General features: G+C 47.9%; 3 protein-coding genes across 11 annotated transcripts; 2 read left to right on the forward strand and 1 right to left on the reverse strand.

Moving 5' to 3' along the window:
* Positions 1-775: 775 nt before the first annotated feature.
* Positions 776-24,905, forward strand: CMBL (carboxymethylenebutenolidase homolog). Of its 9 annotated transcripts, XM_047853141.1 has the most exons (7): positions 2,826-2,994; positions 10,642-10,676; positions 14,798-15,034; positions 16,198-16,305; positions 20,889-21,031; positions 23,048-23,139; positions 24,209-24,905. In XM_047853141.1, the coding sequence occupies exons 3-7, from the start codon at positions 14,820-14,822 to the stop codon at positions 24,386-24,388; spliced, it is 738 nt and encodes a 245-aa protein (XP_047709097.1). In that variant the 5' UTR covers positions 2,826-2,994; positions 10,642-10,676; positions 14,798-14,819; the 3' UTR covers positions 24,389-24,905. The 9 variants fall into 9 exon arrangements, with proteins under 9 accessions (XP_047709118.1, XP_047709097.1, XP_047709079.1 ...); XM_047853162.1 differs by lacking the exons at positions 2,826-2,994; positions 10,642-10,676 and adding an exon at positions 776-796; XM_047853123.1 differs by lacking the exon at positions 10,642-10,676.
* A 3,726-nt stretch (positions 24,906-28,631) lies between these two features.
* Positions 28,632-41,597, reverse strand: CCT5 (chaperonin containing TCP1 subunit 5). Its single transcript, XM_047853108.1, has 11 exons — positions 41,361-41,597; positions 38,324-38,384; positions 37,638-37,802; positions 36,210-36,408; positions 34,455-34,647; positions 34,226-34,375; positions 32,613-32,732; positions 31,833-32,018; positions 31,098-31,235; positions 30,444-30,624; positions 28,632-28,993 (listed from the first exon to the last, which is right to left on the reverse strand). Exons 1-11 carry the CDS (start codon positions 41,463-41,465, stop codon positions 28,866-28,868), a joined length of 1,626 nt encoding a protein of 541 aa, XP_047709064.1. The 5' UTR covers positions 41,466-41,597; the 3' UTR covers positions 28,632-28,865.
* Positions 41,598-41,650: 53 nt separating this feature from the next.
* On the forward strand, positions 41,651-59,518 carry ATPSCKMT (ATP synthase c subunit lysine N-methyltransferase). Its single transcript, XM_047853194.1, has 5 exons — positions 41,651-41,932; positions 46,157-46,443; positions 49,663-49,800; positions 51,183-51,233; positions 57,999-59,518. Exons 1-5 carry the CDS (start codon positions 41,917-41,919, stop codon positions 58,161-58,163), a joined length of 657 nt encoding a protein of 218 aa, XP_047709150.1. The 5' UTR covers positions 41,651-41,916; the 3' UTR covers positions 58,164-59,518.
* Positions 59,519-142,067: the final 82,549 nt, after the last annotated feature.

Here is a 142,067-nt window from a genome sequence, read left to right on the forward strand (position 1 = left end):
TCTTTCAACCTAGAACCGTGGAAGGCTGACACTGACATGACTTGTACAGATTATCTAGTTCAATTGGGTTCTAAATTTCGTCCATTCTAAGAGTCACCTGGGAAGCTTTTTTGAAATACAAATTCCCCGGTGCCACTTATGAAGATTCTGGTTCAGCAGGTCTGGGCCCGGGACATCTGTATTTCCTTTACAAGTTTCTTAAGTGGTTTTGATGATAGGTCAACAAGTGGTTTTGCGGGGCGCCTGTGTGGCGCAGTCGGTTAAGTGTCCGACTTCAGCCAGGTCACGATCTCGAGGTCCGGGAGTTTGAGCCCCGCGTCGGGCTCTGGGCTGATGGCTCAGAGCCTGGAGCCTGTTTCTGATTCTGTGTCTCCCTCTCTCTCTGCCCCTCCCCCGTTCATGCTCTGTCTCTCTCTGTCCCAAAAATAAATAAACGTTGAAAAAAAAAATCTTTAAAAAAAAAACAAACAAACAAGTGGTTTTGCTACCCACTTGATTCTCATTTTATAGTTAGGGCGACCAAATCCAAAGAGAAGGGACATGTCTTTGGGTTAAGGAAAATGACAGGAGGGACAAGCAGAGCCTGTGTCTTGATAAACCTCTGGCTGCTACATTTGAGTAAACAAGGCTTTCTTCAGCTAGACGGTGATGCTTGACCAGTGACTGTGTTTGTGGTACAAAATGCCGAAGGAATAGTTCTTGAGGAATGCAGAGGAGAGAATATTAAAAGAGTTGCAGCACTGAAGCAAACTTCCTGGAGAAGAGTTCTAAGAACCGGGGATGATTTGCATAAATGGTAAGACAGAGGGCAGCCTTCTCCCCAAGGTGGGAAAGCCATAAGAAGGCAGGGGTCCACCCCGGCTCAAGCAGAAGGTGTAACTTAAGACAATGAGTAGAGTGTAGGAAGGATCTGCTACATACGTTTAGGAAAATAGGCAAGATGGTAGGAATAAATTGCTTTTAAATGCTGTGGCAGAGGCATGTTTCATAATATAGGGGTGGCTCATAAAATTTGAATGTACAGCACATTTTGCCAATTGAGACTGATTGGGAGGAAACTTTTTTTTTTTTTTTTTAGCTTTAAAGTACATGAATAAATTTCACCCTGAGCCAGCAAGTTCTAGCAAGGCACAGAGTCTTGCAATGATGAACTGTCTCATTTTAACAACAGTGTTATTAAATAAGAAGTTAGTAACGATGCTTGGGGAAACTACATTAGCAAATAGAGAAAAATGACATGTAATTAGTCGTATCTAGTCTTTCCATGTAAATAGTACTTCCAAGATGCTGGAAGATGCTTAAAAACAGTCTTATAGAAACAATTTTGTGTTTTGATGGAAACCTATGCTTGTCTAGAAGATGCCTTCCAGGCTGAGTCTCATCTTTCAATGCCTTGGAGACATTTGACACTCGTGTAATTACAGGTGAATAGTAGATGAGCAGGCTGTGTCTTGTGTCATTGCCCTTTGTCCCCATCCTGTGGAAAAAAGCCAATTTGCTTTCCTTTGCACTTGCCTTTCAACATTTTTTTAAATTCCATATAAATGTGTGTGCTTTGACTCTTTTAACAAAAGGTTTTTATTTTTTTATTATTATTTTTTATGAATATAATTTATTGTCAAGTTGGCTTACATACAACACCCGTTGACTCTTTTTTTGAACTGGTTTTAATATCTGCCTGTCTTCCTCATTAATTAATGAGTGGCACAAAATCTGTAACACGTCATTTTTACATCTGTGTGACATCATGATTTCACCCGTCTGAAAATGACCCTTGAACAGTCCTGTTGTCGGTCTCACAAACCTTACTCCTGTTGTCTTTTTATCTTACCGATTTGCCATCTTTCTGGCGGGAAAGATCTAAGTCCTCTTTTATCTGGATTCGCACATTTTCCAATTAGAAGCATCTAAATTAATAAGGTTCTATGTTCCGGGTCTTAAGATTTGTGGTCAAATTCTTGTGGCCTCAGGAAGCTGGTATTTTCTCCACCGTCACTTAGTTTCCAAATGCACATTTCTTCCTGTTCTTTAACCTTCTTTGGAGCCAGCTGAATTGGTTATGATAACTTTAGATGACCAGATATAACACAGTGGGGGCAACTAGAAGTATGCAACAAGTTATTTTTAATTAAAACAATTTTTTAATGTTTATTTAATTTTGAGAGAGACAGAGACAGAGCAGGAGCTGGGGAGGGGCAGAGAGAGAGAGAGAGGGAGACACAGAATCCTTAGCAGGCTCCGGGCTCTGAGCTGTCAGCACAAAGCCCGATGTGGGGCTGGAATCCACGAACTGCAAGATCATGACCTGAGCCGAAGTCGGACCCTTAACCGACTGAGCCACCCAGGCGCCGCTATTTTATTTTTTTAAATGTTTCTTTATTTGGGGGGGGGGGGGGGGGCTAGGGAGGGCAGCGAGAGAGAGGGGAGGACAGAGGGTCTGAAGCAGGCTGTATGCTGAGAGCACAGAGCCCAATACAGGTCTCGAACTCACGAACTGTGAGACCATGACCTGAGCCTACGTCCCATAAAGTGGGCCACACACCAACTGAGCCGCCCAGGCGCCCGGTAACGACTTATTTTTAAAAACAGCCTAATTTAGATTTACAACAGGGAAGTCCCAGGCCCTAGGAGCCAGGCACTCTCGTAAATTTCACAGGCCGGCTGTCTCCCTGCTTTTGGCTTTCCTCCCCCGCCCCCGCCTCCTCCCCCACTCTTCCCTCCCACCCCCGCCCCTCCCCCACTGCCCTCCTCACCCCCCTCCCCCACCCCCATACGCTCCGAGCCCCCCCCCCCCCCCCCCCCCCCAGCCCCGGCCTTCCCGGGAGGCCTGGAATCCCGGGCAGCCACTGGCCCGTGGGGATCCGCCGCCCTCCGTCACCGCGCGTCCACTTCCGTCCCGGCGGGAGGCGCCTCCCCTCCGCCTGCCCCGACCGTCCCCGGGGCCCGGCGGGCAGCCTCGGCGCGGGGAGAACCCAGGCTTCCGGCGGCGGACAGGTAGGTGCGCTCTCCGCGGGCGCGCGGGAACGCGCGCGGCCCGGCGCCGCGCTAACTCGGCGCGAGTGTTTGCAGCAGCTCGAGCAAGTCTGCCCTGCGCACAGGTCCTGAGCCGACCAAAAAGCCCTTTTCCCAAACCTTTTCCCAAAGCAGCAGGACATTATCACCGCAGAAAAGCAACCTGGGCCGGCCCACTTGGGTATGTTTTCCTGTCCTGTTCAGCCAGCTCTGCCAAAAACGTAGCTGCAATCGTGCTGTGCAGAAACTCGTTATTTATTTTTTCCATAGAACGCTGTGTCCGGAGCCTTTCTTCCATGCCTTCGAATGGAATACTGTTTGTAATTATTGTCTTACAAGTTGGGCGTTTCAGTTGTGTGGTTTTTGCCAGTATAAACCCGTGGGGAAGATGAGCCTATTTGCATCAAAATGTAACCAAACCAAAGGAGAGTTTGCCCCCCCCCCCCCTTTCCAAGTGCTGCAAGCCAGTACCAATCGACATCAAGCTTTTGCAGAGGAGAAAAATAGGCGATTTATTGGTGTGGCCCCCCAGGAGACCGGGGGGAGCTAATGCTCAAAAGTCCAGAACTCTCGGATGGCTTGCATGAGGGTTTTTAAGGGCAAAATTTGGGGGAAGAGGTCTTGTGAGAAGGTGGACACCTTTGATTAGAGGCCCATGAGGTCCTACTAGCAGGTGACCTGGTGCCACTTCATCTGGTGCCCCGGAGGTCTTTTCCATTTCAAGGGGCTTGGAATCTGGAAAATATCTTTATTTCTTATGTTAGAAATTGAAGCAAGCATTCGTATCCCTTGAGCCTAGGCCTTTTTGTTCCTTGGCTGGTCTGGCTGTGCCTTGGGTAGATATGACCTCTGGTGTTTCATCCTTTCATCTGAACTGACAAGAGGGATGCGGGCTTCAAAAAATCATTATGGGGGGCACCTGGGTGACTCGGTTGGTTAAGTGTCGGACTCTTGATTTCAGCTCAGGTCATGATCTCGAGGTTCGTGAGGTCAAGCCCCGCATCGGGCTCTGCGCTGACAGTGTGGAGCCTGCTTGGGGTTTTCTCTCTCTTCATCTCTCTGCCCCTGCCCCTGCTGTGTGTGTGCTCTCTCTCTCGCTCTCTCTCTGTCTCCAAAAAAAAAAAAAAAAAAATTATTATCCCCATTTGGCAGTATTTCCTTAGGGTGGGTACTACTGAGTCTAGAGAGGAGACCGTGGGTCTAGCATCATGGCATCTTTGGTGCTCAGTACCCAGTGCATGTTGCCAAGAAGGACCGCACGGGTCACCCACTCAGCCGTGTGGGTTGGCAGGCGAAAGTGTCTCCTCTCCTAGGCCTTGCTGACATAGGGGACTGCGATCAGGCCTCCTTGCTGATGGAAGATATAAGCTGATGTTTTCAAAGCCCATTTCAAATAAGGTGGTCAGAAGTGAGCCCCACAGGTGTCTGGGGACATGCTGTCCAGGCCTCAGAACAGCCTGAGAGAAGCCAAAGGCAGCCATGTGATAGGCTTGTTTGCAGGCCGGTGGGTCCTCATCACATCTACCTTTCTAATCAATGCTGTCTAGACCTGTCCCCTATGGAAAATAGAAGCATGATTGAGGACAAATAGATCTGGAGTTGTTGAAGTTGGTAGAATCATCTGTGGGTAAGTAGGGCCCTGCTTTCCCAGCTGCAAGATCAAAACTCAGTTGCCAAGCAAGTTCCTGCAGTGTTTACCCAGTGAACCCAGTGTTGGGGTGCCTGGCCGGCTCAGTCGGTAGAGCATGCAACTCTTGATCTCGGGCTTGTGAGTTCGAGTCCCACGTTGGATGTAGAGAGATTACTTAACATTTTTTTTTTTTAAATGAGCATGTGTTAAAGATTCTATTTTATTTATTAAAGAAGGAACCAGGCAGCTTTTATAACTGATTCAAAAGAGAAATCAAGAAGGACAGGTATACATGGGGCAAAGGAATGCCTCAGGAAGGTTCATGTTAGGGGAAGGGGCGGGAGCTTTTATCCTGATGGGGTCCCAATAGTTCAGCAGCTGCTGTGGCCAAGGTTAAAGAGGTTGCTACCTGTTTTCTCTCGTAGGGTTTTGTTGGTTTCCTGTCTCACATTGAGGTCTTTCATCCATTTTGAGTTTATTTTTGTGTCTGGTGTAAGAAAGTGGTCCGGTTCTCCCAGCACCATTTGCTGAAATGGGTGATGGGCATTCAGGAGGGCACTTTTAGGGATGAGCCCTGGGTGGCCTACGTAAGCGATGAATCACTGGGTTCTACTCCTGAAACCAAGACTACATCGTATGTTAACTCACTTAAAAAAAAAAAAAAAAAGAAATGGAAAAAAAAAGGAGGTAAGGCAGGACATGTTAGCTCCTTGGAATTGGCATCAAACAGGCACCAGTGATCCCCATGGGTCTTGACTTGTGATATTGTGGAGGTGCTTGGTGCGTGAAGCAGGGCTGCAGGGGGCTGAAGAACAAATCATTCATTCATGGCATTTGTCAAGGAACGGAAGGCAGACCTTATTCAGGACCTTTGGGATAGGTGTAGGGTCCACCGCAGTGGGGTTTTACAGTGGGGGAGAGAGATTGGGCTCAACCCTGGAAATAGCAAAGAAAAGTGAGGATTTATAGCCAGGGAGTGGGGTGGTGGGGGTCAGTGGATGGAAAATGACTAAGAGGAAACATCACAGGGGATGGGGGTTCTGGATAAACCGACCTAACAGGGTTCTTGCAGGAGACGAGCCAGAGAGATCAGACATCGCCTGGGGGTGAGGGGGTGGACGATGAGCAACCAGATCAGATATCAAGGGTCAGGGATTCTGTGAAACTGACTTAGCGGGATTCTTACTGAAACTAGGCACAGCAGAGATGCATCCAGAAGCCCCACACAGGCCTGTTTGAGAAGAGAGGTCAGCGGAGCTTGGTGAGGGAGAGAAGGTTGGTTAAGGGGCCGTAAAAGTCACTGTGGGAGAGTGAGCCTTGAGATCAGTCACATGCTGGTGGCATCTTGGGTGAATGTCATGGGCGGATCATGAGCATTAGCGCTGCCGGCCAGTGTGGCCTCGCCAAAGAAGGTGCGAGTCAGGCTCTCCTGTGCAGGGGTGCGTCTCAGTTATCCTTGGCACCATGAGGAGGGTTCTGAGTTCAGAGGCTTCCCTAGTGGAGACCACGGATCTGGTCTCGAGGTGGCCGGTGAGTTTTGCCAAGCCCACCTGTCATGATGCAGGAAAGCTCTTCCTCTCCTCCTCCTTCCTCCTTTCCTCCTTCCTCCTTCCTCCTTCCTCCTTCCTCCTTCCTCCTTCCTCCTTTCCTCCTTTCCTCCTTCCTCCTTCCTCCTTCCTCCTTTCCTCCTTCCTCCTTCCTCCTTCCTCCTTCCTCCTTCCTCCTCCTTCCTCCTTCCTCCTCCCTCCTCCCTCCTCCCTCCTCCTTTCCTCCTTCCTCCTTCCTCCTCCTTCCTCCTTCCTCCTTCCTCCTCCCTCCTCCTTCCTCCTTTCCTCCTTCCTCCTTCCTCCTCCTTCCTCCTCCTTCCTCCTCCTTCCTCCTCCTTCCTCCTTCCTCCTTCCTCCTTCCTCCTTCCTCCTCCTTCCTCCTCCTTCCTCCTCCTTCCTCCTTCCCCCTCCTTCCTCCTTCCTCCTTTCCTCCTTTCCTCCTTCCTCCTCCCTCCTCCCTCCTCCCTCCTCCCTCCTCCCTCCTCCTTTCCTCCTTCCTCCTTCCTCCTCCTTCCTCCTTCCTCCTCCTTCCTCCTTCCTCCTCCTTCCTCCTTTCCTCCTTCCTCCTTTCCTCTGTCCTCCGTCCTCTGTCCTCCTTCCTCCTTCTTCTAAGATTTTATTTTTAAGTTATCTCTACACCAGCATGGGGCTCAAACTCACAACCCCAAGGCCAAGAGTCGTGTACTCCGTGACAGAGCCAGCCAGGTGCCCCAGAAAAGCCCTTCTTGACACATTTTATAAGCCCCCCACCGTCCACGTCAGACCCCCTGTCCCGTCCCTAAGTAGGCGGAAAGCGCAGCACCGTCGCTCACGCAGAATGACCTCACGGTGAAGGTCATGCAGAAGGAACTTCGTGTTTCTGTAGAAAACCTCGGTCATCCGTGGGGCATCCTTCCCGGCCCGTGGTCTTTGAGCCGCTGCAACTCCTTCTTTGTAAGTGGCCGGTAACCAACATGTTAGTAAATTCTGTCCTGTGTGGTGGGATTCATGGCTTCCTCCCTCCTGCGGAAAACTCCGTTTTCTGTCCTGCAATTTCAGCTGTGCTGTCGTCCGTATGCATTCGTGCTCTTTTCTTTTTTCCTTCGAACCAGTTCTCACATCTGCCTCGTTCCTTCTTCTTAGAGAAGTAAAATCCTTCACGTGTTCATTTTTGTAAATCTGCATGAGAGTCGTGGTTTTCCTTTCCTTGTGAAAATTATCCTTTAACAAATGTATCATTTGGGGGAGGGAGGGGGCAGAGGCAGAATCCTGGAAGGGCTGTAGAGGACTTTTAGTGTCCTCCTGTCAGTGGGGCCCGCCTGGGTGTGCTCCCCCAGGCGCTTTCCCTGGGAGCCACAGGGGGGCCACAGGGGGGCCACAGCGGCGCTGTCCATGGAAACCAGCTTCCCTGCCCCGTGGCCTTGGCCCAGGACACACAATGCACTACTCTGCTACATGAGGGGTCTGGCCGGAGTCCCGCCTTCCACACCCAGGCCTCTCCCTGCCACTGTCTGCTTGCGTAGGATGCATCCAGACAGTGGCTCTCCTGGCCATAAACATTCCTTCTGGAAAGTGCGTATTAATTGGGGGCACCTGGGTGGCTCAGTCAGTTGTGTCTGACTCCTGATTTCGGCTCAGGTCATGATCTCACGGTTTGTGAGTTCAAGCCCTGCATCGGGCTCTGCGCTGAGGAGTGGAGCCTGCTTGGGATTCTCTGTCTCCCTCGGTCTCTCTGCCCCCCCCCCCCCACTTGCTCTCTGTCTCTCTCAAAATACATAAAAATAAACTTAAAAAAAACGTGGGTATCAATTGAAGATAAAGTAAAAAGATTCAGGCTTGAGGCCCCTTTGGAACGGCTAGGATTTTTCGTGGTCTCCACGTCCCCATAGGACAATCCAGGTAAGCAATCAGCGTAAGGAATCGGCTGTCAACAAATAGCGCATTGGACGTAAAATTTACCGCTCTTGGTGCTGGATTGTTGTGACTTCTCTTGCTAATAATAGTTTCATAACCTAGCTTGTGAAAACAAAACCGTGGGGAATAGATTCAAATCTTCTTTGAGCAAAAGACCAGCTCTTAATATGTGTTTCCTTAAAATGTAAGTTATTTGCCTTCCAGAATATTCTGGAAAGCATAGGAAATAATCTAACAGCCACCCATATTCGTGTGACCCACGCAAAACAATTGGAACATTTTGTCCTTAATCAAAACTTTCTGGGGCTCCTGGCTGTCTTAGTCGGTACAGCATGTGACTCTTGGTCTTGGGGTTGTAAGTTTGAGCCCCATGTTGGGTGTAGGGATTACTCAAAAATAAAAATCTTAAAAAAAACCCAAAAAACAACTTTCTTAGGAAGTTGAATGTAACAAATGCGGTTAAAGCCAGCTATCCCCATCCTTTCTCCCTTGTTAGTAACCACTGGCTAATCGTGGTGTGTTTTATTCCCATGCATCACACTTTTACTACAGGATATTTATTAATGAAATAAGTACTATTTTGGGTTATTAGTCTTTATTTAGCATCAAAAAGGACATTGTCTTTTTATGTAGCATTATGTTTCTAAGATTTATATCGGTAAATACACGTGTAGTTTATTCACGGAGTAGTTATGAATCTATTTGTTTCCTGGGGTGGCCGTAACAAATTACCACAAACTGGGTCGCTTAAGACAACAGAATATTTTTCTAAAGGTTTTTTTTATTCTTAAGCCATCTCTACACCCAGCATGGGGCTCGAACTCACAATGCCGAGAGTTAAGAGTTGCACGGTCTCCACGCTGGGCCAGCCAGGTGTCCCAGGACAACAGAAATTTATTCTCTCACGGTTCTGGAGGCCAGAAGTCTGCAGTGAAGGTGTCAGCGGGGCTGTGCTTTCTATGGACCTACAGAGGGGGAGCCTTCCTTGCTTCTCTCCCAGCTTCTGATGGTGCCCGGCCATCCTTGGTGTTGCTTGGCTGGTAGATACTCCAGTCTCCACCTATGTCTCTGTGGGGCCTTCTCCCCTGTGTGTTGCTGTAGCCAAATTTCCAAAATTAGGGGCAGTGGCCACCCTAATCCAGTATGACCTCATCTTAACTTGATTACCTCTACAAAGCTCTATTTCCAAATAAGGGCACATTCATAAGTTCTGGGAGTTAGAACTTGAACATACCTTTTGAGGGGACACAACTCAGCCCACAGTAACGACTAAATCGCAGTTGACCCTGTTTTCCTCCTGAAGGTCAATTCGATTGCTTCCGGTTATTGCCGCCAGGAACACGCCTTCTGTCCTCACCACGAGCTCATACACACAGGTGTAAATCTCTCTAGGGAGTACACCCAGCTGTGGCATTTCTGGGTTGCAGGTGTCTTTATCTTTGACTTTGCCAGACCTTACCAGACCAAAGTAGCCTGTCTCACCAGAGTTTGTATTTTGAGTTTGTATCAGCTCACGTTCCTTCCTCTTTCCCTGTATGGTCACCAACTCTTGGTGTTAACAGACCTTGTTGCCAAGCTGATGCAAAATAGTGTCTTTCTTAGGTACAAAATAGTATAATTTCTTAAATACCAGTGAGGTTGAATGTCTTTTCGGAGGTCTGGGTGCCACTCAGGGGCACCGTTTTGTGAGTTGCCTGTTCAGATCTTTGGAGCATTTATCTCTTGGGTTTGTCTTTTCCTTGTTGATTTATACGGATTTTCCCTGTATGTTATCTGGATACTAAATCTTCTGCTTTGAGAATAATATCTCAAATAATAATATCTCTTCCCCACCTCCACCAGCCCCTGGGCTGTTTTGAAGCACATCCTAGATGTCTGGCTGTTTCATCGGTATATACATCAGCAGGTGGCTATAAAAGATACAGATACACACACACAAAACCATCACTTTGATAGTCGTATCTGGCCCTTGCCCACCAGTCCGTTGACAGTAACTCTCAATATCACGAGACATCCAACCAGTTCAGTCTCCCCCAGTTGTCTTATAAGTGGTTTTTACAGTCACCTACCGCTGTGGGTTGCACTGTGTGTCCCCAGAGTTCATAGGTGGATGCCCTAACCCCCAATGTGACGGTATTTGCAGGTGGGGCCTTGGCCGATCAGGTTGAGATGAGGTCATGAGGGTGGGGCCCCATGGCGGGATTCGTGCTCTTCTAAGAAGAGGCCAGAAAGCTTGCGTGTGGGGACACAGCGAGAAGGCGGCTGTCCACAAGTGAGGAGAGTCCCCCTCAGAGCCCCACCTTGCTGGCACCCTGACCTTTGACTTCCAGCCCCCGGAACGGTGAGAAACACATTTCTGTTGTGTCAGCTGCCCGGCCTGTGGTATTTTGTTATGGCAGCTCGAGCAGACTGATATGTACTTAGTGAAATTTATTAACCTTTTTCTTTATGGTTCATGTTTTTGGGTCTAATGAAGAAATGCTGCCTTGCTCCAAGATTCAAGGAAAAGGTGTTCCCCTTTATTTTCTTCCAACAGATGACTTTCGCTTTTCTACTCAGGTTTCTAACCATCTGGCAGGGCAGCGACGTGGCAGGTAGGGATCCAAAGTGATCTCGTCGCATCTTACGCCCCTTCATTGGCCAGTCCGTCTTTCCACCTCGGGTCTGCCTGTTCACCGTGGATCCGCCTGCCCCGTAGTGACCTCCAGAGCCTGGTCTGTTCTGCTGCATCTCGCTGCCAACCTCAAACCACCATCCTGGACCTGGCTGGAGGCACATGGCCTCAAGGACCGTGTACAGTTCCCTGGTCCTTCATTTTCCCACTTCTTTTGTCCCCTCCCCCCCTGCTCTCACCCTGACTCTGTTCTCAGTTTTCTGAGCAGATGCGCGGAGCGTCCTCGGTCCCCTGCCCCGCTGTCACCCACCCCTCCTCCGCCTCCCCTCCTGGGACCGAGGAGGACCCATCCACGCTTCCAAGGAAGGTGGGTGGTCTCCTCCCTGGGCTGACCCCAGCCCCCCTCCCCTAGCTCACCTAGCTCTAGGGTTTGTGAGCAAACAGCTAAGAAAGAATTTTGGTGCAGAAAGGTGACCTTATTATAGCATGGGGACAGGCCCTGTGGGCAGAAAGAGCTGCCCTGGGGTTGTGAGGAGGGACTGGTTGTGTACTTTTTAATTAGTGGTAGTTAGGGAGAGCGGAAGTCCCTAAGGAACTTGGAATCAAGGCTTTCAGGACCTTGAGGGGCTAGCTGCTGTTAAGATAAGCTTACTTTTAGGCTTTTTGTTTTTTCATGTTTATTCATTTATTTTGAGAGAGAGAGAGAGAGACAGCACACGCAGGGGAGGGGCAGAGAGAGAGAGAGAGAGAGAGAGAGTCCGTGCAGAGCCCAACGCGGGGCTCGAACTCGCACACTGTGAGATCATATGACCTGATGAGCTCAAAGCAAGAGTCAGATGCTTAACCAACTGAGCCATCCAGGCGCCCCCAAGGTCACTTTTAGTCTTTAATTAAAGTGAACATTAAGGCACTAGGCAGCGGTGAGTTCCTTGAGGAAGGTCACGCTCTTACGTGTCAGGTGTCAGTGGGCTGCAAGCTGTCAGGAAATTTAAGCTACGTTTCTCTTGCCTTTGTGTCCCTCATCACCTGGCACCGTGGGTGGGCTGGTTTTGCTTTGTTTTCCTCTGTGAGGCACCCGTTCTCATCCACCTGTAAATGTACTAACATTTCTTCCGTTAAAAAATAAAGACCTGTTGCTCTCCCTTCCCTCCGTCTGCTCGCTCTCTTTGCCCCTCTTTCTGGTAAAAGCCTTGAAGAACTTCTGTGTTCACGCCGTCAGGTGCTCTCCTCTCGTTTTCCCCCAAGCCCGTTTGCCGTCATGGCCACCAGACCTGTTCTCGTGGAGACCACCCTGACGTCCACGCTGCTGAGCCCTGTGGCCACCCCTCTTGCAGAATGCCGGTGTCTACAGTCTCCCTCCTTGAAAACTTGTCTTCATGTGGCTCCAGGCTCGTGAATGGGGGGTTCTTCCCTTCTGACTGTTTATATTCTCAGGCTTACTCTTTCCCCAGTGCTTTTAATGGTGAAGGCCCCAGGGCTCGCTCGCTCTTCTAGATCCTTCTTCTTCCTTATCTCTTCTTATCTAATCATTCCTTTAATCATGCCATTCACGCTCGAGGTTTCCAATACTATGTACTGCTGATTCTCGTTATTTACAGTATAGTTGACTTTGAACCACATCGGAGTGGGGGGGGGGGGTTAGGGGCATGGACCCCTGTGCAGTCAAAAAATCTGCATGTAACTTTTGACCCCCTCAGAAATGTAGTTCCTTATAGTCTGCTGTTGATCGGAAGCTTTTCTGGTAACATAAACGGTTGATGAACACAGAGGGTGCATGCTCTGTGCGTTGTACACTGTAGTCTTACAATGAAGTGAGCTAGTGAAAAGAAAATGGCAAAAACATCATAAAAAAAGAGAAAATACATTTGCAGTCCTGTGCTGAATTTATTGGAAAAAAAAAATCCACGTGTAAGTGGACCGTGCAGTTCAAACCTGTGTGGTTCAAGGGTCAGCCCTAGAACGTGGTTACGTTCTATAAAGTCACAGGGACACTGAACTAGCAAATACTGAACCATGGTTCCAAGAGGAAGTACAGGTAGGGTTCTATGAACCTCTGGTCATGTTTCTGTCGACTGATCAATGCATAGCCTAGTTTTTTGTGTGTTTCTGTGTAGAGACACCTCATTTAATACATAGGTGATTCATTACCATTGAACTCGCAGTCAACAGGTGTAATGTGTGCCTGAACTAAGCTTGTCTACTGCACACGTTATCTTTGTAGGCACATCATAGCCTTCGTGCCCTGTTACTAGACAGCTCTTCACTACTGTGCATGGAGTCCATTCTTTAAACACCGCAATCGCCACCAAAAAGCACAAAAATGCAAAAGATGTGGCGCTAAATAGAAAGCGAAAAGGATACTTGTTTACAGCATGAGGGCTGATATGGGAAGGCGGGGCGTTGCCTTGTTCGACCTTGGCCGGGACCGTGCATGTGGGTGACTCAGATTTTTCAGTGCTTTACAAAAGTCCGTGGATGGTCGCAGTATTACTGCAAGTATTGATTTTGGAGTTGCAAGTAAGTTTTGTGACTAGGCAACTTCACGTGCATGGAAGCGGCAAAAAATGAGGCTTGGCTGTGTAGGCTGACCACACTGTATCAAGTTTGTACTTCCGGCTTGGACCCCTGCCCCAAACTTGCTGTTCTGCGCGGTCCACGGAACTTTTGGAACAGACATTTCAGACTTCCCGGGCTCCGCATTAAGTCCTGACCTCTTCAAACCTGCTCTTCCCACGTGTCCTCCTTCTCATTTAAAGACAGTTGCTCAGGCAAAACCCCTCATCCTCCTGTCTTTCTTTGCCTCAGTTGGCTTTCCCTGCAAATTCTATCCAGATCCTAGCCACTGTCAGGGGCTTTATTGGCCCTCTTCAGTGGGTGGTGTTTTTTATTTTTTTTTTAATGTTTATTTATTTTTGAGAGAGAGAGAGAGAGAGAGAGAGCGAGAGCGCACAAGCAGGGGAGGGGCAGAGAGAGGGAGACAGAGGTTCCAAAGCAGGCTCTGTGCTGACAGCAGCAAGCCTGATGTGGGGCTTGAACCCACGAACCGCAAGATCATGACCTGAGCCGAAGCCTGATGCTCGACAGCCACCCAGCCGCCCCAGTGGGTGGCGTTTTTTGTCCTGGATTGGGAACGTCTTGCTCTGAGTAGGTTTGCTTCTGCTTCTGCTGGTGCCCAGGGATTTCACTGCCCAGGGTCAGTTATTGGGTTAAATGTCATAGTCTAGGTAATCCTACTTTGAAAGGACAGTGGACATTTGGGGGGACATTTGGGGGGTTATTTTTACCTTCTCTGGGTTTTCTAATCACAGTCTTAGTCCTGGTTGGTAGAATTTTCTTTTTTTTTCTTTTGTTATTGTTTTTTGTTTTTACGTTCCCCACTAAATATAAACCTTTTGGGGCTCTGACACTGCATGGGGTGTCAGCCATGGATCCCTATCTTGTGGGGTCCAGAGGCCTCACTGGACACATCCTAAGCATCGGGTGGTGTTAGAGCTCGTTCCTGGGTTTAGCCTTCTCCCCGGTATCTCTGGGCTCCCTCAGTGTCTGCTCATGCCAAGCCGATCCTGGCTTCAGGTCTCCTCTGCAATCCTGGCTAATCCAATCCTCTCCAATCCCTTCTTTTCCTATGAGTTCCCATTTTAATTTTTATCCGTTGGTTACATTTACTTAGGTATTTTGAGTGTTTGTAATGGGAGTGGATTCCTGTTAGCTCTAATCTGCCACGCTGCTAAAATCCCAGGTTATCAGTGATTTCCTCCATAAATACACGATATGTAGAGTTAAACTTAATTATTTTTTGCACTCTTTTTTAAATGTTTATCTTATTTTTGAGAGAGACAGAGAGAGAGAGAGAGCAGGGGAGAGGCAGAGAGAGCCAGAGACAGAATCCGAAGCGGGCTCCAGGCTCCGAGCTGTCAGCACGGAACCCAACGCGGGGCTTGAACCCACGAACCGCGAGATCGTGACCTGAGCTGAAGTCGGCCGCTTAACCGACTGAGCCACCCAGGCGCCCCATTTTTTGTGCTCTTGATTTTAATTTACTTACTGCGTACAATCTTTGGATTTGCACCATTCAGATCCTAATGCATGTTTCTCTCTCAGTAGCCCAACTTAAATATCTCCAATGGCTAACGAGGCTCATCCTTGTCCGTGTGACATTGGCCATAAGATAGAGTATGGAGGGATGGGGCGCGAAGTTCAAGTCGAGCACATCAAGGCTTATGTCACCAAACCCCCCTTCGACACGGGCAAGGCTGTGATCGTCATTCAAGACATATTTGGCTGGCAGTTGCCCAATAGCAGATACATGACTGACATGATCGCGGGAAATGGATACACGTATGTATGCGGTTCTGTTTCTTCACTTCATGGAAACCTCTGTGATCTATCTTGCTCCCTTCAGGGAAAACAAAACCACAACACCCTGACCGTGCGCTAAGCTGTCGACGTCCTTGTCTCGCTGGGCACAGGTAGATGGGGAATGTGAATCACACGAACCTAAAACAGCACCTGGAGGCCACCGCTCCCTCCGCTCCCAGCCCAGTCCGGCCAGCAGGCTGCCCGGGGCTGGGGTTTCTGTTGCCCAACGGGGTCCTTTGGGTGGAGACAGAACATGAAAAATGAGCAAAGCCGCCTGTGATCTACAAAGCCCCCTCACAGGCGTACAAGTCCTCTCTCCTTCAAAACGACCCCCTGAGGTTGGGCAGAGCAGGGTGCAGTCTCTTCTTCAGGTCAAGAAAATGAGGCTAAAAGTGGGTAAGCGACCTGTTAAGGTTACAGGGCCGACTGGGACTTGAACTTGGATTCTTCTGACCCAGGCTTCAGGGTTCCTTCGATGCCGGGAAGGAAGCACAGCTCCTCCATCCCTGGCGATGACCTTTATTTTCGGAAGCAGGTTTCTGGCCAAAGCTGTGTTGACCCACCCTCCGGGGTTGACGGGATGGGGGGGGGGGGGTGTCCGCGGACGCAGTGGACTGGCTTGTTTTCTCTGCGTGGCCCATTTCAGAACCTGCAGTAGACCGTCCCCTCCGGGCAGGGGGCGGGGGAAAACTGCTTAGTCATGGTGACTGGACACGCTCCCCAGATGTACCCTCTGACCGGAGGCTAACTCGAAAGGCCAGCTGAGCGTTGCGACTCCTCCAGGGGGTCGGGGACACCCCTGCGCTCACCACCCTGCCCCTCCCGGGCCCATGCCTCTCGGGTCTCCATCCTGTGCCATCAGTCTCGTGGGGAGGGCGCCCTGTCCGACTGCCTCGTCATCTTGGATGGGCTGGGCTGCAGGCGGCCGTCAGAGGCCGTGCACCTACGCTTGTGAAATCCCAAGTGGTGTGGCCCGGTGCCAGCTGGCCTCTCGGATGTGATCAAAGCTGGCTCTCGTGGGCACCACTTTTCTTTTCCTCTGAAGCAGAATCTCCCTCGTAGCCCGGGTCTTCATGAGTGTAAGCAAATACCGAGTGCCGCCAGCTCCAAAGTGAAGGTCAGTCGACGTCCCTTTTTTGCAGAGCCATCCTTCCAGACTTCTTTGTGGGGCAAGAACCCTGGCAGCCTTCTGGGGACTGGTCCACCTTCCCGGACTGGTTGAAAACAAGAGACGCCAGAAAGATCGACAGGTAAGTTATCACCCGTGTTTGTGCTCCCCCTCCTCCCCCCCCCCCAGGGCCCCTGGAGAGCAGAGAAGCGCGTGTGACATCACCACTGGGGCGCCCACCCTCCCTCCCCTGTGGCAGGACTTCCATGGACACATGCTTTCGTGCAGCACAGAGTGTGTCCCTGGAGGTGAGGTCCCGGCAAGGGCTCCTGCGGTGCCAGCAGGCTCGTCTGCTTCCTCCTTCCAGAAACTTCATGGCACTGATGCCAGGGGAACTTTGCGGAGGTGCTGCTTTGCGGGCGGTACGATTTCCCTTGACAAGGGGGCTTTCGGGGTCCACAGGGTGGACGTTCCTTCCTTCCTGTCCTGGCTGCAGAACCAGTTGAGACAACGGGGAGAGAAAAGACGCCAGAGCCAACACCAGCCTCGGCTCCATTACCGCTCAGCTGGTTGGAAACCCGAAGGGCCGTCTCCTCCCCCGAGCCGAGACCTGCCCCTGCTTCCCCCCTCCACCCCCGCCCCGAGACTTTGGGTCTTTACGCCAGGGCTAGACTGCCATTGTGCCAGGACCCGGGGAGCATTGAGAGGGAAAGCGGGGGATCCCCCAGGATCTCAGCCTTTTAGGAAATTAGCTCCAGGAGTCCAGAAGCAAGGACCAGACCTCCCAGCTGCCAGTCACACACCCTCTTCTGTCTGGACTCAGTGTGGAGGGGGAGAGGGGCAGGATTGTTCTCTGATGCCCAGTTCCTCCTGAGCAAGTAAATGTGAGCCCAAGGCAAAGGAGCTTCCCCACCACCAGCCTTGACTGTCACCTTGGCCAGTTGTCCTGAAAGCCGTCCTTCCCTGTCACCTGACTTTCTCCCACCGTGCACCTGAGCCTTGTTTTTTTTTTTTTTTTTTAATTTTTTTTTTAATGTTTGTTTATTTTTGAGAGAGACAGAGACAGAATGCGAGTGGGTTAGGGGCAGAGAGAGAGGGAGACACAGAATCCGAAGCAGGCTCCAGGCTCCGAGCTGTCAGCACAGAGCCCGACGTGGGGCTCAAACTCACGAGCTGTGAGATCATGACCTGAGCCGAAGTCGGACGCTCAACCGACTGAGCCACCCAGGCACCCCGAGCTTTGGTTTTGATAAACTGCTCCCCCAGCCCAGCTTGGCGGAACTAATAATGTGGTCCTCTGCCTGTGGCCTCTGGGTCCCTAGGACTGTCTGTTCTTTTCTTCTATCACCAGAGTGCCCTCCAGAGTTGGCCCCTCCTTCCACTGGGCTGGTGGACCCCAAGCAGACCTGTGCCCGTAGCCCCAAGGGGCCTTGGGTCCTGCTGAGTGCCCCTTCCTGCTTCCCCGGCCCTGCCTCACTCCCCGCACTCACTGGGCCACCTTCTTTTAGGGGCCTGTGCAGGGTGGCAGCGCGTTGTGGCTCAGGCCAGGGTCATCCTAGGAGACTCTCTGTGCAGCTAGTGGGGCGTGGGGGGTGCTGCCCGCTGCCTTGGGAGCTCCCGGCAGGCGTGGCCCAGCACCCGGGCTGTGTTAACAAAGTCGTCGTCCAGTCCCTCACTGTCCTTGGGATGGCCTCCGGATGTCACCTGCCTTGTCTTTCTCTGCCCCATCCTGAGGAGTCTCCCTGGGATGAAGGCCTGGCTCCCCCACCTCAAGTCAGGGGCACCTCCAGGGGCCAGGGCGCTCCAGGCTCCCCTGGGGAACTGTCTGAGGCCTGCGTGGAGCTTGCCACTGCTAGGTTCTCCCGTGCAGACCCCACTTCTTCCCTCCTCTCCCGCAGTGCTGGCCCTGAGATTCCTGGAATAACTCCCCTGCATGCTTACCTTTCCCAAGTCCCTCCTGGGGGACCTGCAACCTCAACCTGAAACCCCAAGAAAAACAAAAGGAAGCAAGACGTTCAGAGCAAATGAGAATTAGAAGCACAAGAGGCTGGGATGTGAATGCAGAGATTCAGCTTTGCATGTGGGGCCGGGGTGGGGGAGGTTGGCTGTGTGGGCCTGCCTTCCATTCGTGAGCACAAAGCAGAGGGGTCGTTTCTGGCAGGTGTGGGAGCAGGCCTGTGGGACTCTGCCACAGGGGAAAAGGAGAGCTATGCACTTAAAAAAAAATTTTTTTTTTAAATGTTTATTTCGAGAGAGAGAGAGACAGAGTGCGATCAGGGGAGGAACAGAGAGAGAGAGAGAGGGAGACACAGAATCCGAAGCAGGCTCCAGGCTCTGAGCTGTCAGCACAGAGCTTGATGTGGGGCTCAAACTCATGAACTATGAGATCATGACCTGAGCTGAAGTTGGACGCTTAACCGACTAAGCCAGCCAGGCGCCCCTAAATAAAAATGAGACATTAAACAGAAACACTGACTTTGAAAGGAGACTGAAACCCTTGTGTCTGGTCAAGTGTCTTTTGTTTGCAAGTAACAGAAAACCCATCTTGAATGCTTACTGTTTACATAGTCATGGGATATTTTGGTTTATAGAACTGAGAAGAGGTCGTTTCTGGCTTCAAGCAGGGGTTGGTTCGCAGTGCAGAAAGTATCCCCAGGACTTGCCTTCTCAACGTGTCTCCACTCCACATCCTGTGCACTGGCTTCATTCTCAGGCAGCTTTTGCCTCTGGGTGGCAAGATGGCTGCCGCAGCTCCAGCCCCTCCATTGGTCTCTTTTCCCGCAAGCCAGTAAAATTCTCATTTTGCCCTGATGGTTATGACTCAGTCACAGGTCCATCCTTCAACCAATCACTGTGGCCAGGAGATTGCTATACTCTGGTGGTCAGCCTGACCCACATACTTCACTCCTGGAACCTAGGGCAGAGTTCCCAAGGTATAAGAATCAAGCATGGGTTGGGGGAGAGGTTCATCCAAGGCTAAACTTTGGTGCTCCCAGAAAAGTAGGGAACACATTCAGAGCAGCATGAGCAAAGGCCTGTTCACTCGAGTTACAGTATTTTTATGGAAATGGCCTCTTTCTTGTTCCCTCCAATGAAGGCAGTTCTTTTTTTTAAATTATCATTATTGTTTATTTAATTTTGAGAGAGAGAGAGACAGAGTGTGAGCTGAGAAGGGGCAGAGGGAGAGACACACACACAGAATCTGAAGCAGGCTCCAGGCTCTGAGCCGTCAGCACAGAGACTGATGCGCGGGTCTCCAACCCACCGACCGAGAGATCATGACCTGAGCTGAAGTTGGACGCTTAACCAACTGAGTCACCCGCGCGCCCCAAGGCAGTTATTCTTGCGATCAAAGCATTGAAGGAAAACCTAAAGCCCCAAATGTCAAAAACCATTGCTTGTTCCATTTCAGTTTGCAGAAATACTTAATTTCTGCTAACATTATGAAAGTAACTGCACGCAGTGTTATGATTCACGTATTTAAATGTGCTCAAGGGTATGCTATGACTAAAGGAGAAAGGAAGGAGGAAGTGCAATGGGATGGCTTTCTTTTTCTTTTTCTAACTTGTAAATCACAATTCTTCCTTATCAGATCAAGCAGGACTTTCTGGCTGGCCTTGCAGCCCTGCCTCCGTTTGGGTGTATTGCTTTTAGTTGAAAACGCAGAGTTCCAAACAATCAATTTGCAAATGAGCCATTTACCAGACTGGGCCACTATTCTTGGTCCTCTCCTGGCTTAAATAGTCCTGGTGGCTTTCCAAATCCCCCCTCTGCTCTTTGGGGACACCGGAGGGAGGAGTCCGGAGGTGCTGAGTTGGGATGTTAGCTGAAGGGGTGAACGTGCCAAGTTACAGAGTTTGGGGAGCCGCCCAGTTGCGGCCCGTGCCTGCCAGAGGAGGGCGGGCCGGGGTGCTCGCTGGGGGTGGATCTTGGGATCAGGCCTTAGGAGTGGTGCTTTGGCCTTTGGCCTTTATCCGGAGGCTGCGGAAAGCCAGAACTCTGCTTCCAGCTGGCATGCGAGCTGGTCTGATGTGTGGTTTGCTGAGAGCCCTCTGGCAGCCCTGACAGGTGGTTGGAGGAGGCTGGGCTCCGAAGGGAGACCCGTGGGGAGACGGGTGGGGGGATGTGCGTCACTCAGGCAGGACGAAAGTAGGAAATCTCAGAACGTCAAGGAACAGCGGATGCCGAAGCCCCTGTTACTGTTGGTACAGCACTTGCTGTCCAGCTCACTCCCCAGGGGGCTCACAAAATCCCTCTTGATTGTGTGTGTGTGTGTGTGTGTGTTTCACTGTTGCCTCCCCCGCCACCACCCCGCCCCTATTTTATTGAAATATAATTGACACACAATGTTGTATAAGTTTAAGGTGTACAATGTGCTCATTTAGTACATTTATATACTGCAAAAGGATCTGCACCATAGCCTTAGCCCACACCCGGTCCTGTCACATAGTTGCCGTTTCTTTTTCATGGCGAGAACATTTAAGGTCTACCCTTTTAGCAGCCTTCAAGTCTATCACACAGTATTGCTCACTGAGGTCACTGGCTGCACCTTATACCCCCAGGCTTGTTAATCCTCTAACTGGAAGTTAATGTCATCTGTCCAGTCTCTCCCCCACGCCCCACCTCCGGTACCCACTCTGCTCTGTGTTTCTCTGAGTTTGGCTTCTTAGGTTCCACATATAAGTGATCCGAATCTGTTGATTCTTGGATAACTTTCTGTTCTAGAGAGGTCGATGCTGTCTTGAGGTTTCTGAAACAGCAGTGTCACGCTCAGAAAATCGGCGTCGTGGGATTCTGCTGGGGCGGAGTGGCTGTCCATCACGTGATGATGAAATACCCAGAATTCAGGGCAGGGGTGTCCGTCTACGGTAAATCTGCCTTGTGCATTTTACGTGATGGGAACAGGAGTGGTTGAGGGACACCCGGGAGCCTCTTCCCAAACTAACGGTTCGGGGAGCAGCGTAGACCCAGCTGTGCAGAGATGGCCCGTCTTGAGGGAACTGGCTTTAAAAATGTGAGCGTGGAGGTGGAGGTTGGTAATGCAGTAACCAGAGGAGTCACCTAACCCGAGGTCTCAATTTCTTCACCGAGGATGAAGGGGGTCACATTTATTTCTGTGATAATGGTGAATATCAAACAATATTCTTTACGAGGAACATCTGTGAAGGTATTTTTCCAAGATAGCAGTTATTTTCAACCGCACATACACAGACACACACACACACACACGCACACAATATAAAGGAAGGAAAGAAAAGGAAAAGCGACTCTAAAATGTAAGCAGCAGCATAAACATTGTAGCCAAACCAACCGCACGTATGATAGCAATGAGATAAGAACATTCCATCTCTATATAGAAATGGCATACTAAGTTCACAGTGTAGAAGCATTCGGACCATAAAAATGTTAAAAAAAGAAAAGATGTGGAAGGCAATTTGGCTTTCTTTCATGATAGTATATTGTACAGTTACACAAAGGATTCTTATTTGGATTAATGGTTTCTTGCTGTGGCATTTTTGCTTTTAGCAAGAAAAAAAAAAACCCTTTAAATAGTAACTTACCCCAAAGTTAATAGTCAGTTGTCAGCTGCCGCTGTGCAGAGGGGGCTGGCTGTTCCGGGCCGTTCGGTGCCCTGGTGTGAAATAGCCTGGTGGACGCCTCGCCAGCACCCCCTGCTGGCCGCTGTTGCACACTGCACGAGCTGCCAGCGCCCGGCGGGACTCCAGGGCGTCAAACCTCGGTCCAGCCACACAGTGTGGCCTTAACAGAGCGTGGCCATCTGTCCTGTGGCTCTCTGCTTCTAGAGACGAGTTCCAGGTTGAGGGGAGGCTCTCTGGGCTCCCGCAGGAAATGGAAACAGAAGATTTCCATTATTTTCTCCCTACTGACTGGGACCCTGTCCTGCACCAAGCTCGAGTCAGGCTCCACGGTGAGTCTGCCTTCCGAGGAGGCCCTGACCGGGCTCTGACATTGGCCCACTGGGGCAGTTCAGAGAGAACCCCCTACTTTTGATGTCTGTCCAAGTTCCTCACACCCCGCCTTCCGTCTCTTGTCAGCAAGAACCCTGTCCTATCACCTGGCCAGAATCCGTCTTACCCCAGTGTTTCCTCTTCGTAATTTTCTGCCCACTGCCACCCTGCTCCTTGGCCGTAAATCCCCACTTGTCCTTGTATTTGGGCGGAGGGATCTCTCTCCCCTCACACCCTCCTGTGCGGTGGTCCCCTTTGAATACAGCCTCCTTACCAAGTGTCATAGTAATCTTTCCTTTAACACTACGGTTCTTCTTAGAGGGGCAACATATGGTACCTCTTTTGCTTATTTTCCTGTAGGCGGGGGCACACCCACGGTGGTTGTCCCCAAGGCAGGACAGGCTTCTGACCAAATGCTCTGTGATTCTGAAGGATGAAAGGTAACTTTTGCAGACGGACCAGGTGGCACATCTGAGACTTGACACTCGTGGTCTGGTCTGGGCACGGTTACCCCGTGGAACACTGTATGAACGGGGCCCCTTGGCATACTGAGGCCAGAAGCCATGGGGCTTGTGTGGACCATGAGAAACTTCTAGAACAGTGGTGGTCATGGAGAGTCGTCACTTCTTTGTAAATGAAGGCGTGCCCCACGAGGAGGGAGCATTTTCGGGGCTGCTTCTGTATCTTTGCGTGCAAAGCCGCTGCAAGGTCTAATTCCGTTATTTGTGGCCTGACCCAGTGAAGGAGGTGGAGAGCAGGAAAGTCGGGCCACTTGCGTGGAATTGCTAGAAAGAAAATAAACAAAACCCCCAAAGCACAGATTGTACTTTGAAAAAAAATCAAGCCAAACCCACATGGTTTTCTGAGGCGCGTGTGTGGAAATCCTACCCCCGTGTCCCTGTCCCCCATTTCCAGGCATCATCAAGGATTCTGAAGATGTGCACAGTTTGAAGAACCCCACGTTGTTCATTTTTGCCGAAAATGATGCTGTGATTCCTCTTGAGCAAGTAAGTCGGTATCTTTTCTCATTTTCTTTTTTGCTTATTTTCCTGTAGGAGTGGGCACACCCACAGTTGTTGTTTCGATTTTTACTTTTTGAGGGAGAGAGAGAGCGAGTGAACTCAGGGGAGGGGGAGAGAGAATCCCAAGCAGGCTCACACTCAGCTCGGAGCCCGACACGGGGCTCAATCCCACAACCCTGAGATCATGACCTGAGCTGAAATCAAGAGTCTGATGCTTAACTGACCGAGCCACCCAGGTGTCCCTCACCTCTGTATTTAATGACATGATTTGACCTTTCGGGGAAAATGTCTCAAAGGGTTCATTTGTTCCTCCAAACATTCTCAACGTGAAAAATTTAAAGATGGGTTTTATTGGGGAATTTAGGGATTGTAATCCTCCGAATGTGCTCTTGGTGGGGCCTGGTTACTGGGCATAGAAGCTCGGCCTCCCCATCCTCCCACATGGAACCCGGGAGTTCAGATAAAGTGTGTTCTTAAAGACATGAGCGTGTTGGGGATCCCGGCTGGCTCGGTCGGTGGAGCATGCGACTCTTGATCTCAGGGTCGTGAGTTCGAGCCCCATGTTGGGGATAGAGTTTACTTTAAAAAAAAAAAAAAAAAAGAAAAGAAAAAAACATGGGTGTGTTAAACCCAGTATGTTGATAAGAAAAAAGCAGAAAATTGTGGTTCAAAAGCAGTCGCTTAGAAATTGTTATTATTCATAACTAATACACTATATTAATATAAACTTAAAACAATTTATGCTTGACTATATTGAGTATTTTGTTATATATCGAATGAGTATTATATTATATATTGAATGATACACAAAAGATACTAATTTAATTTCAAGAAATTGATATTGCATCGAATTTTTACATTGCTTGGGATGCTCTCCTTTGCCAGAGCCGAGGACTCTTAGTTGTCAAATTAAAAGTAACAAATTCACAGTAGCTACGGAACTTAAGGCACCGATGTTAGACTTCTTTTATGAGCATTCAGAGAGGATTTGGAGAATGGAAAATATTACCAGATTGTTAAAGTCATACTGTCATGAAATCTTCCGCATTATCAGGTCTCTTGGCTGACCCAGAAGTTGAAAAAACACTGCAAAGTGGAATATCAAATTAAAACATTTTCTGGGCAAACCCATGGCTTCGTGCATCGAAAAAGAGAAGATTGTTCAGCCGAGGACAAGCCCTATGTTGACGAGGCAAGAAGGAATTTAATTGAGTGGCTGCACAAGTACGTTTAGCAGGGGCCAAGGGTACACTTTCTCAGAATAGCTCGCATCCAGAAAATTGCTTTGGGATACTTGGGTCGTTTAATTTTTACTATCTTGATATAAAATAAATCCAGGAATCCTGAAATTCATTATTCCATCTCAAACATAAATGCAGTAGGAAATCTTAATGCATGATACAATTTAATTTTGAACACATACACTAAGGGAAAAACAGGTCAGTACCTGAAGAATTTGAATGGTAGAGTTAATATCCTGTTAGCAAAAACCTAGGGCTGTTTATGGACCAGCTGACAGCTCAGCCATGGACTTCGTGGTTCTTCATTAAGTACATTCTTTAAAACGATGGGTGTGGCAGAGCCATGAAGAGCATGAATTGTAAACTCAGATTCAAAGCCCAGCTTCCTTGGGCATTTGTCTTAATACGGATGAGTCGGTCATGTTCATGGATTGCACTGTGAGAAATACTGAAGCTAAAATAGGGTTTCGTTGACCTAATTATATTGAGCCAATAAACTTACTTTCTGAATGTGTGGCTTTTTCTAAAAGCTAATAAAGAACAATGGATTAGAGTGACTATCTGGCCATCTCCCAAGGAAGTGATTTTCCAGAACGTGGGCATCTTCGGGGCCCAGGGCCTGGGATTGCGTCAGGAATCACTCGTGCATTCAGTTGAAGGGTGGTGGCATACAGGGTCACGCTTCAGTTTTTATATATTTTAATTGATTTATATTCAATTGCGTGCACAGCTCAGGTCTTCGGCATTCCTGGCCACATGCCATGCACAGCGTGGCGGTAGGAGCTACGTGGGGCAGAGCCAGTCGGCACCAGTAAAGGCCCTGCCTTCTAGCCACGCCGTTGACTTTCCTTTAACCCGGTTACCCTCCCCCCACCCGCCCCGTGACAGTCCCGCACTTGGTGTTCTTCTGTGCCAGCTGAGAGTTCTACTTTGCAAACTAAGCAAGCCTCGGCTAGACGGCTGTGCACTCCCACTGGCTCCTGTGAGTCTGCAGATCCGGAAGGGTCACCTCGTGTCCCCTCACACCCCGGCCCCGGCCCTGCCACAGGTGCCCTCCATCGGGTGGGACCAGGGGGAGGGCATTTTGCTTGGGTCCTGGGTTGAGGGTGGGGCTCTGGGTGGAGAGGGGAACTCATGGCACTTCCACACTGGAAACCGGGGACGAGAAGGGTGTCTGCGGCTTCCAGCATCCACACGCACCCCTTCCTTTCTTCCATCGCTGGGCTTTTGGAGTCCCATGTGACTGATGGCTTTACTTTTTTCTGTGACAGCAGAGGGGTGACGAGAAAAAGGGAGGAGTGATGTGGACCTCACCCCTGCAGGAAAATGGAGAGGAGGGGAGGGATTCCAGGGCACTTAGAAGAGAACTGGGAGGGCAGACACAGCCACCCGTCCGAGGTCTGTGTAGAGATTATGCTGGACAGGGAATCCGGGAAGAGAAGCAGGGCCGTCTGGAACATCAGGTTTCTCGGGCTGCGAACAACAGAGAGCCTAACACTGGCTCAGAGAAGAACACTCCTAACGGGGGCCGAGAGTGGTTCAGGGCCGGGCCCTCTCCTCATGGGCTCACTGTAGGCCTCTGCCTCACAGAACACCTGCCAGAGCAGGGAGGGGGGGCAGGGACTGTCTGTACCTATTCTTATGAGGGAGGGAACTCCTTCCCAAGAACCACCCCCTTAGTCTTGGGCTCCCAGCCTCCAGAACAGTGAGAAAGAAACACTGAAGCCACCGTTTCTGGGATTTTTGCTCTAGGACCGTTATCTATGGAAGTTTCGGGCTTACTCTATCATTTTTGAGAGGTCTGTCATATATCCAATTCCACACAGTTCAAAGGTCATTCCTTCCATGGTGTTCCAGGATAAGGGGGCTAGTGCAGCGGACAGAACCACGCTTGTTACACGGACATGCTTTACACACTTACTGTCGCAGAACGTTAGCCGTGAGCTCAAGGCTGAGAGCTGGTGCTTCATCAAGGCCCTCCCTCAGGGAGAGCGGCTTGCTTCTGCTGTGGTGGCAAATGACTCCTGTCAGCAGTGGGGAAAGCAAGTAAGCTTAGTATAAAAATACCGTTGACCTCTTGGCCCCTTGAGACGGTCCAGGACCCGGTCTGGGACCACACGTTACAACACCGCCAGTGTCTGTGTTAAACATTTACAACAGCACTTGGGACGCCACAAATACCTTACACACACCTTCCCTACTGCCTCCCTGCTTTTGCCGACCTTGAACACATTTTCTAAGCAGCCGTCTCGCCTCTGGTGCTTTAGGTGGGGCCTCTATTGTGCAGGTTGGCCCCAAACTCCTGATCCTTTAGTGGAGCTGGTTCGCCAAGAACAGAAAAGAAAGGAAAAGGGATAACGAAATCCTCACGTGACACACCAGCCTCTCAGCCCTTCCAGAAGCATCTGTACTTGAGTGGTTGGTATTATAATCGAAAGCCAGACCATTTAACCAACACCGAGTTAAGTCCAGCAAGTGTGGGAGTTGGGAACCAACAAGAGTGCTGTCCTGCGTGGGAATCTGGCCTTGGGGTCATGGTCAGCGGAAGCACAAGGGACTGGTCTTGCACTTCACGAGACAACTCTCTGGGGTCCCCATTAGGAAAGTGGGCCTGGAGGGAAGGCTCGTTTGAAAAGCCCACCGAAGCGTCAGGTAGAGACTTCACGACCTCAGCTACCGAAGACTCTGGATCCTAGTTGACAGACTGTCTTTTACCCAGTGTCCTAATCCTCTTCCAGCGCAGAGATAAGTATTTTGCGTTATAAAAAAAAGTCGGGGGGGAGGACACACATAGCTTGATGAGGGATTTGCAACTAGAACGTAAAGGTCACGGGTCACCTCGGAGAGGCCCTCTAATGAAGCAAAACCACCCCTCCAGGCTTTCCTGTTCGCAGGCCACGTGGTTTCTCTGCCCCAGACCCACCGGGAACGCGCGAGGCCCACTTTGGAGCGGAGGGGTGGTCTGGCGGCTCCTCACGCGACCACGGACCCCTTCAGGCAAGCCTGTGTTGTCTGGAGTCCGGAATCAGTCCTCACGAAGCGTGTCTGAGTCTAGACTACGGATGCACGTGGACGCCGCACCCAGAAGCACACGGCAGATCATAGTGATGCCGACGCACAGCACACGTTAGAGGGACGTCCACACTAGCTTGGGTTGAGTAGTTTTTAAGCTCTCAAAACTCGATGGTCTATTCCAGAACTTCCTGAGATGGGTGCGAGCTTAGCCAAACCACCAGTGCAGCCAGAGAAAAGACGAGCAGCACGTTAGGGCTGACGAGCACCCAGGTGCACAGAAGGCAAGTGAAAGGTCACCAGTCAGAACGGTTCAGATTCCGGTTCTGACCAGTTGTGGGAGGCTCCCCCTGGTGGCACACAAGTGAACTCGATCCCAAGACTGGCCAGAAAAATGGAACCCAGAGAACCACGCACACAAGTAAAGGGCGCACAAGGCACAGAGGCTGCGGGGACCCGGGAGCCCGACGGCTGGGCGTCTGACCTGCTCTACCGCTCGCTGGCCCTGAGGTGCCGGCAGAGGATCGGGCCTCGCCTGGAAGCTGTGGGAAAAGAAAGGTCTCCGTCCAGGGTGGTGGGAGAAGCGGGACGGTCGACGTCTTGGAACGAGGCCCGGTCACGTCCGTCATGGTTACTTTAGGAAGGAGAATGAAGTGACAGCAGCCCACCCACGTGTGGTAGCCTGGGGACCCTTCCTCGCACCCGGCCCACTGCTCGTGTTCCACGCCCCGCTCTGAACCTGCGCTGCTTTTGTCCCGCTGGGGAAGCCCCAGCCGTGCTCTAACGGCCCCTCCAGGTTTCTGCAGGGGGGGCAGGTGTCTGGCCGTTTGGGGAGGGTCAGGACAGGGGCAACCAAACACCCAGGGGACATGAGGCTGGAACCCACGCTGGCCTTGTGCTCCAGTCCCACGCCCGCTACATGGCTGGCAGCTCAAAGCACTTAGGACCCCCCCCCCCCCCCCCCCCCGATCTCACACTTTCCCACACTCCTCAGGATGGGTCTCCACGATCGAAGGACCCGTCTACTTAGAGACACGCGGCATTTAAATACGTTTCATAGGACCAAGCCCGGTCTTCTTTCAAAGCTTGAGACCAAAGTCCATGTTTAAGCTGTTACAAGTATCCACAAATTAAAAAAAAAAAAGATCTACTCAACCAAACCCCTTCATTAGGGCAGCATTGGGTCGGTACAGCCAGTTTCTTAACTCGAAGAGAAGACAGCCGTTGTTTAAAGAGACTGCTTTAATAGAACAGATACAAAAGCCTGCGAGACCGCATTCCCATAACTGAACTTCTTTCAACAGGAGAACCATGGTAACTAAACAGCTGTCTCTATTATGGCATCTACAGTGTCTGAAAAAAGACACAGTAATAAATAACTGCAGATGCATCACAAGACATCCATTTATTTAATCACAACAGTGAACCTTACTACTACATTTACTCTCGGTTTTTTCTTTATTCTTCGGATTCCCCAGGCTTACGGATGTCATCGATCTTCAAAATCATTCTGACCATCTGTGTGGCAAGAGAGATCTGTTGCTTTTTGCCGATCAGAGTTTCTATGACATGCTGTTGCTTCATATCTGGAAAACACAAATAAATGAATTATCCTAAAACATATGTATTTGATATTAGTAACTTGCTCTCATTTTCACAAAGACCCTGAAACTTAAAAAAATATAAATCTGGGGACGACTGGGTGAGTCAGTTAAGTGTCTCTTGATTTCCACACAGGTCACGATCTCGAGGTTTGTGAATTCGAGCCTCGTGTCGGGTTCTGCACTGACAGCGTGGAGCCTGCTTGGGATTCTGTCTCTGCCCCTCCCCTGCTTGCGTGTGTGCTCCCTCTAAAAAAAAAAAATTAAGAAGAAACCACTCATCCAGCTACGTTTTCAGAGGGGTAGTAAGATTCCATTGTTCCAGAGGACAGTGTGGAATTTGAACCTGGGTCCCAGAAAGCTGGGGGTGAAGGGGACCTCCCTTCAATGACAAGCCAAAGCGCTAGGTGACTGGCTAAAACCTTTCAGCGACGTTTCATCCCACAAAATATTCACTCGCATAATTTAGAAAGCCCAATGTAAGTGAAAAAATCAGACTGTATATGAAACAAAATAATTCCAAGAAAGATGTAAACAAATTTCAGCAGAACCAGGCATTCAAGTTAAAGAAAATGTGAGTATCTGTCTGACAAAGAGTTGCTGCTGTTATTAAACTCTGCTGGCTGTGAACATGAAAACCAGGACATAGCTGCTGTTCTACATAAAAGCACAGATCATCTGATTCCGTGGGCTGGGAGTGGCTGCAGAAGTGCAGACCTGGGGGTGCCTGGGGGGGCTCAGTTGGTTAAGCATCTGAACTCAGCTCAGGTCATGATCTCGTGGTTCGAACTCGAACTCCGTATCGGGCTCTGTACTGACAGCTCAGAGCCTGGAGCCTGCTTCAGATTCCGTGGCTCCCTCTCTCTCTGCCCCTTTCCCGCTTGCGTGCTCTCTCTCAAAAACAAATATTAAAAAAAAAAAAAATGTGGGCCTGGCCCATTAGTGAGAAATCACTGGCACCACTGTTCCAACAAGCTTAAGTGAAATCACCCTCTAAACTACACACATGGCTACGGTCCCAGTACGTCACATCTGAAAACACCCCTAAGTCCCGGACGAAAGCACAAAATAAGCAGACGGCACCAAGTCACCTGCCGGGCTGCTTCCCAGGACATCCAGAACCTACCTGACAGACATCGGTGTTAAAAGAGCAAGAGAAGGAGGACTTTCTAAAACCAGAGACTGAAACGGAAGTCGCCTCTGGTGTAAGCCAGTGTGCTACAGCTTACTGTTATTAAGGAGTGCCGCGTTACAGGACCAGCAGTCTGACCAAATCCTCAGGTAATCAAACCGAAACATTCTACAAGTTAGGACCCGAATATCTGAAGTGCGGAGGTATCGAAGCTCACGGAAGGCACCGCGCACTGTGCGACCAGCAGGAGATCACCCGGTCTTGACCCAGACACGGCCCCACCGGGTTGCGACTGGCTCTCACCGTTTGTTCCCTTGTGCAAACAGTCAATCCCAAGAGCGGGGTTCGTCTCCTTCACTTGTCTGGCTCGGACTTCGGTCATGGTCTGGATGGGATTCATGCCACTGTTTTCGGCGAGGGCCATGGGGATGACCTCCAGGGCATCCGCGAACGCCCGCATGGCATACTGCTCCAAGGTCGGGCACTGGAAGGGTACAGGTAAGCGTGCTTATTAGCAAAAAACAAGACAAAAACCAGCCAATTTGGAAAGGTAAATTAAATCGCATACTTTGAAAACCTAACTCACGGAGAATTCTAATAGGCCGTCTTGATTATTGTTAAACTACCAGAATATTAAAATGTCACGACAGAGTAAGGACGGAGAAGACAGACACGTGAGAGGAGTCTGAAAACAAATCAGCTTTACGTTTAGTTATGACAGTCACGATATTCCATTTATTTGGAACTTCAAATGAGGACACTGAAGACTGGACAGCGGTTACTGTCAAGGCTGGAAAGCTTGAAAAGGCTGAGCAACGCTAGTTTTCGGGAGGCCGCGCCTCAGTACCAGGGCGAGGACCAGGCGCTGCTCACCCACGGCGACGACACTTTGTTTCCCCAGTTTGTTCAGTCCCACTGCCTTACGCCTTAGGCCTGGAGGCCCCGCATGGGTTTTACCTGGTCCGCCTCCTGGCTGACGGCCAAAGCACACGCGATTTCGGCGGCGCCTCCGCCATACACGACACGATTGTCCCGGATGAGGTTCCGGATGACACACAGAGCATCGTGAAGGGATCGCTTTGCTTCCTCGATGATCTGGGGAAGACAGTTCCGCAGAAGTTAACATTATCACAATCTAGTGTTTTAGAGTCAAATCCGTGGCGCCTGGTTGAACCTCTGTTTGCCGGGTACCGGCATCAAAGCCACCTTGCTTAGGAACAAATGGAGAGCACGCGCCAGAATGTTCATTACCGGGTGATTTCTGCCGTTCTCTCCCTTTTCTCTGGCACGTGGTTACGTGAACACCAGGCGGAGGCAGCCAGTGACTCATTTTGGGACACGTGACCACGGGAAGTGGTCAGACGAGCCAAAACCGACCAAGAGACACCTGAGGCCCGTCCCACTGATGCCGATGCGGTACAGACCCGCTCTCGCGGGAGGGAGATTAGCAGCGTGGATGCACCCGGGCCCCTACTTCCACCCGAGCGACGCAAAAAAGGCCTGCGTAGCACTAACAGGTAGCACCGAATGTGGTCTTCGGTGATTTTACACCTCGGTAAGCCACGGTTTCTTTGAGAAAAATGATCGTTTTTGAGAAATGGCACCCGTATCTCAGTCAAACACGTTCTGGGCAAAACCAAGCCCTACACCAAGGGCAGAAAACAATGCAGGGCAAGTCACTAGGATTCTCACCATCTTATTTCCTCCTCTGATGAAAATGGTCACAGCCCTGGAGTTCTTACACTGCTCGATGACCAGCATCTTGTCCTTAGTCGTCCCGAAGGAGATCTCCTTCACGAGCCCGGCGAAGCCCAGTTTCTCAGGGGTCAGCTCTGAGAATCGCGGCACGATCCGCCCTCCTGTTGCGATGGCGATCAACTAGGCGGGGTGGGTCGGGGGGGGGAGGAAGGCGCTGGTGAGCACTGGGCCCTCACGATCAGACCGCAGAGGAGCCAAACTCCACCCAGGGCTACCTTGTGCCCGAACTGCAATCCACTCTAGCCTCAAATTTCAAGGTCAACCCAAGAAGGCACATGAAACGAGTGGGTTTCTGAGGAGCCGGTGTCTCGGGGTGACGCCACTACCCTCCGTATCACCGTGTCCTGACCGATCGCACCCTGGCTGCGGTGAGGACCGGAGGCCGAGCCTGCCCCGGGGCACGGACCACGTGTGGGACGGCGGTCGGCGTGTGGCTGACACACCAGTCGGTAAGCAGGTGTCCCTGCCTCAGAGAGCCAAGTGGGACGACACATGGAAAGCATTTCTAAATCCCACGGAACACCAGAAACTCGCAGCACTGTGGCTGAAATAGAGAAAGATCACAGCACTCTCGTCTCTCCCCGCTGGCCCTCTATCTGTGGAGCCTTGACACTGTGGTTATTCACGGCAACTGCTCCCCAAGCAGGCCCCCAGCACGCACAGGCATCGAGCCTGAGCCCTGCGTTCGGAAGTCTCTTCCCACGATCCGCCTACCTCTATTTCCGGTCCTCCTACCCAACGCACCGCAGGCAAGTTATTCTGAAGAAGTAAATGATTGGCTTCGTCGTCAAAGCCCCATTGGCAAATGGCTAGGTTAGCGCCAGTTTCTTTTATCTGCGGGGGAGAAAAATGCCCATCACGTTAGTAAGCATTCCTTGTGCTCGGGGAAAAAGATGAGGCGCACAGAGGGGCATGCGAGGTGGGAGCGTTAAAATAAAGCAGAGAAAAGAGAAGGAAGGAAGCACAGAAGTGTCTACCTTCTGTCAGGCCCAAACCCCAAATAATGAGCAAGTATCAAAGGGAATCACTTCAGTTCTTGATATGCTTTCAGAATCAGTACTTCAGGGGCACCTGGGTGCTCACTCAGTTAAGCATCAGACTCCATCTCGGCTCAGGGCCTGATCTCACACTTCGTGAGTTCGAGCCCGGCTCTCTGCTTTTCCTTCTTCCGTGACCCTCTGTCCGTTAACAGCCGACTCGTTCCTGCACATTCCTCGCTTCTGCCACGTTCTCCCCGGGGGCCAACCCTGGTTGTCCCCTGGAAACCAGCCTGCCTCAGCATTTGTCCTCACACGGCTCTTTCTCCTCCCTCGTGCCCCTCACAAGTACCTACGACGTTCCTCTTTGGGCCATTCCTGTTCTTTAAAAACATGCAGCCCATCACCTTCCTGTCATCATCCCCGGGAACCCGCATATCCACCCACACACCTATCCGATTCCCTCGGCCTCTTAGGTCCTGCCACCTTGTCGCCCCGGGCACCCTGCCTGGCACTTCCACGGCAGCCTTGTAGCCCAGGTGACGGGTCTTCAGCCCCTCCGACCTCTCAGCATGCCAACCCTGCTCCTGCCTCAGGGCCTCTGCACCCGCTGTCCGCCCCAGCTTACCCCAGCCGGGTAAGTGCCCCTCCCCCAGGCAGGTGGGTCTCTGCCTGAGAGGCCCCGTCTTTAGCACGGCCCCTACCCACCATCCCCTTACTCTGCACCGCAAGAGCAAGGGCTCTACTTTGGTCGCTGCTGTGTCTCAGGTCCCTACGACGGTGCCTGGTATGAGGTAGGCGGAGACACAGATCACGCAGGAGCAGACGAACCCAACTCCCCCCCGAAGAGAGACATCCACGTAACTTCTTGCCTGTCTGTCACGAGTAACGTTGCAACCGATACCCACGTCCACGTACCCGTGTGCGGATGCTGGAAGTCCCCAAGGACAGAGGCCCAAAGAGGACCACTGTCAGGGTGTGCACGCTTATTAGCAGCCCGAGGGGGAGAGTTGAGGTGTTCCTACCCTGAACATACGAGCTTGGCTTAGATGCGTCCAGGATGGTATCGTAAAATCAAGAGCACAGCTCGAAGGTCACGGAGCCAACTCTCTGAGGCGCTCCAGACACGTGACCATTTTGTGAATCGGGTCTCTCCCCCCTTAAGCCTTTCTGTGCCACCTGATTTCTTCTCGCCGTGAATGCTGATTACTATTCTAACTTACAAGTGAAAAAAGGGGGCTCACACCGACACGGCACCTGCAGCCACGCGCTGAAGAATCAAGACGGTAAAGAGGAGGGCCACGTCACCACCTACAGACCTACCTCACGAAAAGCTATGGGAAGACTTACTTGCTGAATCATCTCCTCAAACTTCTCCTTTTCGTATTTCTGAAGGGCTTTATAATCTTCCACAGAGGTCACATCCAGCTTATGCTTGGTCTTTGGTTTTGGCGGCTCAAAAGGACACGTGAGGATGGCAATCTTGGCATTTTCCACTTGCTGTGGGGACAAAGAGAATCTTTCAATTCGTGATTTAGGAGTGAAAAACAGCGTGAAGCCGTGCAGGACACGGACTCACTTTTGGCATCTGTGGGTGACTGAAATCCTTGTCCACGATCACGCCCTTGATAAGTTTCGTGTCCTCCAGCCTCCCGCCCACTTTGCCTTCCACTTTGATGAGCTCGAAGTCCACGTCTCTGCGCTGCATGTCTGCTACGGTGAGGACAGCGTTCACGGCGATCTCAGCCATCTGCCGGTGACAGCTGTTAACCCTGATGAAAACACAGAGCAACCTTTCACTCCACTGCAGCCACAGCAGGACCCAGAACGTAACGTGGCAACTCAGATACGTCTTGTAAAACGCAGGACGCTCAGACTCTGTAGACAGCTATGCCACTAGAACCTGCACTTTCAAGTTTGGGGCAGGGGTTCTCAAGCTGGGATCCACAGAACCCAAAGAGAGCCATAAACTGGGACGGGAGAAAACGACATCTTGTGTAAATGGGGTGCAGCATTCAGTAAGAAGCCAGAGGACTCCACATGGCTGCTTCCCTTGCAGGAATTTCCACCAACATCAGTTCCGGGCGGGGGCGGGGATCTTTTCTGAAAGCTTTGAAACATCTGAATAAATTGCTCAATAAATTTACTTTTGGTTCTGGAAAAACTTCAAGGGAAATTTAATACTTGAAACAGTGCATGAAATCTCAACTCATCTTAGAGAAAAGATAATGGGGAAACCATAAACATTAGTATCCTAAGTGATTTATAACTTGCCTCACACTATGTTTGGCCGCTGTCAGTTGTTTTGAACATTTTCTGTAGTAAAGACCTATACATACATGGATTTTACAAAGACTTACAAACATAACAAGATCAACTTACAAAGCAATGATAAGATTCGTGCATTTCAACTAGGACACTTTCCTTTCAGGAGAACAGAGACCATCCCGGTGGCCCCCTTGCCCAGCAGCTGGTCTCAGCACCCGTATAAGAGGGCACCTGGCACCCAGCACATTCTAGCACAGCATGGCGGCAGAGGCTTTTCCCTAGGGGTGGAGAGGGCAACAATTTTGTTGCACTCCCCCTGACCTCTGAATCAAGGCCATGCCTTTTTGCTAAAACTACCACACAAATTAAAGTTTAAAATGTTTCTCACCCTCATCTTGATTCGAAAAACCAGTAATAAAGCTCCTCATACTAGAATTTTTATGCTACATCGTGCCAAGAGCCCACAGGTCTCCATTATTGTTCAAATAAGTGTCTTTTGGCTGAGGCTGCTTTGGGTCTCCAGAGGACAGGGACTGTGTCTCTGTGCCCTTAAGATGTGGCAGCAGGCCTGGTAAATAGCAGGCATTATGCAAGCGTGGAAAACACCCCATGTAAGTCACTTTCAAGACTGCCCCTTCTCACTAAATTAAGATTCTGGACCAGTAACTTGCTTGGGCAATAATGAAAAGTAGAGCCTCTCCTCCTAAATGGCTTTCTAGCAAAGAAATGGTAGAAGGTGTTCTGAAGGCTAACATTCCCCAAGCAGGACCATTTATTTCTGCTTGACTGCTAACACAGCCTATCCTGCTAAATCAAAGCCCTGGATCTCTTACAAATACTGAGAGGATTTAATACCCAAGCCTGGAACTTCAGTTTCCAACTAAAACACAAGATGCATGTGGCTACACCTGCATTAGAAACAAAGCAAAGCAAAATAACAACAAAAGAAGAAGTTCATCGAGTCCGCATGAAGCTACGTGCGATCGTTACAAAAGGAGGTTTTTAGCAATAAGCACACACGTTTTGCTTCCTCTAGAAGCGCTGAAGAACTGTATTGTAAACGTACACTTTGGAGCCCAGCGTGGTTTTTGCTGTCTGGATCAGGGGCTCAGTGTCCTTCATGTCAACGAGGACGCTATCGCTGATCTTGTCCAGGTGCTCGATAGCAATGCGGGCGGCCTGTTCATAGCCGTCGGCGATCCTGATCGGGTGAATGCCGCGGTCCAGCAACTGCTCGGCTTCCTCCAGCAGGGCGCCGGCCAGGACTGCAGACAAGACAGCGCACAACCACGTCAGGCAAGCACTGACACTTACACCATCGATACCAATTAGATGCCACACCCTGGGAATGTGAAGGGTCCAAAATTAAGGCAAAAGGATCTGGGAGGCTGAAGTGTTGGTTTTGCTTCTAGCAAAGATCTAACAGGTCACCCCTTATAAACGGATGTTCAGCTCTCAGTGATGGACAAAACGTAAGTGAAGAACGTAACCTAAGAACGTTTAAGGGCAAAAAGCTCGTGTTTCCCGAGCCAAGGATTTCGTTTTAAGATTTTTTTAAAGTAATCTCTACACCTAATTCGGACTTGAACTTACAACCCTGAGGTCAAGAACTGCATGTTCTACCAACTGAGCCGGCCAGGCGCCCTGCCAGGAGAGGGATTTCTAGTCAGTAAAATTTGTGCTGGTGATAAGAGAATTTATATATAATATGCTTATGGTTTATCCTCCCCACCACCTTCCTTCCTCCCGTTATTTTAGGGCCACAAAGATGATGATATTTGTTTCAATACTGCTGTACTCCAAGCACATCCATAACAGTGCTTGGTTCCCAACAAATACTTGCTGAATAAATGAATTCAAACCTCATCTGCAGAAAAGGTAACGTTAAAACTATTTCTCTCTTCCATCTTCCCCATCTCTAAGTATATCAGAACTTCAGAGAAAGCGTAAGAACATTCAAATGAATCGTTTACTGATTGACGCTATTTTGCCACATTTGTTTTCTCTACGAACCCACACCTATTCCCTTCAACTATGTGAGAGGCGCAGAAATCATGACACGTCTCAGCTGTAAGCTAAGATACGAGGGCAATCTCCCTATCACTCTAACATACCTGTCACACTCAGGACACTTAACAGGGCACTACTCTGCGATGCACGATCCACAAATCCTCCCATGTATCCCAAACACCCCCCACAGTTTAAATAAAGAAAAAGCCCGCATCCGATCAAGTGTTCTGCATTATAGCCACGTGTCATTTCTCTTTGGCTCCCCTGATCTAGAAGAGCCGCTTAACTCTCCCCTGAAGAACTGTCCTGTTGTTCCAGGACAAGGACTTCTGAAGAGTCTGGGCCGCTAGTATTTCGGCATGTCCTTCAACCTGGATTTGTGCAACAGTCTTCTCATGATCTGATTCAGAGCAAACACTCTTGGCAGGTGTGCGTGACTTTAAGAAATGCCTCTCAAACAAGTAAGGATAATTTGCTTTCTTACCAACCACTCCCGTGGTCCCATCTCCAATTTCATCATCCTGTGATTTGGACAGTTCAACCATCAGCTTGGCAATCTGGTGATCGACGTCCATCATGCTTAAAATGGTAGCACCATCGTTAGTCACCGTCACATCGCCATCTTTGTCCACCATCATTTTATCAAGTCCTAAGAAGACAGCAACGTTTAGAATGACATTATGCAAAAAACAAAAACAAAAAAAGCCCCCCCCACCAAACAAAACCAAACAAAAATGCAATCTGCACCAAAAACGAAAAAAAAAGCTAGACCTCTTGACCCAATGCCTATTTACAGAATTTATCAGAAAAATTCAGCATACATAAGAGAGTATCTGTGTGCATTTTTGCACTGGCGAGTACAAAACCACCTAAAGGGCTAAAACTAGAGAAATGGGGGTAAGGAGCATTACTAAATGTATTAATTACAAAAAATGACAGCCCTGATGTGGAAAATGCTGATAAAATGTTAAAAGAAGAAAAAAACCTCTGACCTAAAATTGTATGTGCGCTTATAAACGTGTTTAAAGCCTGAAATACACAAAACAAGTGTGTCAGTGCCAGAGGCCTAGGACGCCCCCTGCTCCATGTCCCAAATTTCTGTAAAAGGGTTCCATCAACTCTCCACGATTTAGACATAACACGCATTAACACAGAATGGAAGTCTCTTACCATTTGGTCCAAGTGATGTTCTCATTGTGTTTGCTACAGCTTTTGCTGCCATGATATGAGACTAAATGAAAGACACAGAAAAGGTTCAAGTTACAAATAACTTTAACAATTCAGTAGTTTTCTTTAAAGTTTATTTTTATTTATTTTGAGAGAGAAAGAGAGTGAGCACAAGAGGGAGAGAGCAGAGAGACAGCGAGAGCATCCCATGCAGGCACCCCCCGACATGGGGCTTGAACTCATGAACCATGAGATCATGACCTGAGCTGGAGTCAAGAGTCAGATGTTTAACCGACTGAGCCACCCACCCAGGCCCCCCAATTTTTAATAGTTAGAAGCATACACTTGATGATTATAAAATCCAATCATACAGAACAGTTTCTGTTCTCCAGAAGCTTCTACATTTAAGAGGCAACACCCAAGTCTAAACCTTGTCGTGATAACAACCACCAGCTTTAGTAGGTAATTCTTACGCAAAAGAACGAGAGCCTAGAGCTTTAACTCCCAGCACACCTACGAGGCAGGTTCTCTTATCTGCCCCACTTCACAGCAGGTGCGGTCTGACGGGACAGGGACAGGCCTTGCAAGGCGGTCCTGCAATGCTAGCCTCATGTCAAGAGTCCAGACGTACACGTACAGCCCCTTGAACCGGCATACGAGGCTTACCGCAGAAATACACCCAGAAATTGACGGCTGAGTCAATACACAACCCACAGGTGAAAAGTCACCCTTGCTATCTGCCCAGGGCATCGACAGCTAACTCCATGGAAACCTGCAAGCATCCTCTCCTGCTTGCACACACGATCAGCAGTGTGTTTTTTCTGCAGATGCTGTTTCCTTCGTTCCTAGTCTTGCTGTCACCAGCCTGGCCTGGCTCCACAGCACCCTACAGAAATCCGGGGTCTCTGATCTCACCTCCTGTCCTTTAGGTCCATCCGACGCCCAGCTAACTCACCCATTTTCCTCAACCGTGTCATCTGCCGGTCCCCAAACCTCCAATGACTCCCTAGTGCCTCAACATGGAGTCTGAAAGCTTCAGTTTTTCTTCAATGCCCCCCACAATCTGAGACCTAGTTCCCTTCCAGTGACGATGGCGGTCCACGTGTCCCCCCCACATATGCCCTCTGATCCTTGAAGCGCTAATGCACCGAAGGCCCTCCAGTCATCAAAACGCTGACTGACACTGAACGCAGTTCAAATGCCCATGATCCGCGGAGCCCTCCCTAGTCACTGCATCTGGCAGCTGAGACAAGACACAGAGTTCACGGATCGGTGAAAATACCGGTAACCACGAAAATACACTTTGCCCGATCTGTCAGTGTAATGGACTTTTTAGAGGAAGGTAATCACAGGTAAGCCGCTCTTAACCAGGGAGGATTCTGTCCCTCAGGAGCCCCCTGGCAATGCCTGCAGATATTGCTGGTTCTAACAAATGGGGTGGGGGCCGCTAACAGCACAAAGTGGGTAGAGGCCCGTCTGCTGCTCCGCGTCCGACAGAGGACGGGCCCCCACAACAAAAAGAATGACCTGGCCCCGAATGCTAACCCTGCCGATGCTCCGAACTCTGGCTTTGGAGTCAGCCAGGGGTGGGCTTGAATCATGGCCCCGTTCTGGATTAGCTCTGTCACCTTACCCGCTCCGGGGCCACGCTTGCAGCTGTCACCCCAATACCTACCTCCGAGCGTGAGGATCGTGTGATGCAGAGTACGAGTGCCCGTTAACTAGCTAGCGTGACAGCCCACGCGCAACAACACGTAGCTTTTGTCGTGCTGTGACACACGAGGTACTGGAGGGTACGTTCTCTGCTGGTTCCTTCAAACGAACGATGAAACGGAGTATGTGATACAAGCGCTCGAGTATCCACCACAGATCGAGCACCGTGTGGCCCCTGCTTAAGTTGCCCCGTTCGATCCTCATCCCAGCTCCACAGAGGCGTGCCGCCCCCGCCGAGAAAGGAGGTTCAGAGAGGCTGTGCAGCTTGTCCTAAGGCAAACAGCGAGGGAACTCTACGGTTTGTTTCTTCGTCTGTTTAAACAGGCTTGTGCTCACCTGGACTCCTGGCGGTTTAACGCCTCTGGTCTTTCTTAGCCCCTTTGGTCCACCAGACCCCACTTTCTGAAGCACGCTTCTACCTCAACGGTGGCTCTGCTCAAAACCCCCTCAAGGGCTCCCTCCTTCCAGGGATAACATCTTGACTGTGGGGCATTCGAGGGCTTCCACCTTTGGGGCCCTACCGTTCACCGAGACTAGACTCCTTCCAAACCAGATTGCTCTTCTGCCCTACAACGTGCCATGCGTTCTGCCCAGCTTTTGGCTTTTGCTGTCCCTTCTCCCCCAGGGGCTAGAGCGCTCTCTCTCTCTCTCTCTCTCTCTCTCGCATTCAAAGCAGTGACGCCATCCCCGGTCAGAAGCCAGTCTCCACTAAACGTCTCTAGGACACCCTCCAACTTTTAGCTGCATCCGTAACTGGTGATTCCAGTCACACGCTGCCTTGTGTTACGGTCACTGGTGTCCACTTTCCACTCTTGCGGTCGTTAAGTTTCTGCGTTAAAAGCACACGTTTTTAATTTTCACGACACCGCATCCAGTATTACGCCACGCATTGCAAGAAATTACTCTATAAACGACCAAGTCTTTAAGGAGTGACCGGAAAACGAACGGCATCCTCATTGGCTATTGTTTCTCTCGCAGCCGGGTGACCTGAGAATGACCTCTGCCTTTCCCGATGGAAACACCGTAAGGAACGACCACAGGCTGGAGAAGCGATCGGAGACGCGGGCTCAGAGCCTAGGACTTGAACCCGCCCCACCCAACGCTGAAGGGCGCTAGCGGCTCCACCCCAACTCCCAAACCGGGATTAAAGGCTTCTACATCGGCCTCTCCCGAGCTAAAGGAGCGGGGTGCAGGGCCGAAGACGAGAGGGGATCCCCGACCTTTCCGGGGAGCACATGGCTGAACCGCTCCCATGCTTGCGCAGGCGCAGAGCCGCGGGCTTCGGCCGCCTCCCCTCTCATCCCACCGCCAGCGTCCGTCCCGTTACCTTGAGGGCCTCAAGTCCCATAAGACGAGACTTGCGATCCTGATCCTTGATGATGAGGAAAGGGCGCCCATATTCATCGAAGGCGAGGGTCCCGACCGACGCCATGGTGCGGCAGCAGTGGTTACTTTCCCCAGACCAGCGGAGTCCGCTCCGGAACCCAGAGCACGCCTTCCGGTCGCGGGAGGGCGCCACAGCGCGCGCGTGCGCAGTCCGGGCGCGCGAGACTTATTTTTCACGCGAGACTAGTTTAACGCCACACCGTAGCTTCTGGAATCAGGGGCCTCAGGGAACTTCTATCGTCCAGGACCCTGTCGGGGAGAGGAAGCTCGAAGACGCGGACGGGAACTTAAAACCCTCCAGCCGAGAGCAGATCGAGCTCATCTGCTAAAGCTTCACGCTCGAGAGTTTCTGGGCAGGGGGCCCCAACGAGGAACTCGTTTCGTCACGCCGTTAGTTTCTCCCTCCGTGCCCCCCTCCCCGGCTCGGAGGAGATGGTAGAACCCACTTCTGGATTTCCACCCTCCCAGCCCCGCCTCCGGCCGCAGGAAGTCTCGCGATGGAGGGAGGAAGCGGTGAGCCGGCTGGCGCGGCGGGCTGCCGGGGTGGCGGGGCCGGGCTTCACGTTGGGCTCCTGGCCGGGCGGGAGTGGGAGCCGCCGGCCGCAGCCCTGGCTCGGAGTCTGGCGTGCGGGGCGCGGGCCGCAATGCGCGCGCTGGTACCCGCGTCTAGCTGCCCGGAGCTGTTCTGAGCGCCTTAGGGCGAGTGACTCCCGGCGTGTGCAGCACGATCTTCTGAGTTGACCGGAGTGCCCCCGTGTGGGTGGGGATCCGCGTGGCCCCTTGCCAGCTGGGTCTCGGTGGGCAGTAGCCTCTTTGTGCCTCGGTTACCTTGCTTGCAAAAATAGCAATGGGAACCGTACTGTCTGCCTTGCACGGCTCCTGAAAGGATTCGGGGGGAGCAGTGCCGGGCCCTTAGCAAGTTCCGTGTAAGTGCTCGTTGAAGAAATCCTCATTGTGCACATCGTCCAGTAACTTGGCCAACGTCAGACAGCTAGTAAGAAGCAAGATTGTGTAGCGCTAAGGGTCCCACTCCAAAGCCCCGCTTTGTGCTGCCTTGGCGATCTTCCCTGGCCATTCTATCTTTCTAATATTCTGTCCTCTAAATAGCTGCTGCCGCCTTTTCTTGAGAACACTGATCATGAGCTAATCCTTTACAGGCTTAGATTCGGCCACAAAAAAACAGAACAGGTGACCTTTGAACAACGTGGGCGTTCGGGGTGCTGGTGCTGTCTACACCTGTGCAGTCAGACCTGTGCAGTCAAAATCCACCTATAACTTTCGACTCCAGCCCAGCCGCCTTCCCCCCGCCCAAATTTTACTAACAGCCTATTGGTCAGAAGTCAGCGTTTTTGTTTGTATGTTATATGCCGTGTTCTTATGATAAAATAACCTAGAGGCGAGGTGTTATTAAAATCATAAAAGAAAATGAATTTGCAGTACACTGTGAAAAAAAAATCCACCTGTAAGTGGATTTGCGTAGCTCAACCCCGTGTTGTTGAAGGATCAAGTGTACTGATGCTCGGATCTTGGAAACATTATGCCAAGTGAAGGAAGCCATTCCTAAAAGACCACATACTGTATGAGTCCACTTCTGTGAAAGTCCAGAATAGGAACCCTAGGGACAGAAAGTCAGTTAGTGGTTGCTTAGGGCTAAGGTGTGAAAGGAAAGGTGGGGGGTGATAGGTAAAGCTTAAGGGTAATGAGAATGTTTTTAAAATTGACTGTGGTGATGGTGACATCTATCTATGAATATACTGAAAACCTTAGGATCATATATGTTAAATGGGCACATTGTGTGGCATATGAGTTACATCTCAATAAAGCTGTTAAAAACTATGGATCTCTTCTCAAGCATAGTATTGAGACTGACAATACTCAGTTATCACTTACTGTCTCGTTTAGAGCACTAAGTGCTTTATCTGTATTATTTTTTTTAAGTGTTCCAATAATCCTGTGCGGACAGTATCATTTCTGAATTTTTACAAGTGAAGAATCTGAGCCTTGGCAAAAACTTATCTAATGTTTCACACTAGTTAACTTCTGTGACTCCAGAACTTTATGACTCAAATCCTTTTAACCACTGTACTGTATAATTGGAATGCCCACAGGATAATTTTACAGAGGGATGGCAGATGGTGCTTTGACTTCTTAAAAAACAGTCAAATGCATGACTATTGCTATAGCATGTAAATTCCTCCATACGATGCTGATAAGTATAACAAAATGTATTTAAAACCTTTGCTTTCCGTCAAACACCGTCACCTACCTAAACTTTACCTTTTATCTTACCTCCAGCACCAGCAGCAGACTTTTGTTGTTCTTGTTTCTGAGTTGGTTTTCCACTGTGTAACCAGATTTAAAAGTCACTTTAGAAGTGCCTGGGTGGCTCAGTCAGTGGAGTGTCCCACTCTTGATTTTGGCTCAGGTCATGATCACATGGCAGTGGGACTGAGCCCTGGGTTGTGTTCCTCGCTAACCTTGCCTGTTTGAGATGCTCTCTCGCTCTCTCTCGTGCTCTCTTTCCCCCCCTCCCCGCTTCTGCTTGTGGGTATGTGTGCTCTGTCTCTAAAGTAAAAAACAAAACAAAGCTCACTTTAGGGGACCTCAGGTGTCCGGAACAAAGCTCTACTGTGCATGAGATGTTGGTGATTGGTCGGTTGCCCTGGAGCAGTGACTCACTGCAGTGGGCCAGCTTTTCGTGTGTCCTGTGTTCACACTTGTACCTCACAAAGTTGTAACAGATCACCACATTTCATGAGTATGATAGGCAGACCCCCCAAATATGTCCATGTCCTAATCCCTGGAACCGGTGAATATGTTACATGAGAGAATCTGCAGATGGGTTGAAGTTAGGACTTTGAGATGGGGAGATTCTGCTGGCTTGTCTGAATGCGCCCACTGTCATCACAGGGTCCCTATAAAGAAAAGGGAGGGGTGCCTGGGTGGCTCATTCGGTTGAGCGCCTGATTCTTGATTTCAGCTCAGGTGGTGGACTCATGGTTGTGAGTTCGAGCCCCGTCTTGGGCTCTGTGCTGACGGTGTGGAGCCTGCTTGGGATTCTTCCTCCCTTTCTCCCTGCCCCTCTCCTACCCAAGCTTGCTCTCTCAAAATAAATAAACAGATTTAAAAATAAAGGGGGGAGGCAGGAGAGTTGGAAGGAGGTATCCTGATGGAAGCAGAGGTTGGGGTGACATGGGGCCACTGGCCCAGGAATGCAGGTGGCCTCTAGAAGCTGGAAAAGGCAAGCAAACCTATCCCACCATAGAGCCTCCAGAAGGAACCCAGTGCTTCCAACCCATTTCAGATAGCTGACCTCCAGACCTGTATGATAATGAGCATGTGTTGTTTTAACCCTCTGAGTTTGTGGTGGTTTCCTACTGCAGCCTTGGGAATGGAATCCAGTGGGCGCTTTGAATGGCTTACTGATTCCTGCAGCCATGAAAAGAACATCTTCAAATGACCAGAATCCGGTGTCCTCCCTCTTACTGTCTTCTGTTTCTTATGATTCCTGTGTTTCTGGCCTTGTCTTCTCTACTACACTGAGCTGCTTCAGGGCAGCCTCGCTCCCTGTAGGGTTCAGCATCTAGCCAACTGTGGATAAATAATAATGGCAACGGGCCCTGTTGTGCTGGGCAATGTTCTAAGTGGGTCCCCTGGTTTCATCCGCGCGGTGACTCTAATCCCCGTGAGTCAGATGAGCAAACTGAGGTTCAGAGAGGCGAAGGATCATACCGTTGGCAAGGTGCGGAGCCCAGGTCCTAACCTTGGGGTTGTGCTCTTGATGTGTCCTTCCCCCTTGATCAATTTCAAAGTGAAATCAATTTCAGTCTCCAGAACTTGAGGTCCTCCTGAGGATGTATTTTATTTTCTTAAAGTTTATTTACTTTGAGAGAGTGTGCACACATGGGAGGAGGGGCGGAGAGAGAGAGGGAGAGAGAGAATCCCGAGCAGACACCATGCTCCGTGCAGAACCCGACACACTCATGAACCGTGAGGTCACAACCTGAGCCAAAAGCAAGAGTTGGACGCTCAACCGACTGAGTCACCCAGGCACCCCAAGAATGTATTTTAAAGGGTAAAACTCAAGAGGAGGGTAGATCATTCATTTCTCTGTTTTCAGTGATTGGAGTTTGCTTTATTTCATATTGGTGCATTGAAATGATTATCTTTTGTTCTTTTTGGGTCTTTTTAAAAAATCTTTTCATTATCATACTTATTTTTTTTTTAGTGGAACCTGATTTTGGTCTCTTGTTACTTGAAAATCATATTAGTGCAACTGGATTATAGATGCCTAACCCGTTTTGATGTGGAATCTTTGCATCTTACTTAAAATAAGGCAGTAATTAGACATTTTAACGCTTATTTATGAGGCTTTGTTCTAAACCGTAAAAATACAGAGTTCATGGTTAACATCTGTATTAATGGATATATTGAATTCATAAAATGCTAAATAGAGATGAACACATTGTTTTCTAAGGATGACTCAAAAAATCATTATGTTGGAAGCAAAGGATTTTAGTTTTCTATTAGATTTAAAGAATTTTCTGTAAAACACATTACTTTAGTTGATGAATTTGGAACTCAGTGTGGAATCCTTCATTTGTAAGTTAGATTGTATTCAGCTAAGTTATTCTTTACACAGTACGAGTTTGTCAATAAGAACCACAGGGAAAAAAAAAATACCTTGGATTTCAGATTTGGTGTGACGTATATATTTCCTGCTTGCTTTCCACCTAGGTACACCCCCAGAAATACTTGAAGAAAGTCAGTCAGGATGTAGTCTACCTACAGGTCTTGGAGCCAACGGTTTGAAGAAAAGCAGTTGGGGGTTCTTCCTTACTGGGATCGTTGGTGGGACCCTGGTGGCCGTGTATGCCGTGGCCACCCCGTTTCTAACACCGGCCCTCCGAAAAATTTGTTTGCCATTCGTTCCCGCAACTACAAAGCAGATTGCCAACGTTGTGAAAATGTTGCATTGCAGAAGAGGATCCCTGGTCGACATTGGCAGTGGCGACGGACGTGTTGTGAGTTCCGCTAAGGCATTTTAAGGTTTCAAACCCAAAGTTTTAAAATTTCTGCTTCACGTTTCTTGTGAGGCTTATGCAAAGCCCCGTTAAATCTGACGGTAATTAAGTCGTCATGTATTTTGTGTGAGTTTAATGATCAAACCTTCCAGCATGATGTGGAATTTATTTTTCTCAGATTTAATTTTTCTGAAAGGAAAAAGTGCTCTGTAGATCCGCCAGGTAAAAAGGAGCAATTGATTGGTAATTATGAAATTGTCCAATAAAAAAACTTGGGTCAGTAGAGGTGGCATAATTAGAGGAAACATTGAGTCATACAGTTTAACAGAGATGTTTGCTTCTGTATTTATTAATATTCTTACATGCATAATAATCTTAAGGGGTAATGTAGAGTTAAAATAGGAAAGAGCCAGCGCCATTAACCCTCATTTATCCAAAGATCAGACTTTGAGTGAGCTCAGCATACTGACTCCAGTTGAGAACCTATAAATAAAGATTCAGGGTCACTGACTGCCCGATGGGTGTCTGAGAGCAAATTTCTTCATGGGCCTGGTGGCATCATCCTTAGGCCTCCATCCAACCATGAGCCAGAAAGTGAGGATAGCAGTAGTCAAGGCCTGCGTTCTGGAAACATTTATATGGGGACCAAAAGGGGCACAACACCTTTCACCACCCCTGCAGCATGGACCTTGTGATTTCGTCATAGTGACTCAAATAGCCAGGAGGAGGTTAGGAAGTGACTTGTTTAAGAAATCAAGAGATGTATATATTTTATTTTAGAGAGCATGAGTGGGGGAGAGGGGCAAAAGGAGAGAGAGAGAATCTTTAAGTTTTGTTTATTTTTGAGAGAAGAGAGAGGGATGGAGCGTGAGCAGGGGAGGGGCAGAGAGAGAGGGAGACACAAAATCGGAAGCAGACCCCAGGCTCTGAGCTGTCAACAGAGAATCCCACGTTGGGCTCGAACTCACGACCCCTGAGATCACGACCTGAGCCAAAGTCAGATGCTTAACCGACTGAGCCACCCAGGTGCCCTGGGAGAGAGAGAATCTTAAGCAGGTTCCACACTCAGCACGGAGCCTGATGGGCTCGATCCCATGACTGTGGGATCATGACCTGAGCCGAAATCAAGAGTAGGATGCTGAACTGACAGGCCACCCAGGAGCCCCGCAAGATGTATATATTAACTAGGAGGAAGTTTTAAAATCCAGATTTGAATGCTTTACACATCTGAATAGTATCTTTGTGGTTTCCTTTTCTTAAGGGGGTGGTGACATTGTAGTTAACTAGGGAAATTACTGTAGGCGGACGGCTCCTTCAGGCAGGCTGCCTTGAAGAGTGGGCAAGACAAATGAGCAGAGGCCCCAGGCCCAGCCCACTGTCCTCACCTTACAGAGGCTGGTGGCATTCTATGGTTGACTTTGTTCTGAATCGTTCCGCTTCTCTTTTACCTGTTTTCAGTTTTGAGTGAGCAGTCTTTAAAGCCGAAGGAACTGTGTAAGTAATGGCAGGTTCTTCACGGACAGGATTTTGATTGCATATTACAACTAGTTCACAGAACATTCTCCCAGGCAGGTCCATCTTGCCCGCTGCTGTGCTGTCACTGATGGAGAGAGACACTGGGTTTTCAGCAACCGGTCAGGCGTCCCCAGGGGTCGGCTGATCCAGAAGTGCTTTATCCAAAGCAAACCTGACTGTTGCAATGCTCGCGGTGAAATCTTTGACAAGAACACAGAAACTGACTTTAAATCAGTTAGCGTTGTCTTGTCTACAAAGCTGTAGAACTTTAGAGTTCTGTCTTTAAGTGATATTTTGAACAAAAGAGGTGCCTTTCTTATCGGACGTTTTGATTATAGACCATAAATGGGAGGTATTCATATCATTTGACCACGTAAGTTGATGTTTTTCTTTTTTTTCAATTAAATTTTTAAAATTTATTTTTAAAATTCAGTACAGTTAACATAGTGTTTTATTACTTTCAGGTGTACAATATATCAATTCAGCATTTCTGTATGTTACTCAGTGCTCATCATGATCAGTGTGCTCTTTTTTTTTTTTTTTTTTTAATTTTTTTTAACGTTTATTTATTTTGGGGACAGAGAGAGGCAGAGCATGAATGGGGGAGGGGCAGAGAGAGAGGGAGACACAGAATCGGAAGCAGGCTCCAGGCTCTGAGCCATCAGCCCAGAGCCCCACGCGGGGCTCAAACTCACCGTCTGTGAGATCGTGACCTGAGCTGAAGTCGGACGCTTAACCACTGAGCCACCCAGGCGCCCCGATCAGTGTGCTCTTAATCCTCCTTACCTGTCACCCAGCCCCCCACCCACCTCCCCTCTGGTAACCATCAGTTTGTTCTCTAGAGTTAGGAGTGTGTTTTTTTGTCTCTTTTTTTTTCATTTGTTTTGTTTCTTAAATTCTACATATGAGTCAAATCATGAGTATTTGTCTTTCTCTCACTTACTTATTTTATTTATTAGCATCATATTCTTCCAGATCCATCCATGTCATTGCAAATGGCAAGGTTTCATTCTTTTTTTATGACTAGGATTCCATTATGTACATATATATATATGTATATATATATATATATATACATACACATGTTTCTTCTTTATTCATTCATCTGGTGATGGACACCGGGCTGCTTCCATAATTTGGCTGTTGTAAATAACGTTGCAATAAACATAGGGGTGCATATATCCCTTTGAATTAGTGTTTTCATCTTTGGGTAGATACCCAGTAGTGGAATTACTGGATCATATATATGGTCAATCTATTTTTAATTTTTTGAGGAATCTCCCATACTGTTTTCCACGGTGGCTGCGCCAGTTTGCAGTCTCACCAACAGTGCACGAGGGTTCCTTTTTCTCCACATCCTCGCTGACGTCAGTGTTTCTTATGTTTCGGGATTTTAGCCATTCTGACAGGTGTGAGGTGATATCTCACTGTAGGTTTGATTGCACTTCCCTGATGATGAGTGATGTTGAGCATCGTTTCATGTGTCTCTTTGGCCATCTGTATGTCTTCTTGGGAGAAATGTCTGTTCGTATCTTCAGCCCACTTTTAATTGGAATGTTTCAGGTGTTTTGGTGTTGAGTATAGAAGTTCTTTATGTATTTTGGATACTAACCCCTTATCAAATATAGCATTTGTAGATACCTTCTCCCATTCCATAGGTTGATGTTTTTCTTATCTTGAATAAACACTGACTTCTTTCTGCAGGTGATAGCAGCTGCAAAGGAGGGATTCACCGCTGTCGGTTATGAATTAAACCCATGGCTCGTTTGGTACTCCAGATACCGTGCTTGGCGAGAAGGGGTGCAGGACTCTGCCAAATTTTATATTTCAGATTTGTGGAAGGTATGTAAGGCAGAGAATGGTCCTAGGAAATGCCAACCAAAACTTTAGAATTCATAATTAGTGTGACTCAAAAACATAAAATGGGGACACCTGGGTGGCTCAGTTAAGTGTCTGACTTCGGCTCAGATCGTGATCTCACGGCTCGTGAGTTCGAGCCCCATGTCAGACTGCTCAGACAGCTCAGAGCCTAGAGCCTGCTTCGGATTCTGTGTCTCCCTCTCTCGGCCCCTCCCCTGCTTGTGCTCTTTCTCTACTTCAAAAATAAACATTAAAAAAATGTAAAATGTTATTAAAGGAAAAATAGTTAAAATACAAGTGTATGTTTCTGTATAATGAAACGTGAACACCTTTTAAATTGACAGGTTTACCTGTCAACTCTTTTAGAGTAGAAGCGTAAGGTTTTAAACCTGATAGGTCATGTGAATTCCAAGAATTTGCTCAATTAAAAAATTTCTCATTTCTATTTATTACAAAATGATGAAATTTTATTTTGACTTCACGTGGAAATCTTATAAATCGTAGACATTAATTTGTTAATGTTCTTGGTAAACGGTGGACTTTTCTGTGTGCGTGCTTGTATGTGTGCAGGTGTGTTTTGCAAGAGGCAGAGATGAGTGCAAAAGAAAGAATCCACTATGTTCTCATGGTTCTTTCTGGTCTTCATAATGTATAAGAAACTTCCAAGTTTATTTGTACTCTAAAAAAACATACCCTGTAATTTTGCTTTAGGAAAGCTCCATAAAATGCTTTTTCTTAAATAAGAATTTCCCATTGTAATATTGTCATCAGTAGCTTATAAAAATTCATTGAGTTTTGCTTGCGTTGTTTTTTATACCATATATACGTAAATGATCTCTCTATGGAGTAAATAAGACTTTTATTGGGCAATAAGAATTTTGACTGGCAAAGCACTTTTCCCCCCCAGTTTTTTGACTAAAGACCATTTTATTTCAGTTTTTGGGTAGTATTTTCGAGAGGAGGCGGGGGACTAGAATTTTAAGGATGGCTCAGCACGAAAGGCAGGTGGTTTCCTGATCTCGTGAGTTCTCGCCGAGCTGGTTTGGTGTATGGTGGGGTAGCGTAGAGAGTGTGGACTGGGACATAGATGGCCACCGGCTGGTCACTGGATGAGTCACTGGCAAGTCTGACAGGTGACCCCTGGGGGGCCCTGTGTGGAGTATCCCTGAAGATGGCAGGAGTGACTTACAGGGAGGTGTTTGGAAAACCGTAATGGGCTGAATTAAGAGACAGAAGCTCGAACTTGGGTTCTTCTCGTGAAATCTTAAAGGAAGCCACATCCCTTGTGAAAACCTGTTTGATGAAACGGATCCTTGTGTTTGGCCTTTTAAATTAACCTGTGCCTTGTTCCCCCTCTTCTTTAGGTTACTTTTTCGCAGTACACAAACGTGGTTGTTTTCGGTGTGCCTCAGATGGTGAGTACGCGTCCTCCTGTCCCCGGTTGGTTGGCTCTAGGTCCCGTGTGGCCCCTCCAGGTCCACCGCACCGTGTCCTTGGCCGCCTGCCCCCGCGCCCTCGGCGGCCTCGCAGGGATTCTGGGGGCACGTCGGATTTCAGTTCACTGGCTTGACAAAGTACATCAGGGCCTTAAAACTTTAATCATAAAAGATTCAGTCATGTTAAAACTTTTGCTTCAGATAAAATTCTCAATGATCTCCCTAAGCCCTAAAAATTCCAATCTGGAAACTGCTTTATGAGCTCCCGGTGTCTAATGTAGTTGGAGATTTTTGCGGTTGCTCACTCACCATCCAGCTGAAGTCACTTGGGAGAGTTAATGGCATGTTCCCTTCGAATTGATCGTTCCTCCGATTTTGCAATGAGGCCGTTTTCGGGGCGGGTGAGCGCTGGCTAGTTTCAGTTGACCTCGGCTGACTGATTTGTATCGAACTTTGATTACGTACTTTCAGAAGTGAAAATACTGTGGCATCTGTGCTGAAAATGGTTCTAAATTTAGCCTTTGGAAAGATGACCAGGATGGGATGCTTTTATTGTAATTGTTGGTTTACAGACCATAGAAAGAAATCCCTTGTCATCTTTCAAGGTCTATAATTGTAGCCATAATAATCTTGGCAAAATTGGATGTTTGCTAAAATGCCACTATGCAACTGATATGTATGGTTTTTAATTTAAAAAAAAAAGGATATTTACTTTTTGGTTGTTTTGTTTTCTTATTCACACTTTAATTTTGGTCGAAGGTGGTTTAGTGCTTGAGAAATTTATTCTTATCAGGATGTTGGGTACAATGCCACATTTATTTTTAAGTTGATTTAGAAGTGCTTTTGTTACATATTTTTGAAAGGAACAGGATTCTATATGTTTGGAAATCTCAGTAAGCCTAAATTTAAGATGAAACTGGGGTGTTTACACTTTTGTTATAGAAATCAAAAGAGGGGGGCGCCTGGGTGGCTCAGTTGGTTGTACGTCCAACTCTTGGTTTCGGCTCAGGTCAGGATCCCGGGGTCATGGGTTTGAGCCCTGTATTGGGCTCTGTGCTGCCAGTGTGGAGCCTGCTTGGGATTCTCTCTCTCTCTGTCTCTGTCTCTGTCTTCCTCTCTCTGTCTCCCTCTCTGCCCCTCTCGTGCTCTTTCTCTCTCTCCCTCCCTCTCTCTCTCTCTCTCTCTGTCTCCCAAAAGAAATAAACTTAAAAAAGGAAATTAAAAGGGGCATGAGTTTAAGTCATTTAAGAAACTGGGACCATAGCATTGCTATGGAACTTGATGGTTATTTACTACTTATGAAGTTTGGGCATTCCTTTGGATTAATTAGCATCTTGGAGCAAATAGATTTCATTTGAATTCCATGCTTTATGAAAATAGAAAATTAATATTTATTGAGATTTCCATGCCATTTTGAGAGGCCGGCCGATCCTGGCCTGAGTTGTGGGCTCGTGAGGCCCCAGTGGGGGGCAGCAGTGGCCTTTGGTGGGCACGTCACCCCGTAACCTGTGGGCTCCAACTCCTTGTGCGTCTTACCATGTTTGAGTATGGTCGGTTTTTGGAGCTGTTCACCTAGCAGAAATAAGAGTCCTCTATTTGTTTTTTTTTTTTTGATGAATGTTTTTGCAATTGTTGTCCATTTTTCTGTACGCAGAGAAACCTTAAGTAAGGAACTTGTGACATTTCAGTGTTCCCAAGAAAAAGTGGGGCAGCCGAAGTACACAAAGCATCCATGTTCCCTGGAATGAGCGAGAGGGGTTCAGCCAGCATGCAGTTTTCCGTGCAGGTGTATTGTTCACGGGACCCACAGGGGATCGTTCATGCATGCAAGGCCCCGCTCGTAACCCTCATTGAGCTTCACCTACGTGGAGCAGGGAAGGGGAGGGACGGTGCTGGCTGGGGATTCAGGAGGCCAGCTCTGCTCTCCGGGGTCGTGGGAGCCGCGATCGGGTCGTCTTTAGTGAAATACACTTCCCTTGTCTGAGCACTGGCCGGCAGTCCAGTCATGGCATCGTGGCTCAGCAAAGCCAGCGGAGCACGAATGTTCCTGTGGCAGCTGAGGCCCACACAGGCCCGGAGAGAGCTAGGGGAGTACGTAGGGAACGTGAGAGGTGGAGACCTGGTGTTCTAGAACTCGCCCACCCCGCTTCTCATACCGCACTGACTGTCGAGCTTTTGTGGCTCAAAACTCATTTCAACAGGTGTGTCTGTAACCCCCCCAGGAGTGAGGAATCTCGTCCAGATCTGGTAAATCCAGTGCTAGCATGGTAAATACCCATGTGTAACTTGAGCTTATGTTCTTTTCAAAATGTGAGAAGATCAGTCCTGCCCTCGTTTAAAACGCGCCTCGGACGTCTTGCTGCTTTAAAGCAGTGAAGATAAGGCCTGAATGCTCCACGTGGCCTGAGGCCTGGCGTGGAGCGGCCCCTGCTTCCTTCAGCTCTGTGCTTGCCAGCCCCCTGCCCTTCTCCCGGCCCCTGGACTCCACTGTGTGAGCCGTGTTCTTCCCTCTGACCTAAGTCCCCCCAGCTCTCGGCCTAGTTGGCGAGCTGCTGACCGCTCACAGGAAGGGTGTCCTTTCCTCCAGGAAGTCATCCCTGATTGCCCAACGAGACAGACCCCAGTGCCCCTGTTTTCCATCTGCACAGTGCCTGTTCCCTCTCTGTAGTGAGACTGTATTTACTCACATGATGGCTTCGGCAGGTTTGCCGTGTGGACCGCACTGTGAGCTCAAGAGCGAGGGCCGGCCTGTCTTTGCTCCCAGACCCCCAGTGCAGCGGCACCAGCGCAAAGTAATGACTCAAATACTCATTAAATGAATGAACGAGTATGGTAGAAACATATCCGTTAATGACACTTCCTAGTGGGCTGTTAAATTTCATAACTTTCAAAGACTGACTAATTTAATTTTAGTTACAGATCCTGTTGTGAATTGATAAAGATAAATGATTCACAACGGAATCCTTTATCCTTCGTCCATCCATTCAACAATTATTTATTTGGTGCCCCTAAGTGCCAGGTTCTGTTCTAATCACTTGGGTACTTTAGTGCGTGAGAAAGAGAAACATCCTTGCCCCGAGGTGCCTATACACTAGTGAGGAGAGCAGCTCTTACCTGGGGGTACCTATGTAAGATGTGTCGTTCAGTAGCAGGAGGTAAGTGCCGTGGGGCAGACTAAAGCAGGAGAGGGAGGGGAGGAGACAGTGCCCCTGAAGAGGACGTGCGGAGGTACGGGGAACGTGCCAGGCAGAGCCATTGTGGAGGCGCCCAGGGGTGTGTGCCTGTGGGGTTCCAGCAGCAGCAGGTGGGGGGGGGGGTTGGCAGGAGCAGGAAGAGGTGACGTCAGAGGGGAAATGGGGGCCGTGCTGTTGGAATGCAGACGCCGTGGTGGGTTTGGGCAGAGGAGCAGAGGACCTGCCTGGGTTGCAGAGGATCTCAGGCTGCTGTGTGGACGCCGAGTGCGGGTGGAAGCCAGGAGACGGGTTCTGAGCTCTTGCAGGCATCCAGACGGTAGGTGTGCTAGGCTCTTGTCCGGGCAGAAGCGGTCAAGTTCCAGAGGCATCGTGGCGATGCCAGCAGGATGAGCCGGCACATCCGGTGTGAGGCGTGCGAGAAAGAGGGACCAAGGGCACCTTGAGGGCTTTGGCCGGACTAACTGGAAGTTTGCAGTTGTGACTGAGCTGGGAAAGGTGCAGGCTGTGTGGACCGAGGAGGAGGGCCGGGGGTTCCTCGAGCCGGTGAAGCCCGAGATGTGTGTGGAGGTGTGAGGTTGGCAGTGGTGGGCGGAGGGGGTCTGAGACTCAGGAAGGGGAGGGGGCTGGAGATTGCACATCAGTCCCCGAGGGAGCTGAAGCCCGGGAGTGGCCGAGGTCACCCGGGAGGAGGCAGAGCGGGTCGGGTCTGGAGTTCTGGCCTCTGACAAATGAGGGCACCCAGCCAAGGACCCTAGAGGAGGCGTTGGGTAGGAGGAAAGCCCTGGGGGGGGGGGTGGTGGTTACCCTAGGAGCCCGGTGAAGCCAGTGTTTTGGGGAGGAGGGAGACGTCAAGGGCTCAAGAGCTGCTCATGGGTATGGCTAAGTTGTCCTGTGTCTTAGAGCTGGTTTCAACTTAGGCTTAAAGTTTTGAAGATGTAATTAGAATATGACGAGTTCGTGTCACTTTGAGACCTATAATTGTACGAATAATTTTGAATTCCATTAGACAGACACGACACATCACTGCCTCTCTTTGTGCGTGATATCAAGACCCGGGCTCATTGCATATTTATGTGTAATTTAGCCAGTTAATTTCTTGTGATTGAAATAGCTCCTTTCATTTGTGGGTTTATCTTGACTTAGCATATGACAGTCATTGGGAAATAAAGGAAACCGTAAAAGAGAAAAGAATCATGGTAACATGAATAAGTTTACAATTATTCTTTTTATGAATAAAATTACCCTAAGAAATCTCTGATACTTTGGAAACATACATATTGTCTCATTCTTCGCCTATTTAATGTTTCCCTCAAGGAACAAAACTTTCTTTTCTTTCTTTTTCTTTCTTTCTTTCTTTCTTTCTTTCTTTCTTTTTTTTTTTTTAAAGAAATCTTTCACTGGCTGTTAAAAGAGTAGAAATATCCCATCCTTAATGGAATTTACTTTTGGTTATATTGGTATTAATTAATTAGAATTTTGGCTCTCTGTAGCCTTAGGCCATGTAGAGGACTTTCCCCAAGCCGCTTTTTAAAGATATAGATCAGGAGTAAAGTTTTTATAGAAGCACTGTCGATTTGTTTATAGTTTTAAAGGGATTCGTTTTGCTCAGGTCTTGGTTTTGAGATAGCATTTCCCATTTAGAGGAACCAGGAATGTTTGAGAGGTGGTTGATCTGAGGGCTGAGTTGGGGACCAATAACAAAAGCCTGGGGTGTTTTGTTGATCCCAAGTCTAAGGAAGTGTTCAGAATATTTGTTGGGGGCACATCCAAAGGAGAGAGAAGCCAACTTGAGGAGGCTCCTGGTGGCCAGACGGGGGCAGTCTGAGCATCAGAAGAAACAAGGGTGATAGTGGATTACAACCCATTGAACGAGATAGGAATCTAGGAGCTGTTACTTATGGCAATAGGTAGATCGGTAGAAAAGAAGGGAGAGTTCTTCCTTATGGTAGAATGCTGACTGTCAGCCTGGAGGGAATGATGGAATTAGCAAATGGCCACTCTGCGACCGTATAGGGAAAACTGACTCAGGCGGGTCATCAAGAATGCTGCATCTCATGAGGGACAGTTCGATGAGCGGCAGGATATTTACATCGTCTCAAGCTAAGTCTGACAAATTACTCATTATGAAGGAAAATTAGTAACCCCACTGTGGAGATGCCAGGTGGTGACCATCAGTCTCAAAGCAGAAAGTCCTCACGGGTGCCTGACTCTGGGGCCCTGAGAAGCTCACCGCCCCTCTTGTGGGGCATCGCCAAAGATGCACGGGCTGAGTTGTCACGAACACGCATCAGATGATCCAGGGTGCGGGCCACTGGGGAAATAACTGGCCTGTATTCCTAAAGCTGTCATGAGACAAAGGAAGGTCACGGAACTGCTCCAGATTGAAGTAGACTAAGGAAACCTTCTAGCTGAATGCAATATGACATCGTAAGGAAAAACATCATAAAGGACGTTATTGGGACTTTAGGCAAAATTGGAATGCGATTGGAATTATTATTATTGGAATACAATCTTCAATATCCTGAATTTGATAACTGAGCGGGGCTTATGTCTTGGGAAGCACTGAGGCATCAAGGAACAAAGGGGTATGTGTGTGCAACCTATTCCCAAATGGTTTAGGAAAAATATTCATAGAGGAAGAGGGCAGATTGGAGAGAACAAATATGACAGAGTATTAAGAATTGGTGAAGCCGGGTAAAGAAGTGCAGAGTCCTTTGTTTTCTTCTTGCAACTGTTCTCTAAATTTGAAATGACTTCAGAATAACGAATGAAGAAAGTGGAAAAAATACTTCTAGGAGGTAAAGCTGGTAGGATCTGAAGATAAATTTTTAAGCGATTATTAATTTGCCGTTGTGATTACGATGACAGTGTTTTCAGCAGGTAGAATGGTAAAAAAAGAATACAAAAATGATAAAAGGATTTTACTTTTTAGAAGATATGTTGATTGTCAAGAAATTATCAGTGTATTATCGATACATTTTTGAAGAATTATGAAATATTTCATTATATTTCAAGTTGGTAGAGTCTATTTTTTCATGGTCTAATTTAATAATACCGTATCTCACTGAATCTAGATGCTGTCAATTTTAAGATGCCCCGTTGCTATTGAGAAAGAAAAAAATACTGCCAATTGTAAATCTAAGATTATGTCCATTGTAAGGTGTATCCTGATTTCAGAGATGTTAAAATGTGTGGGAAAATGTGTGAAATAGTTGAGACAGGGTGGATTGAGATGGTAGGTGGGAAAATCAAGCTGCTTCTCATTTTAATGACTGCCACATCATGGTTTTAGTTAGAAAATGGGAAATCTGTCATCTCTGCTAAAAATGGCTTATTTTATGATTGATAGAAGATGTTCTTGTAACCGTTGCTAATGTGACTTTCGTGATTTAATGGATCGTTTGATAATGTGTTTATGCCCCGGAGTGATCTTTTCTACAGCTACTAATTCCTGCACAGGTATTTTCAGGCCCTCAAATCCAAACGAGCATTTGGGAGTCTCTTCCTCCAACTCCCTGCTTACTGAAATAATGACTGTCGTTCTGCACAGATGCCACAGTTGGAGGAGAAACTCGAGCTTGAACTGAAGGATGACGCCAGAGTCATTGCTTGCCGGTTCCCTTTCCCTCGCTGGACCCCAGACCACGTCACCGGGGAGGGGGTAGACACCGTGTGGGCCTACGACCTGAGCACGCTGCGAGGCAGGAGGCCCTGAAGACGTTTCCAGCCGGTCATTCGAGTGTAGACTTTATGGAGAGTGGTTTCCCAAGTGATGGTGGTCTTCGGTTTCATAGAGATCTATAGCTGTGTCGTCAGCAAAGAGTCTGTTTTTCTTCACTATGGAATGAAAATCTATTACTTTCCTTAACTTTTGGAAAACAAACACAAGTTAAGAACAGCAGGTAGATTTAAAGTCCCTTTTTGTGGCATATTCAAAAAAGTGGTCTTCTTTCCCACGCGCTCTGATGTATGAAAATATGACCAAGGGATGGTCAACGTTGATGGGCGGGAGAAGATGTGAACAGCTCTTCACGCTACAAAAAGTATGATTTAATGCCAGAGATGAACAGAAACACTTTTTAAAGAGGCTGTGCAGTAGGAAATGTTTGCAGTTTCATCTAACTTTATTCATACTTAAGATTTGTCTTTCTTTTTTTCTGTACTTCATGGCAACGTTTTCTAAAGGACTCAGGCGCTCCTATTTCATGACATTGATTAGGAATAATTTGTTGTGAGGCCAGCGCTTTACTGTATTTTCTTGGATCTGAGGTGTCTATACGTGTGCGTGTAAACGTGTGGATAGACACACACGTTTGACCGTTTCTGAAGTTGTGACGTACCTTCCGGCTGATGGTGTTTTGTGTCTACGATCGGCAGCATTGCACATCACGACGTAGCTGTAGCCACCACGGATGGTATGTCAGATGTGATGCGAGGTGCTCAGAGGAGATGCAGGACGTTCTGGAGTTATAGGTAATAACATAAGCCGTCATGAGCTTGGGCTCAGCCAGACCTGGGATCACATCCCTGCTCGGCGACCAGCCTTGCACCAGTGGCTTGACCTCCTGGAGCCTCGCTTTCCCGAGTGTCCCCAGCCTCTGTTGGGATAATGATACACCGAACAGGGAACTCTTTTTTTGTAAAACTCATGACGCGAAGTCTTTGGTCTTACCATTTTAGATACTAAAGAAGTCACAGATTATTTCTGCTAGTCGCATCTTTATTTTATGAAAGTAGCCATTCATTTAATATTCTCGTTTAGGAGAAGAGACCTGACTGATTTAGATAAAGACAAGTTACGGAAAACCTTTGAATGTGAATAGATAGGCTTCATGTATCTGAAACGTTAATCTATTAAATGGTGGCTCTGATAATCCCTGTGTATCACAGAAAAGGATTGAGCTCCCGATCGTACACCTGTAACCTAAATACCAAACTGTGTCTTCATGGAGGTTTGATAAAATGAGATGGTTTGTATTTTTTTTTTTTTCAACATTTATTTATTTTTGGGACAGAGAGAGACAGAGCATGAACGGGGGAGGGGCAGAGAGAGAGGGAGACACAGAATCGGAAACAGGCTCCAGGCTCTGAGCCATCAGCCCAGAGCCCGACGCGGGGCTCGAACTCGCGGACCGTGAGATTGTGACCTGGCTGAAGTCGGACGCTTAACCGACTGCGCCACCCAGGCGCCCCGATGGTTTGTATTTTTAACTAAACTCACGAGAATACGATCAGTTTGAGAATTTTCATTTAAACGAAAAGCAACTGGGGACCCGTTCATTCATTCGGCGAATACTTCTTGTCTGCTGTGTAATAGGCCTGTCCGATTCAATGGTGAGTAGACATGAAGGACCCCTAATCTTATGGAAACGTGTATTCCGGAAGAGAGAGACAAATACGGGCGTGAATGTAAGTGTGTGTGTGAAGCTCTCTGAAAGAAGTAAACAGTGTGACAGTCATGGGCACTTGTCAGATTTTTGGCTGCCACTGTCCATCCCTTCCCAGTAGCCCCCGATTTCTTTCCGAGGAGCAAATTCCCTATGACGGTGTGTAGTTTGGTGTCTGTCCCTGCCTGTCACCCCAGCCAGCTCTGTAAGTGGGCGAGGCACGCCTGGAGAGGGACCCATTGTGGCTCCTGGCCAGGCAGGTGTGACGGGCAGAGGTAGGGTTTTGTGGAACCTTGGGTGTGTTCAGTAATCTTCTAGACATGCTCCTGGCAGACTTGTGGAGGCATCAGGCTGTCTGCAAAGGCATATATAACTTGCCTTTTTGAGGTTTCTGGTTTAGCTTCCCAAAGATTAAATGGCCCCTGGTGTTGCAACCTCAGAATAAAATGGACCATTTCACGGAAGTGTTGGCATTCATGGAGTTTGTAAGCTCTCTAATGGATGGATTGATTTTTAAAAAATATTTATTCTTTTTTTGAGAGAGAGTGAGCGAGCACACAAGCAGGGGAGGGGCAGAGAGAGGGAGACAGAGAATCGGCAGCGGGCTCCAAGCTGTCAGCACAGAGCCCGATGCGGGACTTGAATTCCCGAACCACAAGATCATGACCTGAGCTGAAGTCTGACGCTTAACAGACTGAGCCACCCAGGCGCCCCTAATGGATTTTTTTTAATTTTGCATTTGAATAACCTGGAAGTGAGCTATAAGAATTACAGGGGTTATTGTGGCTTCTCTGACTGGCTGGTTTGAGTTTTTATTGGTTCCCGGATTCAGGGTCTGAAATTTGCCCACAACACAAGGCAGGGAGCGAGACCTGTTACATTTGATGTCGAAAGTAGGATTCACAGACGTCTGACCGATTGAAATCAGGGATGAGTGCTAGCTTGAGAAAATTTAAAGTTAAAACGACAACAAACAAGAATAGAAATAGAGCTTAGGGGTGACGTAGCCTAACGAGCCATTGTGACCAGACCTGGAGGTTCCATTGACACACGGTCAGGGACTTGAGCCCATTCCTGTCTGAGTGCATCTTTCTCCCAAAGCATGGCCCCAGGGCTACAACCCTTGCCTTTCCCAGCCCTGCCAGTTGGGCTCCGTCAGACCCTCAGCCAGTTCCGGCGTTCAGACCCCCTGAAATGAGCTTAGCTCCGCCAAGAGTATGGGAAACCGAGTTTGAAAGACCGAGACCCTTCTAGATGCACCGGGCCCACCGTTGCTGAGAGATGCTGTACACCATGACAGGTTACAGCCAGACAGAAAGAACGAAGGTTCCTGACATTTAAACCACGCGGCAGGATGCTATGCCTCTGCCAGAATACTTTCCCTGATGGCCAAAGGCGTAAAAGAAATAGCTGTTCTCAAACGCAGGAGTCCTCTGAGCTTGCGCTGTAACCTGTATTTCCTAGATCATCTGGATTCCCCCGGGCCGCGGGGGAGCGTTTCTCACCTGGCCCGGGGAACCGAAGTCTGCGCGTCTGTCACCCGGGCCACCTGTCGGGGAGCAGAGGATGCCGGCAGGCCGGCCGAAGGGACGCAGACACCGCTCGCTGGGACCCCCCAGCCGTCTCTCCTCTTTCTTGGGAACAGAGCCCCCCCCCAGTGCTTTGGACATCAGGGTGGGCGGTGGGCAGTGGGCCACGGGCAGGTGATTCAGCTCCGGCCAGCGAGGCGTGAAGGGGCGTCTGCTAGGAGCTTAGGGAAAGGTTTTGTTGCTAACGGAAGGCGCTTGAGGCGAGCGTGGCCTTCCGGGCCTCGGACAGGCTGTATGGAGCCCTGGCACCTGCAATTCTGACCGCTGTGTTACAGCCACCAGGGGAAAGTGAAGTTGAAAGCGGGGGTGCTGAGGGCGGCCGAGCAGAGAGATGGACAGACTCCTGGTGTTTGCTGACTTGCCGAGCTGACCTGGAGCCTCCGACTGTAGGATGTCTTTTTTTTGTTTAATTTTTTTTTTTAACGTTTATTCTTGAGAGAGGGGGAAAGACAGAGCACAAGCAGGGGAGGGGCAGAGAGAGAGAGGGAGACACAGAATCGGAAGCAGGCTCCAGGCTCTGAGCTGTCAGCACAGAGCCCGACGCGGGTCTTGAACCCACGAACTGTGAGATCGTGACCTGAGCCAAAGTCGGACGCTTAACTGAGCCGCCCAGGCACCCACCGCGCCCCGCCCCCCCCGCCCCCACCGGCCCCAACTTCAGGACATCTTAAGGGAAGTGACAAACCCACGTTGCTGCTGTCCTGTGGGGGTGGCAGTATTTGGGCTGTGCGGCCATCTGGTGGGGACAGGAGGGTGTGAGGCTGAACGGGGGTGAGGAGGATGCCCCAGGGTGTGGAGTGCGGGCACAGCCAGAGGGGTGCCTGGGGAGCTGTACCAGGTCAGAAGGGCTCTGAACTTAGACCCAGCATTCACAGTCGACAGGAGTCTTCCCAGGCGGGCATCCTGTTCTTGGGGACGCAGGCAGGGCTGAGTAACAGCAGGGCCTCAGCCACACCCCTGCATGTGGGGGGGCTCCATAGGGGGAAAGATGATTCCTCAGGATTAGAAAGGACTTAGTGAAGGGAGGGGAAGGAAACACCTCAGACTGCCCACTTGGCAGGTGGGGTTGCCCAGTGAAGGAGCTGCGGTGTGAACGGCACGTGTGTGTCCTTGGGTTGAGATCCTGACCCCCAGTGCGATGGTTGAGGGAGGGGGTCTCTGGAGATGCTTCGGTCCTGAGAGTGGAGCCCTCACGAGTGGGGCTGGCGCCCGGGTTTGGTGGCCTCAGCGAGCTTGGGAAGACAGCCGGCCGTGAACCAGGAGGCGGCTTCTCGCCAGACGCCGAATCTGTGGGTCCTTGATCTTAGACGTCTTAGCCTCCACAACTGAGACGAAGAAATGCTTATTGTTTAAGCGCCCTGGTCTGGGTGATGGTGCGGCAGCTGGAGCTGGTGAGAGACAGGCTGGCCCCCGAGAAGAGCCCCACCCCGCACTGTCCAGTCTTGTCACCACTTCAGCCATCACTTCCTTGACCTGGAAAGGAAGGGAGCCAGGATTGAAGAGGGCTCCCTCCGGTGCCAGCTGGGAGGAGCGTGATGGTCAGGGTCGGTTGGCCAAGTCCTGAAGTCCCACAGGGGCCCTCTCTGGATGGCCGTCGGGGGGTATGGTTGGCACCATCTCGAGGGCAGTTTCCCTGCGAGGGGTCTCTTCTGTGCCTCTCCCTCCTGGCTCTCTCGGAGGATGCTTCTGGCACGGTTTGTCCCTAAACTAACGTGGAAGATGCAACAAAACTAGCGGGAGAGGAACAGAAGCCGCGTTGACAAGCAGAAATGAAGTCTAGGTGGCAGAGGGTCTTGGAAACCTCTCCTACGAGGCGCAGTTAAACAGGCTGTGGATGTTTGCCCGGGATGAGAGGAGGTGTAGAGGGCACAGAACGGACCTTTCTGGTGTTCGAAGGCTTGCCAAGCGGCAGAAGAAAGGAAAAGTGATCGTGGACGTGGCCGTGTGTCGGCAGTTTCCACGTGCTGGAAGTAACCCCGTTCGCATCTGTAGGGCGGAGGCACGAGCTCGTTTCTTTTCTCTCAACCGAAGGGAGTTGCGGTCAGCTAGCTCAGTCACACCCGGACACGGGAGCACAGAGTCTTACGTTCTGACTGGCTCTGAGATACCAACTCGGGTCGCACTGGGCTGGCGCCGAAGGGACGGGAGGCTGCGGCTCAGTCCCCGGCACAGTTTGGGTAAAGTCGTTTCAGGTTAGGATGCGTTGCCTCTGGACACAGTGAGTTTCTTGTCACTGGAGATAGTGGAGCAGAGGGCTGGACAGCCACTTGGTGGAGATATTGTAGAAGGGATCCATCTACAAGCAGGTGTGGAGTCTTGAAATGGCCCAAAATGACCGCGAGTTTTCCAGTCTTCGCAGTCTTGCCAGAACCTTCCCGGCCGAACACAGTGGGTCTGTGAGGCATCAGAGTGGCCTTTGAGCAGCGACGTTGCACATGCTTCCCGATTCAACTTAGCCTCCCCCAGCTCCAGGCCACGGGCGGCTTTTTACTCTGGTATACGAAATGGAAGTAGTCGAAATTTCGAGATCTCGGAGAAGCTAATGAATGACAATAGGTTTTATCAGAACTCCAGCAGAGAGCTGATGCTCAGAGAAGGTTGGAATCTGTTCGACCCCAGAGAGCTTAGCCCCAGAGAGCACACTTGGGTCTCCCACGTTCTTCTTCTTTTTTTTTTTTTTTAAGTTCTTAACATTTATTCATTTTTGAGAGATGGAGGGAGACAGAGCGTGAGTAGGGGAGGAGCAGAGAGAGAGAGGGAGACACAGGATCTGAAGCAGGCTCCAGGCTCTGAACTGTCAGCACGGAGCCTGATGCGGGGCTGGAACCCACAGACAGGGAGCTCATGACCTGAGCTGAAGTCGGACACATAACCAGCTGCGCTACCCGGGTGCCTCCCCACTTTTGTAAAACATTTATTTGTTTATTTAAATAAAAAAAAACATTTTTTAGTGTTTTATTTAACCTTGAGACAGAGAGAGAGAGAGCGAGCAAGCATGACTCAGGGAGGGGCAGAGTGAGAGAGGGACATAGAATCCGAAGCAGGCTCCAGGCTCCGAGCTGTCAGCACAGAGCCCAACGGAGGGCTCGAGGTCACAAGCTGTAAGATCGTGACCTGAGCCAAAGTCAGCCACTCAACTGACTGAGCCACCCAGGCACCCCCAAAATTTATTTATTTTGAGAGAGTGCGAGCGTGTGCACATGAATGGGGGAAGAGCACAGAGCGGGAGAGAGGGAGAGAGAGAATCCAGGCAGCCTCCTTGTAGCCCGACGCAGGGCTTGAGCTGTGAGATCCTGACCTGAGTTGAAGTCAAGAGTCAGATGCTCGACCGACCGAGCCACCCAGGCGCCCCATGTGTTTCCAAGTTCTGATGAGAGCCAGGAAACTGTTCTTGAAGCCCCTGGGACAGTCCGTCACTAATGATGCCTCACTGCCTTCTGAGTGACGCCGTCTTACCCATCCCCTTGTCAAGGGAGCAGCCTCACAAGGTTCTCTGACCCCTCTCCAACTGATTGGAGCCAACGCCGGCCACAGAAATGAGATGAGCTATTCTGATTCCATGTTGAGAATTTAAATTGGGGAACAGAAAGACTGGGGATGTCCAGGGGGAGGCTGAGGGCATGATGCTGAGGCCAGGGGAGTTTGGAGGGCTGTGACAGACGAGAGGGTAACGGGTTTCTCTGGGTCAAGGGCCCAGTCCAGGGAGCCGGCCGCAGGCCTGCCCGCCCACCACCAGAGGGCCCAAGAACCGGGCCGGGTGGAACCCCCGCTGCCCCTCACATCTTAGCCCCCCTCAAAGGGTTCAGTTGAGTGTTGTGTTTCCTGAAGAACTCCATTTTTCTTTTAATTTTTTTTAATGTTTTTATTTATTTTTGAGAGAGACAGAGGCAGAATGTGAGTGGGTTAGGGGCAGAGAGAGAGGGAAGCAGAAGCAGAAGCAGGCTCCAGGCCCCAAGCTGTCAGCACCGAGCCTGACGTGGGGCTCGAACTCACGAACTGCGAGATCATGACCTGAGCTGAAGTCGGACGCTCATCCGACTGAGCCACCCAGGCGCCCCAGTGAAGAACTCCATTTATGTAATCGGCTATTTTATGATGAACGAAAATAATACTTGTCACGACAGGTGTTAAACACAAGGAGCTTGGTACCCCCAAAGGTGGCGCAGGCCATCTATTTCAGATAGAAAAGTGGGTATTTATATAAATGTAAGAGATCTCCCCTCTGAATAACACAATCAAGTTTCTGCACTCAAATAGAAAACTTGAGTCATCCGGCATCCTCTCAGGCAGAGTGAAGTGTTCCTGTAATCGTGACACGTTGTGGTTATATTGGAATTGGCACACTTGTGACCCAATGGGCCGATGCAAATTGAACGTGAACAAAGAAATCATATAACTTTTATAGGTAAGGGGAATCAGGTCTTACTTTTTCTAATTTAATGTTACGGTGTGAATGTTACCTGAGAAGGGCTGATCGAACAATAGCTCATTGATCACGAGGTTTGAGTCAGGGATGGGAAGGAGGAATCGAGTACATTTTCTCCTCTGGAATACTGTGGGGTGAAACATCGGGCAGTGAAATTATTCTTTATGAGAATTGATCCAAATGCCGGAAAAATTCACAAAACTCCACGTATGTCCCAGACTTGCTGGGGACGTTTGAGTGGCGCGGTCTTACGGGGTTTGCCAGGCAGTGTTGTTCGTGGGGAACGTGACAGCTACAGAGACAGGGTGTCACAAGGCATTAGGTTCATGCTGGTGCACATGGTGAGTGGTCAGCACATTCTGGGGGGGGCCAAAGCCTCTGCTGTTCCAGAGACCGTCTCTTCTCGCTCCCTGACATTTACCTGTCCCGGGCACCTGTGCTTTATCACTTCATCCCATGGCCTCTTTCCCACATGTCTGCTAATCTCTGATTTAAGAGTTACATATTGCCATTTTCAATGGCATTTGCATTTTGTTAAGGAGTCATTCAATAGGAATTTGAATGTTCAGGGAGGCCGAAAGATGGGATTTGCAATGGTTCCTTGTTTCCACCTGCTCTTACCCCAGTCCAAACTACCAAACTGGCATAATCATGGCAGCTCAGAAAGGCAGACTACGGTCACTGAAAGTTTCTCTTGACCTGGAAATGTTAATTATGAATAGAAATTCATAGTCCAGAAACAATGATAACAAGGATAGCTCTCAAGTGTTGACTGTCTACCAAGTCATACGTCTTTTAGATACATTATTTTTATTTTTTTTAAGTTTATTTATTTTGAGAGAGAGAGAGCATGAAGGGGCAGAGAAAGGGAGAGACAGAGTCCCAAGCAGACTTTGCACTGAGAGACACGGGACTTGAACTCACGAACTGTGAGATCATGACCTGAACTGAGATCAAGAGTCGGACACTTAACTGAACTGACTGAGCCACCCAAAAGCCCCCTAGATACATTATTTTTAATTCTCATACTAACTACAGTGTAGATATGATATTTTCCAGGGGTAATCTGAGGCATTTAGAGAGTAATTCGTTTGCTAAGGCCCATGTACCCATTACCAGGTAGTGGAGCTGGTATTCACACCCAGGCCTGTCTGGCACTAATACCTGTGTGATTTCCCCTCTGTCCCTGCCCGGCCAGGGCGTGGGGACGACCCTACTGCTCCAGAATCGATCCCGTCTACCCAGAAGCTTAGATATCAGCAACGTTTGAGTAACTCTGAGGCTTGGGCCCCACGTGTCTTTGAATCAGAATACATCGTGTTTTTGGTAGGCACAAGGGTGGTCTTTGAGTCAGAAGCATAAGCCCGTGAGAAGAATAAGGCAGCCAGTTTTTCAGAATTGTCTCCGCGCTCAGAAATAGGCAGAGGGAGTAATGAGTTCTACGCAGAGCTGACTTACCACCTGCCTTTTAGGTCCACCTCCCAAAAATGGGTGAGTGCAGACATATCACCTGTCTGTGTTAGACAGTAAACGACTTGCAGAAGCACACGTCTCCATCGGCCGCTGGGATGGCCATAACAACGTGGCACGGCCTCGTCATTGAGACCACAGACACGCATTTCTCATAGCTCTGGAGACTGGAAGTCCCGCTACGGTCACGTTCCGAGATACCGGGGATTAGCATTTCCGTAGATGAGTTTTGAGGGGGACACGGTTCAGTGCGTAAGAAATCCCACCAGGTTAATTACAGCCTCACTTTCACAAGCAAGTAATTGGACGCAGCCTAAGCGTGCGTCAGTCGAGACTGGCTGGGCAGCCGTGAAAAAAGCCTGTGGCAGAGTGACAGGTACCAGGGCACGTGGCATTTCCAGTAGAGGCTCCTGTGCTGTGACATGCATTCTGCAACAACACGCACCGAGCGTAGCCGGTCTGGCGGAAAAAGCTGGGTTAATGGCAGACCACTCAGAATGGTTGCCACCTTGAAATCAGGGCATTCAGGAGACAACCAGTATCTGGGGAGAGAACTGGGCAGTGCAGGCAGGCAGCTCAGTGGCAGTGGAGAGTGCCCGAGGGGGTGATAATTTTACTTATTTATTTATTTATTTATTTATTTAACCTTTTTATTTTTATTTTTATTTTTTTAATATGAAATGTATTGTTAAATTGGTTTCCATACAACACCCAGTGGGGGATAGTAATTTTAGAAATCAGCCCGGGAGTGCTGATTTGGGGGAACGACACGGTGCGCATGAGCACTGGAGGGCTTGCGCCCCAATGCACGCCCAGGACCGCGAAAGGCCGGGGAGCCCCTCTCTGGGGAGGGGCAGGCCCTCTTGCTAACGTTTCCACGAAACTTCCAGGTTATTCTGACATCATCCCCTCTGCAGCGATGGTATGGGAGTTAATTGGTGTTACGACGATAGGTGCCGTAGCAGAGTAGAGTGTTGACAGGTGTAAAAAACCAGGGGCAGGACAGCGTGGTATTTGCTTCCACTTTTGTAAAAAAGGGGCATTCGCATGCTCACCCGCGTGTGCCCCCCTTCCCCGACCCTCCCACACATACCCTGCCAAAAAGAATCCATGAGTACACGAGAACCTGGTAATAGCTTTTGCCTCCGGGGAGGATGGGTGGGGTTTGGGATCTGAGGTGAGAAAAGACCCCTTTTGTTATATTTTAAAATACTTTTTTTTGGGGGGGGGGCGCTTGGGTGGCCCAGTAAGTTAAGCATCCGACTTCAGCTCAGGTCGTGATCTCACAGTTCGTGAGTTCAAGCCCCACATCGGGCTCGCTGCTGTCAGCGCAGAGCCCGCTTCAGATCCTCTGTCCCCCTCTCTTTCTGCACCTCCCCTGCTTGTGCTCTCTCTCAAAAAAAAAAAAAAAATTTAAAAAACTTAGAACTGGTTGTACCCAACGCCAAATTGTGATCGCAGGTTAAAAGCCAAGCAAGACACATTCTTCTCTGCTTTTTGTAGCGTGTAAAAAGGGACACACTGGGTAGACTAGCAAGTGACGTAACAGCTCTGAGCGGAACCTTTAGGTTATTGATTCTGAATAACCCTCACCTCCTGCCTGAAACATTTTGGTTTTTTTTAATTTTTTTTTTTTTTAACGTTTATTTATTTTTGAGACAGAGAGAGACAGAGCATGAACGGGGGAGGGGCAGAGAGAGAGGGAGACACAGAATCGGAAACAGGCTCCAGGCTCTGAGCCATCAGCCCAGAGCCCGACGCGGGGCTGGAACCCACGGACCGCGAGATCGTGACCTGAGCCGAAGTCAGCCGCTTAACCGACTGAGCCACCCAGGCGCCCCAACATTTTGGTTTTTTATGGCGCCTCTGCGTGGGGGCGTCTGGGGAATGTCGGTTCGCTCCCAACTCTTACAGCGGCTCGTTTTACCTTCAGACACCGTGTTAGCAATGCCTTCTGTATACCCACCTGGCTGAAAGCTGGCTCCCTAGCACTTCCCACCCGCTGGCCCTAATTTTACCTCCTGGGGACCACCCTGCACAAATCCAATGCTTCCTTCGTGGGAAATCCACAACCCCAAAGATTTGGAGGACCCTCTCCTATTCCCACTGAATCTTTCATTCTTGTGTTTCTTCAGAAAAACCAACCCTCCCTAGCCTGGTAACTCTCCTCTTAACAGAAGCTAGGTTTTAAATTTTCTCTTCCTTCCTTCCTTTTTAATTTTTTAATTTATTTTTGAGAGAGACAGACACACAGAGAGAAAGAACACGAGCAGGGGAGGAGCAGAGAGAGAGCGAGACACAGAATCCGAAGCAGGTTCTAGGCTCTGAGCCGTCAGCACAGAGCCCGACGTGGGTCTCGAACTGATGAACCATGAGATCACGACCTGAGCTGAAGTCAGCCGCTCAACTGACTGAGCCACCCAGGTGCCCCTTAAATTATCTTCCTGAAGTGTGGGTCCTGGACCCAGAGGCGGAGCCAGGGGTGGCCCGGCCAGCACAGAGGGGAACGGATGACCCCCTTCCTCGCTCTGAACTAGTCTTCAGACTGATGCCTGATACCCGATGCGCGTGGAGTTTTTATTTAGGCTTCTGATAAGTTGTCTGTCACACACAATCTTCTTATATAAACCATGTCAGTGGAGTTTTGGGGGTTTTTTTTTGGACCCAAGTGCATTTTATGTTTTTGAAGCAAGTGAAAAAATGAACCGTTTTCCTTTTTGTAAGTTTTGTCACGTTAGGTTTGTCCCACTGCTGCAGGTTTTTTAAGGGATTTTGGACACTAATTCAATCATCCAATTATTTACTTGTCCCTGTGTACCTTAGGCCGCATACAACGTTAATAACCATGAAATTAGTGCTCTCATCTACATTATTTGAAAGGAACAGCCACAAATTTTGAATGAGAGAGAGCCCTAGGACCTCCCCGTCCTATAAACTGTATCAGCGCTCGCAGAAGGTGGCTGTTCATTAATTTATGCTCTACTCGGTGATGCCCTCGCTCTGACTGTTACGACATGTAGATGAGTGTGGTCTAGGATGGGTTTCATCACTGTGTGTCCAGCCTGGAGGATGATGCCTGCATGTCTTAGGCAGTCCATAAATATTTATTGAATAAATGTGTAAGTGAAGGACGTCAGGGGAGAGTGGACACACATCTTACTGAAGTCCAGCTACATTATCTTTTCCCTTTATTTCGACCTGGTGGCGTTGGTGTACTACTAGTTAAAAAAGAAAATCACCAGAATTCATTCCTGGCAATCCATACTGTCTCCTGGAGTCTCTACGGGGTTTTTTTTTTTTTTTTTTTTTTTTTGGACTCCTATGTTATTATTTGCCTTCCTACATTTTCTTTTTCGTTCCTTTTTTTAAAATTTTTTTTAACGTTTATTTATTTTTGAGACCGAGAGAGACAGAGCATGAATGGGGGAGGGTCAGAGAGAGAGGGAGACACAGAATCCGAAACAGGCTCCAGGCTCTGAGCGGTCAGCACAGAGCCCGACGCGGGGCTCGAACTCACGGACGTGAGATCATGACCTGAGCTGAAGTCGGAGGCTTAACCGACCGAGCCACCCAGGTGCCCCTCTTTTTCATTCCTTTTTAAAAAAACTTTAATGTTTTATTTATATTAGAGAGAGAGAGAGAGACAGAACATGAGTGGGGGGTGGGGGGGGGTGTGGGCTCAGAGAGAGAGGGAGACATAGAATCCGAAGCAGGCTCCAGGCTCTGAGCCATCAGCACAGAGCCCGATGCGGGGCTCCAACCCACGAACCGCGAGATCATGACCTGAGCTGAAGACAGATGCCCAACTGACTGAGCCACCCGGGCACCCTTCTTTTTCTTTCTTAAAAAAATTTATTGAGGTATAATAGATCCCCTGCCCCCCCCAAAAAAACCAAACCTCACAAAAAGCTGCACATGTTTATTTAATGTATACAATTTGATGAGTTTGGACATACAAACCCATGAAACCATCACCACAACCAAGGTAATAAACATATCCGTCATCTCCAGAAGGTTCCTCCTGCTCTTTTGTTTTTTGTTGATGCTGTCTTGGTGGTAAGAACACTGACGGTGAGATTTTGAAGAGAACGACACTGAATTGCTAATTCCAGGAGCTGTAATGAGCGGCAGATCTCTCGAATTTATTCACCCCACATGACTGAAACTTTAGACCCCCAAGGAGCAGCTCCCCAGTTCCCCCCTCCCTCAGCACTTGGTGACCTCCATTCTATTCTCTGCTTCTAGGAGCTTGACTGTTTTGGAGTCCTGCGGTGTTTGGCCTTCTGTGGCTGGTTTACTTCCCTCCGCAGAGTGTTGTCCGGGTCTAGCCGCATGTGACTTCCTCTCTGTAGGGCCCGCTCTTTCCCGAGGTTAACTAACGCCCAGCCTGTGGGTCTGTCATGCCCAGATCTTCCTCCCCTTGTAAGACTTCACTAATATTCGTGGACCACCCTGGATCTCTGGCACTTCTGTTGTACACAATCTCTCCAACATCCCCAGTAAGTGATTTGGCTGTCTCATGTACACGACTTCTCAGTTTTCTGGAGTTTTCAGTCGGTTGAGTGCCCGACTCTTGATTTTGGCTCAGGTCATGATCTCAGGGTTCATGGGTTCAAGCCCCATGTTGTGCTCTGAGCTGACAGCACGGAGCCTACTTGGGATTCTCTCTCCCACTCTCTTTGCCCCTCCCCGGCTTTCATGCACTCACTCACTCTCTCTCAAAATAAATAAGTAAACATTTTTAAAAATTTGTGTTCACAAAAGAAAGCCTGCATGCCAATGTTTACAGTGACTTTACTCATAATCATCAAAATGTGGAAAAAATCCAAATGTTTTTCTATTGGTGAATGATAAAGTCAGGGGCGTTCATACATTGGAGCCTATTTGGTTCTAACATGAATTCATTTAGAGCAGTTGACTGACAGAGCTCTCTCTCTCTGTAGATAAAAAAAGCCCGAGTTAGGGGCGCCTGGGTGGCTCAGTCGGTTAAGCGTCCGACTTTGGCTTAGGTCATGATCTCACAGTTCGTGGGTTCGAGTCCCACGTCAGGCTCTGTGCTGACAGCTCAGGGCCTGGAGCCTGCTTTGGATTCTGTGTCTCCCTTTCTCTCTGCCCCTCCCCTGCTCATACCCTCTCTCTCTCTCTCTCTCTCTCTCTCTCTCTCTCTCAAAAATAAATAATAAAGATTAAAAAAAAGAGCCCAAGTTAGAATACATTTTGCTATCCTGTTTTTTTTTAAAACTTCCTTTTGTTTTTTTATGACTGAAATTGTAGCAGTGTTAGTTTCTTCCTGAGTAAATCAGCCTAAATTTGGAATTTCTTTTTTTTAAATATATATATGTGTGTATATATATATATATATATATATATATATACATACATGTATATATACACACACACATATGTATATATTTTTAATGTTTATTTTTGAGAGAGAGAGACAAACAGACCATGAGTGGTGTAAGGGCAGAGAGAGAGGGAGACACGGAATCTGAAGCAGGCTCCAGGCTCTGAGCTGTTAGCACAGAGCCCGATGCAAGGCTGGAACTCACAAACCATGAGATCACGACCTGAGTCGAAGTTGGACCCTCAACCAACTGGGCCACCCAGGCGCCCCCTAACTTTGGAATTTCTAGTGAAGAGTTTTCCTCTTAGCAGGAGCACTAATTGGGAGAACATTTCTTCCCATTCACAATTTTTCATTTTTAATGTGTCAATTAAAATCTAAGTTTTTTTTTTTTTTTAATTTTTTTTCAACGTTTATTTATTTTTGGGACAGAGAGAGACAGAGCATGAACGGGGGAGGGGCAGAGAGAGAGGGAGACACAGAATCAGAAACAGGCTCCAGGCTCTGAGCCATCAGCCCAGAGCCCGACGCGGGGCTCGAACTCACGGACCGCGAGATCGTGACCTGGCTGAAGTCGGACGCTTAACCGACTGCGCCACCCAGGCGCCCCTAAAATCTAAGTATTTTGGGGGTGGTGGGTTCCCAAAATAGAGCAATGGATTTTGCATTTACTGCACACTTCTGCTTTTATTTACAATTTATGAAGTACTTGCCATTTGATAGTCTTTTTCCCCATCCACCAGTTCAGCTGGGCTGGTTACTCTCTTCCTCCCTCCGACATTCACCTTCATCTTCTTTTCTGTCCCGTCTCTGTGCTCTTTCTGTCCTTGATGGGGTCTTAGGCTTTTCCTTACACATTTTAATTTTTCTGAATACGATCTGTGATTGCAAAATTCACGCCCTAATGAAGCCTCTTGTCATTTTGTTCACATTTAACTAGGCGTCATCTTTTTTTTTTTTTTTAATGTTTTATTTTGTAGCCTATCTGCTGATGTAGCATCACTTTTGTTTCCAGTAAGCGAAAGGAAAACATTTCCACCCACTTGGTAGTTAGGCAAAGGGAAGGGAAAAAGCTTGAGTGCTCAGCGATTCTCTGAGATGAGAAAGGAACGTGATGGGTTTGCATTTGATTCTGCCTCATGGTTTGATTCACGTGTCGATGTTTGCGATCTTCAGTAGTTTGGTGATTATTTGTCCAGGTTTTTTATGTGATGCCTTTTCAGACATGAATTTTGGTCCTATGTAAAGAGTGTTTCCCAAAAAACAGAAGATTCTGATTTTTTTTTTCCAGGTGTAAAGAATTACTTTGCTACAGAACACAATGTGTTGTGTTGAAGTGGATATGAACAAACAAATATTTCAAATTATCCATGTGACTGTTGGTCAGATCCCGCAGACTGCTAGCAAACGTGAAAATAATCGACTGTGATGAATTCTTTCCCAGAAGCAAATGAACTATTTATTGCTTGAATTAAGACAAGAAAGGATTTTACTGTTCAATTTGTGTGTGGAGGGAAATGATAAAGGACAGTGATTTGCTAGTTACAATTTTTTTAATCCCCACAACAGGAGAAAGCTTCAGAGTTTCAGAGTGGGTTTGATGTACATATATATTTAGCCTTCTAAAAAAAGTGTATTTATTTCTTTTTGAGAGAGAGAGAGAATCCCAAGCAGGCTCCATGCTGCCAGCACAGAGACTGACACGGGGCTCAAACCTACAAGCCCTGAGATCATGACCTGAGCCAAATCAAGAGTCAAGATGCTTAACAGAGCAACCCAAGTGCTCCTGTATTCCTAACAGGCAAACCTTTGTTCGGAAAAACTAATATTCTGGCCTAAAAAATAGTGTCCAAGTGTAGGCCATTTAGGATGATGTATATTAGTACTATGTAGAAAATTCTTAAAAATGTTTACTTATTTATTTTGAGAGAGAGAGAGAGGGAGTGAGCAAGCATGAAAGCCGGGGAGGGGCAGAGAGGGTGAAAGAGAATCCCAAGTAGGCTCCGTGCTATGAGCGAAGAGCCCAACGTGGGGCTTGAACCCATGAACCCTGAGATCATGACCTGAGCCGAAGTCAAGAGTCGGACGCTGAGCCACCCAGGCGCCCTTATGTAGAAATGTTTTAACATACTATTTGTAGGTGTTAATGGTAGAGTAGGAATGCTAGACACTTAAAAACACTGAGGTATGATTTACGTACAGAAAAATTCACCCTTTTTGGTTTCCAGTGCTCAGAGTTTTGACAAATGCATATGGTCACATAAGTACCACACGATCAGAATAGAGAATAATCCTGCTACCACAGAATCCCCACCTGCCCCACGGTGGTCGTCAGTGCCTCATCTGACTCTTGTTCCCTGGCAACCACTGATCTCTTTCCTGTCCCTTTAGTCTGCCCTTTTCCAGAATGTGACGTAGACAGAATCATACAGAATGTAGCCTCTTGTGTCTGGCTTCTCTCACTCAGCGTAATGCATTTGAAATTCATCCCTGTTGTTTGTTCGGTGTTTATTACTCTCCCTTGCTGAGTAGGGCTCCACTGTATGAATGCCCCTGACTTTATCATTCACCAATAGAAAAACATTTGGATTTTTTTTCCAGTTTTTGATGATGATGAGTAAAGTCACTATAAACATGGCATGTAGGCTTTCTTTTGTGAACCTGAATTTTGCCAAAGTGGGTAATTCCCTGGGGGTGGGATTGCGGGCTTGTGTGTTAACTTCATAAGAGACTGCAGTATAGGACAGTTCCCATTGCTTTGTGTCCTTACTGCCTGGTTTTCTTAATTTTCTTCCCTCCATTCTAATAGGTTCGTCCTGGTTTCTTACTAGGGTTTCAATCTGCATTTTGTGAAGCATCTCTTTGTAATCTTATTGTGCCCATATATCTTCCTTGGTGCAGTGTCTGTTCAAATCTTTTGCTTGTTTTCAAAACTGTGTTGCTCGTTTACATATTACTGGGGATTTTGACAGTTCTGTATATATTTAGGATACAAATCCTTTGTCTTACATATGTTTTGCCAGTATTTGCTCTCAGTTTGTGGCCTTTCTTTTTCATTCAGTTAAGAGCATCTTTTGCAAAGGAGAAGGCTTTAATTTTGATGAAGTCCAATTAATCGTTTCTGAATTCTGCTTTGGTGACATAGCTGAGAAATCTTTCCTAAGGTCACAGAGATTTTCTCCTATGTTTACTTTTAGAAGTTTTATAGTTTTAGACTTTATATTTAAGTCTCTGGTCCATTTTAGGTTAAATTTTATTTGTGGGGTGAAGTATAGATGAAGGTTTGTTTCTTTGCACGTGGCTGTCCAGTTGTCCCAGCAGAATTTACTGAAAAGACTTCTTTCTTTATTGAGTTACCAGTGCATCTGAATTGAAAATCATTTGACAAAATGTATAAGAATCCACTTAAGGGGCGCCTGGGTGGCGCAGTTGGTTAAGCGTCCGACTTCAGCCAGGTCACGATCTCGCGGTCCGTGAGTTCGAGCCCCGCGTCAGGCTCTAGGCAGATGGCTCGGAGCCTGGAGCCTGTTTCCGATTCTGTGTCTCCCTCTCTCTCTGCCCCTCCCCCGTTCATGCTCTGTCTCTCTCTGTCCCAAAAATAAATAAAAACGTTGGAAAAAAAAAATTTAAAGAATCCACTTAAAAAAAAAAGTTTATCTGTTTTTGAGAGAGTGTGAGAGACAGAGTGTGAGCGGATGAGAGGCAGAGAGAGAAGGAAACACAGAATCTGAAGCAGGCTCCGGGCTCCGGGCTGTCAGCATAGAGCCCCACGTGAGACTCGAACTCATGGACCATGAAATGGTGACCTGAGCCGAAGTTGGACGCTTAACTGACTGAGCCACCCAGGGGCCCCAATTTTTTCTTATTAAAAAAACCTTAATTTTAGTATAGCTAACATACAGTGTTATATTAGTTTCAGATGTACAAAATAGTGATTCAACGGTTCTGTACATTACTCAGTGCTCATCACAAGTGCCCACCTCACCCACCTCCCAGCCTCCCCTCTGGTAACCATCAGTGTGCTCCCTATAGTTAAGAGTCTGTTTCTTGGTTTGTCTCTCTCTCTCTTTTTTCCTTTGCTCATTTGTTTTGTTTTTTAAAGTCCACATGTGAGTGAAATCATATGGTATTTGTCTTTCTCTGGCTGGCTTACATCAGTTGATGGACACTTCCATCATATGGACTGCTTCCATAATTTGGCTTTTATAAATAATGCTGCTATAAGCATAGGGTGCATATATGTTTTCAGACGAGTGTTTTCATATTCTTTGGGCAAATACCCAGTAGTGGAATTGCTGGATCCTATGGTAATCCTATTTCTAATTTTCTGAGGAACCTCCAGACTGTTTTTCACAGTGGCTGCACCAGTGTGCATTCCCACCAACAGTGCATGAGGGCTCATTTTTCTCCACATCCTCACCAGTACTTGTTTCTTCTGCTTTTGGTTTCAGCCATTCTGACAGGGGTGAGGGGATAGCTCATTGTAGTTTTGGTTTGCATTCCACTGATGATGAGTGATGTTGAGCATCTTGTCCTGGGTCTGTTGGCCATCTGTAAGTATGTGAGTCTATTTCTTGACTATATATTTTATTCCATCGATCTATGTGTCTATGCTTTCTTCCATAACATACGGTCTTAAGTACTAGCTTATGATAAGTCTGAAAAGCGGATGGGGAGTCCTCCAACTTTGATCTTGTAAAAAAAGTGTTTTGGCTGTTTCATTTCCTTTGCCTTTCCACATGAATTTTAGAATCAGCTTGTCAATTTCAACAAAAAAGTCTACTGGGATTTTAAAAAGGTTTGCATTGAATCTACAGAATATATTAAATGTGTATTATATATATATTTCTATATAAAATGATAACCACTAGAACAAATATGCCATCCTTTATAAATACCATAAGAAATTTAAAGAGTGCCAAAGTGGTGTCATCACTGAGTGCTAAGCCTGTATTCACGCACGATTCTAATTAGTAGGGACTGTTCTAGATGATGGGATGCTGAGAAGAGCCTGTACTAGCTCTAAGGATTTTTTTTTATATTTCCTTTATCTTCAAAAAATCCTTTCCTTTTGACAATTTGAGATCCTTATGAATAACTTTTTAAAGGAGTTTTGTAGGAACTGATGTCTTTTTCATTCTTACCGTTTCAAGAGAGCATTTTCAGTCTTTCTTCACCTTCTTGGAATTAGTCAGGTAGAAATGTGATTCCAACAGTAAGCTACTTGTGTCAGTGTCAGTCCTGCTTTCTTCACACTCACTTGTTTGGAAAATCTTTGATTCACAGTAGGAATTTTGAGTTCCTACGTGGTATGGGCCACATGGTTCAATTTGTCTGTTATAACAGGTTGTTTTCTCTCTCACCTGGCCTACCTACTCTTAAAAATGTTTGTAATGTTGGTGATGTTGGGCAAGACATTTCCTTTTTCCTTTTTTTTTAATCTTTTTTTAAAAACCTTTTTTAAAATTTATTTTTAAATATAATTTATTGTCTAGTTAGCTAACATAGTATATACCGTGTGCTCTTGGTTTTGGGGGTAGATTCCTGTGATTTATCATTTACACACGCTACCCAGTGCTCATCCCAACAAGGGGGCAAGACTTTTCATTTCTCACTTTCTCTTACTAAAAATATGACCTGAAGATATTAGTACCTGATTTCTTGCTCCCTTTTCATGACTTGTGAGAATTCTGAGAAGCAGACTTTTCATAAGAAAGGAGTTAGAAACATTATAGTTGTAATGCATTTTTAGTAAGAAATCTATTTTGGTAACAATTGATAGATTTGATCATTATAATTCCAATCCAACATAAAGAGTGCCTTCTAAAATTTATTATGTATCTGCAGTGTCAGTGCTAGAATGATGTTAAACATAATGGTTCTTTCTTTTTAAAAAATTTTATTTATGTATGTATGTATGTATGTATGTGTTTTAGAGAGAGAGAGAGAGAGAGAGGCAGGGAGAGAGAATCCTAAGCAGGTTCAGCACTGTCAGTGCAGAGCCTGACATGGGTCTTGAACTCATGAACCATGAGATCATGACCTGAGCTGAAATCAAGAGTCAGATGCTTAACCAGCTGACCCACCCAGGCGCCCCACATGATGGACATTTTACATTCCAGTGTTTTAAGTGTTCAGCAGTCTCTCTAGTGTTTCCCCTTGCCATTTGATAAAGAATAACAGGTTGATCTTTAGATTTGTAGGTCAGTTTATACCATCTGAGGTTATGAGATAATTAAGTCATATCTTTATAATTATCTTTTAAGAGTGACCCTTAATGAACATTAGATTACAGCTGTTTCCTTGGTCTGATTGCAAATGTTTTTCCAGTATTACACACACATGTACACACTGTTTTTGAAAAGGACCTTGTAAAATTTTTGGTGGATCAATGGATATTAGACAGCAGGTGCATTTACTGCAGAATAGTTCTCAGTAGTTGAAATATGCTAGTCTTAACAATAGCTGGGGGGCGCCTGGGTGGCGCAGTCGGTTAAGCGTCCGACTTCAGCCAGGTCACGATCTCGCGGTCCGTGAGTTCGAGCCCCGCGTCGGGCTCTGGGCTGATGGCTCAGAGCCTGGAGCCTGTTTCCGATTCTGTGTCTCCCTCTCTCTCTGCCCCTCCCCCGTTCATGCTCTGTCTCTCTCTGTCCCAAAAATAAATAAACGTTGAAAAAAAAAATTAAAAAACAAAAAAAAAACAAAAAAAAAACAAAAAAAAAACCCAATAGCTGGTACTTTATTTAAACTTAATTGATCATATGCTTTGTAAAACGATAAAACATGTTCAGGAAAGGGAGAAGGTGGGGCATAATCAATGAATGGATGTGATTTACCTCCTACTGAAAAATAATCATGGCAGGATATTTTATTACAATTATCCCAATGAAAACAGTGATTTTTGATCATTTTGTTAGTCATTACTCTGTAGAAACAATGTGACATGTTTTTACATCAACACTATAAGATACAGAAAAGTAATGATAAAATTTTTTCTCTATTAGGGAAAATAGATATAACAAAGCAAAATATGATGTTTAGTGTTTAATTGCTATAACTTTTATATGCTTCTACTTAATATGTTTATTAACACATCTTTTTTCCCCCAAGTTTTTATTTAAATTTGAGCTAGTTAACATACAGTGCGTTATTAGTTTCAGGTGTAGAGCTATAACTTTTTATACAGTATTTTGGACATAGTCACATTTTCACATATCTTAGTATTTTATCTGATGCTTTTTTTTTTAAAAGAAACTTACACTTTGTTAGAACATCGATTTTTTTTTTCAACCTTTTATTTAAATTCTAGCTCATTAACACATAGTGTAATACTGGTTTCAGGAGTAGAATTTAGTGATTCATCACTTATGTACAACACCCAGTGCTCATCCCAAGTGCCCTCCTTAATGCCCCTCCCCCATCTAGCCCATCCCCCCAACCCCCTCCATCAACCCTCAGTTCGTTCTCTATAGTTAGGAGTCTCTTATGGTTTGTTTCCCTCTCTCATTTTTTCCCCCTTCCTCTATATTCGTCTGTTTTTTAAATTTCACATATTTCTTAATTCAAGTGTACAGTTGAGTGGTTTTTGTAATATGTTCACAAAGTTGTGCAATCGTCACCAGTATCTAATGTCAGAATATTTTCCACAACCCGGAAATTACCCACTAGCAGTAACCTCCCTCCCTTACTTTCTCAGCCCTTGGAAACCATGAATCTGTTCCCTGCCTTCATCGAGTTGTCAATTCTGAAAATTTCATCTAACAGGAATCATAGAATATGCGGGCTTTTGTGCTTGGCTTCTTTCCCTTAGTAGGTTTTCAGTGTTCGTCCATGTCGTAGGACATAACAGTGCTTCAGCACTTCTAATGGCTGAATAATGTTCCACCGTGTGGATATGTTAAATGTTGTTATCCACTGATGGACAGTTGATGGACATTTGGGTTGTTTCCACGTTTTGGCTCTTAGAAATAATGCTGCTGGGGCGCCTGAGTGGCCCAGTTGGTTAAGCGTCCGACTTCGGCTCAGGTCACGATTTTGCGGCTCGTGAGTTCGAGCCCCGCGTCAGGCTCTGTGCTGACAGCTCAGAGCCTGGAGCCTGCTTCGGATTCTGTGTCTCCCTCTCTCTCTCTGAGCCCCTCCCATGCTCACGCTCTGTCTCTCTCTGTCTCTCAATAATAAATAAACGTTAAAAAAATAAAAAAAAAAAAGAAATAATGCTGCTATGGACATCCGTGCACATGTTTTTATGCAAACGTGCGTTTTCAGTTCTCTTGCTGGGTCCTATGGTAATTCTGTGTTTAACATTTTTGACGCCCTGGCAAACTGTATTCCACAGCGGCTGCACCATTTTACATTCTCACCAGCGTGTGAGGGTTCTAACTTCCCTACGTCTCACCGACACTTGTTATTGCCCATCTTTTTGATTACGGCCATTCTAGTGGGCGTGAAGTGGTATCGTCACACTGTGGCATTGATTTGTATTTCTCTGATGACGAAAGATGCTGAGTATCTTTTCATGTGCTTATTGGCCACTTAAATATATTATTTGGAGACATACATATTCAACTCCCTTGCCCATTGGAGACATTGGGTTGTATATCCTTGTATTGCTCTGCTGTGGGAGTTCCGTAAATATTCTGGACAAGAGGCTTTTATCAGGTGTATGATTTGTGAAGATTTTCTCCCATTCTGTGGACTGTTTTTTCACTTTCTTGACAGCGTCAAAAGCACGAAAGTGAACACAAGAGTTTTTAGTTTTGGTGAAGTCAGTTCATCTTTTCGTTGCTTGCGCTTTTGGTGTCACATCTAAGAAACCGTTGCCTCATGCATGGCTGTGCGTGTTTGCTCCTATGTTTTCTTGTAAGAGTTTGGTAGATTTAGCTCTTACATTTGGGTCTTTGATCCATTTGGAGTTACTTTTTGTATATCATATGACACAGAATTGGTATTTCATCATTTTGCACGTGGCTATCCAGTTGTCCCAGTACCATTCGATGACTGTCGTCTCTCCACTGAATTGTCATGGTGCTCTTGTCACAACCCATTGGCAAGAGATGTATGGTTTCATATCAGGACTCTTAATTTTATTTCATTGACCTATAAGTCTGTTATTTTTTTTTAAATTTTTTTTTAATCTCTATTTATTTTTGAGAGAGAGACAGCATGTGAGCAGGGGAGGAGCAGAGAGAGAGGGAGACACAGAATCCGAAGCAGGCTCCAGGTTCTGTGCTGACATCTCAGAAGGGCCCAAACGCACAAACCGTGAGATCATGACCTGAGCCAAAGTCAGACATTTAACTGACTGAGCCACCCAGGTGCTCCAACAATATTACATTGTTCTTCATGAAAATGGGATGTCATTTAATTTATTTAGATCTTTAATTTCTTTCAACAGTGTTGTGTAGTTCCTTGCATTCAAATCTTGTACTTATTTTATTAAGTGTATTCCTAGCTATTTTATTTTTTTTATGCTATTGTAAATGGAATTTTCTTAATTTCCTTTTCAGATTCTTTGTTGCTAGTGTATAAAAATGTAATTGATTCTTGTATATTGGTCTTGCGCCCCACTACCTTTCTGAGCTTGTCTATTAGTTCTAATAGTGTATTTGTGAATCCCTTAGGATTTTCTTTCTTTCTTTTTTTTTTTTTTAAGTTTATTTATTTTAGAGAAAAAGAGAGACTGTGTGTGTGCATGCGCGAGCAGAGGAGGGACAGGGGTTGGGGGGGAGAAAATCCTAAGCAGGCTGTATTCTGTCAGTGTGGGGCCTGACATGGGGCTTTATCCCATGAACCATGAGATTATGACCTGAGCTGAAATCAAGAGTCAGACGCTTAACTGACTGAGCTACCTAGGTGCCCCTCTCTTAGGATTTTTTATGCACAAGATCATATCTTATCTGCGTACTTTTATTTCTTTTTCTTGTCCGATTGCCTTCGCTAGAACCTCCAGTATAGTGTTGAATAGAAGCTGTGAGAGTAGACATCCTTGTCTTTTCCTGATCTTAGGGGGGAAGTTTTCCATCTTTTAACATTAAGTATAATGTCATATGTGGGGCGTTTTGTAGATACCCTTTATCAGGATGAGAACGTTTCCTTCTATTCCTAGTTTATTGTGTTGGTGTGATGAAAGGGTGTTAGATTTTATCAAACGCTTTTTCTTCGTCTATTGACACAATGACGTGGTCTTTGTTTTTAATTCTATTAGTGTGATGCATTACCTGGATTTTCATATACTGAGTCAAACTTGCTTCCCTGGGATAAATCCCATTTACCTGTGGTGGATGATTTTTTATATGTTACTAGATTCAGTTTGCTAGCATTTTGTTGAGGATTTTTGTGCCTGTCGTCATAAGGGATATGAGCCTAATTTCTTTTCTTGTAACGTCTTTGTCTGGTTTTTGTATCAGGATAATACTGGACATAGAATGAGTTATGAAAATGTTGTCCCCTCTTCTGTCTTTTCGTAGAGTTTGTGAAAGGCTGATGTTAAGGCTTCTTTAAACATTTGGTAGAATCCACCAGGGAAGCCATCTGGTTTTGAAGAAAATAAAATCTGTATTTAGCTTTACATACATCAAGGACCAAGGTAGTAATATTTTGCATCATAGTTTGGTTATCACGTAAATAGTTTCCTTATTTAAATACCTTTAGAAATAACTCACCTTCCCAAATGAATTGTTAAAAATCAGATCCATCGGTAATTGACTAGTTTCAAAATTTACAGCTTACACTAAGGAATTATATTTGATGGACTCTGTTATGTTTTAACTGATTGAAACCACTGCTTGAACAAATCCATTTATTCAGTGGTCATTTGTGGCATATCTATTATGTGTTAGATTTAGAAGAGAAATTTTAATGTGAGCATAATGTTTTAATTTGCTGTTGTGGAGAGACTTCAGTTGTAATGTACATAATCAGTTGTATACTGGTTAAGAGTGGAAATTTCTTGAGGAGCCTGGGTGGCTCAGTTAAGCATTGGACTTTGGTCAGGTCATGATCTCACCGTTCGTGGGTTCGAGCCCAGCATCGGGCTCTGTGCTGACAGCTCAGAGCCTAGAGCCTGCTTCAGATTCTGTTTCTCCCTCTCTGCCCCTCCCCTGCTGGCGCTGTGTCTCTCTGTCTCTCTCAAAAATAAATAAACATTAAAAAAAATTTAAAGAAAGAGTGGAAATTTCTTGGTTTTATTAAGTTTATTTATTTTGAAAGAGAGAGTAGGCATGCGTGTGGAAGAAGGCAGAGAGAGAGGAGAGAGAGAATCCCAAGCAGGCTCCCTGCTGTCCATGCAGAGCCCAATCTGGAGCTTTGTTCCATGAACTGTGAGATCACAACCTGGGCGAAACCAAGAGTCAGATGCCTAACTGACTGAGCCACCCAGGTGCCCTTGGTAATGAACTTTTAAACAGTTTAATTTAATTTCCCAACGTTGGTATGGACTCTCTAATTAAACCTTTCTTAGTCATTAATTCCAACTCGTCTTCACATTGAGTTGAAATAAAGGAAGATGACCCATGTTAATACTCAAGTCTATAATTTCAGGGATCCTAAATGATGGAAAGGATGTGGATGATTACAACATACGGAGAAGTGCTAGAAAGTATGAGAAAACTTTAATCCTGTTACTGCGCATTTAATTATTTTTTCCTTTTAAAAACCTGGCCACTGATTTCCACTCAATAGTTTCATTGTTTGCTAAAATCTAAATAAAAGATTATTTAAAATTTCGGTTCTTTCTGAGCTTGTTATATCTGGCATTTTGCTCTTTTAATATTCATTTATATCAATTAATTATGATTTAATAAAGATGATTTGACTTTAGGACCTTAACTAATAGCCATTTATTTTTAAGAGAATTACCAACATGGATCAAGGAAGATGAACGTGAAAATAAGACCCAAAGAAAACTTGCTAATTGCTAAGTTGATACTTTTGTATAGTCCACCTTATTGTTGTCCCTCTTTTAAACAGAGCCACCTATAGAGAGTATTCTTAGGTAAATAAAAAGATGTCCTTTCATATACTTTAAAAAAGTTGGGGGGCGCCTGGGTGGCTCAGTCGGTTGAGTGTCCGACTTCAGCTCAGGTCATGATCTCATGGTTTGTGGGTTTGAGCCCCACATCGGGCTCTGTGCTGACAGCTCAGAGCCTGGAGCCTGCTTTGGATTCTGTGTCTCCCTCCCTCTCTGCTCCTCCTCTGCACTCGCTCTCTCTCTCTCTCTCAAAAATAAATAAACATTAAAAAAAAAAAGTTTAAACAAATCAAAAAAAGTCAACTGATCACTAAAAAGTTCAATTTTAATAAGCCTCAGTTCAGAGAATTCCAAAGCATTCTTCAATTTGAAGGGCATTCTTAGAGGTGGAAAGGAAGGAAAAAGTGTTACTGAAAAGCAAATGAAAGCCCCCAAGTGAAAAATCTGTAGCAAGATGAATCATCATTCACTCTTAAGGTCTAATTCTTCCTACTGAGTTTTCTTCTTTTGGCCTGGTGACACATCTGTGAAGGATCGTGATTTTATACAATTAATTCCACGACTATAAGTACTGAAAAAAGAGAGGTTATTAAAACTCAGGAGGCTTCTGAGTTCTAGTAAAACCATTAAGAAGGAACTAATGTGATAATAAAATGAAAAGCAATTCAAAACTTATCAGCCTAATAAAGAATATTACCAAATATCTTACTGTAATAAAAATCTTTGAAAAGGAAGCACAGAGAAAAAAAAAAAAAACAACAACCCACCAGCTCAGATTCAGATCTGTTGTGATGGGTTTGGCCCTTATTAAACCAGCCAGGATATCTTGGAGAGGATATTTAATTACTGAGTTGTAACCAAATTCACGGGAGGGTTCTAGGGAGGATTGTAAGCATCTTGGCACCAAAGTGGCCCACACAGTCTTGCCACAAACACTGTGTATCCTTTGTACGCACCTGTCTTTTCTGTGATCCCGTTAGAAGCGCGGCTCTTTCCTCTGCAAGGTGGTGAGTTACACATCGCACTGAAATAACACCATTCTGCCAAGAAGCACAAGTATTTCATCTATACGCAGGGAGTCTGATGTCAAGAAATGCTTTGTGGCAGATGGCGACGTGTACAGGTCCCCCACCTTCCATTTTTACAGTCCTGAAGGGAAGAGAGGATTAAGTGTCCAACCTCGGACTCATTCCTCACTACGGAAGAAAGGCTGGCTTTGCCCCGGGGGGACTTGTGCCGGCCCGTGCCATCAGGTTCCCACACGGGATGATCGCGCATGCGAAGCTCGCATTTCCCAACTGTCAGAAACCGTGGGATGAGCCATTGGGAAAATTCAAGTAATCAGAATCACAGAAGATTCCAGGTACGTTCTCCTGCCCGGCCTGTCTGCTCTCCCCTTCATGCCCCTGCCGGGTTTCTCTTGAGCTCTCTTCCTTTCCCGCGCTGTCTCTTTCTCTCTCACCCCCTCTCCTGGAGGCCCTCCTCCTCCCAGTGCCCTTAAGTTACTTCTGGACGCCCCAGTAGGGTTCTAGGAGTCCCGTTGTTTTGGACTCCTCTCTCCACAAAAACCATGCCGCTGAAAGGTGAGCTTTTCCATGATAATCTCCCGTACCTATAACATTGGGATGGACCTGAAGAAAGCTAACCAGCTCCTTCATGGTAAGGTGAGAGGTGACGTCATACGAGACGTGGCTGGCCTGGCCTGGCCAGTGTCCTTGGATCTGGCCGAATGCCTGCTAAGCTCATCCACACCGGGCTGGCCATACCCAATTCCCACGTTGGCAGGGCTCTAAGAGGTTTTGTGGCGCTCTGCACAGCCACTGGGTGAATCAGTATGGTGCCTCTTCTTGGAGGGTCAATGCAAGAAGTACTCTTCTTGGGAAAAAATTAAGGGTCGTGTCTCTTAGCTCCCCGTCCCCTTCCGTGTTCGGTGAGGGGCGGAGACCGCACCTTCCTGCTTTGCCAGGCTCTGTCAAGAGGGGGGTCGAGCGTGAGTGTGGCCACAGGGCTGGAGAAGGGACCCAGTTCTTCCTGTTTCCTGTGACTGGCTGTCCACGCAGTGGCTGACCGCGCGGGGCCCGTTCACTTCCTTACCTCGCAGCATCACGTTTCCAGTAGCAACGGTTGATTTCAGTTTGCAGTTTTTCCACATCCCCAGGACCAGTCTCATGGGTCTCCTTAGAAACACGGCACTGGCTGTGCATATCCTCCCCACTCAGAGACCCGGGTCCCTTATGAGCCTCCTCCTCTGGGCTTCAAGGGCTCCATTATCCCAGCCTCTTCTCTTTATTCCCTGACCCTCGTGTGTTAGTTGCTTTCTGCATCACGACCTCTGTGAACCTCTGTGTATCCGCATTTGCGTTTCTTTTTTTAATTTTTTTATTGAAAAAAATTTTTTTTCTTAATGTTTTTATTTATTTTTGAGACAGAGAGAGACAGACAGAGCATGAGCAGGGAAGGGGCAGAGAGAGAGGGAGACACAGAATCGGAAGCAGGCTCCAGGCTCTGAGCCATCAGCCCAGAGTCCGATGCGGGGCTCGAACTCACAGACTGTGAGATCATGACCTGAGCCGAAGTCGGACGCTCAACCGACTGAGCCACCCAGGCGCCCCCGCATTTGCGTTTTTAGGTCACCAGTGCTTGGTTGTCAGCTTTTCTGTTAAATTCTCTGTGAAAACAGTGTGCGTGGTTTCTGTGTCCCGGCCAGACCCTGACTGATACAAGTATGTCAATCAGTATTTACTATGATATTAAAATAATCATAATATCTATGGAGTAGAACACAACATTTATTTACATTTAAGAGATAAAACGGAAACCACCTCAAAGGAATTTCACACCTCTTTAGAAATGCCTCTTTTTTTATATTAAATATAATTTATTGCCAAAATTGGTTTCCATGTAACACCCAGTGCTCATCCTAACAGGTGCCCTCCTCAATGCCCACTACCCACCCCCCATCAACCCTCAGTTTGTTTTCTGTATTTAAGAGTCTCTTATGGTTTGCCTCCCTCCCTCACTGTAACTTTTTTTTTCCCCTCCCTTCTCCTTCCCCCTGGTCTTCCGTTGAATTTCTCAGGATCCACATATGAGTGAAAACATATGGTATCTGCCTTTCTCTGTATGACATATTTCACTTAGCATAATACCTTTCAGTTCCATCCACATTGCTACAAATGGCCAGATTTCATTCTTTCTCATTGCCAAATAGTATTCCATTGTATATATAAACCACATCTTTATCCGTTCATCAGTGGATGGACATTTAGGCTCTTTCCATAATTTGGCTATTGTTGAAAGCGCTGCTATAAACATTGGGGTTCAAGTGCCCCTATACATCAGCACTCCTATATTCCTAGCAGTGCTATTGCTGGGTCATAGGGTAGATCTGTTTTTAGTTTTTTGAAGAACCTCCACACTGTTTTCCAGAGCGGCTGCACCAGTTTGCATTCCCACCAACAGTGCAAGAGGGTTCCCGTTTCTCCACATCCTCTCCAGCATCTATAGTCTCCTGATTTGTTCATTTTGGCCACTCTGACTGGCGTGAGGTGATATCTGAGTGTGGTTTTGATTTGTATTTCCCTCATGAGGAGTGATGTTGAGCCTCTTTTCATGTGCCTGTTGGCCATCTGGATGTCTTCTTTAGAGAAGTGTCTATTCATGTCTTGTGCCCATTTCTCCACTGGATTATTTGTTTTTTGGGTGTGGAGTTTGGTGAGTTCTTTGTAAATTTTGGAGACTAGCCCTTTGTCCGATATGTCATTTGCAAATATCTTTTCCCATTCCGTCGGTTGCCTTTTAGTTTTGTTGATTGTTTTCTTTGCAGTGCAGAAGCTTTTTATCTTGATGAGGTCCCGATAGTTCATTTTTGCTTTTAATTCCCTTGCCTTTGGAGATGTGTCAAGTAAGAAATTGCTGCAGCTGAGGTCAGAGAGGTTTTTTTCCTGCTTTCTCCTCTAGAGTTTTGAAATGCCTCTTGTGCCTTTCCTGTCTTCGTTAGGGGTACTGTAGTGGGGAAGTTTGAGAAGTGTAGGCTCTAGGAGTTATTCCCGAGCACATATCCATGCCAGGAGGGGGACTTCCGAGACTCTTGCCTTCATTGGAAGAGCCGGAGATGGTAGTTTGGTCGGAAAGATAACTTTTAGCAGCTCTCCACAGATTTTACCTATGAGCAAGTCACGTTGCTTCTTCAGAGATTAAAAGTGTGTGGCTTGAAATGACGCTATTCAGTTAATCATCAGAAAATGGTAATGGATTGGTATCCGAGCAGTTTTCCTGAACTCTCTTAAATTCCAGTAGAAAAGTTTTAGCTCAGGCCGAGTTGCCCACCCCATACGGACTGGGGAGTTCACGCACGAATCAGAGCCTTAACCAGCCTTTGGAGATGGCGTAAGTCACACCTTTTGATTTGAGCCAGAACTAAAGTAGCAGCTGTGGCTTGTTCTGTTCACTGATCAGTGAAGCTTCTGTTTCACGTTGGGATACTGTGCATATGCTTGGCAGGCTGATGGAGTCTTGTTTGCAACTCCCAGAGAAGACATAACCATGGAGCATTATCCTTCTTTAGTGAGCTCCCAGTGTTCTTCTCGGAGTAAATCAGGCGAGAGGACAGGAAGAGAGGAAACTCATTCTTGATAGTGTTTCAAACACTAAACTGTTCCTAATGCAGTTTGGTATCAGGAAATAAATCAGTCTTTTATTTCTAAAGTCACAAACACAATGGTAACTAGATATGCATGGGTACACAGCCTTCTTATACCCTGAAGAGAAAATCAGGACATGGAAGTTACACTGGGGTAAGACACAAAGAAGTCTCCAGTAATAGTTGGTTAAGAGATGTGGACTAGGTTGGGATCAATGAGGCTGCCCAGGTGAGTGTGGGCCAGGCCCATGGAGGTCATGAAATCTAGGTATAGCTTTCTTCTACCGTTAGATGAATAAAGTTGTATTGATATAGATGGCAAGACAGTCTTTATGGGAAAGGAACTTCTGAAGGGCATGCGGAGTGTATAGGAGAGAAGAAACCCCATACTTCCGCCTGGTCAATAGTCAGAAATGGAGAGCAGAAGAAGCTGTGATAGAATTATCTATACAGAACCGGAGGTTTCCTCCCAGCTCGCAGATGCCTCTCTAGGTGACGGGCATGCAGAATATGAAGCTGACATCCTAGAGGTGGTTCTGTGACACAGGGACACCTGCTCTAGTTAGTCACAGGTGATTCTTTGGACTTCATGACTTGTATCCTCTAAAAGAGCCAAGCTTAGAGTTAATTCACCTGAGAAATAAAAGCTTAGACCAAACACAAAGTAAGGTCACTAGCTGAATTGTATTTTTAGAAGCAAAAGCCATTCCCCTCAAGGTATACGTCCAGGTACACACTAGTTCGATGAGATGTTCCTGAGAAATTCTGTAGTGAAGAAACCTTTTAAAGTCTTTATCCACCTGTTTACAGATTTATTAGAATACATAATTCTTTTTCTCACATAGCATCTCTTAAATTGTAATTTGCAGATCAGTCTGGGAAACGCCCTAAGGTATTCTCATGCACGTAGAAACACAGGTGAATATTGGTGTCTTCTTTTGGGTGTAGTTTTGTAAAGTTTATTGGAACTTATTCTTACACATCTCAGTCTAAAAAAAATGAATGTGATAATCATCAGGACATTTTACTATTATTTTAGGTGCCCTGCTTTCCAGGCACACGGTAGGATTGAACTCACCCAACCCTTGTTAGGCTTGGCCATGTGACTTGACTTGGTTAATAGAATGTGGGCACACATCTTTAAGAGCTAGTATACCAGTTGTTCCCTTGACTTCTTCCTGTCATAGGAGTTCGAGATGGTGGAGTTTTTGTCAGGCTGGATCCCTTAGTGATGATGATAAGGAGCAGAGCCCCACCAGCTGATGCGTAATGGATATATACCATGAGAGAGAAATAATAATTTCTTCTAACCATGGAAACTGTGGGGTTGTTTCTTACTGTGGCATAATTTAGCTTATTCTGACTGCTACAGGAATTGCTACCAGGAGTGGGGTGCTAACCTAGCCAGAAAATTATAATTTGTCACTGGCTCGAACCACAAGCGATAGGCAGTGAAGAAACGGTTATAAAGTCTGGAAAGACAACAATCCATGTTATGCAGCGCAGAAAATTTTGGTTAAACCATTGCCCAGCCAACTTGGAAGGCAGATGATGCGCCTAGTGAATTGGTGGCTGTAGAGAAGGGGGCAGGAAAACAGAATATTAGCAACGCATGTTGCTTTCTGTTGGCTGCATTTTAAGAGACAGGGTCAGAAAAGAATTAGCTGGATTTTAATCAGGGGTTAATGGGAAATTTGAGGCTTTGCAATGTTGGAAAGGCTGAATGACATTGGATTCCAAACAGCAGAAGATAAACTTGAGAGGGCCTTTGCTAATAGAAAAAATGTTAAATCTGAGTCTTGGAGCAAAGGGCATGACCTCTTTTGCCCACTATTAGAAACCATTCAACCGATTCTGTTTCCTTGGCTGTCACTACATTATTAAAACCTCTGCGTTATTAAAACGTCTTTACTAGAGCAAAGATCCAAGTAAGATATATTTTGAAGGTAACTATGGGTGTGCCTGCTGGCGGATGAAGTTTTCTAGAATCCAGTAGATCAGGGGCTAATGTGACTGCAGAAGATACACTTCCAAAAGAATCGCTCTAGGTTGAGCTATAGGAGACTGTAACTACTAACCTCTTAAAATGATCCTTGGGCCCCAGATATTTAGGGCAGGAGGTGAACTTAGTAAGCTCACCCTCAAGCTCAGCCTGTTCCCTAATGCCTGCCTGCTTTGGAAGTATCAGAGAGCAGAATAGCAGAACATAAAAGGAAATCAGGGTCCATGGAGGATCATGGATAATGAGACTTCTCACGGAGAGCATATTTAGGGTCTAATATTCCCCAGGCCCAGGGTTGACCTTAAGGTATTTGTCCAGGGGTTTCAGAATTGCTAGAGACCAGTGTCCCTGCGTCTCTCCTATTTTCTCTTTCCAAACAAGAACGTTTGTTGGAATTGTCTGTTCCCTGTTTCATCTTTGTAAATTGGGTATGTGAGGGATAGGTAACTCTTTTTATTTCATAAGTCTCCAGAACAAGAAGAGGCACATCTAAGCACAGTTTAGTTACTGTGTCTCACTTCCTGTTATGGACTCAATTGTATCCCCCACGATCGAATGTTGAAGCCTTAATCCCCCCATGAGCCTATACTTGGAGGTAGGACCTTTAAAGAGGTGATTAAGAATAAGTGAGGTCATAAAGGTGAGGCCCCAATCCAGTGGGATAGACCTCAGGAAAAAATCAATCCTGCTACGCCTTGACCTTGGACTGCTAGTCTCTAGAACTGTGCACAATAAACTTTTGTTGTTTAAGCCCCGCTTCTGTGCTATTTTGTGATGCCAGCTTGAGCAGACTAACCCAACTCAGGAGGAAGAGACTGCCCTGCGTCACCCAGAGATACTTGATCTGGGGCATGGGGCTTCTGAGTTGTCTCTCTTGGGTAGGAAATAAGTAGATTTTGTTTAAAGGGAAGAAAACAGAGCTGACTATTTAGCGACCAGAGAGGTGAACTGCAGTTATCATGAGGACTCTTCAGCTGTTAGGATTGTGCTTCCACAACCTCTGGAAGATAGGCTCGGTCATGTGGCTCACTTGGCCAATGAAATGTGACCAGAAGCGACAGGTGTTTTGTCTAGGCAGACTCCCATAAGAGGGAACGCGCAGTTTGCCATCGCCCCCCCTTCCCTCTGCCACAGCATCTGTGACGTTCCAGATGGTAGAGTGTCTGTCAACCTGTGTGCCTGAATGCAAATGACATAGAGCAGAGTCCCAGCCAGTCGACAGTTGTCATGAGCATGGGTGAGAAATGATGTTTACAGCTGTTGAGATTTGGGGACTGTTCATTATGGTGGCATAGCCTGCTCGATCTCAGCTGATTTAGTCAACAACAAGAGAAGGGAAATGTCCAGAATTTTCACGGGATTTGTGTTAATATGATCAGTGTATTAGAGTTTGCCCTTCATTCGGTAAAAAGTAGAGCTGACCTCAGAGGATGGTCATTAGTCACGGAGCTGTCTTTTGTAGTCGAAGGCGATGCTCTTGAATCAGGGTCGGAAGAATGTGCTTCACGTTAATTTGTCAGTAGTGGTCCTGGATTCTCCCCAAACCAGGCACTCTCCTCCACTCGGCTGCCTCTAGTTAGGCAAGGGTTCCATGTAATCACTGATCAGAGCAAGCCTGGGCCTCCAGCCCACACGTCAGTCCCATTTACTTCGAGCTGCAGCAATTGGGCCGATGAACACTCGACAGCAAGGAGGCGGAGTCATCAAGGAACCTTCAGATCGCATTTAGCCTTAACGCAAACCTCGAGCCGGGAACAAGGAATGGCAACTCACGAATTACTAACGTTTGTAAAATCAGGGTATGATGACCCAAGGCATACGCTGTGTACCTTTTTGAATAATGAGAATTTACAGGAATTTAACCCCATATAATTCTAACAACTCATTGATAAAACTCTATGAATGTAGTCTGGTATGTTGTTATAATAGGGAGTTAAGAGTGGCTTAAAACATTCTGTAGGATAGAATGCATTGTTGTCTGTTGAGTGGTTGGATGCTTGTTCTCCAAACAATATTTTGAAAGCAGAGACTCTCAAGGGTGTGTGTGTGTGTGGGGGGTGGGGGTGGGGGAGTCATACTGTATTAGGACCCACCCTAATGACATCGTCTTAACTTGTCATATCTGCAAAGATCCTGTTTCCAAATAAGGTCTCGTTTACAGGGGTTGTGGTTAGGACATATCCTTTGAGGGGACGTAAGTCAACCCACAACACCTTGTAATATGTCTTTTCCCTTAAGCTTCTTGGAAGGGACTTGGGTCTCTTACAATGTCACTTGGATGAGCAGGGAAGTCCCCTGAGGCAGAACTTGAGGGCCTGAAGCAGAGTGGGTGTGAGGGAAGGAGCACTGAAGGTCGGACGTAGGAGGACTTATCAGTTTTGGGAGGATTGTTTGATTAGGAGCTGAGTTAGCAGAGTGGCTCCAAGAAGAGGTGTGCGTGGCTGCATGAACCGTCGACACTACAGCAGAGGGAAGACGGGATGACAGCTCTTGGGATTCTTGCCTTTGGAAGAGAGACCCAGCTCAAAACTGCCTAAGTGAAAAAAGAGAGATGGGGTTACAGACACACGTAAGACTGGGAAGACCGGACATATTACACGTAAAGCAGAATCAAACAACCATTGGTTGTTACGGGGAAATATCAGAAAGAGCCAGGAAATCTCTCATTATTATAACTGTCTAGAAATTAATAATATCAGGCACCCAAATATACTTGAATGCATTGGTGAATGGCCAGTTTTTAAACTTAGGTGATATTACAGAGGTCTAAAGAAGGAAGAAAGGACTTTTTGCTGAAATAGAAAAGGTTTCATGGAAAAGTTAAAATATCAGCCATGTCTGATGAAGTGCGTGAGATCTTTATCACAGGTCTGGGGTGTGAATAGTGCCTTGAAGCTGGGATTTTTCGGGCTCATGATGTCGAACTCTGGTTTCAATAGTGTTACTGGAGTTCAGACAGTCAGCATTCAATGGAGGGCATCCATTTGGACTCGCTATTTCTAGCCAAGGGCTGAAACTTAAAGAATGTGGATTCTCTTCCCAGGTCAATAGGGTGCCCCCTTTGTGTTTATTCTTTTTTAATTAGAAGATATGGAACAGTCAAGTCAATCCCTAGAACATATCAACCAAAAGAGAGTCGGCACTTCAGCTCAGTAAGATCAAGCGTATGGATTTGCAATTTGAGTAATTCTGTGTTAGAATAGATGAGGGAGCACACAAATCTCAACCCAGCTTCTGCCTCATCTTTGGGGTTGGAGGAGAAAGTGCTAGACACTATACATGTTTGTAGGACATGAATCTCCAAAAAGCCAATGAGACATTATTGCAAAGCACCCTAACCAGGAGGAAAGTTCCCTGTCTCCAATGTGTTTTACAATTCAGGAAGAAATAAAAAACAGAAAGGGAGGAAAGCATGGAGTCCTGTGGGTGCCTTGCTGCTGTTTCATAATGATTATGTAATTTCAATAACTGCAAATTAGTAGTTTCATGTTTGAAATATATGCACGTGATAATCATCCAGGAGTAGAAAGGGGAGATGGAGTGAGGTAGCTTTGTCTTCCAGTCCTGATTCCCTAACTTTTCCTCAGAGGCACTCATGGTCACTGGTTTCTTCCGTATATGCCTGGCAATATTCTTCGTATTTTTTTTTAAAATTATACAAGTGGGAGGACACAATATAAGCTAATTTTTTTCATTTTGAAGATCAGTTTGTATGAATACATGAGGCATTGCGCTTTTTGGTCTGAAATGGCACTCTATCATTCGGCTGTATCATGATTTTTTTTTTTTAATTTTTTTTTTAACGTTTATTTATTTTTGAGACAGAGAGAGACAGAGAATGAACAGGGGAGGGGCAGAGAGAGAGGGAGACACAGAATCTGAAACAGGCTCCAGGCTCTGAGCTGTCAGCACAGAGCCCGACGCGGGGCTTGAACTCACGGACTGTGAGATCATGACCTGAGCAGAAGTCGGACGCCTAACCGACCGAGCCACCCGGGCGCCCCTGTATCATGATTTTTAAAAAAAAAAAAATTCTTGAGAGAGGATGTTAGCAGGGGAGGGGCAGAGAAAGAGAGAGAGAGACAGAGAGAGAGAGAATCCCAAGCAGGTTCCACACCAGCAGTGCAGAGCCAGATGCAGGGCTCGAACCCGCGAACCGTGAGATCATGCTGAGTGGAAACCAAGAATTGGCTGCTTCCCCAACTGAGCCACCCAGGTGCCCCCCGTATCATGATGTTTTAAATCATCCACCACTGATATACTTTTTGGTCGTTTACATTCTTTTGCTGTTAGAAACAATTGAATTTTGCGGTATATACATGGTTTCACATGTGTGTGAGTCTACCCTTAGGATAAACTCCCCAAAGGCGAACGTGTGACGGGGGTCGGTCAGGAAAACAGAAGCCAGTCTTCGTCGTGCTGCTGTTAAAGGTTTTCAAGGCGGTGAGGACGTACACATCCTTAGCACATGTGGGGCGGTGAAGGTCAGGGAGGATACAAACCGCAATCTGGGACTCAGCGGGGAGCACCTGGGTGGGTGGTCCTTCCAAGCTTAGTGAACTTGCTGTGGTTCCCAGAACTCTCTGAAGCCCTCACCAAGGATCTCCGTCTGGTCCTCAGGAGCTCAGCACGAGCAGCAGTCTCCCACCTTCCAGTTGTCTCTCGTCTGCAAGGGCTGCTCACTGGAGTTCGAACTCAGAACCGCCCTGGGAAGGGGGCGCTGGGGACGTAGCCCCCTCCTTTCCTCCTGTGATGCCAAAGTGGGTGGTGGCGTCGGAGTTGACAACAGACGATCCAGTGCAAGCCATCAGTGTGTCGAGAAGGGCTGGGTCGGTGGGCACGTGAGCTTTAAATCTTAATTGCTGCTGCCTAATTGCTTCGCAGAGAGGTTGGTATCAATTTACGTCTCCAGCCGAGAGTGTAGACGACGGTATTTGTAAGAACAGAGCGCCAGTGCAATGGACAAAACAAAAATTGTATCTTTGCTAAACTGGTCATGGAAACTGAGATTCTACTGTAGTTTCCAGTTTGTGTTTTTATTTGTTAAAAAAATTTTAATGTTTATTTATGTTTGAGAGAGCGAGAGAGAGACAGAGCATGAGCAGGGGAGGGGCAGAGAGAGAGGGAGACACAGAATCCAAAGCAGGCTCCAGGCTCTGAGCAGTCAGCACAGAGCTCGATGCGGGGCTCGAGCCCACAGACCGTGAGATCATGACCTGAGCCGAAGTCAGACACTTAACCGACTGAGCCACCCAGGTGCCCCGCCCCCCCCCCCCCCGCCCCAGTTTTATGTTTAAATGATAAGATTCATACGTTTGAAAGCCGTTTTTCCCTGTGACGTGTCCATTCACGTCCTTTGCCCGTTTTTATATTATGTTGTTGCACTCTTAACTTTTGATTTATAGGAGCCCTTTGTCACGGTGCTGGAAACAATACTGGAACTGGTATTTTTCTTTTGCCATGCAGAAAATTTGAAAGTTGTTTACTCAGATTTTAAAAATCTTTTATTTATAACTTTTGAACTCTGTGTCGTGCATAGAAAGATCTTCCCTACTTTGAGAACATAAGGGAATTGGCCCATGTTTTCTCCAGTAGTATTTATGGATTTTTAAAAATTTAAATCTTTGACCCGCTTGTAATTTATTTTGGTACAATGAGCGTGGTAGGTATGCAACTTAAAGGGGAGCAGAGGCTTCTAGGTTAAATGGTGTTCTTTCCAGTGCTTTCCCAAGTTACAAATTCCAGACATCCCACCTGTCGGTCCGGGCGGCCCCAGGTCAGGTCGGGCAGGCAGAGGACCAGGAAAGACTTTCCAGATCGGGGCAGTGCTGGAGGCGTGAACTTGGCATAGTCGCAGCAGGGAGTAAGGAGCTGCTAAGGAGAGGTTGATGCTGTGGAGTAGAGTGGGAAACAAGATCAGTTCAGGAGGGAGTCATAGGGAAGCCCCTCGATATCAGGCCAAGGTGGTGGGAGCCCAGCATCAGGCCAAGGTGGTAGAGGAATAGGGCTTTGAGCAGAGAACTCGGTGTGTCTCAGAGTGTTTTGGGAGGTTTGGCCTGGTCGTGGATTGGGGAAGGCAGGTGACAGAGTAGGGGACTTGCGTGGAGGCCACTGTCACAGCCGCAGGCTGAGCCCAGCTCCTCCATCAGGACTGGGTAGGTGGCTGTCTGAAGCAGAGGGGCTGCCTGCCAGAACAGGGGCAGGTGTCAGACCAGGACTCCCAGTTGCATCCCCAGACTCAGGACGGAGTCCCGGAACATCCCCAGGAGGCCTGGGGATGCGGTGTTCTACCTGGGCTTCACATCAGACCCAGTGTGCTTGTGGGACCCACGGCTCCACGATGAGACCTAACATTTGTTGAGTTGAGGACGTGCCAGGCTGCAGATGGGTTTTACACGTACCGTCTCATTTGGTCCTCACCTGCTGTCACCCCCATGGCAGAGGTTGGGAGACTGAGGCTTATAGAAATGAGCCAGCTTACTCAAGGTCACAGGGATTGCAAACAGTAGCGTCGGGCTAGTGAAGCGTGTCTGTCTCCAGAACTGGAGCTCGTCATCATGCCCACGCTACACCTGTGTGACTCAGGCTCGACAAACGTTTCCCTCGATGGGTGGTTATGAGCCAAGGTTAAAGATTTATGTGCGGGTAGAAATTGTCCACTTATAGTTAAAAATGGACCTAGGCGTTGGGATCTGCAAAAAAGGGATTCTGAAGTGTTGACGTACTTTCTACTGTAAGCAGGTCACTGCCTACACGGAAAGATTTTAAGAGCTTCTTTGGGGGAAAACCCTCCCTGTCTCCCAAAATGCTTCTCCCGGCTTCTCGCAGAAGCCCAAGATTCCTTTAAGGGAGACCAAGGCTTTCATCAGAGATAAGGTTTAAAACTAAAGGCTGGGGCTACTGTTTGTTCCTCTTTGTCCTTCAGGTTCTCTGCAGGGCACACACAGCAGATACTTGATTGTTTTTTTCTAGAAATACAGGAGGAGAAAAGATGGCTTCTTTTAAAAATGTTTATCCTTCCCATCACTTGCTGTTTTTGTGCAATTATTTGATAAGGAAACCCAGGTTGTAGGATTGGCCGTGTTTACTTGAGAGGGAGGGAGCTAACAGGCTGTGAGTTCCTTTTCAGCAAGCACCCTGCACCAGGGGCAGTCTTCCCGGGGTCTGGAAGTCAGGACTGGCCACGTGGGCTCGAGACCTGGGCGGTCACGTGCGGTCCCACGCTTGGAAGGGCTCTGTGCTTGGTTTCATGCTCTGCTCTCCCGCGCGGTCTTAAAACTCTTCATTGTTTTTGAGGAAGGGAAGCTGCATTTTCATTTTGCACCGAGCCCCACAAACTACGTAGCTGTTCCTGCCCGAAATAACGTGGCAGGCGACACTTGCACAAACTTGGGACAGAACACTGTATTGACCTCCAGTTACCTGCCTGCGTCTGAATCGTCGGTGAGGAAATATTGGAACCCCGGGTGCGAGGGGCAAATTTGGATGAGGTTTCATGTGGGTTGCCACCCTCCGTCTTTCTACAGCACCTCTCCGACCTTTCCGCTCTCTTCCTTGCCAGCATCCTCCACAAGCCATAATTAAAACAGCAGCGCTGTTACTGAGAGAAATGGGAGAACTCAGCACGTAGCTAGGGCCTTTGCTCCAAATTTGCAGCTGTTTATCCTCTGAGATTCTGCGACTCTGTCTCCTGGGGGCTCCTAGTCTCTGGTAATACATGGCACTGTGGACATTGGGAGAGTCTACAGGTGGATCCTGTTTCTCCCGACAGCCTGGCACTGAACATAGTACTTAAGTGGCTGGGGTTTGAACTTGGTTCATATGAAATCATTGGCAGAGGTCCAGGAGGTAAAACAGAAAACAAACCTGTACTCCTTGCCTCCCCCTTCCCTCCCACCCACCTTCTCTCCAACTTCTAGGATCATATAGTGCAAAGTTTGAAAACTCGTGGCTTAGATCCATGTATAGTCCTCCTGGTGTTTGTCAAAATCTAAGCCTACTTCAATTTGAAGCGTCGTAGCTCAAAGAAAATTGAGAGAAGAGGCCAGAGCCGGCTGGCTGTGTCCCTTGGATAGTTCAGCCTAGATACCCATCCTGGATTCCTCTGTTCTTGAGTATCAGCCTTTCCGCTCTTGTTATGGTAGCTTCATTCTCTTCTTGCAACAACCCTGTGGAGCGGGGCAGTGGGGTAGGCTGATCCCATGAATGGCCCCCTGAATGGCCTTGCCCCCGTAGCTTTTAGCCCCCTCCCACTCTGAAGTTGGGCTTGGCCATTGACTTGTTTTGACCAAGGGGCTGTAGAAAACGGGAGGTCAGCAGAAGCTTGCAAGTGTTTTGCTTGCTGTATTGGTCAGGGTTCTCCGGAGAAATGGAACCCCTAGGATATATAGAGAGATATAAGAAGAAAGTTATTATAGGGATTGACTCACATAGTTACAGAGGCCGAGAAGTCCCACAGTCTGCCATCAGCAAGTTGGAGAATCAGAAAGCGGGTGGTCTAATTACATCACAGTCCGAGGGGGTGTGATGGTGTCAGTCCCAATCTACGTCCAAAAGCCCAGGAATCAAGAGTGTCATTGTCCAGGGGCAGGATAAGATGTTTTAGCTCACAGCGAGTGAATTCACGCTTCCTCTGCCTTTTTGTCCCATTCAGGCTCTTGGCAGATGCCCTCCCCCCCCCCCCCCCACCATGGTGAGGACCGTCTTCTTTACTCAGCTTACTGATTCAAATGCTCATCTCTTCTGGAGACACCCTCACAGACACCCAGAAATAACGTTTTTCTAACAATCGGGGTATCTCTCAGCCCAGTCAAGTTGACACATAAAGTTAACCATCACAATCTGCAGTGAAAAAGAGCAACCCTTTCTACATCCTTCCCCACCCCCACCAGCAGACACTTTCTATTCTTTTTGCTGTTTCCTTATGTATTTACCTCCATTATTCTAAAGATAATGCTTATACTGCTATTTCTTGACATTTAGTTTCAGATTACAGTTTTATTACTGTTGAATTTATGTTAAGAAAACTCAATTAAACTTTATATGTAGTTCCCTTCCCCACCTTCAGGGATGGAGAGGTTATACATTCAGTGTTTTCATTATGTTCGTCTTACCGATGAGCCAAGTTATATTTTAATGATTATATTTTCTCTCCTGTGCATTTTTGGTTCCTTTCTATGGGGAATTGCAACTTTTCTTCTCCCTTTTCTATCCTTCTCCATCTCTCTGACAGTACCTTTCTACACTCTCAACCAGCTTCTTCTTCCGACTTTTATTCCAGCTTTCCACAAGGTCACACCTCTCAAATGTTAGTCCCAGTTATTTATTGTTGCTTTTGGAGCTTGTGCTTTTAGTGTCATATCAAAAAATCATTGCCAAGACCAAGGTCAAGGAGCTTTTTCTCTTACTTTCTTCTAGGAATTTTACAGTTTCAGTTCTTGTGTTTAAATCTTGGATCCATTTCGAGTTAATTTTTTGTGAGTCATTTGAGATAGTGGTGTAAGGTAGGATTATCCGGTTTTCTCACCACCATTTATTGAAGAGATTATCCTTTCCCCATTGAATATTCTTGACTTCCTTGTCAAATATTAGTTGACTGTGTACCTGTGGGTTTATTTCTGGGCCCTTCATTCTGTTCCATTGGTCTATGTGTATATTTTTATGCCGGTACGAACATACATCTTTTACCATACTGTTTGGATTGCTGTAGCTTTATAATAAAGTTGGAAATCAGGAGGTGTTTTGTCTCTGGCTTTGTTCTTCTTTCTCAAGATTGCTTTGACTGTTCAGGGTCTTTTTATGGTTCCATGTGAATTTTGGGATTTTTTTTCTATTTGTTTGAACAACGCCATTGGAATTTTGATGGAGATTGCATTGAATCTGTGGATCACTTTGGGTAGTATGGCTATTTTGATGATATTCATTTCTCCAGGGGCGCCTGGGTGGCTCAGTCAGTTAAGCGTCCGAGTTCGGCTCAGGTCATGATGTCACAGCTCGTGAGTTTGAGCCCTGCATTGGGCTCTGTGCTGACAGCTCACAGCTCAGAGCCTGGAGCCTGCTTCAGATTCTGTCTCTGTCTCTCTCTGCTCCTCCCCCGCTCATGCTCTGTCTCTCTCTTCAATCTAAATAAACATTAAAAAAATAAATAAAAAATAATTCTTCCAATCCATGAACACATCTTCCGTGTGTCTGTATCTTCTCCAGTTTCTTTCATCAAAGTCTTTTAGTTTTCACTGTACAGACCTTTACCTCCTTGGATAAGTGTACCCCTAGGTATTGTTTTTGATGCTCTCATAAATGGGACTGTTTTATTCTTTTTCAAATATTTTGTTGTTAGTGTATAGAAGTGCACCTGATTTCTGTATGTTGGTCTTGTATCCTGCGTCTTTACCGAATTTGTTTATCGATTCTAACAGTTTTCAGGGGGGTCTTTAGGATTACTTATGCAGAAGGTCATATCATCTGCAAACAGAACGGCAGCTGAATAAGGTAGAGGCTTTTCTCATATGTCTAGAGACCCCCAGCTGGAACCCCAGGATTCTGTGTGTGTTGATGGGGCTCGACTCCTTGGGGGTGTGAGGGGGCACCGCCATCTCACCAGGTGCCTCCCGCCTTCGGCACCTGCAAGTATTGCTAACAGGGCTGTTGCTTTTCCTGGGATGCATTTATCCTCTTCCTGGAGTTTGTGAACCTTACTTCCGGATTATGATGGGTGTCGTATTGTATCCTCACATGGGGTGGGGGGGGGGAGAGAGAGAGAGAGAGCTGGGGGGTGGGGTAGAGAGACGGAAAGCTCGTGTCTCTTCTCATACGGGCACTAATCCCATTCCTGAGGGCTCCACCCTTACAACCAAATCACCTCCCAAAGGCCCCACCAACTAATAGCATCACATTGGGGGTTAGGAGTCAACACGTGAACGTTGGGGCGACACAGTCAGCTCCTAATACACCACGAGATAAAGAGTCAGATGTGCACGTTTGCCGAACCCCAGGAGCGCTGTGCCAGCTCACCTCCCCTGCCAGTCAGTAAGAGCTTTCCTGCCCTCCTCGCTTCTTCCTTCCCGCTATGGCCCGCAGGGGTCAGAAGCTGTTTAGCGAGCAGGGATAGAAGCCGAAGCCGGGGAAGCTGGGGAAGACAGCACAGGCCGTGGCAGCTCCTGTCCTGACCTCAGAGTACAGTCTGACCTGGGCAAGTGGAGAAACCACAGCTTGGAGCAGTGGTTTGAATTTCGACACTTACAGGGGAGCAGGTATTTAAAATATGGAATTGATTTTTTGTGATTTAGGCCTTTTTAGATTTTTATACTCTAACAGTGACCAGGACACGTATGGGGCAGTGTTTTTTCCCAGGAGTAGAAGAGGAACTTGTGCGCCAGCAGTTTTAAAGCGAAAATGAGATGAAAATGAATGTTACTAAGTTTCAGCTGCTTTATGATTATATTCCAGATTTTGGGTGGTTCATCATAAAGGTTACATTTATCTGAGCATATCTTTCTTTCGCCTTCACTTTTGAGGGGATAAAATTCTTGGCTGTTTTTTAAAAATCAGTTCGATGATATTATTCCATTGTCTCCCTACATCCAATGTTGTCATAGAGAAGTCTGTGTCACTGTCATGATCATTTGCGCTTCTGAATGTCTTGCAAAGGAGACACTGACAGCCTTTGTTCTGGACTGCCCCTTTTTGTTCTCCCTTCATGTTTGTTTGTTTATTTATTCATTTATTTATTTCTTTAGAGAAAGAGAGAGAGTGAGGGAGGGGTAGAGAGAGAGGGAGAGAGAAAATCCCAAGCAGAAAGTCTCTGCACTGGCAGTGCAGAGCCTCACACGGGGCTTGAACTCATGAACCACGAGATCATGACCTCGGCCGAAATCAAGAGTTGGACGCTGAACCGACTGAGCCACCCAGGTGCCCCCAGGCTGTCCTTTCTATGGGTGATTTTAGAGCAAACAGCCTTGGAAGATGGAGCTGCTGTTTCCTCCTGGAGCAAGTGGTGGCTTTGCTCAGTGCCTTGGGAGTGAGAGATGTGCCTCCCTCGGGGTTTTCAGCACTGTGTCCTCAGAGCACTGAGATTGCTTTTCCTAGTTTGTGGTGGGAGGTGTTTGGAGCCTAGCCTTCTTTTTGGCTTAGAACAGAGAAAGTACCATTTAGACGAGGAGTTGACCAAATTCAAGCAGATCATCTTTTTATGAGCTCCTCTAGTGTGGAAACACCCTTCCACGGTAATATGTATAATCCTGGACGCTCAACTGTTGCCACGGCAACAATTATCTGCTATCGCTTAATTCCCATTGACAGCCCCGAGCTTGATTTTAGCTGACATCATTTGTACTTTTCTCCCACACATTTATTTCAGAGTACTTACTCTATTTTTTGTAAACGTAACTCATCCGGCCTTCCCTTGTTGTACACTTTCTTGGGATTTTCAGAGCAGAGGCGTTGCTGTTCTAAAATTTTACAACGATACCAGTCCCATTTCATGCTCCACACACTTCCCTTTCCGCTTGTTCATGCTAGATATGCTACATTTCCCATTTTGTGACTTTTCACTTCTTCAAACTGCCCTTTATCGCAGAAAGTTCTACATTGTAATTTGAAAAGTAGAACACTAAAATACCCATTTCTGAGTGATCTGCTAACTACCGGGCCATAATTGTATTCCAAATTGATAGTTCAGCTAAAACTTTAACTATTTTACTCAACTTGAGAGGTATATTTGTAGCTGATTATTCCCGCTTACGGCTTCACCCAGAGCTTTTATATCACAGTTATATTTTGTGCCACGTTACGTATTTTTCCATCTATTTGCACAAGGCTGGATAAAAAATGTTAACAAAGACATAAAAGTCATATGTTAAACCAAGAATACTCTTGGAGTCAGAAATGATATACTGCATCATCTTACTTTTATTTTTTTTCTGAGATTTATTGCTGTGGAGAAGATTCAACCCGAGAATGTGGGAGCTAATACAGGTGTGCCAGAATTTCAAGCTCCTCAGATTATGAAGCCAAACCTTCTTTCATACTCTGGCTGGAAACGAAAAGTTCTCCGTGTTCAGATGAATGACCTGAGACAGAAAAACAAATCTGAATCATAGAGATGAGACGCGTCTTGCTCGTCGTGTGCGTGTTGGGTTGGGTGTTTTCTTAGCGAGGGCTGGCCCATCGTTTTAGTCCCTCTTCCTTCAGTGATTTTCCATAGCATGCTTTAACCTAAGGGGAGTTAGGAAACTATGGGTAGGATGGCAGAGAACGACCATGGCTCTACCTTTTCCCCGTAATTGAAGGGCGGGGTTTCTTAATCTGGGATCCGTGGAGCCCTCAGGGGTTCCCCAGGCAGACTTTGTGTACAAGGTGGGGCAAAGGTTATGGTATACTTACGGGAAGTGCGTCCACACCTTTCCTCACATTCTCAAAGGAGTCCGTGATCTTCCAGGCGCCAAGAACGACGTGCAACAACTTCTCTTCGACTGTAACGTAAGGGCTGATGTGTAGTAAACACTTAATGTGTGAGGACTGGTTTAAGAACTTGGTTGCAGATTATTAGGGATGATTTCGGATGTGCCCAAAGTAGGGGGAACGGTGACACATCCGGCTTCAACAGTCATCAACATTTGGCTAATTGTTTTTAGCCCTTGAAATGCCCGGCCTGATGTGCTTGTCATAACTACCCTGAGAGGTGGTGCTGTCAGTACTGTTGCAGATGAGGTTGCTGAGGCTTCGGGGGGCTCAGCCACTTGCTGACTGCTGTACAGCTCGTGAGTGGTCGAGCGGGGAGCTAGGATTTGAACCTGGGGCTGGCTAGCTCCGGAGGCCTCCCCAGGCATGCCACCGGGCATCTCCCTTCTTGCGTGGGTCTCTTTTGGAGAATCTTTGGTCCGTGCTCTGCACTCCTGCTCCTGAGTGCTATGTCTGCCTTCCGCAGACGTGCTTTTATTCTGGTCGGCACTGCATTTTACAGAGTGCCTCTTCAGCTTAACACACGGTTTTATTGTATTTTTTTCCTCCCTGTTTTTTTTTTTTTTTCTTTTAATTACTCCTCTTGCTTTTATTCTGATACGAACTCTCTGGGAGAAGTATTTATATTCCCACTTTTTCGGCGAGGAAAGCTCAGATGTTAGCAACTTGACTAAAGTTATACCTCATAAGTGATCGAATTGGTGCTGGAATCCAGACACTCCGTATTCTCACCTGTCCAGCACAGACCGGGCTCGAGGCTCGGTTAAGTGTGGCACGGAATTTGAAAGTTTATTTATTTTATTTTGAGAAAGAGGGAGAGAGGGAGAGAGCGAGCGAGCAGGGGAGAGGCAGAGAGAGAGGGAAGGAAAGAATCCCAAGCAGGCTCCATGCTGCCAGTGAATTGTGCCATGAAATTTTAAAAGAAAAATGTGCAGAGTGTATTTTCTAATTTTTTTAAATGTTTATTTATTTTTGAGAGAGAGATGCAGACTGGGGAGGGGCAGAGAGAGAGGGAGACACAGAATCCAAAGCAGGCCCCAGGCTCCTAGCTGTCAACGCAGAGCCCGACACAGGGCTCAAACTCACGAACTGTGAGATCATGAACTGAGACAAAGTCAGACACTTTAACTGACTGAGCCACCCAGGTGCCCCTAGAATGTATTTTCTAGACAAGAGCTTATATTCACAGGGTCAGTCAATGGTGACTAGAATTGGCCACCTGACTGGAAATGGTAGTTATTTCAGTAAAGGGGAGAGTGTGAGGCTTATGGGGTGGGCATCTTGAATGCCCGTGCGGCACGGAGGTGTCCCCACACTGATCAGATTCTCAGTATCCACTGCGGGCTCTTGATTCTCAACGCCAGGCTGGGCCCTTGGGCGTCACAGTGCATGCTCCCACATCACTGTGGACCTTTTAATAGGGGAAGGAGGGACTTCTTGAAACTTGGGGATTTTAGGGCTTTCTGTCACCTCTAGACAGCCAGATCTGTTCTCTGGAACCAGGAGCGCCATCAGCTGTCATCAACCAGAAGGTCCTGTGGCTGTCATCTTGTTAAGGCAAGCATCCAGGCGAGTGACGTCCCAGCATTCAGAAGACACTCCTGTCCTTCAGGGAGCAAGGGGGCCAGCTCAATCTGTGTCATCTGACCAACTCACCTAAACATACTGCGTTTATGCACAGGGATGAGGGAACGGGGAGGGTTCTGCTCTACACAGAGGTGGGTAGGAAAGAGAACAAATTACAGGGAAAATATCAGAAGCCAGAAAATTATTATGAAAAACTGACCCACCCTTAAATGTATAGTAAATGATTAATTTGCATTTTCAGTATGTTAAAAGCCCAGATTACTGCTGGAATTTGCATTTTCAGTATGTTAAAAGCCCAGATTACTGCTGGACATTAAGACACAGTGATGACTTGGCCGAGTGGTTGGTTGGAAATCATCTAATCTGATGATTAATATAAAAAGAATTTAATGCACACACCTTTGTACTTATATGGGTCTAGAAAGCTCTGTGCAGTATACATCCACCTATCACTTTGAGGATTTGGAGGGGGGAGGGGCAGATTTTGGACGCTTTCGGTTCCTACTCTGCTCACTTTTTAAAAATTCATAATGAGGGGCACCCGGGTGGCTCAGCCGGTTAAGGGTCCGACTCTTGGTTTCGGCTCAGGTCACGATCTCGCGGTTTGTGGGTTTGAGCTCCGTGTCGGGCTCCGTGCTGGCAGTGTGGGGCCTGCTTGGGACTCTCTCTCTCTCTCTCTCTCTCTCTCTCTCTCTCTCTCTCTCTCTCTCCCCCCCTCTCTCCCTCTCCCTCTCTCCCTCTCTCCCCCCTCCCTCTGCCCCTCTCTCGCTGATGCTGTCTCTGTCACTCTCAAAGTAAATACACTTAAAAAAAACAAATTCATAACGAGCATGCATTGTTTCCTATCATCAGAAGGAAACAAAAACTTGAAGCACGGATTAGGAGGTGAGATTTCACTTTTCATCCTTGGAGCTCACCGAGGAGGGGGTTGCTGCCAGAATCACCAGGGATGTGTCTCAACAAGGGCATGCCCGCCTCTCTTCCGCCCCCTTCCCCCTCACCGCAGACATGGCCCCGCTGCCTGGGTAGCCCAGGGCGCAGCCAGACAGTGCACCCTGGTTGCGACGACCCTGTGTGAGCGGTAGCACAGAGAAGACCTCACCCCCTCGGAGCGTTCGGACGGCTTGCTGGGCCTCGCGGCCACCCCCTGCCCGTCTCTGACGGGGGTTCGATAGATACCTTTCCAGGGAAGGTGACGATGCTGGAGGAGACCAGAGGACCAAATTGACCCCCCTCTCGGGCATTCCTCTGGGGAGGGACATCAGAGCCATCTGGGCAGAAGCAAGATTTGTCTTCTTTTTTGGGAGAGAGCAGTTTGTGGCATTAAGCACCCCCATTTGTACTCCCAAGAAGGAGAGAGTGTTGGATTTGACCTTCTGAAGTTTTTTTTTTTTAACGTTTATTTATTTTTGAGACAGAGAGAGACAGAGCATGAATGGGGGAGGGGCAGAGAGAGAGGGAGACACAGAATCCGAAACAGGCTCCAGGCTCTGAGCGGTCAGCACAGAGCCCGACACGGGGCTCAAACTCATGGACCGCGAGATCATGACCTGAGCCGAAGTCGGACGCTTAACCGACTGAGCCACCCAGGCGCCCCTGACCTTCTGAAGTTTAAGGACACTTCTGGAAACTTAGGATGGAACACTATCCTCGAACCAGGACATTTCTGAAGACGGGACACCTGTGGGTGCCCCAGACCAACAGGGACGAGGCTGGGGGACCCACATGCCTCCATCTTCCATGTCTAAGGAGAGCTGGGATAGGCAGGCTACTCAGCCACCCTGTGCCTCAGTTCCCGCATATGGAAAAGTAGCGGAAGATGATTGCTGAGGTGATTACATCCATTAGCACACATGTGCGCCAGCATCTACCAAACATTAGCTATTCTTTTTTTTTTTTAATGTTTATTTATTTTTGAGAGAGAGAGACAGGCAGATTGCAAGCAGGGGGAGGGGCAGAGAGAGAGGGAGACAGGTTCAGAAGCAGGCTCTAGGCTCTGAGTCATTGGCACAGAGCCCACGCGGGGCTCAAACCCACCATCTGTGAGATCATGGCCTGTGACCTCCTCCTGTGGCCTGGAGGAGGCCCCCTCTGTGCAGGAGATGTGGGCATTTAGGTGCCTTCGTGAGAAACTGGGAGGCCAAGAGGGGCCTCTTGACTCCCTTTGTGTCTTTATCTCACGCATGCCCTTGGTGCTGCCCAATGGCTGGTTTCGTGATAAACCAAGACGAAAGCAATCTTGAGTAAGACGCTGTCCTTATTCTTGCCGGAGTTCAAACCCAGGATAGATGGTGTGGCCGGAACGAGCTTTGGCGTAGTTAACAAGATTGAAAAGGATGATGTCTCGTTTAATTGGGAAATGGGAAGGAGGGAAAGAAAGGCAAGAACCCTGCTTATTGGTAGCCCAGGGCATTTGGTGGCTCCGAGCTGGACGTCCCCGTGAGGATCCTCTGTTGAGGTTAAATTAGGGCCTGTGGTGGTGGGTGGTCTGCCAAGGTTGGGGAGCCAGCCACCTGGTCGTCCAGCCTGCCGCCCTCCAGCCATCACGGCAGGTAGGTGAGGTTGATCTCGAAGAGGTTCCAGAGGGAGACCTGGGGGGCCCTTGACCATCAACTTGGTGGGCACTGAGGCATGGTACTTGGGACCCGGGGTCGGGCATGCTCCAGGTGCCAGCGGGCAGGGGCATCCCAGCCACCCTGAGAGTGTGGACAGGCTCAGCCCTGGACTAGGATTATAGCTGGGGCTGTTTGAAATGGGGCTGTACCCGTGGCCACTGCCTGAGCACCCCCTGGAGGGAGTGCTGGACAGGCGCCTAGACGTGGCGGGAGCTGGGACCTCGCACCAGGGCCCCGCACAAAACTGCAGGGCTGTGAGATGGGGCGGTGGTGGCGTCGGCTCTGTGCTCATGGCATGACGTCCTCAAGCCTGTTCTCACTTGCTGCGTGTGAAGACGCGGGTGCTGGGCCCGCCCAGTCCCGATTCACACAGGCTCCAGTACAGGTGTCCTGAGGTGCCGGATGGAGCCTCCAGACCCGTCTGCTGCAGGCGCATGAGCGTTAGCCCAGGAGACAGTGGGCGGTGGCCGCGTTCCTCCCTGGATGGCGGCAGATCTCAGGGCTCGACCTGAGAGGAGACCAGACAGATGTGGCAGGAGCGTGGGCGGCCCTTGTCGCCCGGCATGACGAGGACCGCTCACGAGGCTGCCTCGGGAGGTAGGTGGCCAAAGCCCTACCCTAGCTCTCCCCCGGGTGATTTTCCCGCCTGAATTGCCAGGAGCCAGGATCCAAGAGCCCCGGCTTCGCGATGATTGGCGTAAACCTGCTTATGGCCAGTTGGGCAGAGAAAAGGCAAGTGTGTTGAGCCACCGGCAGGGAGCGTGGGCCCCGGCGTCCTCCAGGGTGAAGAGGTGGACGAGAGTCGCGTGTGGACTGCATACCACTTCTTGGTGTTGGGGGACTGCCGTCACCGTGCAGTTTCTGGAGGGATCTCACTGGCCAGATCCGCGAGAAGAGTGTGCCCTGGGGAGACTTCATGGCATTCATCTTCCCTCGGGTGGCTCAGCACGCACTGTCCAGTTGCCTGGCATGCTTGACGGTCTGGGGTCGAGTCGGACATCGGGAGGAAGTGGTGTGGTTGCAGAACGTGGGCCGTGCTCTTGAGCCGTATGGGACGAGGTCACCTGGTTGTTCCTGATGCTTTTGGGGGGGGGGAAGGCAAAGAGGAAGGAGGCCCAGAGGCCTGGCCTGGCGAAGCGGGGTTTGGGGAACTGTACCAGACCAGCCGAGGCAGCACCGGCTGGGCAGCCGCCGCAGTTTGGGAAGGTCCTCTGGGACCATGGACTGGGTATGAGTTTCCTGGTGTTGCCATACCAACGCGCCACAAACCAAGAGGCTTAAATCAACAGAAACTTCTTCTCTCAGAGTTCTGGGGGCTGGAAATCTGAAATCAAGGTGTCTGAAACAGGGACGCACTTCTGCAGAAGGCTCTCGGAGAGGGTCCTCGCGTCTCCTGGCATCTGGTGGCCCCAGGTTCCTGGGCTCGTGGCTGTATTACCCTGATCTTTACCTCTGTCATCACTTGGTCTTCTCCCCACGTGTCTTTGTGTCCTCTCCTCTTCTTATGAGGACCCCAGGCATTGGATTTAGGGATTGCCCCAAATCCAGGATGATTCTTTTTTTTTTTAATGTTTATTTATTTATTTTGAGAGAGAGTGTTTGCACATGCATGCATGCATGGGAGAGGGGCAGAGAGAGAGGGGAAGAGAGAGAATCCTGCTCTGTCATCACAGAGCCCAACTCAGGGGTCGATCTAACAAACGGTGAGATGGTGACCTGACCTGAAACCAAGAGTTGGATGCTCAACCAACCGAGCCACCCAGGCGCCCCTCCAGGATGATTCTGTCTTGAGATCCTTAACTCATTACTTCTACAAAGACACTTTTTTTTTTCCAGATGAGGTCACCTTCTGAGTTTTGGGGTAGACATGAAATTTTTCACTATTTAACCTACCATGTGCTGGATGGCAGGGAGGGGGCAAGGACCGTGAAGCAGAGTTTTCGCGGTGGACTTATGGCCAGGGGCATAGCTAGTGATTTCCACCAGCCGTGTCCTCAGGAGATGCATGATGTTGGGGGGAGGGGTGGGCCTAGCCATACTGGATGTGAGCCGCCCCCCCCCCCCCCCCCCCCCGCTCCTGGCATGTATTGCAGATTGTACAGCATCACTATCGCAGAAGTGTTGCAGCTTCTGTGGGACTGAGGGTCTCAAGAACACACTTTTTTAATTTTTTTTTTTTTCAATGTTTATTTATTTTTGGGACAGAGAGAGACAGAGCATGAACGGGGGAGGGGCAGAGAGAGAGGGAGACACAGAATCGGAAACAGGCTCCAGGCTCTGAGCCATCAGCCCAGAGCCCGACGCGGGGCTCGAACTCCCGGACCGCGAGATCGTGACCTGGCTGAAGTCGGACGCTTAACCGACTGCGCCACCCAGGCGCCCCTCAAGAACACACTTTTGAAAGTCGGTTCCACTGAGATAAATCTGAGTGGGAACACTCAGAGCGGAGTCTTGCAGGCGAGGCCACATAACTGCCACCTCTTTGGAAGTGAAGTTCACGTACTCCAGAAGACCCAGGAGTGCAAATACTCACAGTGGATTCGTGTAATTTACCCATTCAAAGCTGGGGTTTATGCTGTAACGAATAGCACATGCTAATTTAGTTTTGGGTTTTTATTATTACTGTTTTTTTGCAGTGCCCTGCTATGTCCTAGTAACACTTGTTCGTGTCACTGGGAGCACTGGGACGTGGTGGGGCACAAGATTGGTCCATCTGTATCTTCACAAAGGGGTGGACTGTGGTGGGCCACAGCTGGTCCTACTGCAGGCTTAGTGACTCGTAGGACATGGGCCATGGAGCATGTGACTAACTATATCGTAGTCTCTTCACGGCAGTGCTTAGAGCCTGTCTGCTGCTGTGGCCCCCAGACTGCATGGTATAAAGCTCCAAGCTTCCCTGAACTGCTGGATCACTCACTCCACAAAGCCGGCACCCACTATTCCATTTTGGAGCTGCTTCTTTGAGCAAAAAGGAAAGCCACGGGGTGTTTTGTTCTCATATGTGTGACTGTATCTCAGGAATCCCTTCTTCACTGTCTACTGTCTCAGTGGGTACACCGAAGTGGACTGAATTCATGCTTTCAATTCTAGTCAATCTTAATACCCTGGCCAGACGTTGTGGTCTGGCCTAGTTCCCCAAACCATGCCCAGATCAATCTCCACGGCTCGGGGGATGGAAGAATCAATTTGACTTAGGCCGGTCAGGCACAAACCTGGCTGGGGGTGGGGTGGGGAGGGTGGAGTCCGCCTCTCTCAACTACAGAGCCGAGTGGTGGAGGGGAGGTTTGTAAAGATATTTGGAATTTTTTTTACCTTAAATGAAGGGAGATAATGCTGGCGGAAGAAATAGCAGATGACGACCTCGTATGCTGATATTGTCTGGATTGTATGTATCCTCCAGATGGCTCGGCCAGATACTTGCTGACTCCAGTGTTTCCATTTCTTTCTGACCTTTCCCCTCATATTAAGGAGTAAGATTTATTTTGTTTTTCCTAGAACTGGGAGCCATTCTGGGGAGCTCTGCTTCCCAGGTACACATGCTGCGTTTTGATCATTGAGTCGATAACAGAGCCATGCTCCGTTGGAGGCACTGGGGATACCAAGATGTGCAAGTCTGGGTTGGTTAAGCTGACACTAGCTGCTGTAACAAAGAGACCTCGCGTTCCAGAATTCTAATTACATCAGTGGTTTGTGACAGTTCAGGCTGGTGGGTGGCTCCGCTCCGTGTGGTCATTCAGGGATGCTGGCTGACAGTGGCTCTGCAGGTCTCAATGCGTGGCTTTCAGAGTCATCCTAATCCTTGGCACTTCTGTGAGCAGGAAGGGGAAAGAATGTTGGGGGGGGGGGGAGACACATGCAAGGTTTCCGGAACCAGGCCTAGAAGTGACATGCGTCACTTCCGCTTACATGCCTGCCTCTCTTCTAGAAAGTTCCTGTCTGCCCTCCCAGGATATGCTCAGTTTAATGGGGAAGAACAACATGTGAACCAAAGGCGGAGGAGGAACAGGTCTTAAGCAGTTGTTTTCCTGCCTCACGTCCAGTTTCAGTTCCAAGTTGTCCCAACACTAAGAACCGCACAAGGGGAAAGAACTTCCAGATGGAAACACATACCTCCTGTTACATGGGAGAAAATCATATTTATAATTTTTTATTTCCCCTTATATCTGTTTCCAGGCAGCTTTTTCCTATGCTTAGTAATGCTCCTCTAAGTTTTATTTACCTCCTTGCAGCCGCTGGCCATTCTTAGTCTCTATTCCTTGGAAAAAACCAAGTGAAGCCAACAAACCTTTATTGAAGACTTACAATGTTCCAGGTTCACATCCCGATTCCCTGCTCAATTTAATTACCACCACATACCTGGAAAGGAGCATTATTAGTTTCATCTTACAGATGTGGACACTGAGGCTCAGAGAACTTAGGAAGCGTCTTTAAAATCACGTACCAGTAGGGATAGAACTGGTTCACTGGGGCCATGCTAGTTGCTGAACAAGTAAACCTCTAAATTTCAGGGCTTAACGTGTAGACATTCGTGTCTTACTCAAGTGACAACCAAGTTAGGGGCTCCTAGTTGGGTGGCTTTTGTCCTCAAGTACTTTCTTGTGCTTCTGTTCTTCCCTAGGACCTTAGATCACTCAACTTCCAGTTGGCTTCTACCTAAATGAATGCCTTTTCATCATTCCAGGATCCCGCCTCTTCCTAGGAATATAGTGCACTGTAGATGTGCTTGCAAGTGCTGAGTTGTATATACGTGTACTTTTAAAATATTTTTTAAATATTTGCTTATTTTATTTTTTAATGTTTATTAATTTTTGAGAGAGAGAGAGAGGGAGACAGAGTGCGAGAGTGCTGGCGAGAGAGAGAGAGAGAGAGAGAGAGAGAGAGAGAGACACACACACACAGAATCCGAAGCAGGCTCTAGGTTCTGAGCTGTCAGCACAGAGCCCGACGTGGGACTCGAACTCACGAACTGCGAGATCATGACTTGAGCCGAAGTGGGACGCCTGACCAACTGAGCCACCCAGGCGCCCCATGATTTTTATATTTTTATATTGCTTCAATACACTGTGCCATTAATTGCATTTTAAAAACAAGGCTCGTAAAACTTAATGTAGGTTTTTGTCTCTTAATGTTTTACATCAAAGAAAAAATAGCAGAGAAGCGATGCATTTTTCAGGCTCTCAGATATTAGCCTTATGTTTTCCTTTAGCTTTTTTCCCGTAAAACTGCATTTCCTGACGATGTCTGGTGTTTTGCGTTGCTTCCCTTCTGATTTCCCACCTTGAGAGCTGGCTTCTGTGGGTGTTTTGACAGATGCCTGGCTCACACGGGCTCTTGTGGAGCGTGGAGATTTCTTGACTCCCCTGTGTTACTGCTCAGGCTATTAACAGTTCCTTAAATGGGGCACCGAGACTCCGCTCTCAAGTCAGCACTGGCCTTTTCAAGTTTGTCGGCCACAGCTGGCAATGCTTGTAGCACTTCCTAAAGCTCTCAGAACCTGGTTCCACATTTAGCTGCTTCTCGGGAAAATGCTGGCATGGTTAGGAAAAAAGAAAATTCTAACTAGTTCTGGGCTCGAGGCAGTGAAAAGAAACGTGCACCGTTTTGTCATTTGTGGTTCGTTCTTGGTAAGCCACTTTGGGGCCCAAGGTGAGGGGCCCGAGTTCAACAGCCATGAAGGGCGAGCTAGAGAGGGTGCAAGGTAGAGGCATAGCCCCACCGCGAAGTGAGTGACCGCCTGCCGATTGGCTCCATCGCAGGACCAGGTCATCGTCACACTCCTCCAGGACCTCCTCTCCAAGACCAGCATGGCAGTCACTTGCTTCTAAGAAATACGCCATTGTCCCTGGACGCTCACGTAGCTTGGCTGCGGGACAAGAGGGCTGCCGCCGGGCTTGCCGCGGCACTGGAGGGACCCCGGGACGGACACTGGCCCCTTGCGCATCTAGCTTATGCCCCCTGCTTCCCAGCCCCATCCCTGTGGCCAGGGCCTCACCTTTTGGAAAAGCAAAGATCGGATGAGGGCTGGGCTCAGGGGTTTGACTCCACCGTTCTGACTCGGCTGGGTCTACAGGTGTATGCTGAGGCCACCGAGAGCCTGGCCGCTCTCGCCTGGGGAGAGCTTGGCCAGGAGCTCTCTCTTGCAGGGCCTCGGGCATGAGGGTCTCCCGGGGAGGCCTGCAGGTCTTAGCCTCCCTGGGGATTCCAAAAGCTGAGCTGCTGGGTGCCCGAGCTGTGAACAAAAGACCTTGTGACACGGATGTGAATGAGAAGCAAGGCTCAGCCTCTCCTCTTAGCTCTCTGTTTCTAATCTCTAATCGCTCTGTAGAATACATCTTCAAATCATGACAGTGACCGAATTCCCTAGGTTTTAAGATTTCACTGATGGCAAAACACACGATCAGTTCCATAACAGTATTTGTGCGTGCGTGTCCGGAGAACGAAATACCCTTGAAGATGTACAATTTGACTGCAAGACACATTCCAAATTTTAGAAGTGATAAAATGTGATGAAGTGGCAAAATGCTTCAGCTCAAGGAAATGTGGTAGAAAAGATTTCCGGCTTTGGACTAGAGCAAGACCCGCTCCCTGGGCAGCTGCGGAGGCATTTTCGTCTTGCAGGTTAGTTATCCCTTTTCCGGCAGCGGGTCTGGGTCTGCAATTACAGGATCCGGCGTCAGCCGGCGGGTCTGGCACCGCGGCTCCCACAGGGCAATTTGCGGCTGTAATTTCTTGCTGTTGTCTGTTCTGCCGCCCATCTAGCTAGCGCTGAGCCCACTGCGAGCCAGCGGACCCCTAGGGAGCAAATTTGCAGGAAGATAAATTCTTCTGTCCCTGCCTACATTTGAATGCTATTGTGGAAACCGAATAGAATACAGATCACCCCTCCCCTCCCCCCAATTGAATTCTGTGTACCTGCTCCGCTAAGTAGAAAATTGCATATCAACTGGCGGTTCCTAGACAGGGCTCTGTCTAGACACAAAACTTGCTTACCGTTTTTCACGTTCTTGGTCATTCAGGCGTATGAAACCCGTTGGCCCCAGTCATTTCCGGACTCGGGCGTTTTAGTCCGGAGCAAGTTCCCACTGCCTCCTGCCGATCCTAGGTCGGTGCCACCCCCAGATTCTCGACGGCGCTGTGGGTAGTTCCCCGTTGTTGCCGTCTGCATCCTCAGCTGGAACTTCTTGGGCAGAGGGACGGGGGTCTCCTCTCTGCAGTCGTGGTGAGCTCGGGTGCTGGCACACGGGTTGTTCAGCACATGTGTGTGTGTTGGGGGGGGGGAGCTGTCCAGCATGAAAACCTCTAAAGATCCTTATGTGGCCTTAACCCGGGAGGGGAGTCCATTGCCCCTCTTAGGACATGTAGGGCGTGTGGCTGAGATGTTAACAAGTGTGTAAGTGCCGCTCAAGCCCTATTTTCTCCTTGATGTAATTGCCCAGAAGGCCCTTTGCCTCTTTTTCCTCGAAACCCCCGGTAGAGGCCGTGGCCGGTGGAGCCCGGAGAGGCTGTGCCCCGTAGCTGTGGCAGTTCTGTTCAGCCTTCAGGCGGCTGCACGATTCAGCCAAGCAGGAAGAGAGAGGCCGATCACAGAGTGAAAATGCAGGGACGTGAGCGTCCAATCCAGGAGCAGGGCCAGTTGCTGGCGGAGTGGGTGGCTTCAGGCACCGGATTATTTGGGGATTGTCAGGAAGACCAAAAACGGTTCCCCCGCTGGTTTAACGGCACATTCATTTTCACCATTAGTGCTTCATTCCTTTGAGGCTGAAGCCTTTTATTTTCAAGAGTCCTAAGTAAATAAAATGCTGTGATGGGGACATGTGTGGGGGAGGGCATAAACTGAGTGCCAGAGAAATTAAAACACTAAATCTAAATTCTGTCGCGAGAGAGCTTAGCCGAGAGGAGCCTTTGCGTGCATTCTGAGACATCCGAAAATCTCGCGGGGGGCCAGGGTCTGGGGGTGGGGCCTGAGCTGTGTGATTGGCAGAGGATAGAACCCCACATATGAGACCCTACCCTTTATTTTCTTTGTGAGTCTCGTGGTTTGGTTGGCAGCTCTCACTGCTTCTCTGGGGTGGTTTCCCTGGGGGTGTCACATTGTGGAAATTGGAGGGGACACAGTAATGGGGGTAGGGGGACGGCCCTACTAGTGTTGAGTGACTGTGGTCTAGGAGCACTTAGCATCCCGCAGTGGCTGGGGCGGTACTGCCCATCAAAGGGCTGCAGCTTTCCGCAAGCTTCCTGCCAGGAAGGCAGCCACCGTGTCCATCATTTTGCTTGGAACTTCACTGGGAGTTACCACCTCTGTCACCTGCCCCTGTGGCTTTTGTGTCCTTGAGGATTTTTTTTTTTTTTACAGTTTATTTTATTTTGAGAGAGAGAGAGTGCATGTGCCTAAGTGGGGGAGGGGCAGAGAGAGAGGGGGAGAGAGAGAGAGAGAGAGAGAGAGAGAGAGAGAGAGAGAGAGAGAGAATCCCAAGCAGGCTCTGCGCTGTCAGCCCAAAGCCCAACATGGGGCTCGAACTCACAAACCGTGATATCATGACCTGAGCCTAAATCAAGAATCAGATGCTTAAACGACTGAGCCACCCAGGCGCCCCTGTGTCTTCTGAGGGTTCTAAGGATAGCGGCAAACACTGACTCCTGAATTACATCCCCTTATGTTCTCTGAGCATTTCTGTGTTGAGATATGTATACATCGATCACAAATTTATTTTCTCCATTTTATTACCATTGGGACATGGTGTTGATTATTTTAAAAATTGTTTGTGTTAGGTTACATACACACACACACACACACACACACACATCGCAACCATCTTATCTTAATCATTTTAGAGTGTGCAGTTATGTGTACTAAATACGTTCATATTGTTGAGAAATAGATCTCCGGAACTTTTCCATCTTGCAAATCTGAAATTATACCCGGTTAACCACATCGCCCCATTCTTCCCTTCCCCCAGCCCTTGACAACCACTGTGCCACTCTCTGTCTCTACGAATTGACTACTTTGGATACCTCATATAATTGGAATCATACACAATTTGTCGTTTTGTGAGTGGCTTATTTCACTTAGCGTAATGTCCTCAAGGGTCATCCGTGTTGTCGCGTGGGACAGGATTTCCTTCCTTTTTCAGGTGGGATAATACTCCGTTGTATGTATAGGCCACGTGCTGCTTGTCCATTCATCCATCAGTGGACATTTGGGTTGCTTCACCTCTTGGCTATTTTGAATGATGCTGCTATGAACATGGGTATACAAATATCTCAGAGACCCTGCTTTCAGTTTCTTTGCCTATGTTCCCAGAAGGAAGACTGCTGGGTCATATGGTAGTTCCACAGTTAATTTTTTAAGGAACCTCCATACCGTTTTCCTCAGTGGCTGTGTGATTGCACACGCTCACCAACAGTGCACGAGGGTTCCAATTTGTCCGCATCCTCGCCAACGTCTGTAATTTTCTGGTTTTAAAAAAAAATTTTTTTTTTGATAGTAGTTACCTTAGTGAGTGTTGTTTTAGGTTATGTTTTGCATGAATTCTATCTCCAGATAGTTAAGGGGTAGACATAAAATATCTTACCCTAACGGGTTGGCAACAATACCTCTAGTGTCTTTCTTCATCACTTCACAACAGTCCTGTCCACCTGCTATCTTTTTCTTACATTTTATTTTAATACACACGCCGTCGCATTAGTGTTGAGCGTACAACATAGTGATTTGACAAGTGTGCACATCATGCTGTGTTCAAAAGGGTGGCTGTCCTCTGTCACCATATAACACTATTACAGTGCTGTTGACTGTATACCCTACGCTGTGCCTTTTATCCCCCTGACTTATTCCTTCCGTAACTGGAAACCTGTATCTCTCATTCCCCTTCACCCATTTTGCCCGTCCATGACTCTCCTCCCCTCCGGCAACCGGCAGTCTGTTCTCTGCATTTATAGGTCTGTTTCTGCTTTTTTGTTTGTTTGTTTTGTTTTTTAGGTTCCACATGCACGTGAAATCATATGTTCTCTGTATTTCTCCGACTGACTTATTTCACTTAGCATAATACCCCCTAGGTCCGTCCACGTTGTTGCAAATGGCAAGATCTCACTCTCTTACGGCCGACGAATAGTCCACGGTGTATATGGACCACATCTTCTTTGTCCGTTCGTCTATCGATGTACGCGTGGGTTGCTTTCATATCTTTGGCTCTTGTAAATAATGCTGCAGTAAACATAGGGATACATAAATCTTTTTTGAATTAGTGTTTTCATTTTCTTTGGGTAAATATCCAGTAGTGGAGTTACTGGATCCTATGGAATCTCTATTTTGAAGTTTTTGAGGAACCTCCATGCTGCTTTCCACAGAGGCTGCCCCAAAGTCACATTCCCACCGACAGTGCACAAGGTTCCTTTTTCTCCCCATCGTCACTGACACTCTTTTTTATTTCTTGTCTTTTTGATAGCAGCTATTCTGACTGTGGTGAGGTGACATCTCATTGTGGTTTTGATTTGCATTTCCCTGTTGATTAATGGTGTGGAGCATCTTTTCGTGTGTCCGTTGTTCACCCGTATTCTTCCTTGTCAACGTAGTATCTTTAAAATTTTGTTAGAAAACAACCTCTCCCTTCTTTCTCTCTAGCAATGCACTGCTTCTCCCATACCCGGCCCTTGGAGCCAGCTTTACCCAGGACAGCCTCCACGATTTTCTTTTGTTGCACGTGGCATTGTGTTTCTCGGTATATATATATTTTTCCCTTCACGGTAATTAGTGATCGCTTTCTATTCAATAGGAGAAGAGACCAGCTATTTGGGCATTGAGCACGTGACCATTATATACAATGAGTGTTCAGGAGTAATATTTCCATGGCGGAGGAAGAGTGGATTTCCTGGTGGACACAGGTCTCGGTGATACAGCAGAGTAAATCTGGGCCCCTTGAAACATGATTGGGGATCTGGGGCTCTTACCTGTTGTGGACTTGTTGGCCACATAAGTCATGGCAATGCAACACCAGCACAGAGCTTTCTGAAAACGTCTGAGGTAATGTCATCACGTGGTGAGTTAAAAAGGTAGAACATTGTGGGGGTGAGAATGGGAGCGACAAGACTTTCTGGTCTGTGGACAGACATAGAAGCAAGCCTGCTTGACCTGTTGGCCCCAGGACTTCGGTCTGGGGGTGCACTCAGGGAAGCCTCCTCTTTGCACTAGCCCTGGGCTCATTCTCAAGTTTTCCCTCCGGCCTTTGTACGTCCCCCCTGTGCTCAAACATGGCAAGCCATTACAGGAAAGCGACCTGGGATGCATTTAGTAGCTGATGTTTCCTTAATAACCTTCGGTATAGGTCCCCCTAAAGAAATTATTCTTCGATGTGCCAGGGACCCAAAATATATATAAAAGAAAATCATTACAGTATTTCACTTGAGATGGTGCAGATAATGACAAGTTCCTTTTTTTTTTTTTTTTTTTGGTACTATTTATGGCTATTCAATTAAACTGCCACCAAACAACAGTGAACCCACCACCATTTCTGAGTGTGCTATCTTGGTGTTTGTAGCTCACCATATGTTTGAAGTATGACATAATCCTTCTGGAGCACATTCACTTTGTTGCTTCCCAACTCCAATGGAAGCAGTTAAGTCTGTCTCCTTTTAGACAAATTGTTAATGAAAAGGTAGCTGAACAATCATTTTCTTGTAATATGCAATTCCGTCTCCTTAAATACAGGAGCCTGACAGACCCATTCAGCAGTTAGTACTTTCTCTAAACAACTGAACTCTGTCTGACCCTCCAAAACTAACCACTGGAGCAAAAAGAGAGAAAGAAGGGGAAAGGCAGCTAAAAATAAATACTCACCTGTAATACGTATAATCCTAAAAATTGAGTGGAAGGTATATTTTACTTTATTGTTTTCAGATAACGTATGAATAATTGCCTACTGCTGCCAAGCCCATTTTTATTGATTTTAAAGTATTTCACGATGTTGGCGCAATGTTTGGAAAATGGTGGGGCTGTCCGAACGACTCGGAATTTAGAGTCCTGAGCTCTCCTCTCTTTCAGCAATGAGTCCGTGCCGCTGTGGCACAGATGCGCTGTGGCTCCCTCCTTCCCAGGGAGCAGCGGAGGCTTACTTTATAATTGATTTGACTTTTTATCAATTTCCCCAAGAATTTCTTAAAAAAAAATTTTTTTTAATGTTTATTTTTGAGAGAGACAGAGACAGAGACAGAGAGACAGCGAGTGGGGGAGGAACAGAGAGAGAGAGGGAGACACAGAATCTGAAGCAGGCTCCAGGCTCCGAGCTGTCAGCGCAGAGCCGGACGCGGGGCTCCAACTCACGAACCGCGAGATGGTGACCTGAGCCGAAGTTGGACACTTAACCGACTGAGCCGCCCAGGCGCCCCCCAAAAACATTTTTTTTAAAGTAGGCTCCAAACCCAGCACAGAACCCAACACAGGGCTTGAATTCATGACCCCGAGGTCAAGACCTGAGCTGAGACCAAGATTCAGAGGCTTAACCTACTGAGCCATCCGGGTGCCCCTTAAATTTCTTAAATAGAATTGAAGGAAAGACAGCTTACATCTCAGTTTTAAATACAAATAAAATATTGTCTTTTTAAAAAAAGTTTACTTATTTCGAGAGAGAAAGGATGCACGCTTGCGAGTGGCAGAGGGGCAGAGAGAGAAGGAGAGAGAGAATCTCAAGGGGACTCTGCACTGTGAGTGCAAAGCCCGATGTGGGGCTTGAACTCACAAACACGGAGTCATGACCTGAGCTGAAATCAAGAGTCGGACGCTTAGCCGATTGAGCGACCAGACGTCCCTATGAATACAATATTCTGATAGTGTCTTTAGGACGTAGTGTCGAATCGTAATGGCTGGTATTTATTGAAAGTTTATTCTGTGCCACCTTCTACCCAGATATCTGTGTACCTCACCATTGGAGGGTGGATGGGCTATGAAGATCACCCCCGTTTGATAGATGTAGAAATGTGGGTCAGAGAGGTTAATTGACTTGCCTAAAATCACCCAGCAATTTTGTGATAGAGCCACCTTCTGGACTCAGGAAGACAAACCCTGGTACAGAGGTGCTTAACACCTGTAGGAGCTGCATCTCTGCCAAAGATCGCTTTTTATAATAAAGCCTCATCAATTCGCACTAATTTGAGGATTTGAAGGAGAAGCAGTCTGAATGACACAATGTTTGATCTCTGCATCCAGTGTGGGGCTCGAACTTACCACCCTGAGATCAGGAGTACTGTGCTCTACTGACTGAGCCACCTGGGCGCCTTGAAAGACAGAATGTTTGAAAAGAAATGCAGTCTTACCGCTCCAGAGAGATGGTGGCTGGAGTAAATTAAATGAGTGTTTTAAAATTAGGGAAGCGGTCTTGAAGGTCTCATTTTACAATAAAGAAACACATTTGGTCTTTAAAATAATAAAACACTTCTTTTTAAGGTCTTGCATTCATGATTCTAGTCCACATTTTTTCATAGTACAAATGTAAACGTATGGACTAAACAAACATTTACAGTGTGGACCATGTAAGTGCCTTGGGAAGGTAGATGTTTTGAGAGTGTAGACTCCAAGCTCTGGGCTGGGTTCACAGGCTTAACTCCATTGCTTGATAGCTATTTGGCCTTGGGCAAATTTCTTTATTCCTCAAGACTCTGTTTCCCCATCTGTCAGTGAATCTGATGATGGAACCCACTTCCTAGAGCTACATACACTGGCTACATACACTGGATGTGGATCACCTGGACAGATAGGTACTCAGGACTTTGCTCAGTGCCTGGAGCAGAGGAGGGGCTCACCTGGTGTGAACTTCCATCACTGGCACACAGGAACGAGGACCCAGGGCTACGGAGCAGGTGGGAGACAAAGACACGTCGCGTACCCTCTCTAGTGAATCACGTGTGCGACCGTGTGGGAGGTCGGGAGTCTGGAAGGGTGGGACATAGCCAATCGCAGGCAGCCTCATGAAAGCTCTGGGCTCCATTCTGTTGGCCCCGGGGAGCACTAAAGATTTGTGAAGCTGGGGAGATCGGGTAGGATTTAGGGAGCATGATTTGATAGAGAAGAGACCTTGGTGGGAGGGGAACAGGGAAAGGAAATGTTTGACAGGTGCTCACTGGGCCCCAGGTGGGAGGGCAGGATGGGGGTGCCCTGGAGGCCGGGGGTTCCCACCATCCCGGGAGACCACGTAGCTCCTGGGGGCTGCCTCCCTGTCACCAGGCAGTAACCTCCTCCCGAGGGTCTCCTTTACTCATAGAAGATGCAGTGGCCACGCTGACCATTTGCATTTCACGTTGTGAATTGGTGAGTCTGGGTCTAGTTCACATATCGTTGCCTCGTTAGCAAGAGTCAGCCTCTCAGCTCCACACCCTCTGGTACTCTGCACAGACGAGGCTCTGGGCTGCCCAGCTAGGGATCAGGCCAGACCACGGAGAATTCTCCAAGGTGGGTGCTCCCTGAAGGCTTTCCTGGTGGCCAAGCTGGCCTTCCCTTGGTGATCCCTCCTTGTGTCCAGCATGCCTTGTCTCAGGTACTGTGCCAGTTGCTGAAGGCGTCCCCGCGTCTCTGACTTTGATCTGGAATTCCAGACTCTGGTTTCCACTTGCCCTTTGGGTGACCATTGTCAGTCGAGCTCCTTCCACTCACACCCTATTCAATAAAGCAAACCTCAGACCCTTCCGCCCCCGAGTTAGGCCCTGGCACCTCCTCTCTTCACTTGTGACATGGCTTGTATCCCCTTTGGGGAAGGCCTGGGGCCCCGATGTGTTCTCCTGGCTTTAGTCTTCCATCGGTAACACTTGACTTTCATCGGCTCTACCTCCCGGGTTTCCTTAAGGTCTCTAACCTGGTCTCCCTCTCTGGGAATCTCAGCGTTGGCTTCCTCTGGCAACACCACTACTCCAGTGTGGTGTTCTCCCCACCCCTCTCCTGGGACCCGTGCACATCCCACACCCGCAGCCTGGTTTGCCTCAGTTTGACCTTTGGACCTCGCCAATGGATGTTCAAAGTTATGTGTAAAGTAAGCATTTTTCTGACCCCCTTGCTCCCCAATTCTGTTTTTCCTTTGACATTCTTGGATTTTAAAAAATGGCGTGATTCCCTTTTCTCTGCGCTCAAGGTAGAAACCTTGTGGACACTTGTTTCTGTCTTTGCTCACGTTTGGGCACCAAGACCTTGGTGAGTCTCTTCTTTTTTTATTATTTTTTAAACGTTTATTTACTTTTGAGAGAGAGAGAGAGAGCGAGAGAGAGCGAGAGAGAGAGAGAGAGAGTGAGAGAGCGTGAGTATAGAATCTGAAGCAGGCTCCAGGCTCTGAGCTGTCAGCACAGAGCCCGACGCGGGGCTCGAACGCACAGACCGCCAGATCATGACCTGAGCCGAAGCTGATGCTCAACCGACTGAGCCACCCAGGCGCCCAGGTGACTCCTCTTCTCAAATGTCACTCACAGCCAGCCACTGGGTTCTGTCAGTGACTTCCTTCAGAACTTGGGGTTTATACCTAAGTACAGTGATGGCCTTTTAGCTAGCTGATCTCCTTGCCTCTGTTCTGTTCTTTTTGTTTTGTTTTGTTTGTTTTACCTCTTTTCTTTGTTCCTGTGCAAAAAAAAAAAAAAACAAACAAAAAACCCAAAAAAACAATAGCAACAACCAACCAACCAATGAAACCAATACAGCATCAACACAAAACCTCTCGGCTTCACATTAAAGAATGTTAATCGTCATCTGGCTTTTGCGTTTCAGCTCCTTGCCCTGTCTTCAGTTGAGCCGTACCACCTGCCACCATGGCCTTATTTCCTGGAGAAGTCGTGTATTTGTGCATTTGTTTTGTTTCTTAGATGCACCTCTGTACTCTTACACCTATTGGAGATGCCCCCTCTCGTGCCCCAGCCTGATGTTTGCTTGTTGACCTCATGTTCACAAACGTTTGGTTCAAATGGGCGGTGGCATTAGACTCTGGGCTGCTGGAGGGTAGGGTCTGTGCATTGCCGTGTTTGTACCCGTGCCCGGTGCTGTGCACGGCCCCAGCAGTCATTCATACACGTGTGAGCAAGGAGGGGGGGAAGGAAGGAATAAATCGTGTCAAGGAAATGGAATGGGTGGCAGTATGCCACGGATGGGGCCGTGAAGACGCTTGAAGAACAGCCACAGTCAGTGTGCTGTGACAGCTCAGAACTTTGTGATCGACTTTTACGTGCCATAGAACTTTGCCCTGTTGCCAACGATTTTTGGAAAAGCCACAGCCCTAATGCTTAAACACATCGCTGTAATCCGACTCTCCATAAAGTGGTTATTAAATTGTGTTTTGAGGCTGGGAAGTGCACATCAGCGACATGCTTAAACTGTACAGCCGCCGCGTAACAGGAATCTAGGCCTATCTGTATGCAAATACAATGCTTCAAGTTCATTATTGTTATTAGGAAATGGAAATACAGCCAGAGCAGAAATAACAGTATATTTCCCTCTGCCTGTGTTGTGTTTTTGTCAATGGGGCTTCTGAAGGACTGTGCATTTACTAACCCATTAGAATGAGTGATTTTATATCCTAATGTAAAATTAAAGGAATTTAAGTATCTGCCTAGGAGATACACTTGTTTAAACCTATATTAATGTCTCTGTTGGTTATGTTGGCTAGGTTGGTGCTATGTTATTAGCAAAGAAAATGTCCCAGCCGTGTGTATACTTTCTAAATCTCAATGTATTTATTTTCTGACAAGTAACAGAGCTGATTTTCTTCTTTTCCATCCAAAATGTAAGACGTAGGGACAATATAACTATTCTTAAATGCAAAACATACTGTCAATCCTTTATTACTAAAACAATCTCATTCCTTTTATCTCATTCTGCCTTTTCCTTCTGATGGACACTCTTGGCTTCTCCTGGCTCTCATGTTTGAGGCAAGTAATTTCTTTTTAACAAAATGTATTAAGTTTTTAATTTTATTTCCAGTATAGTTAACAGACAGTGTTATATTCGTTTCGGGTGTACAATATATGTAACACCTGGTGTTCAATACAGACGGTCGCTCCTTGCTCCCCATCTCCTCTTTCACCCATCCCCCGAGCCACCTGCCTCCCCTCTGGCATCACCAGTTTGTTCTCTATAGTTAAGAGTCTGTTTCCTGGTTTGTCTCTTTCTCTTTCTTCCTTTGTTCATTTGTTTCTTAAATTCTACACGTGAAGTGAAATTGTATGGTGTTTGTCTTTCTCTAACTGACTTAGTTCACTTAGCATTATACTCAAAAACCCCATCCATGTCCCTGCAAATGGCAAGATTTCATTCTTTTTGGTGGCTGAGTAATATTCCAGTGTGTGTGTGTGTGTGTGTGTGTGTGTGTGTGTGTGTGTATACACACATCTTCTTTGTCCATTCATCAGTGAGTGGACACTTGGGTTGCTTCCATCATTTGGCTATTTAAATAATGTTGCAGTAAACAGAAGGGTGTATGTATCCCTTTGAATTAGAGTTTTTGTATTCTTTGGGTAAATACACAGTAGTGGAATTACGAGATCATGTGGTAATTCTATTTTTAGTTTTTTGAGGAACCCCTGCACTGTTTTCCACAGTGGCTGTACCAGTTTGCACCCCAGTCAACAGTGCATGAGAGACCCCATTAATTTCTTTTCCTTATCCACACAGTATTTACTGTGGTGCCTAGCAGGGCCTCCCCTTAAGTTGTGTGGGATCCCAGGCAAATATTCTTCTGTGGCTCCTGTCCATGTGAACAGTGTGATTGAAAAATGTGTTGTAAAATGTATGGGCCCACTGAGGTGTATGGATTTATCAATGAAGGTTTAGAATAATGGGTAGAAAAGAGATACGTACTTATTTATTCTCCAGTCAGTGCACGCGATGCTTCTTTCTTCCCTCCGCACACCGTCTTTTCCTGGTAATCTTTATTGCCAAAGGCACCATTCCTCGAAAATTCCAAGTCTCCCACCCGTTACTCATAGCACCGTGGCTCTTTGGAACCGATTCGTATCGAAACAGTACAGCTTACCTTGCCTCTGCGGTCCCCCGGTCCATTTCCTGAAGGCTGGCTATGCCCTTACTCATGACACTGTTGTTGTCGATAATGCCGTCCAGGACCAGTGTCTTCCGGGGATCCTCACAAGGGGGTCATTGTGCTTCGTCGATGATAACCCCAGATACAAACCTTGCCCGGAGGATGCAATAAAACTTGAATGGCAGTTTGCTTCTGGTCATGGTAACTGTACTAATTGTATAGCAGACAGAAAGAACAGCGTATCTTCTACCCATGTCCTCAGTCTTCTTACCCCCGTTACCGCATGCTTAGGATGGGATCTCTCAGTGTTGATTGCACCCAGCCATGGGGTGAGCTGAGTGGCCCACTGGGGGCAGAGGATCCACCCCTCATCCTGCGGGGCTCACACCGACCCAGGAAAGTACAGCTCCCAAAGATTCTCACTGTATTTACTGTCACTTCTGTGAAAGTGTCAGTCTCAAGTTTTGCAGACAGCCTCCTTGAGTTTTTCCCAGAAACAGTCCGTTAGGTAGTCCCAGATAACTGAGAACCTTGACAAATCCCGAATTTCCAAGAACCTAACAAGTTTGTAAAAATAGCATCCGTGTGCCCCAGCCGTGGTGCACATGCATGTGTGTGTGTGTGTGAATTATTGTAAGTGGTCAGCCGTTCTCGTGATTTTCTGCACCCATTTGTGAAGTGTCTCTTGCTGTTGATTTTCTTTTTCCTTCATGAAAAAATATTAATGAAAGACTTAAAAATGTTTTAAAGGGATGTTGCTGATAGGGGAAGCTGTGTGTGTGTGTGGGGGGGAGGTATTTGGGAACTCTGTACTTTCTACTCAATTTTGCTGTGAACCAAAGAGTGCTCCAAAACATTAATTTAACAGGAAATAAATAAAATAGAACAAAAGGCTGACCCAGGAGAGTGCTGTGTCACCACATTGATTGGAGGTGGAAGGGAACATTGGAAAACTTGACGTGTTATGGGGCAACGGTCTGAAAAGCCCCAGGAGGAGATGGGGGTAGCCAGCCCTTAGGACTGCCTGACATGTGGCATGGGGCCTGCAGAGGAGTTAGTGTGACCCTCCTCCAGGCCAGGGTACAGGACACCTGCCACCATCCCAGCTGCCCCCCGGGTGCTGTGGACTAGAGGCAGCACTGTGGTGGGAGCACAGATGGTTAAGAGTCAATTCATAGACCTGCACACTCGGCTCCGGTTCAAGGGTCATAAGTGACCCTTTGAGAGCTCAGAGCCCTGAACTCGTCTTGTGTCTGACATGAGTGAGGCTCTCCAAAATTAGCACATCATCACCATTCCAGCAGCCTAGTGTCACCGTAACCCTTGAAACCAACATGGCGCTGCCCCGTGGGAGTGACCTGCTGGCCAGGCTGCCCTCCTGGAACCAGAGCCCAGCCGTGGTCCAGCATAGCGGAGAAGTCCTCGGGGCATCCTGTCAGCCCCCCGTGAAGGTGAATGGGGGGCAGTGAATAGAGACATGGAGACAAAGGGGCGTGTGGGTCTGGGCCGCAGTGCCAGCCTGGCGCCATCAGTCTTGGCCAGGCCCGGCCAGTGGAGAGGAACAGAGTATGGTGAGGAAGGTGCTTCAAAGCGCGGGTCTCTGAGGTCTGGGGTTTGGGACAGTGCCCTGCTTGTCGGCGTCTACAGACGGTGCCCGAAGTTCTATTCGTGACACAGTGGCGACAAGGGTATAATGTCGACGTGGCCCCTGCCTTCAGGCAGTTTACCTTCTGGGCTTGTCGACAGATAGACAACCTTAAAGTTTCTGTTTTCCTTGTGACTCTTGCGTTCTTTCTTCTGAGACTCAGGGTTCATGCATGCATCGTGAAGGTGGGCGCTGCTCTAGGGGACAGCTAGAGAGCAGTGTGCAGGGGCAGGCACGCTGCACATTCTCCCAGAGTGGAGCCTTTCAGACCACAGGGTCTATGAAAAAGATGTGTTTGCTTGTGCCTTTGCTTCATTCCCCATCTCTCTTCTCCACCAGTGGTTAAAATACCAGAGGCTGATGTCAGCACCGTGTTCGGTCTATCCAGAGGTCCCCTTCGACCCTTGGATCCTGCTTCTCTGATTGGCCCGGCTCCTGTTGCTCATGTGGCCTCATCATCAACACAGAGCTGCCGTGTACAGTTGTGCAGGTTGTGCATTGCGTGATGGCGCCCATTCCCAGGGGTCACCACTCACATCACAGACGGTGCAGATTTGTGTTTTTTACTCAAGTTTTCCAGCAGGTGGCAGTCAATGTCTTGGTCTAACAAAGATTGGTATATGATGATGATTTTTTTTTTTTTTTGATGGAAGTCTCGAGGGGGTCCCTTTTAATAATTTGCAGGAAAGTACCATATGGGCCAGCAATGCCTTGGATTACATCTGCCCACTATGTCTGCTGACCAACCTTCATTTTTCCTCAGTTAACTTTGGAGACAGCAATAGTTCTTCCTCATAAATGTACTGTGAGGCTGAGATGAACATGGGAACAGCGGCTGGCACAGAGCAAACTCTTGGGGTAGTTAGTGGCTGGATAGTGGCCCCCAAAATATATGTCCATGTTGTAACCCCAGGAACCTGTGAATATGCCCTTATTTGGAAAAAGGGTCACTGCAGATGTAATTAAGCTGAAGGTCTTGAGGTGAGACCATCTTGGGTGATCCAGACAGGTCCTAAATCCAGTGCCCTTGTAAGAGACAGAAGAGGAAAGAGAGACACACAGAGAAGATGGCCTTGGGAAGTCAAGGCAGGGTTTGGAGTGGGGTGGCCAGAAGCTGAGGATCACAGGGAGCCCCAGGAAGCTGGGGGAGCAGGAAGGATCCTCCCCTAGAGGAGGGAGTGTGGCCAGACTTCTGGCCTCCAGAACTGGGAGAGAGGAAATTTCTGTACCCGGTGTTTGGTACTTAGTTACAGCAGCCCAAGGAGACCGATGCAATCAGTACCTGTGATCTCACTGTTATTATTATTGTTTTTTATATCAATTTTTTAATGTTTATTTTTGAGAGAGAAAGAGACCGAGTATGAGTGGGGGAGGGGCAGAGAGAGAGGAAGACACAGAATCCAAAGCAGGCTCCAGGCTCTGAGCTGTCAGCCCAGAGCCCGATGTGGGGCTCGAACCCATGAACCATGAGATCATGACCTGAGCAGAAGTCGGACGCTTAACTGACTGAGCCACCCAGGCACCCCTATTTTTTTTTTTTTTAATTTTAGATAGCGAGCACGTGTGAGTGGCGGGGAGGTGTGGAGAGACGGAGAAAGAGCTCACACGAGAGAGAGGGAGGGAGAACCTTAAGCCCAGGGAGAACCCAACGCGGGGCTTGATCCCAGGAACCTGGGATCATGACCTGAACCGAAATCCAGAGTCGGAAGTGCCACCGACTGAGCCACCCAGGTCTCCCTTGTTGTCCTGATTGATGTAATGTTCTCACTGTTCACAGAGAAGGAGGCCAGCAGCCATGGCTTCACGGAGACCAGAGGTGCTGGGAAGGGCGGACAGTGTCCCCTGCGACAGTTTAGGACAGGGCAGGCAACATTTTTCTGTAAGGGGCCAGGTAGGAAATGCTTGTCTCAACCGCTCAGCTCTTCGGACCCTGAGAGCAGCCGCAGGACCACACACGCTCGAGGGGACGACGGACCTGGCCGGCACCGCATCTGGGGACGCACGACTCTGAGGGTGGAGAAATGACTCGTTACTGTTTGCAGTGAGGGAAGCCTAGAACAAAGAGTGTTTAGAAACTTTTATGACAATTCGATAGAGTAATTTCATGTCGACTGAGGCCAATCATAAAAAATTTAGGTATGTATTTTGTATGTCTTTTCACTTCCCTAGGAATTTATTATTGCTAATTTCATGCAAGTATCCCAGCAGGGCAGATTAGATGTAAACGCTCGGTTTGAGAAGCTTCGCTTTGTGTAGGACACTCTCCTGTGCAAGAAGGCATTGCTTACCCCTTTCGGGTGCCTGGAAAAATGAGTGGGTTTGGTCAGACTCAGCCCTATGGGCAGCCCAGGAAGTGGAGAGGCCATTCGTAGCAGTGCCCCTGGCCTGGGGACCTGAGGTGGCTGCCTGTGGACTGGCCTCCAGGCCTCATCCACAGACCCTGGCCCAGGATGTGCTCGAGTCACAGGAGGGTCTGTGCTGTTTGATTGAAGGCACCGTGCAGGGCAGGGCAGAGGGCTGATGGGTGGCCAGCCTGGGCACCTTGAACATGAGGTGAGGACTGGCTGTGCCTGTGGGTTTTGGGGTCCCACCTGCTGGCTGTAGTCACCTGTCCCAGCCCCTTCCCACCCTGTGTGGGACTTTGATGAAACTCACGCTCCCTGTGCTGTAACTGCCTTCCCCCGTGTCCTTCATGACTGCCGGACTGCGGCTCCTGAGAGAGGGACACTGGTGCCTCGCCGTCCTTGGGGCTGGGGCACCTGTGCTCCCCTGGCACACAGTAGGTGCTCAGTAAATGTTTCTAGAAGAACCACCTGAAGAGCAATCAGGCAAGACAAAGAAAACAAAGGCCTCCAAATTGTAAACGAAGAAGAAAACTGTCACTATATGTGGATGATGTGACACTATGTATAGAAATCCCTAACATCCCCCCCCCCCCAAGAAACTGTTAGAAGTGATGAACAAGTTCAGTAAACTTGTGGGATACAAAATCAATATGCAGAAATTAAAAAAAAAAAAAGAATGCTTGGACAAACAGGTCTCCTTTGCTCAGCCAAAGGGTAGCAGCAGCTTCATAATTTGCGGGTGAATGTGGGCACTTCAGGTGGAGCGTTCAAAGATCAGTGGGCCTGAGCGTCGCTCAGATTACGAAATCTGGTGGGAGAAAGCGACCAGTGCTGCTGGGTGATCCCGAACAGTCGCTGCCCGGAGGCCTTCTCTGTCCCCGTCTCCTCCCCAAGGAGGTCCCCCCAACACTTCTGGCTGCTCTCCCACCCTCCCAGGCCCATTGGAGCACCAGTGGCTGCTCCTTGCAGGCCAGGAGAGAGTCAGGGTGGGGCCGCCGGAAGGTGCCTTCCCCCGCAGGAGCCAGGACTCCAGGGCAGTTGTGGGTTTGTAACTTCAGATAAAACCAGCGGGAGGTTTCAGGTTGGGGGCAGGGGGACTGGATGCAGATCCCAGCGGGCCTGGAAGACGGATCACTGTGGAACATTCGGAGCAGAGCAGAACATGAAGTTGGACTAGTTCTCTCTTTTAGAACCAGCCACCCTTCCGCGTGCGGTCTTTTTGGTGTCTTCGTTGTTGACCTTAGATTCTCAGGGCAGCTTTAGCTCATGTATCAAGTAAACACCCAAGTCTCGATGGCTGGACCTAGTGGTAGTTGCTTTCTTGCAACGCAGCGAAGGCGTTCCTGGTGATGCAGGGACCCGGGCTCCTTCCTCTGGGGAGTCGGGGCTCCTTCCTCTGGGGAGTCGGGGCCTGCCTGCCCCTGCATCCAGCTGGGGTGGGGGGGATAGCAAAGCGGATGGAGATGGGCCTCTCACCTCCCGTGTGGTTGGTGAGAACTAGGCCCCTTCTGTGAGCTTCCCCAGAGCTCTGGAGGGGAGGGGCTGTGCCAGGGACACGCCAGCACCCGTGTTTACTGTCCCGCCACGGCTGCTCACAGAGAGGCGGCCAGTGGGAGAGGAGATTCCCCGGAAGGAGACCTGGGTTCTGCTAGAGAAGGGGGTTGATGCTTAGCTGGCTTGAATGACTGATGTCCGTCACTGGGGCCCAGGACAGTGAGTCCCCCTGGAAGGAGGCGGATGGTGCAGCCCTGGAGTCAGGGGTGGGCGGGTGGCTTCCCTGGCAAGGCAGAGCCGGAGGAGTAGCACCGAGGAGATGGGGCAGCAGGAGATCACACGTGGTCCCTGACTTCCGGGCGGGGAGAGGGGTGGGTGAAGGAGGGTGTGGACGTGTGGAAAGACTAGAAGACACCAGACACGGCCTTGTCTCCCATAGAAGTCTGGAGAAGGTGCTGCAAGGACCTACCTGGACGCACCGGAGAGAGCAGCGGCGTGTGGCTTTAGCTCCTTGGTCCCATTGAAGACAGAGGCAGCGAGCAGCCCTGACCCGGCTCCTCTCTGTCCTCCCCTGAAGGTTCCTGGGGTCAGATGGACGCTCCATTGCGAGAAGCACCTGTCCTGCTCCCCAGTGCACAGAAGGCACGGGTGAGCCCGGCCTTGGTCTCCTGGCTGGAGACAACCATCTTGAGAAAGGTCCTGCCCCGGCCGTTCAGGGAGCCGGGGCGACAGGCAGGGCCCGGAGCCTCGCTCTCCTCCGGCCCCCGAGGCCCTTGCTTATTCCCATTGGGCAGAGTGGCGGGTGCCCGGTGTCTGGCTGAGGGATGCGGTGCGCCTCCCCAGCGCTCCCTACGGCTGCTTTGTCTCATCACCTCATGGGTTTTTTCCTCCCAGCAGCTCTGAATTTGTGGCTTCTGTGTCACCTGTTTACAGATCCGGAAACTGGTTCACGGAGTGATTTAAACCCCAGACCTGCAAATATGTTCTGGGAAAGTGCGGGGCGGAGGCCGTCTTTCTGTCTGGTTTATGGCTTCCCTCGCCAGGCGGTATTGCCTCCGCCCTTGGCCTTGCCGAGATTGTATAACCGGCACTCATCCTGGGTCAGGCAGAGACCTCCTCGGACTCGCGGGAGAGAGGACGCCAGCCCCGCTTTCTGCGTGTGCTGGCTCTTTTTGTGCTCGCCTGGATACAACGGTCGTAAGCAAGACTCCGGTAAATAAATAGTTCAGTTCCCACCGAAATTGCCTATGCTGGGATTTCTGCCTTTAAAGGAAACATGAATAATGACTGGGACAGAGCATTCTTTTATTTGAACCCGGATGCGTTTAACACAGACAGTGGAAATGTGAGAAAGCCCCGGCTGAGTGTATTCTCTGGGTTATAAATTCCTTTTCTCTCTAATGCCTCTGCCTTATCTGGAGGTTCTCTTGGCTGCACTCTCTTCTTTCATTTCTGTCTTCTTTATTCACTGTGTTCCTTCTTTTCTCCGATTTTACTAGCTCAGCAGCTGCAGGTGAATTGAGCCAAAAATACGCTCTGGGTGGCGAAGAAATGCACTTTGCTCCGTGGCTGTGCTCCCTCTGAGCACACTGGTCCCCTTATGTAACTCTGTCCTTTTCAAAGTCAGCTCTGCCACAGCGTGCTTAACAAAAGTACAGTGCATGACACTTTCAAATGACGGGGCTTCTGTGGCTTTTGTTTGCTGCCCTTGACACTGAGCACCTTACCCTTAATGTGTGTTCCTTGGTTGTGTCTGCAGGATACTTCAAAACCCATTATTATCATTATTATCATTTTCCCCACCGAAGGGCAGTGTGACTGGATGCATTTTAAAACAGCGAGTTCCCTTGGAATAGTTTAATGAGCAAGCAGTTTTCTTGCCGGGGCCGGAAATAACGGTGGCTTTGGCAACATGGGAATGTAACTGGTCACTCACGTCGCTCTCAGAACTCATATTCGAGGGAAGCATGATATGTGCACTTTGGGGAGATTTGCAGCTTTCTGCATATAACCTAAACCTACCTGGAAATCGTAATTGAACTTGAAAACACCCACAGCTGTGGTTTCAGCTGTGCAGAGGAGTGAATGGAGGTCGGAGCCGGGGAAGGTAGGGTCAAGCGAAACCTAGAGAAAGAGGGTGAGGAAGAAAAATACGTCAAATGGCAGAGATAAGCCCAGATTTATCGGTTGTGATGATATCAAAATGAAACAGAATCGAACAAAATGACTCTGCAGGTTTTAAAATTAATTTAAGAAGATAACGTAGCAATATTCATACAGATAAACCAGAACTCAAGATGAAAGGTATTAAGAGGGACGGAGACAGACATTTCATGTTAATAAAGGTGAAAATGCACCAAGGAGATATCATAGTTTTGACGCTGTGTACAATTACCGCCACAGCTTTGTGATGTGTAGAGTACAATGTCCTTGGATTGGGAGAAATTGACAAACCCAGAACGATGGAGCTTTTACCCCAGCCCTCCTGTAGCAGGCAGAATGGTGGCCCTGCAAATATGTTCGTGTTCCAGCCCCTGGAGTCTAAGTATTTCTTTATTAGGAAAAAGTCTCTGCAGATGTAATTACGTCAGGAGCCGTGAGGTGAGGTCATCCTGGATCATCAGGTGGGCCCTACGTCACAAGTGTCCTTGCATGAGAGAAGCAGAGGGAGACTAGTGTACATGGAGCAGGTGGTGTGGAGCCAGGTGGAGGGGTGGGTGGGGTGATGTGGCCTCCAGTGAGGGATGGGTGCCAGGTGCCAGAGGAGGCGCCGGATGAATGTCTCTCGGGGTGTTAGGGGGAGCGCGGCCTCGCTGACACCCTGATTTTGGTCTTCTGGCCTCTGGGACCGTGAGAGAGAAAATTCCTGTTGGTTTAAGCCACTACGTGTGTGGTAGTTTGTTACGGCAGCCACAGAAGACCAACAAAATTCTCAAAAATGGGCAGATTGAGTAAAAGAGTCACTAATAAGAACATCAAGGATTTGAAGAATTTAACTCTACATCCAACTGAGTGTACTCAATCTTTGTGAATACATAGGGAGGTTCGCAAAAATTAACCACGTCACAGTCAACAAAGAACGATATGCAGTTTTCCAAGGTTAGAGTCATCGAATCCTATTCTCTGGGGGCAGTGTAACAAAGACAGTAACTGCCAACGAAAGGATAGGCAGAACGTTCCCCGCATGCGCTGGGAGGTTAAAAAATACCTTCTAAATAATTCACGTTTTAATGAGAAAATCAAAATGGGAGTTGAAGGACCGAAAGCCAAATGACTTGTAAAGGTTCTTCACATAAAGTTGGGAGATAAAGCTTAGGGGGTCCTCACAGGGGAGTTTGCAGCCAGAAGTACATTTATTAGAAAACAAGAAAGATTGAAAAGAACTTAGCTAAGCTTTCAGCTTGAGAAACTATAAAAGGGAACAAGAAAACAAATCTAAGGGAAGTCGAAGGAAGGAAAGAAGAGCAGAAAGCCAGAAAGTCCACCAGAGTTAATCAAAAGCAAGTTCTTTGAAATGATTAGCAAAACTGACAAACTTTCGGCAATTTTAATCAGTAAGAGAAAGTAAGCGTACATAAATAAATATCATAAGGAAACTGAAAAGATCTTTGGATGTATTTGACCCTTAAAAACTATAAAAGAATTGAATATTACTTTCTATTTATTTATTTACTTTGAGACAGAGAGAGAGAGAGAGAGAGAGAGCATGGCCGTGTGGGTGAGGGGAAGAGAGAGAGAATTCCAAACAAGCTCTACACTGTCAGCACGGAGGCCTACGTGGGGCTTGAATTCAGAAACCTCGAGATCATGATCTGAGCTGAAGTCAAGAGTTGAACGCTCAACCGACTGAGCCACCCAGGTGCCCTAATATATTTTTTTTAAGTTTATTTATTTGAGAGCGAGAGAGAGAGAGCGAGAGAGAGAGAGAGAGCATGAGCAGGGAAGGGGCAGAGAGAGAGGGAGAGAAAATCCCGAGCAGGCTCTGTATGGTCAGCGTAGAGCCCGATGTGGGGCTGGAACCCATGAACTGTTGAGATCATGATCGGAGCCGAAGTCGGACGCTTAACCGACTGAGCCACCCAGGCGCCCCTGAAAGAACTGAATGTTTTTATACTAATACACTTAAAAAGTAGCTGGTATTGAAAACTTCTTAAGATAATGTAAACAATCAAGTTTGACCCCAAAACATGAATAGAGAAACAATCGTAAAATAAATGGAAATGATAGACAAAGATCAGTAAGCAAGAGGCACCGAGTCTAAAATGTTTGACAGGCGAGTGCTACAAAACATTCGGATAACAAGTAACCAGAGACCTGGAGAAAGTGCTCCAGAGTGAAGGAAAATACGGAAAGCTAACCAACCCTCTTTATGAGCTTAGTAAAAGCCCTTAGTAAAAGCCCTATTGCACAAGGAAAGAATAAGAAAAAAGCCAAAGACCTATTACACTTATGAATATAGATGCAGAAACCATAATGAAAATATTAGCAAATTGAATCCTACAGTTTATTAATGGAGTAATGCATCTTGAGCCAGTAGGGTTGGTTCAGCAAAGAATATTTATCAGTGCGGTTAACTGTGTTAAATTAAATGAAGAAAAAAAAGCCATGATTTTCACAATAGATGCTACCCACCCCCACCTCCGTATTCATCCACCATATGAACACCTAGGGTCCCCGAGGATCGAAGGGGGACCCCCTGAACTGATAAAGAATATATTGCAGAGGGGCGCCTGGGTGGCGCAGTCGGTTAAGTGTCCGACTTCAGCCAGGTCACGATCTCGCGGTCTGTGAGTTCGAGCCCCGCGTCGGGCTCTGGGCTGATGGCTCGGAGCCTGGAGCCTGTTTCTGATTCTGTGTCTCCCTCTCACTCTGCCCCTCCCCCGTTCATGCTCTGTCTCTCTCTGTCCCAAAAATAAATAAACGTTAAAAAAAAAAATATATTGCAGAAAACTGTAGAAGCCACTATTTTTAATGATAAAACAAAATTAAAGTCAAGTCACTGCTGCCCCTTCATATATCTTAGCCAAATTCCAAGAAAAGAAATACAAACTGGAAAGGAAGAAACAAAACTGTTAGTATGTTCAGATGTTATAATTGTTAAATTTGAAACACTAATGAATCCTCTGATAAACGATTAGAGTCAATACATTAGTGAGAGTGCTGATTGTAAGTTAAATGGGTAAAGTGATTTTTCTTACGCTAACAATAAATAATTAAAAATTACAGTAGGAAACAATGACCCCAATCATAGTAGCAGCAAAATCTGCCGTGTACCTAATATGGACCTGTGGCCACCATGCCAGGAGCAAAGCTACTCTCCTTTCTTATTTACTTAAAAAACTCCCAATTTTGGGGTGCCTGGGTGGCTCAGTCGTTAAGCATCTGAGTCTTGATTTTGGCTCAGGTCACGATGTCATGGTCTGTGAGATCGAGCCCTACATCAGGCTCTGTGCTGACAGCGTGGAGCCTGCTTGGCATCCTCTCTTTTCCTCTCTCTCTGCCCCTTCCCTGCTTGTGCTCTCTCTTTCTCTCTCTCTCAAAATAAAAAAAAAGAACAACTCTCAAATTCATTGGGGTTGGCAATTCACTCACATAAAAACATTTGGTCTCCCAGCATCCTTTGCAACTAGGGTTGGCCAAGTGATGAGGGTCACACGCTCAAAGCAGCAGGCAGAATTCCTGTGACAGGGCATTCCTTCTTCCTGCTTGGAAAACAGGCATGATGCCGGGGGTGCAGCAGCCTTCTTGTGATCGCAGTGTGACAGCCCCCGGCTGGGGATGGTGGAAGAAAACACAGAAGATTCTCTGTTCCTTGGTGATCTCCTGGGGCTTCTTGGACATGGTGGGGGCGGGAGGCCACCCTCTCTGGCTGAGAGCAGCGAATCTCCACATTCCATGGATTTCCTTCCTGGGATCATTTTTCTCACTCCTGCCATTGGCTGCAGTGCGCTGGGGAGAACCCTTCCTCAGCATCACCTGGGTAGGAGACTGGTTAACTGCGGACAGACCACCTGTCTTCCAGACCCACCGAATCAGAACCTCCTGGGAGGCTGGGGAGTCTGCATTTTGACTCCCCCTCTCCCATACTTTGCTTTAGATCCTGGGTGCATGGAGCTGAAGAAGTGGTTTCTCGATAAAGATGCTGCTCTGGACTCACTCAGGCCTGCCAGGGAGAGTTGCAGACGGATGGGTGTGTTAGCTTGGGATCCGTGACAAAATACCGACTGGATGGCTGCACGTCCAAAACCCGGGTTCCGGTGGATTCAGTTCCTGGCTCGCAGGCCTCCTCACTGTGTCCTCCCATCGCCCTTCCTCTGTGAGCGTGCTTGTGGGGAGAGAGAAGCAGCAAACAGCACAGTCTTCTCTCATAAGGACACTGATCCTGTCCATCGGCCCCTGCCCTTATGACCTCATTTAACCTTAATTACTTCCTCAGAGGACCTCCGTCTCCAGGACAGCCACACTGGGGTTGGGGCTTCAACATATGAATCTGGGGGGGGGGCACACGAACATTTGGTCTGTGACAGCAGACCTGCTTGCCATCCTTATCAGTGCAGAAGGACAGGCAGGTGGCAGTGTTTTGGTCAGTTTGCCGTGATGCTGACGGGGACCCCAGAGTAGGTAGGTGGGTGGCACACGGTCCCTGACCGCCCAGGGCAGCCAGGGGCACAGTCCATGATAACCCTCCGTATGGCACTCGGCACTGACATTTTCGTCCGCGTTCTTACACATGATGGGTCTCGTGGCTCAGGAAGGTGTCCTTGATGAGTAGATGGCACCTGGCAGTTACTGAGGAAGAAACGGTCACAGCTTTTGCGCCTGGAGATGGAGGTGTTAGTTTCCCAGGGCTGTCGTGACAAAGTACCCCAGGCTGGGTGGCGGGGCTCACCAAACAGAAAGCCGCACGGTTCCAGAGGCCGGAAGTCCAAGATCACGGTGCGGGCAGGGCCAGGGTCCTGCCGGGACTCTGGGGAGCATCCTTCCTCGCCTCGTCCAGCTTCTGGCGGCGGCCGGCCACGCTCGGCGTCGCTGGCTTACCGCGCCAACCTCTGCCTGCGTCGTCACTGGCCTTCGTGTCGTCTTCCCTCTGTGCGTATCCACGTGTGCGTCCCAAGTTCCCCTTAGGGACTCAGTCGTACCGGATCAGGGCCCACCCCAATGACCTCGTTTTAACTTAATCGCCCGTAAGGGCCTTACTTTCTTTCTTTCTTCCTTTTTATTTATTTGTTTATTTATTTAATTACTTTTAATGTTTATTTTTAATATTTATTTATTTTAAATTTACATCCAGGTTAGTTAGCATACAAGTGCGATAATGTGTTCAGGAGTAGATTCTAGTGATTCATCCCCGTAACACCCAGTGCTCGTCCCAGCGGTGCCCTCCACTTAGCCTGTCCCCACCCCCCCCCCAACCACCACCCCTCCGGCAACGCTCAGCTGGTTCTCTGTGTTTAAGAGTCTCTTCTGTTTTGTCCCCCCTCCGTGTTTTTGTATTATTTTTGCTTCCCTTTTCTTATGTTCATCTGTTTTGTGTCTTAAATTCCTCACGCGAGTGAAGTCAGATGGTATTTGTCTTTCTCTGACTGAAGGGACCGTATTTTTCAAATCAAGTCGCGCTCACAGGTCCCTGGGGGTTAGGACTTGAACACATTTGTTTAAATTTTTAACAAGAAGTGTTCGTTTATTTATTTTTGAGAGAGAGACAGAGTGTGAGCAGGGGAAGGGCAGAGAGAGAGGGAGACGGGATCCCAAGCAGGCTCCACTTTGACAGCACAGAGCCTGATGTGGGGCAGGTGCCATCTCACAAACAGTGAGATCATGACCTGAGCCGAAATCAAGAGCCGAATGCTTAACCAACTGAGCCACCCAGGCGCCCCGGACATATCTTGTTTAAAGGATGCAGTTCAGCCCACATCGGTATGGAGTCTTCAGATTAGAAACTGCTTCTGTGATTTTGAATGAGTGGCGTCGGGTCCTTCCAGCCAGCATCATGATGCTCAGCTGTCGCAGCTGTGGCCTGTCCCCTGGCGGGCTGAGAGCCTGGGGGTGGGGAGGACCACGTCCCACTGTCTTCCGCAGCCAGCTGCGGGCCCCGGGCTTGCACCCTGGGCTGCTCTCCATGGATCTGTTGGAGACTGAACAAATGGCACCAGGAGGCTGGCTGCAATCCGCCCAAGGGACGGAGCTGGAAGTCAGGCCCGAAATGAAAGAATGCCAGCTTGGGGCCCCCTTCTGTGATTCTGTAAGTGCCTGTCACGGAAAATATATAAAAGTGAGGGAAGGTTGGGTTCATTTCTGGGTAGTAGTGAAAAACTCCCCCTGTTTACTGGCTGCTGGAGCCACGTTCATGATACATAATGGATTTTGGTTCAAAAGGAAATTGCCAATTTACCCTATAGGAACTCTGAAAGTTTTATTAAGAAACACTCCAAGCAAGTGTGGGCTCTCGGTGTGTGTGTTTGGGGGGGAGGTGGGCGGTGGAGAAGGTGATGCTGTGACAGGACAGAAATAGAGGAAATTAGGTGGAGAGGGCAAGCAAGCTGCCAGGGGGAAAATTCTGGAAGGCCTTGGCTCCCCCTCCATGCTGAGAGAAAGCAGGAGGCAGCAGCTCCTAGCGGGCCTGTCAATCAGAAGTTGGACACGTGGAAGGCTGTGTACTTAAAACTCATTTTACTTGACAGAAAATAAGATGCTGAGAGGCAGTCCCCGATCTGGCTGCTGGTTGTAGGTGAGGTCGCTGTGCTGCGGAACTCCATCGATGTAGCCAGGCAGAGTTTCTGGTGGGGCGAAGGGGCCAGGAGCCGTGCTGCCCTCCCTTGGGTACGGAGAACAGGTGTGCTCTAAGGCGAGGCTTCCCCGAGCCTTTCCACAAGTCTTAATGGAACGTTCTGTGGACAGTTCACTGAGCTGAGGGTTGGGAATTTGGTGCTGGATAAGACATAGCCTGTAGCATTAATGCTTTCAGTCTTGGCAAGAAGCTGTTGGAGTTCACAGCCCATTAAAAGCAGAGCAGAGGGATGTGATGGAGAGACTCTGGTGCAGAGCGGAGGGCAGGCCCAGGAAGGCTTCCTGGGAGAGGGGACGTCTCCAGCGAGTTCGCAGAAACTGGGGAAGGGAAGGGTTTACCAGCATCAGAATGGTGCATCCGGAGTGTCCAAATGGCAGACGTGGAGTCTGGATTGTGTCTGCGCCTCTTCTCGCTGCAATCATTCTGGATGGGAGACTCCGCTCCACTTTACCGCTGATATAGATACTTCTTTCATGATGGCGTTTGACGATTAAGTGAAAAGTCCTACAGATATGCTGAGTGAAAGGAGCCAGTCACAAAAACTCACATTTTCTGTGACACTTTGGTGTTTGTCAGGGTTCTCCAGGCGGACGGAACCAGTGTGAGTGGGTGTGTGTTGTGTGTGTGTGCGCGCGGGTGTAGGAGAGAGTGTGTGTCTATCTTAAAATTTATTTATTGTAAGGATTTTGTGCGCATGGTGGTGGAATCTCGGCAAGTCCAAAATCGGCATGGTGGGCCGGCAGGCTTGAGATCTGGGAAAGAGTTGCAGTCCACGTCCAAAGGCCATCTTCCCAGGGAAGGTTCTTCTTGCTCAGGGGAGATCAGTCTTTTTTCCATTAAGACCTTTAACTGGTTGGATGGGG

The sequence above is a fragment of the Prionailurus viverrinus genome, chromosome A1 (assembly GCF_022837055.1).
Source record: "Prionailurus viverrinus isolate Anna chromosome A1, UM_Priviv_1.0, whole genome shotgun sequence".
In the NCBI taxonomy this organism is placed as follows: domain Eukaryota; kingdom Metazoa; phylum Chordata; class Mammalia; order Carnivora; family Felidae; genus Prionailurus; species Prionailurus viverrinus.

Excerpts from the sequence above, each read along its gene's own strand:
- CMBL (XM_047853162.1), top strand. The coding sequence starts at position 14,820 with ATGGCTAACGAGGCTCATCCTTGTCCGTGTGACATTGGCCATAAGATA. Across the intron at positions 15,035-16,197 it reads ATCGCGGGAAATGGATACAC|AGCCATCCTTCCAGACTTCT; the intron begins GTATGTATGCGG and ends CCTTTTTTGCAG. Across the intron at positions 21,032-23,047 it reads GGCAGGGGTGTCCGTCTACG|GCATCATCAAGGATTCTGAA; the intron begins GTAAATCTGCCT and ends CCCCATTTCCAG.
- CCT5 (XM_047853108.1), bottom strand. The coding sequence starts at position 41,465 with ATGGCGTCGGTCGGGACCCTCGCCTTCGATGAATATGGGCGCCCTTTC. Across the intron at positions 37,803-38,323 it reads AACATCACTTGGACCAAATG|GACTTGATAAAATGATGGTG; the intron begins GTAAGAGACTTC and ends CTGTCTTCTTAG. Across the intron at positions 34,376-34,454 it reads GTCACCCACAGATGCCAAAA|CAAGTGGAAAATGCCAAGAT; the intron begins GTGAGTCCGTGT and ends TTGTCCCCACAG.
- ATPSCKMT (XM_047853194.1), top strand. Across the intron at positions 46,444-49,662 it reads GCAGTGGCGACGGACGTGTT|GTGATAGCAGCTGCAAAGGA; the intron begins GTGAGTTCCGCT and ends TTCTTTCTGCAG. Across the intron at positions 49,801-51,182 it reads ATATTTCAGATTTGTGGAAG|GTTACTTTTTCGCAGTACAC; the intron begins GTATGTAAGGCA and ends CCTCTTCTTTAG.